General features: G+C 38.2%; 5 protein-coding genes, 1 long non-coding RNA gene and 3 pseudogenes across 8 annotated transcripts; 2 read left to right on the plus strand and 7 right to left on the minus strand.

Annotated features, from left to right (window-relative positions):
* Positions 1-4,452: 4,452 nt before the first annotated feature.
* Positions 4,453-4,944, minus strand: LOC132624402 (uncharacterized). The gene has a single exon (XM_060339187.1). It carries the CDS (start codon positions 4,942-4,944, stop codon positions 4,453-4,455), a length of 492 nt encoding a protein of 163 aa, XP_060195170.1.
* A 15,923-nt stretch (positions 4,945-20,867) lies between these two features.
* Positions 20,868-25,812, minus strand: LOC132625143 (uncharacterized). The gene is made up of 2 exons (XR_009576664.1): positions 25,675-25,812; positions 20,868-20,937 (listed from the first exon to the last, which is right to left on the minus strand). It is a non-coding gene; the product is annotated as an uncharacterized LOC132625143 (long non-coding RNA).
* Positions 25,813-28,160: 2,348 nt separating this feature from the next.
* LOC132625136 (rust resistance kinase Lr10-like) lies at positions 28,161-30,802 on the plus strand (annotated as a pseudogene).
* A 3,481-nt stretch (positions 30,803-34,283) lies between these two features.
* LOC132625137 (protein ROOT PRIMORDIUM DEFECTIVE 1-like) lies at positions 34,284-37,641 on the minus strand. The gene is made up of 2 exons (XM_060339953.1): positions 36,110-37,641; positions 34,284-35,123 (listed from the first exon to the last, which is right to left on the minus strand). Exon 1 carries the CDS (start codon positions 37,453-37,455, stop codon positions 36,232-36,234), a length of 1,224 nt encoding a protein of 407 aa, XP_060195936.1. The 5' UTR covers positions 37,456-37,641; the 3' UTR covers positions 34,284-35,123; positions 36,110-36,231.
* Positions 37,642-39,134: 1,493 nt separating this feature from the next.
* Positions 39,135-105,090, plus strand: LOC132625133 (nibrin homolog). Its single transcript, XM_060339952.1, is given in 16 exon segments — positions 39,135-39,395; positions 40,578-40,631; positions 44,174-44,337; positions 44,339-44,439; positions 44,549-44,637; positions 89,905-90,035; positions 91,226-91,272; positions 91,381-91,489; positions 91,791-91,859; positions 99,244-99,412; positions 100,579-101,084; positions 101,440-101,501; positions 101,589-101,691; positions 101,776-101,833; positions 103,936-104,066; positions 104,781-105,090. Coding segments are annotated over 14 exon segments (1,695 nt in total). The 5' UTR covers positions 39,135-39,358; the 3' UTR covers positions 101,830-101,833; positions 103,936-104,066; positions 104,781-105,090.
* On the minus strand, positions 60,703-64,936 carry LOC132625130 (rust resistance kinase Lr10-like). Of its 3 annotated transcripts, XM_060339943.1 has the most exons (8): positions 64,152-64,936; positions 63,983-64,015; positions 63,820-63,840; positions 63,658-63,720; positions 63,496-63,558; positions 63,333-63,353; positions 63,201-63,233; positions 60,703-61,989 (listed from the first exon to the last, which is right to left on the minus strand). In XM_060339943.1, exons 1-8 carry the CDS (start codon positions 64,819-64,821, stop codon positions 60,845-60,847), a joined length of 2,049 nt encoding a protein of 682 aa, XP_060195926.1. In that variant the 5' UTR covers positions 64,822-64,936; the 3' UTR covers positions 60,703-60,844. The 3 variants fall into 3 exon arrangements, with proteins under 3 accessions (XP_060195926.1, XP_060195927.1, XP_060195928.1); XM_060339944.1 differs by lacking the exon at positions 63,820-63,840; XM_060339945.1 differs by lacking the exons at positions 63,658-63,720; positions 63,820-63,840.
* Positions 74,089-77,015, minus strand: LOC132625139 (uncharacterized; annotated as a pseudogene).
* LOC132625141 (uncharacterized) lies at positions 79,153-79,946 on the minus strand. The gene has a single exon (XM_060339954.1). It carries the CDS (start codon positions 79,816-79,818, stop codon positions 79,153-79,155), a length of 666 nt encoding a protein of 221 aa, XP_060195937.1. The 5' UTR covers positions 79,819-79,946.
* Positions 105,091-106,353: 1,263 nt separating the features above from the next.
* Positions 106,354-111,010, minus strand: LOC132625138 (rust resistance kinase Lr10-like; annotated as a pseudogene).
* Positions 111,011-144,179: the final 33,169 nt, after the last annotated feature.

A 144,179-nucleotide genomic window follows, 5' to 3' on the forward strand; every position in this document is an offset into this window, starting at 1 on the left:
AAACTAAGGTATTTAAACAACTACAAAAGTGGTTTATACAAAGAACCTGCACACGTCGGTTTCATGTATAAACAACTTAGTAGTTGTTTAAACAATTTTAGGTTGTTTAAACAACCTTTTAGTTTTTTAATATTAAAATAGTTGTTTACACAGAAACCTACACATATTTGCTCCATGTATATATAAACAATCACAATGCGATTTAAACAACTTCTTGTAGTGCAAACGCCTTTCATCCAATGCCATTTGAATTTTTTTGGAGATTTCTTCTGAGCTTTTGGAGAAAAATACATCCTTGCACACCAAGAAGGAGGACAAATATATATATATATATATATATATATCTTTAATAGAGAACAACATTCCAACGACTAGTTAACATTATATTTATTGAATTAATGATAAATAACATCAACTGAATTTCACTAGTAGATGAACATCTAGTTAATGCGTATTTATTAATTTATTAGAAATTAACATCAATTTAGTAACATAATGAAGCATTAAATGTACGTTAACGTAAACAACCACATGTTGTTTAAAAAAGCTAAAGTTGTTTAGTGTAATCAACTGGTGATTGTTTAAACGATTCGCTCGTTGTTTAAATAATTAGTATTTGTCTTAAACAATAATGAGTTGTTTACGATATATAATCGGTTATTTATCAAACAAAAACATGTCGTTTATCTAATTATTCATTGAATTTCCCAATTAATATTTACATATCACTAGATGAATAGGTTATTGTTAAAATTATTACTGAAATCGCTCAATTGATGTTTAATTCCAATCAAATCATCACGTTAAGGTTTACCTATCCGTAAAATGACTCGTTCAATATTTAATTGTTATAGAGTCAATAAGTTAAGATTTGATTATTCATAGAATCACATAATTAATGCTCAATTGTCCTTATATAAATAAGATATCGTTATTATTAGCAAAATCACTCAACAACAACAAAATACCCAGTGTAATTCCATAAGTGGGGTCTCGGGAGAGTAGGATGTACGCAAACCTTACCCCTGCCTTTTGAGGGGTAGAGAGACTATTTTCGATAAACCCTAAACTCCAATGAAATCACTCAACTAATGCTCAATTCTAATCAAATTAATAAGTTAAGGTTAACTATATGTAGAATGACTCATCCAATGATGAATTGTATTCAAGTTAGTAAGTTAATGTTCGATTATTCATACAATTACCCAATTGATGCAATTATCACTATATCAATAAGTTATTATTAAATTATTAGTAGAATCACTCATCTGATGTTCGATTTTAATCAAATCAATAAGTTAAGGTTAACCAATCAGTAGAAGACTCGTTCAAGGTTCAATTGTTATCAAATCAATAAGTTAATGTTTGATTATTCATAATATATAATCACCTAATTGATGTTAAATATCAATAGATCAATAAGTTATGTTTTAGAATCACCAATGATGTTTAATTTTAATTAAATCAATACATTATAATTTTATTATCTGTCGAATGACTATTTTGATGTTCAATTGTTGGGAAGCCAGTAAGTTAATAGTTAATTATACATAAGATTACTTAATTGAATATTAATTTAATAATGTAATAATAAGTGAACACCAAGATATGACTTAACGAAGAATATAATTAGACGCAAGTGAATGTAAACAACAAGTGGTTGTTTGAACAACTTCTTGTTGTTTAATGTAAACAATCAGTATCTGTTTAAACAACCACTGACTGTGTACTATAATTTACAAAAAGTGGGGTTCTTATATAAACAATAAGGGATTGTCCGAGCAAATTTTTGTTGTTTATCGTAAACAATTTGTATTTATTTAAATAAATAATGATTGTTTACTAGTTATAATTCAACTTATTCATATACCTAGATGCATTAAACCGAGGGTCACGCGAATCTTGCTAAAACTTTTCCAACCAAATTAGCAAATTTTATCCTAGGCTTTTCCAAGCCCTAGAATGTTTTATATGAGAACACCCATTTAGCCTCAACTAACTTTCCTATTCCTAGCTCAAGCTATTAGATGAATTTAATGACCCAAATTGTTACTATTAACTCTTTTCCTAACCTCTACTTTCTTTTCCAAGCAAAGTAATGGTATTAAGGCACAAGTAATGTTGTACACCATCACAAGACATTAATGCTTGAAGAGTTAATAGAAAACACCATTAGCATATAAATGAAGTATGAATATGAAACCCAATCACATAACTAACACATTTAGTCCCACAACCTTAGCTAAAAAGATTAGCTACCAATATTCATTAAAGGTAAAACAATAGTGTAAAGTGTATTCATAAAGCTTACAAAAGTATTGAATGGAGAAGATGACAAAAGCAAAAGAATCTCCTAAAAGCTTCACCAACCAATAATAAATGAGCTCCACAAAAAGACAACTTAAAATCTGTAGAATAATAGGTCCAAAACCCTAGAAAATCTATTTATAGAATATCCAAAACGCGAATAATTTCCAGACAAAAATACCCCTGCGCATCTAGTGCGAATCGCACTTGGTGTCGCATGTGCAACCTGCGACTCGCAGGTTGCACCAAAGCTTCGCAGGTACTGTATCTTCAAGCAGCTGTGGTGCAGCATCTGCTGCATCAGGTGCGACTCGCATGTACCACATGCGATCGCATGTGTTGCACCACTATTTTCCTTTTTAGCCATCTCTGTCATTAGATGCAGCAGCACCTGCGAGTCGCATGCAGTACATGCGATTCGCAGGTGATGTTCGGGTTCATTTCAGCTAGTTTTTACTTCATTTTGCCTCAAGTCGCTTCCAACACATGTTATTCTACAAATTAACACAAAAGCACGAGAAATGACATCAAAATACTTGAGGATTTACAAAAGACTAAGCAGTTGGCGTCGAATGCGCCGTAATTTCACGGCACATCAACACCCCCAAACTTATACTTTTGCTTGTCCTCAAGCAGTTAAAGCAAAACTACAATATATGCCAATTGCTAAGGTACTACAGTGATGATCGTGATCAGTCAAAACATATTCATTTAAAATATGAGTTCCCCTCCCTCTTGTTGCCAAACATGGTGCCTTCCTCAAAGGTCTAGCATTAAGCAACTGCTGCACTTGGTGACACAATGTTAGCTTTTAAGGAAACGGCTTCAAATGAAGCGTCAAGAAGTAATATTTTCATTGAGCTTAGTAATCCACATGCCCTCACAAATGACCAAAGAAAGTCCCACACACATATTTATAAATAGCAACTGGGAAAAAAGACGAATAAGGAGAGAACAACTCACACTCAGAAAAGATAATGTACAAGTACACAAATGCGGTGCCATAAGCTTGTCCTTTAAGTATTTCTCCACTAATGTAAACACACTTTGTTCAAAATCAATTAGGACTTGCGGGTCATAGCTAAGGTTCGGGGTTAAGGTAGGGTGTAATTTGGGTAAGAGTGACTTGACTTCTCCCTAAGCATTTTCGAACACGGTTCCTTCACCTAATCTGTCCCTTCTTCAACATTTAAGCATTTACCGCCCATTCGTACCTCCTTTAGCCAATATTGTTATTGCCTCCCTATTTTCCCCATTTATTTCTTACGTCATAACCATTATTCACACACTCGTGTTCACAACTAAACATACAATTTATATGTACACATACACACCTTTCTATACACATATGTCTACATATACACTTTTTTTGTGTCCTTTTACTCTCCATCACATACCATACCTTCTCTTGCCAGCTACCACCCCCAAACTTAGGCGCTTTAGCCTATTTTAGCGTATTCGACTCGCTTAGGGAGATATGGTGCCAAAAGGTGGGTAAACAAGGGCAAAAGGGACTGGGCTTGTCACAAGGTTGTAATAAAAGAAAAGAAAAACAAAGTTAAGGCTCAAAAATGGGTTAACTAGGATATAAATGCAATGGGTAGGAATTTTTAGGTTTAGTGGCGGTCCAAAGAGAGCCTAATATCCTCTTTCAAACAAGTGTAGTTTAGGATTTTGCCTTGAGACACTTTCCGGGCAAGTTCTAGATCACAATTATGCACAAGACTAGAACAATAACATCTCACACACATGGCACATGGATTACTTTGCTATTTTCTAATTACTTCTCAACCCATCATTCTAGGCTTTGCAAAACATCTGTGTGTCACCAAACGCGTCATGTTAGTGTTGCTCCTTCCATCTAAGTACATATGCAAAAATTTTGGGAGGAGTGTTATTAAAACACGATGGAAAAACGAAATATGACAAAAACATTTATGCTATAAACTGATCAACCATCACTATTATACTTGGCAATGAAAAAAATGAAAAACTACAAGTACACAAAACTTAAACATGAGCTATCCTACAACAACAAAAACAAACATATGAAACATGAGCTGTCCCACCCCCAACAAAAGGAATATGCAGTGTCCCCAATGCATCAAATGTAGTACAAGAGATGAGTAGCTCACGATGGACGCGTCAGGCGTCCGATGGTGTTTGATCAGTAGGGAGGACCTCCAACGGAGGCACTATCAATGGAGTCAGCTCAGTATCACCCTTGATTGTTGCCTCTGACTCGGGTGTCACTATCTCAGGACCCACAGACGGGGGAAAAGGTGTGTCAGCTGGAGGGGGGGCGGATGAACTGTCCTCACCCGCCCTCGGGGGTTGGGAGGCCCCCCTTGACTTCCTGCTCGCCTCATAGGACTGCTGCATGGCCACATATGTGTCAATCTCTTCCTCAGGAATACCAGCAGCCCGGGCGGAAGTACGTGCCTCCTCAAGATGCTCTCTCTCTCGGGCCTCCTGCTCTGTCTCAATAACTCGAGACAGCTGTAGCCTCTCAACAGTTGGATCACCCTCAAGCTCCTCGTCGAACTCTTCCTCACTTTTTTCCTCCTCATCTTCCTCTTCTTCCTCATTTTCTTCTTCCTCCCCAGCTAGCTCCTCAACCCCTTTTCTCGAAGGCATGACAAGTATTGTGGGCCTAGTAGAGAATAAAGAGGCACCGGATGATAGAATAGGTACACTGAGCTCAATGTTCGGGACTTTCAATACCTGAATATCCTTCTTGACCTTTGTTAGGTTTGCCTGAATAACTAGAAGTCCTCCTTCACTACCCCCTCAATACGCTCCAACCGACGATCGATCTGGCGTACATGCTCCTTAATTTTGTCCTGCTCTTTCCTAATATCTGTGACAACCTGAGTATATGGTGTCATTGCTGCCTCAATAGCCTCTTTCACAAAATTAGGAAGCTTCTCAACTAGCCAATTGACCTTAGCATCCGCTGCCCGAAGCACTCGCATACCTCGCTAGACACCCTACGAGCTACTGTGGTGGATGGTGGAATGGGGGCAGAGGGAACTGTAGTGGAAGATGGAGCACTCAGAGGGTCAGGCCCCAGAGCTCGAGGCATAGAACTAGGAGTTGTCGCATCATCGTCTGTGGCCAAGTCCTCCGGCTCAAGAATGTGAGCTTCTAGTACTGTTGCCGAGGCTCTCGGCTCTGGGCTCACCCGCTTTCTCTTTCTAGTCCCCGATTCTAATTTGGTGTAATCTATTGTTTGGTCAGCCTTTAATACCCTGTCTAGCCGAGGAATATCACGAACCTTCTTTCTTCAGCATAATTCAGTGATAAAGCAAGGTAAAGGGAATGATGTGCCCTTTTGAGTGGACTTATTCTTGATCTCATCTCGGATAATTACTCCTACATTGACGAGGTACTCGAACATAAGTGAGGCAATGAGAATACACTTTGCAATCGGTATGTAGGTGTTGTTCTTGGAGGGAATCACCCGTGATGATACTAGTAATAGCCAAAACTTAGCTTCGCGGTTGAAAACGTCCTTCTCAATGGACACAAATGGATCCAGCCATGGCAGAGTCCCTGAGGCAATCACCGAAGCAACCCACTCTCGCTGCTCCTCCGGGTTTTCCATCCTTAAATCATATTCAGAACTCACCGGAGGCTAACCTTCAATAGGGTCTGTTTCTCTTCGCTGCTCATGTAAGATAGAAGTTATGGTATCGGCAGCACAATCAACATCCTTCCCCTGAACCGGAACCCAACAGAAGTGTTCCACATTTTTTTTTGGTTGGCAGCGCGAGATCTTTGCATTCAACTTGGCTGCATAAGCCGCATAGAATTCCATCACAAGGGCTGGGCAGTATTCAGCCGGCTGCATGAAATAGGTCCATCTCAAGGCCTCGAGCTTACGGATGATGCCTGGGCATTGGTCTTGTAGACCATTCAAAGTGACCCTCTTTTCTACAATGAAGCCCCGGACTGGATTTCCATCGGGCTTAATGACGCTCCAAGCCTTGTACAGGTCCCTGGATTGAGGCACGGTGAATCGTTGCTCCATTGCTTCCCTTCTTTCACCTCTTGTGATAGCATCCTCGGGCTCAGGTGAGGAAGCCTCATGTGTCCCCTCTTCAGACTGGGGGACCGGATCCGCAGATGCCTTTTCTTTTCTTCTAGAGGTGGAGGCTTGTCGTGTTGCTTTTTTTCCTCCACCTTGTGCTTTATTTGTTCGATCCATCCTGCACATCACACAAAAATATACCCACTATTTATGGTGCTCTTTAAGTAACAAGAAAGAAGCGGGGAAAAAACATAACATTGCAGGGTGGCATCACCTGCGAAACACCACATGCGAGTCGCATGTGTGACATGCAACTCGCAGGTAGTGTCGCAGGTGCTACACATTGAGGACCTGATTTTTGTTCTTCACTGTCAACATCTGCTGCAGCAGGTGCGATTCACATGTTAAACATGCCACTCGCAGATGCTGCTCGCTGGTAAAGCACTGAAGGATTTTTTTTTTATGGATATAAATACACAACACATATGCACACACACAAGAACGTACTCATATAACTATTTCCCTTAAGTGGGCTGTCACCCCATCTATCATTGGGAAAAGCTATTTAATCACCCGTGCCAATGTTCGATGTTCATCCCTCATAAAAGACAATGTCAATTTTACAAATCAGAGGGCATCATGGGTCCTATTCTACAAGCAATGTGCCTTGGGTACTTAAGAATTCCCCATGGTTGGCGAATGATCACACTTCCACAATATCGAAACACTCACAGGTTCATTTAGGGATTTCATCAAACAAGTTGAGAGCTTGCATCAACTATTAATTCTTACAACAATGGGTACTCAAGAATTCCCCAGTCGCTATCTAATTATGCATCAACAACCACATATTTTAATCATCCTAGTAGGACTACACAAGCATGGATACTCAAGAATTCCCATTGTTCATCACTCTCCAACAACCCATCAAATGCACAAGATAATTCTACCCACTAACTAATTTCACCAAGTGGAATGGCATGGCAATGACAGGGGATTTAGCAATTCTTAGGCACCACTAAATGTAAATAGGAGTGGAGTGGACATACCTTGAGAGTTGAAGACAGTTAGCACACGTGAAATCTTTGCCAATGTAAAAGAGAAAAAAACCCTAGTGATGATTTGTAGTGTGATTAAGAATGATTTGAGTGAATTGGGGTAATGGAATGATATAGGAGGGAAGAAGGAGAAATGAGGAGAGGGAAACGGAAGAGGCATAACTGATGAATTGTCAGTTGCGTCTCTTATATTTAAAAAAAAATTCAAAACAGACGAGTCGGGTCGGTGTTGACCCGATGACTGCGCACTTACCTGCATAACATGCGACTCGCATGTGATGCAGCATGTGTAACATGTGAGTCGCATGTAGTGCCAGCTCTTCGTATCCGTTGATAGGAAGTTTGGCTTTCTTGGCCTGGAATTTTGCATCACCTGCGAGGCGCAGGTGCTGCAGCAGACACGACATGCGAGTGGCATGTGCTGCAGCATGTTATGCCTGTTGGCATTTCCCAACTCTTCTTATTTGTGCACACAATTTATTCCTACACACTTAGACACACATCAAAAACATCACGAAAGTAAAAACAACAAACACATGAAAATGAAAACTTGGGTTTTCCTCCCAAGAAGCGCTTGATTTTACGTCGCAGCATGACGTTGGTACCTATTCATGGCTCATTGAGGAAGAAGACCTCGATAATCTTTGCTTCATTCTGAGATCCCAAGTAATGCTTCACCCTTTGCCCGTTCACTTTGATTTTATTGCCACTTGGGCAAACAAGTTCAATTGCTCCATGTGGGAACACTTGTGTGATTTCAAACGGGCTGGACCATTTGGATTTTAACTTTCCGAGAAACAACCGGAGCCTTGAGTTGAACAACAATACGCGATCCCCGGGGCTAAATTCTCTTTGCAAAATCTTCTTATCATGGAAGTGTTTCATTCGGTCCTTGTAGAGTGAAGAGCTAGTATAAGCTCTAAGTCAAAATTCATCAAGCTCATTAAGTTGTTCCGTCCTCAAGTTTGAGGCATCACTCCAATCCAGATTCAACTTTTTCAAGGCCCACAATGCCTTATGTTCAAGTTCCACGGGTAGATGGCAAGCTTTGCCAAAGACCAGCTGATAAGGAGACATACCAATTGGTGTCTTATAAGCCGTTCGGTAGGCCTATAAAGCATCATCCAATCTCTTTGACCAATCGGTCTGATTAGCACTCACTATTTTAGAGAGTATGCTCTTAATCTCCCTGTTTGAGACTTTAACTTGTCCACTCGTTTGGGGATGATATGGGGTGGCAACTTTGTGCTTTACTCCATACTTCTCAAGAAGAGTCTTGAATACCCGGTTGCAAAAATGAGAGCCCCCATCACTAATGATTGCCCTTGGGGTTCCAAATCTTGAGAAAATATGCCTCTTCAAGAATGCAGTGACACTTCGTCCTTCATTATTAGGGAGCGCAACGGCTTCCACCCATTTAGACATGTAGTCCACCGCCACAAGAATGTACTTGTTATTGTAGGAACTTACAAATGAACCCATAAAGTCAATATCCCATACATCAAATAATTCAACCTCAAGAACCGGGGTCATCGGTAGCCCATGCCTCCTCGAGATGCCCCCATGCCTTTGACATTGATCACTAGCCTTCACAAAATAATGTGCATCTTGATGGATTATTGGCCAATAAAAGCCACTCTGAAGAACCTTAGCCGCTGTTCTTGAACTACTATGGTGTCCACCAACCGGTGATGAGTGACAAGCTTCGATGATGGGCATTATTTCTACTTCGGGTATGCACCTCCTTATGATGTTGTCGGCTCAAACCCGGAATAGATATGGCTCATCCCAATAGAATTTGCGGGCATCACTCAAAAACTTTTTCTTTTGGTGGAAGTTCAAATCCTCCGGCATGATGTCACTTACGTGAAAGTTAGCAAAATCGGCATACCAAGGAATTATGTCATGCGACCCGACCATTACTTGCTCATCTGGGAATGACTCATTGATTTCTAAACCATCCAATGGACGCCCTCCTTCTTCAAGACGAGAAAAATGGTCCGCCGCTTGATTTTCACAACCCTTTCTATTCTTGACTTCAAAGTCAAACTCTTGCTAGAGAAGGACCCAACGTATCAACCTCGGTTTTGTATCTTTCTTTGTTATGAGGTAACGTAAAGCCGCATGATCAGTGTAGACGACCACATGGGTTCCCAACAAGTAAGTCCGGAACTTTTCAAAAGTGAACACAATAGCAAGCAACTCTTGCTCGGTGACAGTGTAATTCATTTGGGCACCGTTCAGAGTCTTGCTTGCATAATAAATTGGGTGAAAGATCTTATCACGCTTTTGGCCAAGAACAGCCCCCATGGCAAATCCACTTGCATCGCACATCAACTCAAAGGGTTGGGACCAATCCGGGGCAATGATGATAGGAGCCGAGGTGAGTCTCTCTTTCAAACCCTCAAATGCCTTCAAACAAGAACCATCAAATGCAAACTTTGATTCCTTCTCTAACAATTTGCATAGAGGGTTGGCTATTTTTGAGAAATCCTTGATTAATCTTCTATAAAACCCGGTATTCCCAAGGAACGTACGAACACCTTTGACGGAGATTGGGGGTGGAAACTTGACAATAACCTCAATTTTATCTTGATCAACCTCAAGCCCCTTTTCCGAAATCTTGTGACCCAAGACAATGCCTTTTCTAACCATGAAGAGACACTTCTCCCAATTTAGAACCAAATTTGTCTCTTCACATCGTTTCAATACTTGGGCAAGATTCTCCAAGCATTCATCAAAGGAATCCCCAACCACGGAAAAGTCATCCATGAAGATTTCAATGGACTCCTCAACCATGTCGGAGAAAATAGACATCATACAACGTTGAAATGTGCAGGTGCATTACATAACCCAAAAGGTATTCTCTTGAAAGCAAAGGTCCCATAAGGACAAGTGAAAGTGATTTTCTCTTGATCCTCGGGGGCAATGGTGATTTAGTTATATCCCGAATACCCATCAAGGAAACAATAATAATCCCTTCCCGCAAGCCTATCAAGAATTTGATTCATGAATTGCATTGGGAAGTGGTCCTTTTTGGTCCACTTATTCAACTTCCGATAATCCATGCAGACCCTCCATCCGGTGACCTTGCGAGTGGGGATCAACTCATTTTTAGCATTTGTGACCACGGTGATTCCACCCTTTTTGGGAACGCATTGAACTAGACTCACCCAAGAGCTATCCGATATCGGGTACACTACACCGGCGTCTAACCACTTGATGGTCTCATTCTTCATAACCTCTTGCATAGGAGGATTTAACCTCCTTTGATGTTCGACGCTTCACTTAGATTTTTCATCAAGTTGAATTTTATGAGTACAAATATCGGGCGGAATCCCTTGGATATCCGCGATACACCACCCAATAGCTTTTTTGTATCTTCTCAAGATCACTATCAATCTCTCTCTTTGCTCATCCGTCAACCGGGAGGATATAATCACGGGGAATGTGTTGTTGGGTCCAAGAAACTCATACCTCAAATGTGAAGGAAGAGGTTTGAGTTTCAAAGTAGGAGGCTCAATAATTGAAGGCTTTGCAGGAGGAGTTTCTTGGTTTTCCAAATCAAGATCAACTTTCTTTGGATTGAGGTGGTAAGATCCCATTCCAATCAATGCATCGACCGTCTCCTCAAACTCTTCTTTATTGTCCCCTTCATAGTTCATTATCACTGCCACTAATATATTACCTATATGCTCATGTTCTATGGTTGTCTCCATTGCTTCATCGATTGTATCAATAACCAACACAACACTCATATCCGCCGGTTGTTTCATTGACTTGCAAATATGGAAAGTGATCTCTTCATCATTCATCCTAAAATTTAAATCACCTCCCTCCACATCCACGAGGGCACGCCCCGTAGCTAAGAATGGTCTTCCCAAGATTATGGGAACTTTAAAGTCAACTTCACAATCCAAGATCACAAAATCAACTGGAAAAATAAATCTATCCACTCTTACAAACACATCATAAAGAATACCAATGGGACTCTTTACGGTCCTATCCGCCATAAGTAATCTCATCGTGGTGGGACGGGGAGTGCCCAATCCCAACTTGTTGAATATAGATAGCGGCATCAAATTGATGCTTGCTCCATGATCACATAAAGCTTTTGCAAACTTGTATTTACCGATGGTGCATAGAATTGTGAACACTCCGGCGTCTTCGTTTTTTGTACCAAAGCTTTGGTAACGATTGCACTACAATGATGAGTGCCCCCAATGTTTTAAGTCCAGGACTCCTTCTTTTGGTCACAAGATCTTTCATGAACTTTGCATAACCGAGCATTTGCTCAAGTGCCTCAACCAATGGAATATTTATTGAGAGCACTTTTAATCGATCGATCAACTTGAGGAATTTTCCATCGTCCGTTTTCTTTTCCAATCGTTGGGGAAGAAGAGGATGAGGCTTCATAACGGGCGGTGAAGCCCTTGGTACCTCCTCTACCGCTTCCTTGCTTTTTGAAGCATCGTTAGTTTCCGGAGGATCCTCAATAACAATGGGCTTTTCAATACTATCCCGCATCTTCTTTGGATTCACTTATTCATCAACAACTATGGGTTCTTCAACCATTTTCTCAATATCACCTAACACATCCTCTTCCACCAATGCCTCTTCCCCAATTGTCTTGCCACTCCTAGTAGTAATTGCATTGCATTTATAATCACCATCATTCCTTGGATTTGCAACTGTATCACTAGGGAGTGAGCCTTTATGCCTTTGTGTCACGACCCGACTAGGGGCCATGACGGGTTCCTGGGGCTAACTACCGAGCACCACTCATTCTATTACTCATCATACTTATTATACACTTCTTTACTATTCACGTGTTCATAATCATAGGACAACCATTTTTCATTTGGAAACATAATTGCTTCTATGTACATAATCCCATCGGCTATCAAAAATAATAATATATATACAATAGTAACATCGTGAGACCATACTACCCACACATGCGTATCTACGAGCCTCTACTGGAGTACTAGACATATGGACGGGACAGGATCCCGTCGTGCCCAAAATACATATATGTATATATACACAAAAGAATCGACCAAATAGCACCTCCGGAATAATGGAGTGCTCCTGTAAATCTGCTGATAGCTCCTATGGATCTGCACTGTCTCCCTGTCTACCTGTGGGCATGAACACAGCGTCGAAAGAAAACGGACGTCAGTACGAACATTGTACTGAGTATGTAAGGCATAAAAAATAATGATATATCAATGAAATACGGAGACATCGAGTGAAGAGCGATCTGTAACTGACTGTCACTTAAAACTGAAATAATGCATGCTAACTTACTTCATAACCATCATCATATCATGTATGCATATATGTATAAGCTGCCTGACCATATAGATACGGTGTGATAATCATTATCCTGCGTCCAGGCCTCCTGCGTCCGGGGTATCATCTCATGTCGCCCACTAGTGGTGTATGCCCATGCCATCTCGACATGGTGTATACGCTGCCCGCTTTAGCGGTGTCTGTCAGGCCATGTATGCGCGGTGTGATATCATCATGTACATCCCATAGACTTATCATATTCTCATCATACTATTATCATAATGCATGACTGGAGGCTTAAGACAACTGTACTCTATCGGGGTGACATAAGGTCGTGAACCCCCGATTCCGTTATGGAGCATTCATAAGCATTCTGCCTCACCTTGAGGGAATTAGCATATAAGATGAGTGTATACAATGAACAACATCAATGGATCATAATAAGAATTATTAGCTTCATGGACATCTTATATTACTCTAGGATTCTTCATACTTATATTCATCATTATCATATCATGCTCGTATCGTATCTCCTTTCTTTATCATGTGCGTAGGTGGTTTCTTATAGTTATGGACTCATAATTTCCGTTATTTAGGAAAATTAGGAAGATTCATGCCTTAGAAGGAAAGGATTAGCCTTACATACCTCTTTCATAGCTACTCTACCGTTCGATCGTTGTTCTTCCAATATTCACGTTTCTACTTTCAAGAGAGTTCATACTCATATTAGATAATCGATAACATAAGCGTATTTGAACTAAGTTAGAGAAAATTGAGCAACATCTCCTTTATTTATACTACTTTATCCATATCACATATCAACTCCCAAACCTCAATAACAACATTCATAATATCATCATCAATAACTTTTATCCAATTCGTCATTATCCAATCCCCACAATTTCCTCTCAAGGTCATCCATAATCATGATCATAGAACAACATTACATTCATTCTCATCTAATGTTTCTATCATGCTCTTAACATCATTCATAACGTAATTACAATCACAACATATCAATATTCATGATTCATTCCAAAGTACTACTAAAAAATAACACTATTCCCACTTTCATGACCCATTTCCTATACCCTTCCACAATTCAAGTGTTTCAACTTTTCAACACCTTAAATAACATGTAAATATCATAAAACTTACCTTTGATAGTGTGGGAATGAACTTTAAGTGAAAATACTTCACTTGAGCAAAACCCTACGGAATTTCTTGACTTGGATGAACTTTGATGTGTTTCTCACACTTAGTTTTGTTGATTTGATGAGTTGATCATCAATTTCTCATGATTTCTTGTATATGGAGTGTGCGGAAGGTTCCAGAGAATTCTTGAGTTGTGGAGAATGAAAATGAAATGAAAATAATGAACTTGGGGTGCTCTTTTTATAAATTAAAAATCTGTCCCGACGAAATTATACGGACACTTATACGGTCTGTATAAATTTATACGGTCCGTATAACTGACCGTGAATTTGGTTCAGCAACCATCCTTTTCTGTGTCAATTATACGGCCCGTATAATTTTATACGGTCCGTATAAGTGACCGTGAAATCACTCCATTCAACAACTCATTCTGTGACCATTATACGGCACATTATACGGTCCGTATAATTTTATACGGTCCATATAAGTGACCGTATAATCCCATCAGTGAGGGACCTTAACTGTGACGATTCTGCGGTCCATTATACATACCGTATAACATTATACGGACCGTATAATCGGCCGTAGAACCCATCTTTTCTCCGATCTTGTTCTCGTCACTTTGTTTGACCTCAAATCCTTATGGAACCTTCTTGATACTTGTTTAACACCTCGTTACCGATCTAGGGAACATTACAACTCTTCTCCAAAATATCATTAAGCCATCATTAATTTGATACTCGTAATTTCTGTCCGACACATAACATATACCTTGCTTTCCTTAACAAATAGATTCGATCGTGGTTTACAATTATAGCTTTCATACCTGTTTTTTTTTTTTTTTTTTTTATCATATTCCAGATAAAGAACGAACAAGAGTAAAAACGAAGTTGATTTAAATAAAGATTTCTCTGGTACCCTATGTCAATAAAAGTAAAAGAAAGAAAATAAGGGCGAAAGAAAAATACCAAAGCAATGTTGTATCAGGCTGCCTGTCTTTTTGCAGTTGGATCTCCAAGTTTTTGGAATGCTCCAAATTTGACTTGAGCATCTAAATCTGGGTCAATACCAGCAAAAACATCTCTGAACAAGGTTCTAGCACTTTCATCTCCTACCTCAATTGGCTTTGAAATCTTATTTAAAATCATCAGATGGTATTTATTTCTTATCGAAACATCGTATACATCGTGCCCTTCGTTAACGAAAAATTTTCGGGGTGTAACACTTTGGTTGAGGATAGCCGAGATTTGGCCAAGTTGAGACTCCAATTGTTTAATGGAGGTGGAGTGCGAACTCACAACTTGCCCCATTGATTTAACCTCATCTCTAGTCTCCTTGCAAAAGGTATCAGTGGATTCCACTTTCTTCAACACTCTTGACAACATATCTTCAATTTTTGAACTAGCAGGATCGCTAGTTGGCGGTTGACTAGAGCTTGGTTGATTACCCTTTGGAGGGACATACGGATTTGAGCTCCGATGATTGCTGTAATTGTTGTTGTAACCCCCTTGATTGTTGTCACGATTATCTCTCCAATTAGAGTGACCTTGATCTTTGTTCCAACCTTGATTCCCTTGACCTTGCCGCTAAGATCTTTGACTCGGACCTTGGTAGTTCGGACGGGAACCCTCTCTTAGATTGTTGACATAACTTGCCTCCTCATCATACATTTGGAAATATTGCTCATTCGGAGAACCCCCTTCATAGAATTCTACCGCATTCACCTTTTTGCTTTCGCCACCCATGACATGTTTTGTAAGAAGGTCCTTTTGGGTGACAAGTTTGGCCATGGATTCATCTCTCTCTTCCTCCTTCTTAATCATCTCACGAGTGAGCACATTTTTTGAGGAACTTCTTCCACCTACTTCCGGATCCCTAGTGTGCCATGCTTCATTAGTCTCGGTCAATTTATCCAACAATTCACAAACGGTGGCATAAAAATTATCCATAATAGACCCCTCCGCAATGTTGTTCGCCACTGATTTGTTGACCGAGTCTAAAGACCTATAAAATGTTTGTAGAAGCACACTATCGGGCAACCCATGCTTGGGATAACTTTTCACTTTCTTTTTAAAACGAATCCAAGTTTCATGGAGAGCCTCATCAAGAAATTGATAAAAGTTGTTGATTTCGTCACGAAGTTGTAACATTCGCGATGGAGGGAAGAACTTCTTGAGGAATACTTCAGTCAATTCCTCCCAAGTAGTGATGGATCCGGACGGAAGATCATCTAACCAAGCCGTGGCTTCCCCCGTTAGGGAGTACGAGAAGAGCCGTAGCTTGACTGCTTCAATTGAGATGCCCGGATGCACATTGGTAGAACAAACCCCAAGAAAGTTCCTAAGGTGCCTATTCGGGTCATCTTTGGGTAGACCCCCAAACAAGCCCTTAGTGTTGAGCAGGTGTAGCATTGTGTTGGTCACGTGGAAACTCGAGTTTCCAATTAGAGGCGGGGGCTGAATTGCGGCTGCATAGCCTGCCCCCGCAGCTTCTTCACCGACCGCCACTAGTGGATTTTGGATGGGGTTACCCTCCTCGTCCATATTGCCTGCACAACACACAACAACAAAAGTAAATAAGAAAAGAAATAAAGACTAAAAGTAAAGTTTTACACTAGTTAGTAAATTTCTAGACCGTATTCCCCGGCAGCGGCGCCAAAATTTGATACGCCCAAATTACACCTTTAATATCAGGAGTAAGCGGTCGTTGTCAAATATAGAACCCAACGAGGTTGGGGTCAAATCCCACAGAGAATACAATGAAGAAATATACTTGTCAAGTATAACGCCTGACTATTAGTCTATATTTCAAGGAAGAGGGGAATATAATAGTAGGTTGGTTGTTGTTTGTTCATTAAAGACTAAGAATGGTTATGAGATGTAAACTATTGGTGAGTGGGACCAAGGTTGTGGTTCCAATGGAAAGTAATGCGCTTGGGTATCAATTCAACTTATTCATATACCTAGATGCATTAAACCAAGGGTCACGCGAATCTTGCTAAAAGTTTTCCAACCAAATTAGCAAATTTCATCCTAGGCTTTTCCAAGCCCTAGAATGTTTTATATGAGAACACCCATTTAGCCTCAACTAGATTTTCTATTCCTAGCTCAAGCTATTAGATAGATTTATTGACCCAAATTATTGCTATTAACTCTTTTTCTAACCTCTACTTTCTTTTCCAAGCAAAGTAATGGTATTAAGGCACAAGTAATGTTGTACACCATCACAAGACATTAATGCTTGAATAGTTAATAGAAAACACCATTAGCATATAAATGAAGTATGAATATGAAACCCAATCACATAACTAACACATTTGGTCCCACAACCTTAGCTAAAGAGATTAGCTACTAATATTCATTAAAGGTAAAGCAATAGTGTAAAGTGTATTCATAAAGCTTACAAAAGTATTGAATGGAGAAGATGACAAAAGCAAAAGAATCTTCTAAAAGCTTCACCAACCAATAATAAATGAGCTCCACAAAAAGACAACTTAAAATATGTAAAATAATAAGTCCAAAACCTTAGAAAATCTATTTATAGAATATCCAAAACGGGAACAATTTCCAGACAAAAATACCCCTGCGCATCTAGTGCAAATCGCACTTGGTGTCACATGTGCAACCTGAGAGTCGCAGGTTGCACCAAAGCTTCGCAAGTATTGCATCTTCAAGCAGCTGTGGTGCAGCATCTGCTGCATCAGGTGCGACTCTCATGTACGACATGCGACTCGCATGCGGTGCTCGCATGTGTTGCACCACTATCTTCCTTTTTATCCATCTCTGTCATTAGATGCTGCAGCACCTGCGACTCGCATACAGTACATGCGATTCGCAAGTGATGTTCTGGTTCATTTCAGCTGGTTTTTGCTTCATTTTACCTCAAGTCGCTTCCAACACGTTATTCTACAAATTAACACAAAAGCACGAGAAATGACATCAAAAGTACTTGAGGATTTACAAAAGACTAAGCAGTTGGCGTCGAATGCACCGTAATTTCACGGCACATCAGCATCTCCTTGCAATTTCTCAACCGAAGCTCCCTCAATCTCCATTGCCGCAACATCTTCTTTTTGAATTACTACGTTTTTTCCAATTAACAATCAACACTTGTTTTCATCATGAACTTGGTGCTTACACTGGGCGCAATATTAAGGCAAATTATCATACACGACCTCTTGAAACTCGTCAATAATTTTGCCCGTAACTTTGTCCACACTTTGAAGTTGAATACGATCTGGATGTTTGTCTAATAAGTCAAGGATCACCCTAACCCTGGCCGTTCTAGGTCTTGATCTCACTTGCGTGGCCTTATCCGTGCTAGGTTTCTCGACTGCTGAAGCAATTGAAAGCAAAGATATCTTATCAAACAAATCAGTCGATAGGTTTGGAAATGAAATCCATACTGCCGCATGTGAAGTCTCCTCCTTAGGGTTGAATCCAATAGTCCACGAGAAAATCCTAATTTGATGCTTTTTGCCACTGTGCATGAAATAATTCACGCTTCTTGATAATGCAGCCACAAAATCATCATATTGATCCATACGAATAAGAAGTTGTCTTTGAGAAAGCAAACCGACGAGACAATGTCCCTTAATGCCAAGGAACTTAGACAAAATCGATCTTAAAGTTGGCAAATCCAGTGATGCCATGGATAGTTTAACCACGATGGCTTGATGAAGTCCATCCTCCCTAGTGAAAACTTGTTGTTCATCCTACGTAAATTTTAATGTGGGAATTCCATGAACAACTTCAATAGGTGTCAAACTAGTTTGAGAAAAGTTAACGGTTGATTTTGTTTGATTCAATCTATCGGCATAAGTAGGGTTTGTGTTGGTGTTTGTAGTGTTTTGGGGAGGCTCTCCCGCAGCCAAAGGCTAGGGAAAGACGTTGGTAGCCATGGCTGCCCTATATCTCCATGGTCTCAAAAGAAAGAGGCAAGAGAAGAGGCAAGATGAGAGACCCTCGGTTTATTAAAATGGTCCTTTTTTTTTTTTAAGAGTATCCAACTTTTTAACTACTGATTTGTTGGAGTTCATTTTCACTTAATCTCCTCCTGATTTTATGCAAAATTCTAAAAAAAAAAAAAAAAAAAAAGAGAGAGAGAGAGAGAGAGAAGAGATAACAGAAGCTAGAATAAAACATTACATTTACACAAGATTTCTTGTCGCAAAAATATATCAAATTAACGGTAGTTTCTGGCCAAACTTCTAACTCCTGCTTCCTTTCTTCTTCTTGCTTCATCTCATGATATGAAACTCTAACCCCTCACAGAAATCCTTATGATTTCTTTTGTTTACTCCATATGTGATATGATTGATGTTTGGTGACCTGAATTAAGAGTGAAGGAAAAGTTATTTATATAACATGGTGTTGATTCAACAAAGATCGAGATAGTATAATAGTGTTGATGATTCTTAGAATTACAAATGGCATTAGATTGTTCATATATACCTTGGTTCTCTAACCTCATTCATCTTTGTATCAATCGCATAAAGTTTGATATTGGTGAAAAAATGAGATAGTGAATGCATATGATGTCTCTGTTTATATAGTTATGAAATTTAATATGGTTAAAAATCCTTTCAGGTTCTGCAATTAGTAAGTGATTCATGCATGTATGGATTTATGACTAAAAATTTACTCCAAAACGGGAGTATTAATTTTATAACTGAAACATTATGTGAATGATTTAAATTAAGAAGAGGTAACTAAATTGAATAAGAACTGCACAAATCTTCCAGAAACATCAAAGAAAACAATTTCATGACTTGTAATAAAATTCTGCAATTAATGTGTAATAAACAAAGAATTAAAGAAGAGATAATGAAAAGGCCATTCTTGTATTCACCTTCCTAACCTACCTAGAGGAAATAAATGATACGTTAAAAATACATTCAACTCTCATAAAGAATACTTCAGTTTTACGTACAATTTATTACAAATTGTTTTAGGTAGTATATTTACATAAATAAAATATGATTATTTAATTAGATTAACTATTTAATTAGAATTTTTTAATTTAGTGTAGAGGCAAAATGGTAATCTAACTTTGAAGATAGGAGCTTCCCACTTTTAGTATAATATAAAATGATACATCTAAAAGTTATTCGACTAACTATTTGGACTTTAATCTAACCTGGGAGCATTGAGAAGTTGCATGACGGGAAACAATGGAAAGGAAAAAGAGTTTCACTTTTGTGCACAGAGTGTAAAGTTTTGCTCGAATTGACCTGCCCATTTTTATTCAAGCAAAACAAGGTGTAAATTATACAACACGGTTATTATATGATCTGTTTTAACCCGTCAAATGTAGATCAACCAGTCTGTTTGACACCAGTATATTCACGACTAAAGGAGATGATTGATAAAAAAATGGGAAAGCTTAAATAAAGACATGGGAAAGCTTAACGTTTACTACTAATTTTCAACAAAGAAACATGACATTCCCCATCTCACTCGTTAATGGAAGACTAGAATTTTGGTAATATGAAGGCGGGACAAACGAAAGCATTTCAAGTCGGTCAGATGGATGCAAAAAGAACTCATGGTCATGGATTCTTGGCCCAGTAAAGCATCAGTACAACATTTCTTTTTCTGCAATTAGCAAAACAGTAAGAATCACTACAATATTTATCCCCATATGCAAGAAATTACAATGTCAATACAAGTTACACTCTCAAAATTATGCATATCTAGTCATGTCACGACCCAATTTCACTGAATCGTGCGGGTGCCTACCTTTCCCACCTCGGTAGGCGAACCCTTAACATTCACAAATAATAGAAATAGCGGAAGAAAGTAAAATAATGTAAGTCTCACAATTATAATATAATATCAACAAGTGCGGAAGTAAATGAAATCCACCTCAATATCTGGTCTGGTCATACAAGAGCATCTAAATCCAAATACTAACAAGTCTAAATAATAATACATAAGTAGTCTCAAATCATGTCTCAGAATGGAAAGCAAGACATAAGTAATAGAAGAGTCTTCAAGGCCAACGGACGCCATGCTCACCCTGGAAACTCAAGTGGAAGTTGAAGAGTCGATCAGTTACGGGTCAAAGAAGTAGATCCGACCTGGTACTCTGCATTCATAAAAGAATGCAGTAAGTGCAGGTCAGTACAAACCACAATACTGGTAGGAATCATCGGCCAACTAAGCATAGATAACACAATTCAGAAAATAAGCAGATAACAAGGAATCTAACAAGTACAAGATAATAAGATCACAACCAAGTATTCGTCATCGCCTATGTAAAGCCTCTAAACCCAAGTACACCAAGTCCGAAATATATACGATCCAACCCAATCACCAAGAATGTCAATCAAGTCATGATGCAATGCAATGCAATAATAGTATGGATGAAATGTAATGCCATCAAGTAAAGAGTTTATCAAAATATCGGTTTACTCAATTAACGACACAGGATCATCACCGGGTATCGGCCATGCATCATGAATGGGTGAGAATGCGTGCAATACATATATCAAGTATCAACAATCAAGTTCAATATCACAAGTACCAACGAAAGAGTACGCCAATAATGTATCATATCACAATACCAACAATGGTATGCCAACAATATATCGTTATCACTAGTACCAACAACGGGTATGTCAACAATGTATCATAATGCAAATACCAACAGCGGTATATCAATCATATCTCAGTCAAGACAGTAACACAGATTTTGATATCTACTACTACTCGTGGGGTCAAACCATCAAAATGAAATAATAAACACACATAACGGGGTGGCTAATCCCAACACACAACAGCGCCCAACCTAAGGCAATATCCAACCCAACTTCATACCGCAAGATTCGCATGTTGTCTCTGCCATTATATTCTAAATATGTGATTCGCTATGTGAAGTCTCACTAGAGGTAAGCCATAACCTACTTGGACTGCCGGACCGCAACACCAACAAGTCACTCTTTTGCTTTGCCCTTCCGCTGAACCTCGGAACCAAAGTAGTCTAAGCATAATCGAATTCTATATTATAAATCATAAAGAATGATACTAATATTGTTACTATTTCAATTCAATCCATTTTAACCCTAGAAATTGGGGAAATGGGCACACAAAGGCAAAATGGGAAATTTGTGAGCAAAATACCAATTTGGGTCCTAGGTAATCATAAGCCAAACATTATGTTACACCCCTCGTCTTAATGGTAGAACTTATGATTTCCTAGTTGGGTATGCCTTGGGAATTGAGACTCGAGCCCGAGTTTTGGAGATAGAAAGTGTCCTACCCCATATGCAATGGTACCAGTAGGAATTCCTGGTGGACTACGGGGTTAGAAGTTGAACGAATCAAATCGACGCGATCTGAACCGAATTGGAAAAGTCTGCAGACACCAGTCAAGATCGACGGGTCGTCAAACCTGTCGACGGACCGTCGTTGTGCTGCGTCGATAGGGTTCCGCAGCTCTGCATTCTGCAGGCGCAGGTCGACCAGCACGTCGACAGACCATCGACACGTCGACCGGCCGTCGACCCGCTCGTCGAACCGGACCACCGAAGCATTTAATTCTCCTAGTATAAATACGTGGTCCACGACTTTATGTCTTATATCTCTCATTCCCAGATCAGAAAACCCTAATATTTTGCTCTCCCAACATTTATGGCATAGTAGTGAAGATTTGACAAGACCCGAACCCCGTAAACCCGAGCTTGTGAAGAAGAAGGCTGTTTCTAGGGTTTCTCCAAGAATGGGAAGCTTAGGGAGTTGAAGTTAAAGTGATTCTTGGGATTCTTGACCCCTCAAGGTATGTAAATGATGCCTACCCCTGTATTTGAGTTTGCTATCAAAAGCTTCAGTGATTTTAGGTAAAGAAAGGGTATTTGTGAAAGTGATAGATTGATGAAGGGTAAGGTAGTGGCATGAGACTATTTTAAAGAAATGATTAGGGATGGATTTACGTGTATTTGGATATATATAGGCGCTATCATTGTAAGCTTATAAAGGAGATGGTCGTCTATGATTCGCTAAGCTTTATACGTGCTTGGGGATGATTAGTAAGCAAAGCAAGTAGCCTAATTAAGGCTTATGTTATCTTAATTGTAGATTTACAAGTTCAAGAAGTAGAAGTTGGGCGATTTGATATACGGCAAGGTATGTTAAGGTTATTCCTTCTTCTTTTTTGGCATGATCTTATGATATGAACCGATAAACGAGTAAGAGAGTTTCCATATTACTCTATTCTTATAAGTACTAAGAGAAATACAGTTTTGATGTTCTCGTACCCCGGCTGTGGTATTTTTCCCATATACAGATCTTATGATTTCCTGTCCTAGTAGTATGAGTTCAGTAAGGCCCATGAGAGGCAAATTATCATTTTATTGTTTGAGAATCCTGTCGTTCAGTTTTACTTGTACTACGCATTTACTTCCAATTCTCAGGGGTATGAGTGAAAGGCGCACTTGACAGGAGGTGAAGGTGTGACCTATGATATTACGTGCTATGTGAGAAAGGCACACTTGACAGGGGGTGAAGGTGTGGCCTATGAGTGGTCCATGAGTGGCCTATGATGTTGGAGTACATACATGAGAAAGGCACACTTGACAAGGGGTGAAGGTGTGGCCCGTGATGTGACAATGAGGTGTGTACCTACTAGATACATACATATATATATATATATATGCATGTCCATATTTCCCGACATACAGATTCAGTCAAATGCCGACAGATACTAGTTCATACAAATTTATGCAGATAGTCATTTCAGCTTATGAGATCAGATCTTATTTATGATTTCCATATATATGCATGTTGTCTTTATGCCTTACATATTCAGTACATTATCCGTACTGAATCCCCGTTGCTCGGGGGCCTGCATTCATGCCCGCAGGTACAGGTAGACAGGGAGGTGGTCCAGCTTAGTAGGACCCTTATCCAGCAGCGATCAGTGCACTCCATTCGATTCGGAGTTGCAGTCTATTTTGGTAGGCCATTCTAGTCTATTTTGGTAGGCCATTCTTTTGAGATGTATATAGATGGGTACGACGGTGCCCTGCCCCGTCCTTTCTACAACTTCCATTCCAGTAGAGATCTGTAGACAGTTGTATGTAGTAGTCAGACGATGTAGCCTTGTCGGCTTATATTCTTTTGTGTACAGTATATATAGCAGCCTAGCTGGCTTGCACTGTTCTTCCGCATGTTTTGTATATATATGCAGATTGTACAGAGTTTGGATGTTCCCTCTTTATGAGATTAGTTTGTGCCATTTATGGGCTATTGACATTCAGCATGTTTCAGATAAGTGTTTAGGGGTATTTGGTCGTTAGAGGTCAGACCCCTTGTCACGGCTCATCGGTTTGGGCCGTGACACATTAATTGTCGAATTAGCCCAAAGATTAGTCTAATTTCTGATCCAAGTAAAAACCACCAAATTGGGTATGGAGCCTAATTCTCCAAATCTGAAATTCAATGTTAAAAGTGGAAGATATAAGGTTACTAAGCTTAGATTCATCAAATAACATCAACATCATCAATTTATCATATATGACCCTAAGGAAAAGTCTCCCAAAACCCTTCTTCAAATCCATCTCTAAGGAATTGTAAAATGGAATGAGAAAATCTAAGATGATTGTGATTAAGGAAGAGTAAACGATTAGGCAAAGTTTACCTCCAAGAATTTCTTCAATTTATCTCCTAGAACAGTTTCCATAAGCTCCAATATCGAGATATGAAATAATGAGGGTTTAAGACTTAGGTTTAAGACTTACTTAAAACACATTTAATGAATTATAACTGCCCGTCACCGCCACGGCGCATGGAATGACGCTACGGCGGCTGGGATACCGCCACAGCGGTATGGCCAATATTACCCATCGCCGCCCCAGCAGTCATCACACCCCCACAGCGGTGCCGTTGGGGCGGTTCTGGTGCTGCCATTGCGGGCAACAGACATCAGAATTCCCAAAGTTTTCTATGTCTTCAATTGAAATTTCGGGTTATCCCCGGGGCCATTTGCTCACAACCTGACCTCCTAAACCCATACAAAAATATGTTGCGAACGCGCTCGTGGTATCGAAATTTTCAACGGAGGTCTCATTGACCGAGTCAACCGCTGGTGCCTTAATTCTCATTTCCCATCCAAAGTCTCGAAATGCATCCAAATGCATTGGGAACCGAACCAAATACACATTTAGGTTCTAAACGACCATCCGGACCTCTCGAAATCGAAGGAATTCCGAAAAAGGTCCATTTGCCTAAAAGTCAACTTCGGGTCAACCCTTTTTCACTTTAGACCTATATTTTCACGAAAGTTGTCTGAATCCGGTCTAGACACCTCGGGATGCGTGTCAGCAGTCCTCTCAGGTCAAAAGTGAGCTAATCAATGCTCGGGAACGGGCGAAAACACCGGAAGAACTATAACGACCAAACGGGTCGTTACAAGTCAGAGGCGGATCCAGGATTTTAAGCTTGTGGGTTCCTAGTAAATTAAATTCATATGTCATAATAATCAAACAAATTACATGAAGGAGAGCTTGGCGAAGGAGAATCAAAAGTGGTTTGAGGCTTGATTTTTTTTTTTAAAATCATATCACTCTCATTTCACAAGTTCAACCTATTTAAAAACAAAAATTTAATTTAAAATAAATAACTAAATCGAGCAAATTAACTTCTAAAATAGAATATCGAAAACCAAAGAATTAGATAATGATATCAACTATTAACGTAGAGGGTGGGCTAGCAACACAGAAAATAAGCAGTATAAGAAGAAATTAGGATGTGGAAGACAATAGAAAAACAGAAAATAAACACAAAATATAAGAGAGAAATAAACAAAAAGAGAATGTGGGAGACGAACCTAGAGGAGTGGGCTGGAAGAAGAACCAAAACAATATTTTAACCTTAAAAGCTACGTCTAGCAGGAATCAATCCCGTGCACAATAGGCGAAACGCAATTCTGCGGTCCCTTTCTTGCCGTTGGACCATCTTGTCATTTTAATTGTGGGTCGCCTATTCAAAATACTTATCTGCTTATTATATTTTTCAATATAATTATAAGATTTACCGTAAGGGGCATAGGTCGTTCGCAGGAACTGACACCTGTTACTGTAAATCCGCCCATATATCTAGTGCCGACTTAAACGTGAAGCAAGTCAAGCGACTGGGGGGGGGGGGGGATATTTTTTTAGCTATAATATGTTTATAGATATTTTCTTTTACAAAATATTGGGAACTTTTTATTAGAAAGGTAAAAAAAAATCATAGTAAAATGTCTCAAGAGAGATTGAATGGATCAAGTATGTTATCAGTCGAAAAAGAATTACTCCCTCCGTCCCATATTAGTTGTCATGTTTCGCTTTTCAAGAGTCAATTTGACTAATCTTTGGAGCTAAATTAGATTAGATTAATTCAATATTTTAAAATTACAATTTAGATATTCAAAAACTAAATGAAAAGTTCTATAAGTTACAATTCTTTTCATATCAACATGACAAAAAAATATATCTAAAAATATTAGTGAAAGTTAATCTGGTTAATTTGACTTTCAAAAAATGAAACATGAAAATTATTATAGGACGGAGAGAGTATTAGGAGAAATCGATTATAAAATAATTATTCATAATTTTGCATCTCAAAAAGCTGGAAAAATATCCTTCATGTAAAAAAAGTATATATGAAACTTTTTTTCTTGAAAATAAAAAAAAAATAAAAAACACTAAGGCCTCTCATTATAGTTTGGCTTTAAGCCACCAATAGTGTTGAGCCGCCCTGAATTATTTTCTCTCTATGCATCAATACAAGTTACACTCTAAAACTTATGCATATCTCTGTATGCATCAATTGCATCATGTATCCAATTACTCCCAAGTTGGAATGATTCCCCAGCATCATATTGTTTCTTGGAAACAAAGGAATTGGTGGTCCCACTACCTTGTTTGCTAGTGGAAATTATGGGGAGAAAAAAATTGAAGACCCCATGAGATGATTGATAGCTTATTATATAAGTAAACGCCAATGACTGAAATTGAAGGACAAACCTTTGAAAAGTATTCTCCGCGATCTTCTCCTTAAGAAATTGTTCAAAAAATAGCTCGGAAAAGATTCAAATATGTCATTGAACTATTAGAAAAAGCTCATTCATGACACTCGTTAATAGTTCGGCTCAAAAATGTCACTGCCATTATCATTTTGGATCATTTATGTCATTACTCACTAACATAACTCTACTTCTATCAGATTTTGCCGCGAGGCATTATATAAATCCTTCATTTTACAAGTGATATATATGAGCCATTTCGTAGTTCAGTGACGTATTTGAGCATTTTTCCAGTTCCAATATAAACCTCAATCTTTTCTAATCTTATGTAACAAGTTATAAGGACAAGTCTGTCTCCTATATTAATAAAATTATTATTTTACATGAAAAAATTATGTTCTCTTATTTAATTGGGTTATGAATCTAATCTTATTTTACATCTTTCACATTTTTTATGTATTTTATAAATCTTTAAAAATATTTTAAAAACACATAAAATTTGTTTAACCAAAAAAAAAAGACGAGTATAAAAGAGAGTACACTAATGAGGTGTAGATGGGTAAGAAAAGTACATATGAGTATGACATATTTGAGCGTTCTCCCGACCACTGTTAACACCCCAAATTTTACTCATATGTAACTTGTCATACCTATCTACAACTCATAGTGTATTCTCTTTTAGATCTGTCTCTTTTTTCCTTAAATAAATTTTATGTGTTTGTTAATTTTTTTTTTAATGAGCCGTAAAATTCGTAAAAATTGTGAAAGATGTAGAATAAGATTAGATTCATAATCTAATTAAATAAGAGAGCATAGTTTTTCATGTAAAATACTAATGTTATTAATATAAGGGACAAACTACATTGTCCTTTATGATCTTGTTACATAGAATTAGAAAAGATTGAGGTTTATATAGGAATTGTGAAAAGATTCAAATATGCCACAGGACTACGAAATGGCTCATATATGTCATTCGTGAAATGAAGGGTTTAGATAATGTCATGTGGCAAAATCTGGTAATAATAGAGTTCAGTTAGTGAGTAATGACATATATGACCCAAAATAGTAACGGCGGTGGCATTTTTAAGCCCAACTATTAACAAATGACATAAATGAGTCTTTTCTGATAGTTCAATGCGTATTTAAGTCTTTTCCGTAGAAGTATTGTTCTTGCACGTCTCTCTGAATAACACTACAACACAAATTGGAACAGTAAAGGCATATTGGGAAAATCATAATAAATGACTTTTGTTTTTTATTTTTTTTAAGCAAATTCAATTTTTCAAAACGGACTGATCGTAATTTGGAACTGGAGGATTAATGTTAAAGAAAAGTCCACACTTCAAGAGTCTCTAGCAACCATATATACACTAACGCCTCTTCTTTCTGTTCCTCCGATAAAGCTCTCTCTTGAAAAATGTGTAGGGGAACAAACATTCTGCTTAAATGTTTTACAATCCTCATCTTTCTTCACATTTCTCAAACATGCAATGCGAGGAAGAGCAAACACTGTGAGCCTTCCACTTGTGGCGAACACCGTGCGCCTTCCACTTATGGCCATATCCAAAATATAAGCTATCCTTTTCGTTTAAAGACCGATCCAAAACATTGCGGTTTCTCAGAAGCTGAACTAGCTTGTGAAGATAACAAAACCGTTATATCACTGTTCTCCAAGAACTTCTATGTGCAAGCCATCAACTATGATAACCAGACACTTCACCTGATAGATCCAACTATACAAAAAGAAGATATGTGCTCTCTAATACCTCCTCAGCGTACCTTCCACATTGTAACTACATTAATGGATCAGAACGTAGTATTAAAAAAGCAGCAGAGCCTATATTCATGTTCACCTGTCCATTTGTTACTAATACATTTCTGGAAATTAGTGGCTGTGAATTAAGCAAACACACTTATTTGAAGATTGGAGAAATGAATGCATCAGAACTCAGTGATGGATGCAGAATGCAACTCATAGCCATGACTTCTTGGCCTAATTTTAAAGATGGCAATAACATTTCCCTTTTTGATTTTCGTCAAGAAATCATCTATGGCTTTGAGCTTTATTATATCGGATTTAAAGAAAGTATATGTAAGGATTCACTACAATAATCTTCATCTTTTTTTCTCTATTAAATTATCCATGGATCTCTCATTTTAAAATCTGCTAATTTTTGGACCCTAATCTAACCAGGGTGTATTGGGTGTATTGAGATGCAACTTAAGATTTTCACGGGTAAGCACTTATCCCTTTAGCAAACTATATTATTTGGCCGGCAGAATTATATCCATTGGTTTGTCAGAACGATCATCATATCTTCATTCCGGCGTCAATTGGTTAGGAATTCATGATGGGAAATAGTGGAAAGAAAACGAGTTTTTAGAATTTGCACTGTGAGTGTAAGACTTTTTTACACCATTGGGTTAAAGTGACTTACAACATAAGGTAACTATCTATTATAAGCTTAATTTGGTATACCAAAAAAATAAAGTAAAATGTCATATAGTTTACTAGGAGCCAGGAAAACTTAAGCCATAAAAGAATGTATGGACATTCTAAATAATCGTTAACATAAGTTACTTTTCTGTTTCCTGATAATCTCTCTGTTTCCTTTGTATAACTTCTCAAACGTGCAGCGTATTTGGAATTAAGATTTGTGATTGCCGCACCATTCATAATTGTATTTCTGGTGATCAAATTCAAAAGGAGGCATTTGTCGATGTTTGATATGATTGAAGGCTTTTTACGAACACAAAATAATTTCATGCCAATCAGATATAATTACTCCAACATAAAGAGAATGACCAGAGGGTTCAAAGAAAAATTAGGTGAGGGAGGATATGGCACTGTATATTAAGGATAGCTTCGAAGTGGTAAGGATGTAGCAGTAAAGATGTTGAGCAAGCCTAAAGCTGGCGGTCAAGATTTCATGAATGAAGTAGCTACCATTGGAAGGATTCATCATGTCAATGTGGTCGGACTTGTGGGGTATTGTGTTGAGAGAACAGAACGTGCTCTTGTATACGACTTCATGCCCAATGGATCACTTGACAAGTACACCATCTCCAGTCAAGAAGAAAGGCCTCTGTTAAGTTGGAAGAGGAAGGATGAGATTGTTCTTGGAGTGGCTAAAGGAATCGAGTATTTGCATCGAGGCTGTGATATGCAAATTTTGCACTTTGACATCAAGCCACACAACATTCTTTTGGATGAAAATTTCATTCCAAAGATTTCTGACTTTGGGCTTGCAAAATTATATCCAACAGATAATAGCATTGTGACTCTCACAGCTACTCGTGGAACGATTGGATATGTAGCTCCAGAGTTGATTAGTAGAAGCATTGGAGCAATTTCTTATAAAGCTGATGTTTATAGACTTGGAATGCTACTAATGGAAATGCTGGACTTGAAGAGAAATATAGTTACGACTGAAGAAAACTCTAGCCAGTATTTTCCTTATTGGGTTTATGATAAGTTCAACAAGGGGAAAGAGATAGTGGTGGATGAAGAAGCAAATGATGATGAAAAGAAGATGGCTAGAAAGATGACTTTAGTTGCATTATGGTGCATACAAAAAAATCCGTTACTACGCCCTTCGATGAGTAAAGTGGTAGAGATGCTTGACGATATGAAGTTGAAATTCTAGAAGTACCTCCTCGGCCTCTTCAATCTCAACCAGTTGTTCCATTGTTTCATCAGATCATGGAAAGTTCCAAGACGTTTTCGTCTGATTCAATAGCTTTATTAGAAAATTCTGCTGATGACACCGTTTAATATAGTTAGACATAAGTTATGATTGATTCATAGTTGATGTTATGTTTATGTAAAATGACAAAGTATAGCCGACCGAACGTGTTTGGGACAGGGTGTTATTATTGTTGTACTAATAATACCGGGGCTAGTTGCCAGCCACATGATAGTTGCAGTGAATGACTATCCACTTTAACACTCTGAAGTTTCTATCCCGTTCTGCTTTTGCTGGTAAATTGTATTGTCTATTACCTGATGCAGATGACAAAGTTAATGATTATTTTGTTTCCATTATAGTTCTCTCAGTTTATCATTTCTATTACAAGTAAAAATGAAAGATAAAGACATAGAGTCAAGACTTGAAAAGTTTTTGGAAGACTACAAGGCCATCAGACCAACAAGATATTCTTATGCTGATATCAAAAAGATAACAGATGATTTAATAAAAATTAGGAGAATGAAGTTATGGAACTGTTTACAAAGGCAGACATTCCAGGGAAATCTATGTTGCAGTAGAAGTCCTACGCGATTCCAAGGGTGACGGAGAAGAATATCAATGAAATTAGAACTATTGGGGGAGAATTAACCATGTTAGCGTGGTTCGGTTGGTTGGTTTTTGTGCTGATGGATTCAGACTAGCTTTGATCTATGAATACCTACCAAATGATTCACTTGAAAGGTTCATTTTACCAGTGAGCTCGAGCTGAAGCAAGCTTCAACATATTTTTCTTGGTACTACAAGAGGGATTGAATATTTACTAACTACAGAACATCATTTTTTACAACAACTTGAACCCAAAAATATGTGATTTTGCCTGGCCAAACTGTCACTATGACAGCTACTAGGGGAAACTTGGACTACATTCTACCAGAAGTGTTATCTAGAAATTTTGGTAAAGTTTCCCATAAGTCTGATATGTATGGAGATGGTTGTGGGAGGATGAAGATGAATTCGAAATGGATATATAGGCATTTGGAGAAAGGGGCAGAATTAAAGATTCGGATAGAGGAAGAAGGGGATGGTACAATTGTGAGAAAATTCCATAATGTTTTCTTCTGATTCAATGGCTTTGTTAGAAAAGCATAATACATAAATAGGCCCTTAAACTTGACCTAGCTGGCAAGTATGCTCTCCAACTTTGGGTGTGCACAAGTAGGCACCTCAACTTGTATAAAGTTGAACAAGTAAATATAAATGATGACATGGCACTGACGTGGCACATAAATATTGGAGGGCCACGTCAGTGCCACATCAGCATTTGTGTTTACTTGTTTAACTTTATACAAGTTAAGGTGCCTATTTGTACACACCCAAAGTTGGAGGACATACATGCGAGCTGAAGCCAAGTTTAAGGGCCTATTTATGTATTATGCCAGTTGAAGCTAAGTTTACGGGCCTATTTATGTATTATGCCGAAATGGCTATGCTAATAATCTCGTGGCTTTAACACTTAATCATGGTTAGATAATATGCATCCTCAGCCACCTTATTAAATTGCCTAATTATAGTAAATTTCCATAAAGTTTGTGTGCAGGCAAGTAGACATATATTTTTCACTATTTAAAAAAAAAAATTACACCATTTTAGTGTTTAAACATTTTTCTTTAAAGCACTTTTGGAACCTTGATCAAACACAAATTGTTACTCTAATATTGTTAAAACTAGTAAATCGGTCTGTGCTTCGTGGAGTTATAAAAAATAATTTATATATATATATATATATATATATATACACGCAATTATTTGTATAAATTAAATCAAAATAAAAATTATAAAGCTTTTTCAATGATATTTTGCTGGCAATGCAAGTGTTCCGATTCCTATAAATGGACTAATGTATATATGTAAAGTTGGTATGCTTCTTAATAAGTTCTCTCTTTGATTACTGAAGAGTTGAAGTTTTGAGAAAATTTGTGTTCTTTTTCACATAAATAATGAAGTCTTCTTCTAATATAAATTTAATATATGCATATCTTAAGTTTTTTTTTTTTCGTTTGAATATTTTCTTGGAGTTTCTCTTTACATTGAAAAAACATAAAATTTGTTATAAATATTATTTATTTATTATTATGATGTCTATATCTAGGAGAAAAATCAAAGTTTATGACTTTAGGATCAAACTGCTTTTCTCTTATAAATATGGAGGTTTTCTTTATTGTAAAGACATTTCTAATAAGAGAAATAAAGATACCTCCTCTCTTTTCTTTTTCTCTAAAATATTCTTCTTCTAATTATATTGTTTTATAACACGTTATCAGCATGAGTATCTAAATTTTTAAGTAATTTCTTCTTCACTAAAGCCAAACCCCGTCGGTGTAGATTTCCCGGAGAAGAGAATGAAAAGCATCACAATATATCAAAAGTTGATTTGGTCGACCTGGTAGTGCATGGTATCTTATCGATATCCCACTTAAACAGGATTTTCCTAAGGTATTTTGATATTACTTATTCCGTGAAGCATTCTTAATAATCATCTAATGGAAAGCCTCTTAAAATGAAACAAGTTTTATTGGATATTAGCAGGTCATGTGTTATCAATTAATGTAAATAAATTTTTTCGTTAATATGTCGGTAGATGTCATAATTAATTGCACCGGCAGTGGTAATAATTTTATAAGTTTGCTATGATTATTATTGAAGATATATTAGAGCAAATTCTCTACGTTACTATACATGCTCTTGAAGTAGCAATATCTTAAAAGAGATTCTAAGTTATCATAATTTTATATGATTAAGGCACGTTCAAATGATTATGTTCCTTCTCGAAGGATGGAAAATATTGATAATTCTTACAAATACAAATCCATTCTCTGAAGTGAATGTGAGAGCATGTAGTAAAGCTTATAACTGCGGACGTGCGTTTGGTTGTGGAGTTATAACGACTCATCTAAATATTCCCGAAGTAATGAACTCAGAAATCTGCTCTCAAAATAGCAAATTCTGAAATCGTCACTACTAGCCGCAAATTTCGCCTCCGAAGTCTCCATTAACAACTTTGCAAGAAAAAAGTTTGCAGTAAATTTCATCTAAATTTCGAAGCGATATTCAAAATTGTATGAAAGTTGTATACAATGTTGTTCTAGTCGTATTAAATTATCAAAAATCTAACATGAGCTTTATACAAATTCTATACAATTTATACATATTTCATATCATTTTTATACACAAAAATTATGAGAATTCCAAGCCTTGAGCGAGATATACATATTTCATACACAAAATTTTAAGCGAAATATTTAAGCAATGAGCGAGATATAAACATTTCATGCAAGTTTCATACACAAAATTTTGAGCGAAAATTTTCGTATAAGTTTTGTAAACTGAAAAATATCGTCATATTTTGTAAATATATCATATTTTTATGTATATATACGTCATTCTCCCATAAAAATATCTATTGACTTATTTTCAATCATACGTTTCAAAAGTATTCAATTCTTTCATAAACTTTGCGCCAATTAAACAGGTTCACCATTCACATAAACTGAAAAGGAAGAGGTATATTTTTAGATGTATTTCAATAGAAAAATTTTAACTTTTTATTTGACATTCTATGAAACAGTATGCAATCTGTGGTTGTTTGATTTAAGGACATCAGTTGGTTATCCTGGCAAGTGGCAACACGAATTCTGCTACTCTTGAAGGTTTATAAGAAAGCTGAATGTAAGAGACTGAAAGCACAATGACTAATTGAAAGCATGCTATGAAAATGGAATGGAAGAGGGGGGATATCAAATATAGGAAATATAACAAATAACTCCTAGGGGCTGTATCATATGTTGCATCCTTCCAAAATCAAATTCCAAAATTTTAGTTTACATTCTTCTTCAAGTAATATCAGCTTCCGTCTCAACTCATACATAAAAAGGAGGGAAGAAAGACCCAAAGGTGGTGTCCGAAATAACTTGCATGCACCTCGACCATCTCACTAGGTACCTGCTACCTCCTGCCGGCAAAGGTATCAAGGCTTAGGCAGATGGACCGAAACACCCATGGTTTTGTCGCTGCTAGGATTTGAGAGCAAAGTACAACACAACGTGCAGAGCATAATACCTAAGTGACCATGATTATTTGTGAGCAAAGTAAGATACTCAACGACACTTGCTCAAGTATCCATCTGAATTGCTCCTCACCCCAAATCATGCAGGATCTGTACTTCCTTTTCCAAAATGATACACTAAGGCTCAGACTCGCTTCACATCAGCTTCTAGAAGTTACAAGTGGAGCTGGTATCTACATTGGCTAAGTAGATTTGTGACAACCGAACAGAGTCACACATAGTTCAGAATTCAGAAAGCAGGGCACTACAAGCATTACAGCCTCTGCTTCAGCCAAAGATCACAAATTCTAATGACATGCAGCTCTTTAAAATATCAATTAAACATTCACTTGCTAACTTGCACAGGTCATCATCCATTTCAATGAAGCACGTCTTGGTGTTACATTTGTAATTAGTAAAGGAGACTCAGCCTTTTTCCCGGACGCAGGTCTCTGCTAATGCAGATGTTACACAGCTCCCTGAAGGTCAGCAATAGGACAAAATCAACGAACCAGAAATACAGCTTATAGCTTTTTTTCTTTCAACATGGAAAAATCAAGAGATGACTACTAGGACTGCCCTGTCAAAACATGGATGCACATGGATATAGTATCAAATAATACTTGCATTAATCTCTCAACTTGAACTAGCTATATATGCAAACTCAACGGATCAGTCAATATATCTAACTACCGTATTAGTTGAAAGGTCGCTAAACTTTTAGTTTTGACCTTTATTTCATTCCTTACACATGCATTCATGTTGAGTGAGGTTCATGTGCATAAGATTTTGTGCATTGGGTTGGTATTCAATTAGTTAATTTAGACCAGCCTCAAGTGGTAAGATTAGTTTGTTGATCATAACACATCAAAGAAACATATGATCATACAGTGTAGAACAAATGAGAATTTAACTAGTTTCTGCCTCTATAAGATATGATGGGAAGTCAAAGAGAATAGGGAGTTCAGTTTTTTGATAGTATAAAAAGGTGCATTCTGGAAGATTGTAATGAAATGGGTCCGAGTAGAGTTGAATGGTAATAGACGATTAATATAGCCCGATCTCAGCTAGTTCGGAATTGAAGCATAATTGATTGATTGATTGATCACAACATAAAGCCTGTTTGGATGTGCTTAAAAAAAGCAGCTTATAAGTGTTTGGATGTGCTTAAAAAAGCAGCTTATAAGCTGATAAGCTCTGCTTTAGATAAGCTAAGCCAAACGGGCCCAATTATTTTTTTGGGCTTATTTTAAGCACAAAATGGTTTATAAGCTGGCCAACCGGACACTTAAAAAAGCTTAAAATAGCTTATAAGCTGTTTTCAGCAACTTATAAGCCAATCCAAACGGGCTCATACTCGCAATTGGTCCTCCTGAAAGTAAAATGAAAACAAATGGATGTGCTTTTGAATGGAAGGCTCTCACGTCTACAGGAGAAAATGAACAATAGTATTCTCAATCTTTACCCCCATTTTATATTGCTAGGAATTTGTTCAACGCTTCTTGACTTCTATGATCCTTTTGGTCAGGGCCTTTAGCAATTGCATAGCATCCTGCATTTAAGGTATGGCCGCAAGCTCTCGGTAATTCAATCTTCATCTGAATCAGTCTTCACCTCTTCAATACCACCATCTTCACCCTGGCTCACACCTGTTGGCCCAGAATGACCTTTAGATAACCCACGTCGTCCCAAAATAACAAGATCAAGAAGCTTCCTCCTAGCCTCATACATTGGATTTGGTTCAATCAAACATCCTCTTTCATAAGCCTCCCTCAAAAACACCGTATGCCTATACCCTTTCGTCGACAAATAAAATATACCTGGATGATCCAAAAACAAGTCCCTTATATTCAAATCAATCCCAAACCACTTCCTAAAATGACTAATCTTCTCTACCTCGACCATTTTCTCCACCGTCAAACTCAAAAACTCATGCACAACCCCGACCGCCCTCTTCTCCATCTCCATCATCCCAATCTTACTCTTCTTCCTCTTCTCTCCAATCTCCACCGCCTCATACGGCCCTACATACTTCAACCGTTGCCATTCGTTAACCTTTGTCTTAAAATTCCTCCTCAACTTCATCCCTGGTGGATAACTATGCTTAAAACTATACAAAATCTCACTCCTATCAACCCCACAATCCTCTTGACGACATTCCATTACTCTCCACTCATCAACAGCTGCAACTAAATCCCCCTTCTCTGCATCCTCAACAAGTTTCAACACATGAGTGTTCGGTTCATTCCCACTATCAAGAACCGCAAAAAGATCAGATCTTTTCAAGATTACACTATCCTCAAAATCATCAGGCAACCCAAGTTCCCTAAAAACCTTAAAAATAGCTCTAAGGGGCAATTCTTTAGTCGACGACATCGACAACAAACGAACCAGCCGGTTAACCACAACTTGCAAATCAGCATTAATAGCAGCACCTTCTTGATGAGCGATATTAAGTGCAGTTTGTGTGAGTGTACAATGAGGTTGTAGTTTTGTGGGGTGATGGAAAATGTGGAAAATGTGTGGGTATTTACGGAGGAAATGAGTGGCGCCACGGTTGAGATGGAGGCGTTGGGATAAACGGTTGAGGAAGTCGATGGAGACGGCGTTAGTGGTAGTGGTTGTGCCGAGGATGAGGTCTTGAATTGAGATGACTTTAAAGAGGTTTTTGTATTTGTCCATTAGCTTTTCGAAAGTTGGGTCACGGTTTCTTGAAGATACGTATTCGGATGAAGTGGTTTTATGGCGGAGCAGGATGGTGGTGATGGTGGGTGGTTTGTGGTTTAGTTTTTGGAGGAGATGGGTCAGCATTGTTTATTGTCGTGGTTGTAAAAGGTGGTTTTGGTGGTTGGTGGTTGGTGGTAGTGCTAGTGGTGGTTCGCGACGGAGGAGTGGCATTTGCGGGTGGCTGTGTGGATATGGACTGGGCCGTGCTTGCTTTGTCATTCTTTCTGGACCATTCTGGAATGCCCCCATTTCGGGATTTTTTTTTGCGCGGATTGCCCTTCTTTTGGGTGGCCTTTAAATTTTGCCCCTCATATTTGTGGTCTTTAAATTATACCCCTCATATTATTGGTCTTTAATTTTTGCCTTTCGCGTTGCAACACTGAGCGTTCACGCAAAAATCATGAGATTCTGAGTTCGAACCCCCGCTCAAATATAAATTAAAAAAGAAAATCACAAGACAAGGTTTGGATTGCGTATATGTCGGACCCGACATAAACTTATGAAGGAATTACGAAAGTTATGCCGGACCCGGCATACTCATGCCTTATGGGCAGACTTGGCATAAATATGCCGGGTCCGACATAACTTTGATAATTCCTTCATAAGTTTATGCCGGGTCCGGCATAACTTTGAGATCTCATGTCAACTTTTTACAAATTTTTAGTGACATCAAAATGCTCTATTAAAATTCAAGTGGTTTTTGTGTCAATGTGGCCTAAAGACTTTCTTTGCTACATTTCCTGTATTGGATATATTATAACTGCTCTTGTTAATATATTATGGGGTAGTATTAGAAAAGAGTAGTTGTCGTGATTTTGTTCTATTATATCTAAGCCTAGTTTTTCATGAGTATTAACACTATGATAATTATTGACAGCATTTGCATGACGATGAGTGGAAGAGGCCACGCACAAAGTTTTTACCATGAAGCTTTTTAGTTCTGTAATAATATTGGAAGGAGGACAATGAAATTCTTCCAAGGTACTCTCATCCGGTGGGACATACTTTTAATGGGCAAACTTTTATGCCGGGTCAGGCATAAACTTGTGAAGGAATTACCAAAGTTATGCCAGACCCAGCATACTTATGCCAAGTTTGCCCATAAGGCATAAGTATGCCGGGACTGACATAAGTTTGGTAATTCCTTGACAAGTTTATGCCGTTGGGGCATACTTTTAATGGGCAAACTTTTATGCCGGATCCGGCATAAACTTGTGAAGGAATTATCAAAATTATGCCAGACCCGGCATACTTATGCCAAATCTGCCCATAAGGCATAAATATGCCGGGTCCAGCATAACTTTGGTAATTCCTTCACAAGTATATGTCGGTGGGGGCATAGCGAATTTAAACTCTGTCTTGCGATTTTTTTTTTAAAATTTTGACTGTGTGGGGGTTCGAACCTGGAACCCATGGGGTTTAGCCGAAGGGCAAAACTTAAAGATTTCAAATATGAAGGGCAAAATTTAAAGACCACCCCAAAAGAAGGGAAATTCTACGAATTGCCCTTTCGGGATTGTTCTTCATACAGACTGGTCTTTAACTTTTGTCCCTCAATCCGCTGGTCTTTAACTTCTGTCCTTCGTTTAAAAATATAACCGAAAATATTTGGAATGAAGCTTTTAAAAAGAACTATAAAAAGAGTAGTGCAAACTTTTCTCAAAGTAGAGGGGTAAATCAGACCCTTTTCCGTTATAGAAAAGATGTGTGACCACTATAAAATAAAAACTAACAAACTATCGTAAGTTCAAAAAAGCTGTGTAGTTTCTTCGTTCGTCAACCGTCATATACTATTACATGAACCTCACTTTTTGTCCCACCAAAAGGCACTACACTTTCTTGAAATATTAAAACAAAATTTCTCCAATTTTCCTTTTTCTCTAGGGAAACAAAGCTGCCGGTCCCGGTTACTTTGCTAATCCCTGGCGAACCATCCATTCACTCTTTTGTTTACAATTTTTTTTCCGCAAAGAAAAAATTAAAGACTATGGTTTGGGGCCTTTTTCCTATTGATCCACTTCCAGGTTCTGTACAAGTTTCTCTCTAATTGCAGTATTCTTTCTTTAAATTTTTTTTCCTTTAATGCAAAAATCATTTGCTTATCCCTGCTTCAAATAGGGGTACACTTTATCTAGTGACCGAGAAAGCAATGACGCTAAGGAATTTCTTATTCTTAACACCCTAAAAGGCTTTATCTAAGTTTATAGTATATTTGAAGCACATAATCTATATAAGTGATATTGGGATTAATCATTTAAAAAGGGTGTGACCTAGTGATCAATGAAGTTGGAAGAGAACCACGATGTCTCAATTTAAAATCTCAGTTAAGGAACACCAGGTAATTTCTTCACATTTGCATAAGCCTTGGTGGCACTACAAGAAAGTATAGAAATGGCAACAAAAAATTTAACATTTGGCAACAACTTAGTTTTATTGTTGGCTAAAAACTTTTTTGTTGCCAAAGAATTTAATTTTGTTGTCATAGTGTTGATTATTGTTGCAAAAAGTACTTTTGGCAATAAAAAGAAAAAAAAAAGTGTTACCAGGATTATGTCATAATTGCTGTTGTTATGCTTATAGTAGGTGTTTGAAAAGAGTCTCTTTGGTCTGACTAGAGACTTGTATTTTGGTGTAGGATGGAACCGCTAGCTTTAGAGAACCTCCGAGTAGCAGTCAATGAATTGAGATGAAAACCATGGGAGATTGGATTCGAATACTACCTTTGGCAAAAAAGGTTAGATGATTTATTTCTAACTGTCTAAGTGGCAGAGTTATGCTGTACCTGCACCGGTGGGGGTAGTAGGTACCCTGTAGAATTTTTGAGGTGCACACAAGTTGATCTGGGCACCAGCATTATAAAGAAAAAGACAAATTCATTTACTAGTATTGGAACAGAATTGTGACTGAATAGAGCTGGATGGATATATGGATCAATATAGCCAGACCCATCTAGTTCGGCTTTGAGGCAGAATTGATGGATTGAGCGAGCACTTATGTCCTATAAATAGACATATTCGCAAACAATCAATTGCTTTAGTCATAGTCACACAACATTTCATGTATGAACTAGTTTTACTAATGTGGAAAGTTTAAAAGCGTCGTTCATGGATTTTGGTGATCACATTTTAGAGTAGAATTCTGACTGATTTATTATTAACTTTGGTATTGTCGATGCACTAATACACTGCTCGTTGTTTATGTGACAGGTGAAGATAATTACTATTTCTTCAATAAAGGTACATATAAAGTTGGTCGAAAAGGTAATCATTCATTATGCACTCTCATATAATTTTCCTTATGTGTTTTCTAATCCCTTACAAGGCATAACTTTTGAGTTTCTACTCTTAGCTTGGTTACTCTGGGCTTCTGAGATGACTTTGATGTCATACTTTCTGATGTTCTGCCTTTAGTCCAAGTCATGCATCTTGACAATAGCATTTAACATGCCATAATTTGTTTGCTGAAGGTTCGTTGTTATTAGGCTTATACATACTTTGCCCCTAACTTGTAACGAAATTCCTTTGAGGCACACTCTTCCTTAACTGACAACTTTTTACACACCAAAACTTTCCCAACCGTGTCTAATACACACCACGTTTGTTCAGTTGGCATGTACATTTTTTTTACCAACAAATGAACCGCGTGAACAAGAGAGTTTTTTTCTCAGATGCATTATATAAGTGACACTTGTCAAAATTTTATTAGTTTTTATTTTTAAATTGGGTCCTCTTCTTCCTTATTTTGACCCACATTAAATCTGCCATGGATGCTGAATAAGAGCAAAGCCAGGTACTTCCCAATTTTCAGCTCCCATGCTCTCCAGAAAGTGCAACAAGTTGGGTTAAAATCTTCCCCAAAATAAACCTCTGGTCATAATTGGCAGCAGTAACCTGGAATGGTTGCGAAGTAATTACTGGCATATAATCCCAACTCTGTTGCAACGCTACTGCTTAACCCTCACATTTGTCAAATCATCTAGCTTTTGTTGTTTTAAGTTGAAACTTTTGTTGGGTATGATCTCCTCTTTCTCTATCATCTCTCCTACTTTTATCTGCCATGGCTTCTGGGAAGACAAAAGAGAAAATGCGGGATTGGTCTTCTGCCATGTAGATGAAGAAGATGAGGCTGTAATTGTAACCTGAAAGTGTTATTCTTTTTTTAGTTAATGATACGTGTCACAGACTCATTGGTGCTTGACATACACTTGTTTGAAAAAGGTGATCAAACACCAACTTTTTTTTAAAAAAAAATTATTATTATTATTATTATTATTATTATTTTTGGTTATAAAAAAGACACAGTTGGGAAAGTTTGGATAGTAAAAGGTTGTCCATGAAATAGGGGCGTGTCAAAGGGATTTTGTTACAAGTTTGGAGGGGAAAGTATGTATTAAGCCTTGTAAATTCCATGCTATGAAAAGAAGATGGAGGCAGTCAATGCTCACCATGATTAAGTACCAGTTATCCGAATAGTTTAGTAATATAATGATATGAAGAACATCAACAAAAGAAATGACTTAAATAGTCCATTGAGCAGTGAACTCAAAGAGCTTGCCTGGAATTAATTCTGCAAAGCCTGTGCTACTAATATCTGAAGCGAAGCTACTTTTTCCATTCTAGATGTTCCAAGAGCCACCAAATTAAGCTCAGTTGGTTGAGCATGGGTCTTTCATAATGGAGGTCTCAAGTTCGAAACCCCTGCGTACGACAGTAGGGAATTTGCCTTCTGGGTCGAGCTCGTTGCACGGGGCTTGCCTAGTGTGGGTTATCTCTCCTGTGTGGTTTGCGAGCTATTACATAGGAGCTGGGTTTACCCTGTGTGCACCGATAGCGGCTGCGGGTTCCATGTCATAAAAATATATATAAAAAAAAAAAAAAAAAAACAACCACCAAATTAAGTGTTGTTCTTTTTCCCTTTACTTGGGACTAGGAGACCCAGGTTGTCTGAGCAATGCTTAGATCGAGTTTTGCATAGAGGTTCTTTGTAAAGAACAACTCTCTCTCTCTCTCTCTCTTCGTGGGACATCTTTTATCCGATTGCAGCAGTTTTGCCATCAGGCCAAGCCTCTCAAATGTCTTAACTGAGTGTTTTTACCCTTTTTCCTATGATCTGCCTTTTAGTACTGGAAACTTGATTGAAAGTTTCTGATAAGAGTGATGGTGGATATATATTAGTGATTAAAGAATGAAAATTGCTGGTACTCTTGTAACAAGGTGAATGGATGGCTATCTATTGGTCAAAATGGATGAGTCATCCTTCTTTGAAGTTTAGTCAATAGTGAGTTTTGGAAGGGGATCGTTGGATGTGATAATGTAACTATTTCCTGTTGGTAGCTTCTTGTTTCCAGCTCACACGGTGTTCTAGTTGGAGAGAAAGCAATAATTCTTTTGTCATAAATAGACAGATATTTACTTATCCAAATTTAATGGCTAATAGGACCTTGTGGTGCTGGGGTTGTAACATTCTCCGAGTAAGAATCAAGAAGCAACATTTGATATAGTCAAAATTTGTTAGTTGTCTTTACGTAGTAATATTTTCATTCTCAAAAAAAAAAAAAAAATTGTTGTCTCAGTGAAAGAAAGATAAGAAATGAATAGAGTACTTAAAACACAAAAGAACTGGAAAACTGGTAGGAGTCTGTGTATACACATAAGGAACGAAGACAAGTGGTGAGGGAAATGTGATGCAAGGATAAGATTGTGTGAGAGTTGGTAATCGTTTTTGGCAGTTTCTTGATCTGTAAGCATAGACGGACCTACATATGAGGCTTAGGGTGCCTTGAACCTGTCCCTACTCCAGAAAGTTTCCGTATATGTGTGTACATTTGCATCTAAAACGCTGATATATAAAAGCTTTGGCACCTGCCATCATAGGTGACAGAGGGAGGTCTGTTAAGATCTTTTGTGCATCCTTCCAGAGTTTAGAGTACCGGAATTCGAACTTGCCATGAACTGAAGTTTTCAAATTTTGTATCCTCCTGGGGACTTACCCTCTCCTTTTTCCTTTTTAATCTTTTTTTTTTCCTCAACCAGGACCCGTCTATTTATGCCTTTTCACTTTTTCTTGATTTCTTGTTACCTCTTTTTGTAGTTTTTGTAAACAAGCAAACTTTTATCTCTTATTTTCCTTTATTCTTTCTTGTTTTTACTTTATTCTACTCAAGAATCCATTGATATATAACAAAACAGACAGCCCTTTTCAGTTTGTTGGGGAAAAAAAAAAATTCTTTCAAATTGAGATGGAGAAATATATTAAAAAAAAATCGAAGGGCAACTAATTTGATTAAATAAAGACATATTTAAGTTTAGTAACTCTTTTCATCAAATTATCTGAGTGATAAATGTGCTGGCTTGACTTGTTGTCATTTTTGTTTTGGTTTTTTCTCTAATTTATTTAGTATATTTGAATTAAGAGAGAACAAAACTGACTTATTTTCATTTTGTGAAGATTACCCTTGTAACACAGACCGAAACCAATCCAAAACTGATGAACTGACCAAGTGCACACTCTTATTCGGTCATTATGGTGATTGACATATTTAAATTAGAAGGGGTGGTACACCCGGGATTTTCAAATCCTAGGTCCACTTTTGTCTGTATGCTTTGAGCATCTTAATCTCGACAATTCATCTACGGTATTGTACAGTTGCTATTTGTAGGCTATTTAAATCTATGTTGGGGGATTTGAGAGGCATTGTTGCGCCTTACCTTCCATCACTTGAAAGTGGGTATTTTTCAAATAGGACTCTTAAGGTGTTGTGCTTGAAGGTAACCTATACTGCCCTTAAACGTTTTGTTCACAGGATGTGATGTCATTGTCAACAAGGATAAAGGAGTTTCAAGGATCCATGCAGAGATTTTAATAGATGAGATGATTTCTTTGGATCAGTCGTTGAAGAAACCCTCAAATATTTTGTCTAAAGTACGTATAAGAGACTGCTCAAAGTATGGTACATTCCTCAGCAAGGAATATGGATTCAAAGGAGAAAGTTCATGAGTTTCCAAATAAAGAAACAATGCTTAAGGATGGGGATCTAGTTTCTTTTGGAACTGGTAATGCAACTTACAGGTGATTAAAGTTACATATTGTAACTCTTACCTCCTATATAGTACCTCTTAATTAGTGGACCATCAAGCTCACTGAACAGCATATTGATGTGATGATTTATATCAAACAGATTCTCCTATGTGTCCTTCATATTTTTCATTTGCTCCCCGAAGCATTCAAAGACAAATCAACTTATTACAAAGAAGGTATCATCAATAGGTGAGTGATCATTTATGCCATGTGCATAAATATCTACCCAGATGGTTATGCACTTTCGTGTTTCAGGCTGCTTATAATATTTCCAGTGTGATCTGTTGAATACTTGATGTGTCTTTGTTCAATTAAGCACAAGTGTGGTCTAAAATATTATGCATTATGTTGGTTAAGAAGCCAAATATTCTTTGAAGGAATTAAGAATTCCCTACATAGGTTGCAATACTTTAGCTTACAGTTTCAGCTTATTGATGCAGCTTAAAAAGCGTACGTGATATAAATTTTATCTTGGATTTGTGGCTCCCTACCCTTTGAAAAGGGTCCTATGTAGAGAAGAAGCACAAGTGTGGTCTGAAATATTATCTTTTTCGTTTTGAGAAAGGATCTGAAATATTATCTTGCTGCATCATATGGGTTATATGGATTATGCATTATATGGATTAGATAGAAGCGAAGCCAAATATTCTTTGAAGGAATTGGGAATCCTCTATGTAGCTTGAAATACTTTTAGTTTGTAATTCAGCTTTCTGATGCACCTTCAAAAGCGTGCATGACATAAATGTTTTTGTGGATTTAGTGGCTCCTTACTCTTTGAAAAGAGACCTACATCTTTGTACCTTTTATAATTTTGAGATCATAACTTCATTTTGCCGAGTTGTTGAAATGGATACTCTTTACTCATTCAGAAAACAGAAGAAAAGTGAACTTAGCCATTAGCTCTTCATTTCGTAGCATCAAGCTCTTATAATATCCAACCATGAAGAAAGTTATTTTCCTCTTCTTTTTTTTTTTTTCATTCAAATTTGAGATCTGAAATCAATTTCTAATTGGTTAACTATGAATTTCAGCTAATTGCAGGAAAAACTATTTGCACCGATATTCCAAGCTGCAGTTCGTAAGTTCTTCATTAAGATTAATCACATTATGCTTTGCTAGTCTGAAATGCTATGTACAACATTCTCTTTTGTATGCTAACAAGATTAGCTGTGTTTGTGTTACCCAGTCATGCACCAAAATTGATGCTGGAAGGAGTGTCTGGGAAAGTGGTAGATCCTCAGTCTCGGGAGTGTTGTTTGAAAGGATATACATTTTTGCTGGAACCAGAAAACAAGGTGATTTTTTCCTTAGTTCTTCCAGTATTCCAGTTTCTGTCTTGTGGATTCAATTCAGAGTCGTCTATAGCTTATCTAGATTTTTGTTCTGATGTAGTTATGCATAATAATCTTAACTAGTTATCCCATTAGTTCAGCTGAGAGTCAGAAGTAATGCTGCAAAGTTTTGCATTTTTTAGTGTTTATTCAGTGTCTCTGCTACTGTTTTGCTATTACATCAAGCAAGTCGTGCAAGGTGACTTGATCGGGAATTACTTAGATAATTGTGCTTGACTAAGATCATTATTCCCTTTTCCTTGCAGTATAAATTTGAGGGCAGGCTGCAGTCCTTACTGGAAGTTGGGGGTGCCAACATTTCTTCTGCTGAAATGGTCTGCCCTAATGGCCTGTGTTATTGTTGCCTGCTCCCCCTTCCCCTCTTTCCTCTGTTTTCCTCTCTGCATCATCTTTATAACTCACCCCTTAGGATTGAACTAATTTGGTAACTCCTAGCACGTTTGAGAAAAGTATACGGCACAGCCTCTTGAATGATGTATTTCTTAATGGATAGGAGGTCAAGTTCATAAATCGGAATGCTTTTTGGAAGGGGAGACGACAAACATTTTGAAGATACAAATTGCCTAAACAAGCATATTAAAAGCTGTCAACTCACTTAAGTTCATCCTTGTTGTCCTTTTCCCTTTTCGCATAGTACTTGGTAAATGGCGCTCTTTGTACTTGTACCAGAGAATATATTACTTTGAGTTTAGTATATAAAGGTGTCTTCAACAGTCAGCAGAGTGGTGATAATTCTTTTTTGGGATTACACTGGGTTGTTGTTATTGTTGAGGTGATTCGAGACCTTAGTAGAAAAGTGAAAAAGGTTAACGGTAACTCACAAAGGTGCATAAATAGTAACACAAACAATAACAGTGCAATCTAACAAGGCTTAATAAAATACCCTGGCCACAAGGCTTTGGGATAGTTAACTGTGGCTGCCTCACTTCCTGTGGGCGTTTCCCTAATTTTTGCTTCATTAAGTCAAAGGTAATGGCTTACTAAGCAAACTTATACTGAAATTTGTTTCAGTGATTAATTCTCGGAAAGGTGAGAAACTCTCTTAACATGGAATGACAAACCATGTTAAGAAGTGAAGGCATAAAAGAGAAGTCCTTATCCACAAAAAAAAAAAAAAAAAAATAAGGAGAGAGAGAGAGAGAGAAGATGGCCTATTATGGGAATGGCTAAACACAGACGGATGAAATTTTGGATTCATACAACTCCAAATATACTGCATGAGTCTTGATTGTTGAATCATACCTTTACATTTCCATTTTTGTGATTTCATGCCAAGTTTCAACTTCTCTTTCTTTTTCATTTTTCATGGGGTGGGTTTCCATGGGTGATTATGGTTTTGGCATTCAAGGTGCAAATTATCGAGACTATAGATGTTTGGTCATGGTTTTCTGTGCAAGATACATACTATTTAGTGTTGAGCCACAAAAGATTATAAGGATTACTGTTAAAACTTACTGGCTCTTTTCATCTAATTTTAGGCCTTGGAAAAAGATGGAAATGATCGTCTGGTATGTGTAGTTCCAGCAGGATCAAGCAGCTTTAAGTGTTTTTCTAACCATAGTTCATTGTCTTCAGTGAGTGAGATAGATCTGGTTTCTGTGGTTCTTTCCGGATATCTGGATCCTTCTCTAATCACATCCCCACCGGGTGAGCGTAGTTTAACTTCAGGATCTATGTCTTTTCCTTTGCACTTGACATGTCAATCGGCTTTCTATGTACATGCATTCTATTTTCTCCATTCCTGTCTTTCTTTGCGCACTCATGTTCTCTTGGCTCCTTCCCAACCCTTGCCCCCCTCCTCCTCAGTCCTCTCCCCCTCTCAATTTTTGGTTTGAAACTCTTACCAGCAGATTCAAACTGCAAAACATGATATGTATTGAATTTACAAATCACATGCTCAGGTATTGACCACTATTTTACAGAGGATCGCCATTTTGAAGCTTGTTAAACAGATTATGAACCATTGACTAGCTTGGGTATAACCTCATGATCATTTGATGTGGTCAAGGATCAGATCCTTTTATCACTGTGCCTAATGTTGTGCAAAAGCTAATAAAAAATGCTGGTTAGACTAGCCAAGAGGTTTAAGAGTGTGGCTTTAGACAAGTTGATAAGGTCAACTAATCATGCAATTAAACTTTTCATAAAATCTTACACCACCTCTTTTTATGCAGCTTGAGTAGATTTTTGACTAGGGGGAGATTCATTATAAGTGTGACTTACCGATCCCCTTTAGCTAGATAGAAACTCGTTGCGCATGAGCATTGTAATTGGTCATTGATCTTGCAACTGGTAGCGTCTTTAGGCTTGGACATAATAAACAGAAAGGCAACAGTTTTCTTGTCAGAATAAGTTTTTTAATACTTTACTATTTGCAAAATCCCTGCTTTATATCACTTGCTCAAAATGGATCCAAGAAGTTTCTCACACAGAAAATTGCTTGTAGAGTGGAACTGTGAAATGTTTTTAACGTGTGAATAACTTATTTTACTTTTCTGACTTCAAGAAGTACATGAGCAGAATTCATTTTTTATCAAGTACAACAACAACAACATACCCAGTTGAATCCCACAATGTGGGGTCTGGGGAGGGTGAAGTGTACGCAGACAACAGTCGCAATGTGATCATTTTTTATCAAGTAATTAGGATATATCATAAAAGGCATTAAGAAGATGCAAAAAGGTTACAAAAGAAGTGAAAATTCATTGGAGTCTTTATCAGGGCATTTTGGTACAACCCAGTTCTTATAAGGTGTGCATTGTTATGAATCTATGTTCTCTGCCCATTTTATCTAATTAATTGTCCTCTGCAGTGCTCGTTACATCTTCATGCTCCACAGATGAGACAGTGGTTGCAGACTCAGATGCAGAAACAGAAAGTGCAAAGTCAGATCACATTGGTGCTGCTGTCTGTTCAATAGATACTTCAGAGCATGACAGCAAGAGAACAACATCTACACACAAATTAGAATGTGTTGAATATTATAAGCAAAATAAGTGTTCTGTTCAAATAGTTATACGTAGTGATAATTGTCACGCCCCGAACCATGGCCTGGACGTAACACGGCACTCGGTGCCTGACTACATGTGACCGAGCGAACCACATGACTTGCTGAATCATCATGATGCATAACATAAGCGGAATATAACGTGAATGCATGATGAGCCTTTGTAAAACGTAATAAATCATAATACTTAATAAAGTACTTGTTTACACATGAGTGAGCCAAAATGGCTATACGACTCCAAATGTCTGACATAACATAACTGACTGGTCTAGTCTATGAAACCTCTATTATGAGTCTGACTGAAAAACATACTTACTGGGACAAGGCCGCCAGCATACCTTTAAATGCAAAACTAAGTAAAGAAATACATTGTTTAAACCCCGAATGAGATGGGGCTCACTAATAAGCTGGTACGAGCGAATCCTAATGATCAGAAGCATCGTTCTGTAAATCCGTACCTGCATCGTGAAATACAGGCCCTCGGGCAATAAAAGGGGACGTCAGCACATTGAGTGTACTGGTATGTAAAGCAACCGGAAGAAACAACATGGGACATGGAATAACATGATAAGAACTGAAACTGAAAACTTGGACATGAACATGAGCATGAGCATGAGTACATATATGTATACATAACATGAGTAAAACATAATAAGTAGGGAGAGCATTTCATAAACCGACATATCATATCATATCATATCACCACGTGGGTACGTGGAGTCTGGTACCTCGCCGGACCAGCAGAACCCTCATACCTTGCCAGAGTATAAGGTAGTAATTTACCACGTGGGTACGTGGAGTCTGATACCTCGCCGGACCAGCAGAGCCCTCATACCTTGCCTGAGTATAAGGTAGTAAGGTACCTGATGGATCTATTCAGTGTAAAATTAAGGTATCGTCTTATCTGGGCGGAGCGATCCTTGTCCTACGGTGGCTCCGTAGTTTCAGGCTATCTGAGTCTTCTCGGTAATTTGTGCAACTCCCAAAAACATGAACATAATATAGTTGGCTAAAAAGCCCATGACTTTAATGAATTTACTTGTACTTGTCTTGAAATCATGATTTCACGAAATAACTTGTAAACATGTGTTACATCCTATATTTTCATACATTGGGACGTTTTAAACTAAAAGTGACAAGTTAAAGACAAGACTATCTTAAGATACGAAGTAGAAATTTTAACTTCCGGTTTCGTTTCGAATCACAATTTGTCTACAATTTTCGTTTGGCATGGAAGTGTTAATGGAAAATTGGGATTAAACTAATCACACTTGGATTAATAAGTGGGATTGGGAAGACAAAACAAAAAAAAAACAGCCCACTTTTAGGCCATGCTTGGCCGTGCATTTCAATGCCTTGGTCAAGGAATCTTGACCCAAAATTAGTGTGATCCACATGTCCAAGGCATGGAGGGGACAAAGAGACAAAAAAAATCTGTCCACTCCACACTTTCACAACTCATTACAACATTCCAAAGTGTAGAACACTTAGAGAGAGAAAGAGAGACTCACGGCTAGAGCTAGCCGAAAATGGTGAAGAAAAATTGATCCAAAAATTTCAGTTTCTCAAGCAATTTAACTCCATTGAAGGTATATTAACGTGTAGCATCCATTGATATAGCAAGAACAAGTGTTAAAAAAAAAATCCAAGAAGTGAAAGTGAAGGCTAGCCGATTGAAGTGTAGTTACAAGGTAAGAGTTGATAATTTTTTTCATGTGTTGTATGACGATTTGAATGTATAGTTCATGCATGTTGTTGTTGGATTGTTGTTGTAGTTGAAGTAAAGAGTTAGCCGTGAGTGAGGTGAAGTCATGATTGATTTCATTTTGCATGTATTGTTGATGAATTGAATATGTATCAACATAGGCAAATGAACAAAGATTTGTAGAAGTTTGGTTGTGATGTTGTATGTTGGATATGGGACTGTTTTTTTTTTTCTTGAAATGAAAATGAGCCGTGAGTTGAAGGTTCTAATGAAGTCATGCTTTATCTTCTTGAACATGTATTGGAAATGGATTGAATGTATTATAGTTGGATAAACGGATGAAAATCACGAAATTGTGGGAAGGGTGTTGTAGCCGTGTAAAAAGGGACTGTTTTAGGGGAGATTTAGGGACTGTTTTGTGTCACATTTGGATTGTTGTTGTTATGGACATTGTGGTGCATTGTATGCATGTTGAATATGTGAATTGAGGTGTTAAAGAAATGAATTATGATGAAGTGTATAGGCAGTCCAAAACTGTGGACAGTTTTGATGTTAGAAGTGAATTTGTGTGTGTTGAATGTTGATTCTTGTTGCAAACGTTTAGTGAAAGTAAAGTGCATTGATTCAAGCTGAAACTGAAATGATGGTGGGCTGTTATAAGAATGGAAATGATGCTAAAACAGTTCCAAAAATCATGAAAGTAATGTCATTAAACGTGTTGTTGTTGTTGCAAGTTAAAACTGGAAAATTGCTAAGTGAGAATGGAAATGCTATGTGTGTTGTTTAGCCATGTGTATGAAACAGTTTTGAATGGTGTATGGACTGCCCAAGTTCCCTAAGTCATGTTTAAACAAGTCTTGATTAATATATGAAAGAACGATTAGCAATGTTAGCTTGTAACGCTAGTTGGTTTGAATGCGAACGAAACGTCGTTTAATTGTTAGAAAGGAATTGTGAGTGTCACAATACGTATTGAATGCCCTTGTAGACTAATTGTAGTTCTTCACATCTTGATATAGGATAAGTGTTTTTGGGCAGCAAGTACAAGTTAGAATACAACTAAACGCAAAAGGTATGTAAAGTCTATTCCTTCTTCTTTTGGCATGTCCTAGACGTAAGTGTGAAACGATATGAACCTTGGGGTAGATTCTATTCTCTAGTTTCATGTATGACTTATGATTCTATATTTCATTAAGGTTATTGTCATGTGCCTACAATATGATTGACTAATGAATAATGCATGAAAGTTCCTATACTTAAAGAATTACACAACTAGAGACATACTTGACTTTCAAAAGCTATACCATGTTGAAGCGATATACGTACATGAAATCTGAAACGTTTCTTGTAATAGTTTGTATGAGACTTAAGATGAACTGAATATGAATATTATTTTTACACTTTAGAGCTGGTTAGTTGCTTATCCACTGAGTCTCAAAAAGATGAATTGCATATATGTGGTTGCTATTTATTCTGCTCGTGCTTACCGCTATATCCTTCACTGAGTCCCGGGCCAGGACACGTTCTCGTGCGCATATTTACTATATTAATCACCGAGTCCCTCACTAGAGGGCCGGGACACGTTATATATCTATGTATATGATGACATGATGATATGGAGATGGTGGCCAGGAGGGCATATTCCCTATTACCGAGTCCCTTATTAAAGGGCCGGGACACGTCTATGTTTATGTTTATGATGCTATGATTTTAATTACCGAGTCCCTCATTAAAGGGCCGGGACACGTTATATATGTTATATACAGAATGATTTTGCAACTTTGATTACAAAACTCTATAACGATATTGATATGAGAATGATACAGATAAAATATGTCCAAAGGCAAGTTTTATGAATTTCTGATTGCTGCATTGGGTCCTACATACTTTGTCTCCTTATGAGTCTATTACTACATTTCATGCTTTACATGCTCAGTACATATTCCGTACTGACCCCCTTTCTTCGGGGGGCTGCGTTCATGCCCGCAGGTACAGACGCTCGTTTCGGAGATCCGCCAGCTTAGGACACTATTTCAGCTATTTTGGACTGCTCCTTTGTTCCGGAGCTAGCTTGTGGTATAACTCCCTTATGTTGTATTCGTAGGTGTTTATTTGGGTATGGCGGGGCCCTGTCCCGCCACATAATACGGTCATTACTCTTAGAGGTCTGTGGACATCGGTGTGGGTCTGTTTGTAGTTGTTGATGCGTTTTATGTCTATGACTTATGTTTGGGGCGTACCCATTCGTAATGGCAGCCTTGTCGGCTCGCACATGTATATGTTGCTCTGTTGGCCCTGTGTGGCCTTTGTTGGAATTTGCTGTGTACAGGGTTATTTTGGATAAGTCCGAAAAACAAAGGAAACTCTGCCGAAATTTTCTTTGAAAATCTTATAAATTTGAAACACCGCCTTGTCGGCTTCTGTTATATACCTGGATGTGTTTGATATAATCTAAGGCAGCGTTTGATATTTGTGTCAGTATAAGTCATCTGTTTGCCGCCCGGATTTGTGATTGTGTTCGGGTGCCCAATTCGGGCACTTGTCACGGCCCACGGGGTTGGGTCGTGACAACATGGTTTCATGAAATAGCTTGTAAACATGTCCTTGATTTATGAGTAATACAATAGTTCATAATCATATATTTGTAGTTGACTTGAAAACATGTTTATAGCTTGCAAAATAACTCATGCAGTTTCATATGAACATAATGAGAACACATGAGGAAGAATTCATGATTCATGGATTAAGTTAGGATTCCTAATATCCATAATGGAAGGTTAGGAATACAATAAGGAGCATAGATACGAAATTCGTGTGCATACATGCATAATTACGGGCTACCAATATGTTGGGTTTAATGCCCTAGGATTTGAACTTCTTAGATTTTACGAAACGTATCATGGGGAAGAACGTAGAGATTCCCACATGTGGATGGAAGTTCTACATACCTTAACTTTTCGCTTTTGAGCGTATCACAATGTCCTTCAACCCCGTCAACTTCAATCTATAGCAATACAAGTCATAGGGATTCTATATTAGCAACAATATCCATGTTTTGTTCATCTAAGCATTTTATCAAACACTTAGTGGGCATGAAGCTCTATAACCCTCATTAATGGTGTTTTCTTCACCCAATCCCCATTCTTTTACTTCTAGCTAATGCTACAATCCCAATTAGATGTAATTAACATCATTCTTCATCACCCATATGAATACAACAATCCCAAATCAACAATCCAACAACTCTAGCATAATTCATATAATTCTCTTCATCAAACCCAATTATTATTCTCCCAAGAATTCATCAATTCACAACTATAAATGATTAGGGAGTAGAAACATTACCTTTTTGGAGTCGAATCCTCTTAAATTCGGGTTCTAGGGTTTCCACATCCAACAAAAATGTTTCAATCCTAACTCTATGGATTAGAAGAGTTTACTCAAGTTAGAAAGGAATTAGGGACTTAAATTCAACTTAGAATCATGATAAAAACTTACCTTGGAAGATCTTGAGTATAGTATAGTTCATATAATTCCCTTCAACAAACTCAATTATTATTCTCCCTAGAATTCATCAATTCAAAACTATAAGTGATTAGGGAGTAGAAAACATTACCTTTTTGGGTAGTCACCACGAAATCAACACCCCAAGTCCGATCTTTGGCTTAAAATGACGGCAACAACTTGTACCACACTTTATCCTTCACAAGCTTCGGGATTCGGGGCCTTAAACTTGATTGATTCTCTACTTTCTCTCTCTAACTCTCCTCTCTCTCACTTTCTCTCTCTAAGATCTGAAATTTGTGGGAAAAATGGGCTGCTAGGGTTAATATTTTCCTTATATACTAAGAGGGAAATGGGTTGACCCAATTTGAAAACGGGTTGGGACCTTTCTGTCTTAAAACGTCCATATCTCCCTATCCCGATGTTGCCTGTGAACGCACAACCTATGGTTGGAAAGGTATTTCAATTATCTACAACTTTCGTTCTTTGAGTTTTCCCAAATTCTCAAGTTACGATAGGGTTATGGCTTCCCGAAGTCAGGTGACCCGAAACGTAATTGCGGACCAAGATACGCCCCATGTTACGGTCCCGTAACACAAAGGACGGACCGTAACTTGTGTCGTACCTTGGTGACGGTCCACTGTTACGGTCTGTAACACAAGGTACGGCCCGTAACACGAAGGACGGACCGTATCTTGGTACCGTATCTTAGAGGAAATTTCCAGTAAGGTTCTGGAAATTTTCTCTGTGTTACGGCTCACTGTTACGGCCCGTAACACGAATTACGGTCCGTAACGTCACCGTAACGCAGACGAATTTTTCAGCGAACAGGCTTCAGTCAAATGGGCATAACTCTTTGCACAGATGTCCGTTTAATCCCCATAATATACCGTTGGAAAGCTATCTAATAGGGCTACAACTTTCATCAAGGAAGTTCTTCCAGATTCGCAACGGATCAAGGAGTTATCGCTGCCCGAAATAGGCCTATCAACCCACTAGGACTCTAATGATATAGGCTTAAACTCAGCTCCAAGATGCGGGGTGTTACAATAATGTATCCATGAGGGATACATCTCCCAGTTCATCAAAACCTGATAAACATGATGGAGATCACATACCACATGATGATGCTACCATCCATGACCCTGAAGGTGGTTACATCAGGTGCTTAGGTGTCAAAAGTGATAATACACTGGCAAAAGAAGATATCACTGATGAGCGGGAAAATGGGAAGTTGGACATCATATATAGCCAAGATTTGATTGTTAGAGATTCTATCATGTCATTACCAGTCTCTTCTTCAACAAATGGTGGAGTTACAAACTTTAAGCGCTTCCGTAAGGTTCGTATCCATTACAATGTCTTATATGAAATATATTCATACCAGAAAACGAAAATTTCCCACTTCACTTTCTTCTTCAACATGCTTTACCTTTATTGTTGACATGGTAGAGTTCAATCAGCATCAGAGTTCAGCTAGCATTGAAGGTCCTTATTGAAAATATTGCTTTCTAAAATTCTCTGTAACTTTATTGCTTCTGTGAAGTACATTAAGTTCTGTCCATGAATTGCAATACTAAATTGATACAACGTCACTTTAGGTTTGGTTGCTCTTCTTCTTTGGTCATTGGATTTGATTAATATGCTACACTTTAAATGCTAATTTTTGTTGTTCTTGTGACCTAATTTTGTAGGCAAATGCTCCACCCCAGAATAGCTTTGAAATATTTGTTCCGTTCTCCAAGTATCCATATCAGTAAGCACCTAAGTCGATCTCTGTTTTTTTTTGTTATAGTCTTTATGGCGTATTATATTCCATCGATGTTGATCCGTGATCATGGTGGCAGAGAATCTGAGTGTAAGAATGAGGATATTGCTGAATCCATTAAAGAAGAGCAAAAAAGAAAACAGATGAAAGCTGTTGCCGAGGACCTGTTTAACAGTGAAAAGGTCAGTAATATGATTTGTATTATTGTAGCTAAAATTCGAAGCAAATATATCTCTTAAGCCAGTGCTTCTATTTCTATATCATAGGGAAGACGACGTGGTGTTGCTGGTTCCCTGCATGAGTTGTTTGCTCGTAGATAATATGGTAAGTTTCTTTACAGAGCTGAAGAACTATACCTTCTTTTCCATAGTCCGCAAAGCACATGCTGCTTTGTGCTTTGTAGAGGGAGCGAAACGCTTGGTGCTTCGAAGATAAAGGAAATACTATTCAGAAGATCAAAATATATTGATTACTTGTATTTTATTTTTGGTGCAAATAGAACTTTGTTAGTGATGATTAAGCTGTTATAGATCTTATTGTATCCCTGCAAGTGTGGAAAGGGATTTTTTTTTCCTTTTGGGCAGATTGTAGATTCTTTTGACAGCACCTTCTTGGTGCTTTTATTTAAGTGTAAAACACTTAAACTGTTCGTATGAATCAATTTGCTGACGCAGCCTGGCATCTTTGATATATGGCAGAGGCATATAGACAACATTATCATTTTTGGGGACCAGAAATAGCATTGAATGCAAGCATAATAGCTGTTTAGTGCAGGAGTTGATTTCTGTCAGCACCAGATATAAGAAGTGTGTCATCAGCATAAAGAACATTAGTCAACCACATTCTCTGCCATCTATACCAGAAATGCAAAACCCTCTAATCCAGCCCACTTCAGGTCTCTTAAGCATCAAGCTTAGGGCTTCCATGCCAATCACAAAAGATAAGGAGAGAGAGGTCTCCTTGTCTTAGGCCTCTTTGAGATTTGAAGAAGCCTTCAGGGCTTCCATTAATGAGAACTGAAAGTCTGAGAGTAGAGATGCAAGTATCGATCCACTGTATCCACTTATCCCTAAAAGTTTATAAGTCTCGTGACTTTCAATAGGAAAGACCAGTTTGCATGATCAAACGCCTTTTCCAAATCAAACTTGCATATTATTCCAGCCTTTCCCTTTCTCAAGTAGTAAAGACATTCATTTGCAATTAATGACACGTCTACAATCTGTCCACCATTAATGAAAGCATTTGGTGCACCTGAAATGAGTTTGCTTATCATTTGTCTTGAATCTTTCGGCAAGAACCTTTGCGATGAGTGTAAATGCTGCTAAGAGGCTAATAGGTCTAAAGTCTTAATTTTCATTGCCCCTTTCTTCTTTGGAATGAGAGCTATGAAAGTAGCAGTGAAGCTCCTCTCGAATGTGCCTGATAAAATAGTGCACATGTTTTCATTTATATCATCATTCCTGACAGTGGACCAAAATTTTTTAAAGGACATGTTGAATCCATCAGGTGCAGGGGCCTTATCCCGATCAAATTGCTTGTGTTCATCAACAACTTCTTCCTCTGTAAATGGGTTTGAATCCACTTGCATTTTTTGGCCTTTAAGTTTTTTGGAGGTGAGCACTTGACTAGTGACACAAATTAGCAAAGGAGAATATTTTTGGTGTAGAAAGTCTCAAATTCAGGATCTTCCGTCTGCGAATTTCCTGAGAAATGAAGTCATAGGCGGTTCAGGGCTAGACCAGCCACTCCAAGAGCACTCATCCATAAACTGAAAGCTGAAAAACACTAGATCTTTCCTCATGGTTGGTTTACTAGTGAGAGGCGTGCCCCTTTCCACCTCTGGTGTTGGTGTGACTCGTTTTGATCATTCTTGTCAATCCCTTTCCTATATCAATTTTTGGCTTTATTGTTAAAATAATTCCATTGGAGTTTTTTTTTTTTTTTTTTGAACAGGTTTTTGAACAGGTGACAACTTTGTATTATAGACCAGTACATAGGTAGTGCTGAAAACCCCTTTACAAAAGAAAAAAGAAAACTAAGAAGCTAAGAAAGGAAAATCCTGACATGAGTCAAGAACTTCTAAGATTGATTCTGCATTTACAGAGGGATTCTTTGTACACCAAAAACAAAATAGCAACATACAGTCTTGTTTGATCTTCTGTAGAGTGCTATTTCTATCCTCAAAACATCTGGAGTTCCTTTCTTTCCAGATTTTCCACCATATGCAAGATGGAATGATCCTCTAGTAGCCTTTATTCCTTGCCCCAATCCCAGCCCCCTTCCAGCTAGAAAGAGTGTCAACAATCTTGCTAGGCATTGTCCAAGATATGCCTCTGAGATTGATAAAAAGCTTCCATAGCTGATCAGTAATTTTGCAATGTAAAAATAGATGCCCTACTGTCTCGGCTGCTTCCCCACATAAGCAACAATTTGAAACTAATATAATCCTTTGGAGTTTTCTTTTGGGATACCTAAGAGTAGTAGTGGCTACAATTTGGAATATGAATGATTTGATAACTTGCTCGCGAGAAGACAATGTTTCCCATGTGGATTTTGTTAAGCTTCATAATTTCTTTTTTATTACATATACATATGGTGCGTGTTTGATCATTTTAGTGTTTTAGGGTTAGTGAACTGAAGAGCTTTATAGAGGATCAATTATCTGATCATTCCCATGGCTTCTACACTTTCAAGCAACAAGACTGGAATTGGCTCAACTATGATTTTACATGCATGATGATTAGTTGCCTGCAATGTGAGTTTCCAGAACTAGGATCAGCCTACTTATATAGAAAGGTTTCTGTTTAGCCAATGGCTCTTGAAATATATCCCTACTGTTGCTATAAATAGTATAATTACATAACCTTCCCTATTATTCAGTATGAGATTAGCAAACCTGTTTTGACTTGCTTGGTATTTGTGAGACCAAGTAAAAGCAAGGAGAAGCGAATTGAAGAGAAAAAAGTGTTGAGCCCATGGTCAAGCATTTTTTAAGCTGTTTAATTCTTCTGATGGTGGAAACAGATTTATTGGGTTTTGGTAACAAATAAGGCTGCATTTTGGTGTTATACTTGGCCCAAAAATCCTTACCACCTAAGGATAAAAGAAGTATAAGATCAAAGCTTAGTTATGTCTGTCTGATTTAAGGGGAATAATTTTAGTAAAGACAGAAGTATGAAGTGCATCAGGTGAGCAAGCTGCATTTATGCAGAGATGTTATTGTCGTCGAGTTGTCAAATTTCTAAGAAAGAGAAGGTTTCATGTTAGTTTGAGTTTTGATGAAATTGCCTCAAAGTTTGCTTGATAACTGCCCGTCTAGGTTCTCCATAACTCCCAAATTGTTCGCTGCAATTGCTTTCTCGAAAAAAAAATGTGTTCTCCACAATTGTTATGATCAATGCATATATTATGTTAGCAGCATGATTTATTCATGGAATGCTAACATACCAATTTTGTGTTTCCAGATACCAGAGATATGCAGATGTACTTGTTCGAACAACTGAGACATTTTCAGGATCATATGTGTTGAGCTATTGTGTCGCGTCATTCTTGAAACTAATTTTTTCTGAAGTTTGGGACATGACTTTTAGTTTAGGAGGATGCAAAATATCTGAAGTTTGCTTGCTTCCAAGTTGTCTGACCCGTATGTCTGAAATTTGTAATGTCCGAATCAGATTTCTTCAACTTAAGTTCTGTAGGTCTTAAAGTTGATTATATATTGTTTAAACTTACAAAAATCTACGATCTTAGTCTATGCTTAATAGGGGGTACTAAAATCGGTTATCTGTGCACATGCCCAGGAACATTAGAATGTATTTTCTCTCTGTCCAGTAGCGATGCTTTGAGGAACACTGGATGTTACTGGAGATGAAAGAAAAAGAAAAAGCAGTGTTCAAGGAATACGATTTAACCAGTCCCATGCATCTTTGTTGCCCTATAACATGGCTAAATTTAACTACACTCTCTTAGGAATGTTGGTTTGATCTGGCTCTCCACCCAACTGTCATGACATATGTTTTTGAATCAATTTGGACGATAAGCTGTTATAGCGCTTTAGCCTTCTAGAGGAAGGCATCAAGGGAAGAGCGTAGTGTTTGATTTGTCTCACTTTTGAGTACCAAACTCAAACTACATGGACATGTGATTTCGACATACCAAACTCGAAAAATGGCCTAATAGAATTTGATAGAACTACTAGTAGCAAGGCAAAAGTGGCAAAAGGAAATGTTCAAGGTTGGCCTTGAATAATAGCACTATGATTTGTGTCAAATGAAGGAAAGTATGTACCTCCTTTGATAACTGAGTGAGTCTAAATTATCTGCCACATGATTTGCCTCCCTGTAGCAGTATTGATGATCAAGGCATTTTTGTTGACAAGTATCTGAATTTCCTTGACAATAGTGGCAATTCTCCACGGTATATAGTCCATTCACTTAAAATGCAACTTGCTAGCAGTAAAAAATCGACCTTTCCTATCACCAACCCAAATACGTCTTCTTTCAATGAACCATTTCAGACCAAAAGAGCACACTCTAGCTTCATCCTGGTTACTAGTACGATTAGTTCCATTGCTTAGGCAATGGAGGAGATCTCCTAACAGTACTTTGCCCCGACTTGCTTGACCATTATTACTTGAAAATGAGAGCTTGACAAATATCCTCAAGTTTTCTCCCCTCTTTTCATATTCATCAGAGATTAATTTTAAAAAGGAGAGAAGAATGGAAATAAAGAATTCCTTTTTATAAAAATGACAGCAAATAGTGGTTCATTATTTGGATCATAATAAGGTGCTGAAATGGCTCATTATCAGTCGAAGATTTTTGTTGTAAGGTCATTACCTAATATAACGTTGTTATCTGCATTCTGCATCAGGTAATGGATTATAAATTTACCAGCAAATGCAGAAAAGGAATGAAAATTTTTCTGTGATAAAGTGGACAGTCATTCACTGCAACTGCCCTTTGCATAACTAGTAAAACAGTAATGATAGTGCCTCAGTTCCGAAACACGTCGGGTCGGCTATATTTGTCATCTCACATAAACATTGCATCAACTATGAATCAATCAAGACATATATCTAATTCAACGGGATTATCAACAGAATTTTCCAACAAAGCCGTTGAATCAAACGAAAACGTCATGGAACTTTCCATCTGATGAAACAGAGCAATTGGTTGAGATTGAAGAGGCTGAGGAGGTACTTCTAGAACTTCAACTTCACCTTCAAGCATTTCTACTACTTTACTCATTGAAGGGCGTTGTACCGGATTTGTTTGTATGCACCATAACGCAACTAAAGTCATCTTTCTAGCCATCTTCTTTTCATCATCATTTGCTTCTTCATCCACCACTATCTCCTTGCCTTTGTTCAACTTATCATAAACCCAAGAAGGAAAATACTGGCTAGAATTGTCTTCATTTGCAACTACATTTCTTTTCAAGTCAAGCATTTCCATTAGCAGCATTCCAAAACTATAAACATCAGCTTTATAAGAGATTGCTCCAATACTCCTACTAATCAACTCAGGAGCTACATATCCAATGGTTCCGCGAGCAGCAGTGAGAGTCACAATGCTATTATCTGTTGGATATAATTTCGCAAGCCCAAAGTCAGAAATCTTTGGAATGAAATTCTCATCCAGAAGAATGTTGTGTGGCTTGATGTCAAAGTGCAAAATTCGTACGTCACAACCTCGATGCAAATATTCGATTCCTCGGGCCACTCCAAGAACAATGTCATACTGCCTCTGCCAACTTAACAGAGGACTTCCTTCTTGACTAATGTACTTATCTAGTGATCCATTGGGCATGAAGTCGTATACAAGAGCACGCTTTGTTCTCTCAACACAATACCCTACGAGTCCGACCACACTGACATGATGAATCCTTCCAATGGTAGCTACTTCATTCATGAAATCTTGACCACCCGCTTTAGGATTGCTCAACATCTTCACTGCTACATCTCTTCCACTTCGAAGCTTTCCTTTATATACACTGCCATAGCCTCCCTCACCTAATTTTTCTTTGAACCCTCTGGTCATTCTCTTTATGTTGGAGTAATTATATCTGATTGGCATGAAATTGTTTTGTGTTTGCAAAAAGCCTTCAATCTCTTCATACATCGATAAATGCCTCCTTTTGAATTTGAACACCAAAAATGCAATTATGAATGGAAGGCTGATTACAAATTTTGCTCCCGAATACACTGCATGTTTGTAATTTCATACAAAGCAACTTCCTCTTAAACCAACCAAACATATAGATGAATGATGATCAGGAAAAACAATTAAAAAAAAAATTTGATTGCATTGTTAAGTGTCCCACATTAGTTGAGGGAATGGTTGTTTATCTCGTCTTGGACAATCCTTACCTCATGAGCGAGCTTTTGAGATGAGCAGGGCCAGCTCTAAGGTAAGGCAAGAGAAGTTTTTGCCTTAGGGACGCAAAGATTAAAGGCCCCAATTATCTACGTATAACATATTATTCACATATAGTCTTTTCATGCCTATGACGATTTCATTTTCTAATTCAACCAACTTTCTCTGAATCAGTTATTTCGTTTTGTCATATTTAATTGATCCATACTTCAGAAAATAAGTCCTTTTGTGTCTCATCTTTTTAACTAAGAAATCTCCGAGGCAAGTGTCGCAAGGTTTGAAATTCAATGGATAATAGGCTCATCCCTCTACGTTTTTCCACTCAAATATCATGTTTTTGTACATTAGAGAGCTCCATATAATGACTTGGGCCTAACCAACACATCACGCCTTGCGCTCTAGCCACTAGATCAAAGCCCTGTACTTCTTTTGTGTCTCATTATAGTATGAATTTTATGAAAAAAGTGTAAGGGCCTTTTAATTTATTTTGGTTTTAGGCTACCAAATCTGTTGAGCCGCCCCTAGGGATGAGTTAGGTCCAGTGTCTATTTCTTAACAAACATCCGTGTAATCTTGAGGATTGAACTTCTTAAATATTGTAAATAAATATTTTGACAGATATTGCTATTAATATCCTTCTTAAACTTTACTCTATTTTGAAATATCAAGGATTTGGAAGAAAACTATTTTCACAAAGATTGCAATTAACAGAGTTACTAAAATTAACAATATTTAGAATTATTCAATTTTTATCTTGTGCTCACATGTGTTCAAGGTGTGTAAGAGTGTGTGTGTTTATATTTAAACCATTACAGTAAGTTATTAACTTTAGTTTCTAGGTTACAAAATTAGGTTTATTTAGATAGTTACGTGTTTCAGTATGTTACTTTAACCTGATGTTGTAAACACAGAGGTCAAAACTCTTTTTCTATTCTCCATCCTAAGTTGTTAACCAATTGACGCCCGAATGTAGATATGCGAATTATTCTGACAAACCAATCGATATAAATACAGCTTTGCTAAAGTAAAAAGAGCTTACTTATGAAATCCACAAGCAGTATTTCAATACACCCTGGTTAGATTAAAGTCCAAAAATTAGCAGATTTAGAATGAGAGATCAATGGAGAATTAATATTATGTAGAGAAAATATGAAAAGTTTAGAGTCCTCACACAAAATCCCGGCAATAACACCTACAAAGATATGAAGAAATTAAATTGTAGTGAGTGAATCTATCTGGTTAGATTAAAGTCCAACAATTAGCAGATTTAGAATGAGAGATCAATGGAGAAATAATATTATGTAGAGAAAATATGAAAAGTTTAGAGTCCTCACGCAAAATTGGGCCCCCAAACGAGAGCTTATGTATGAAATACCTATCCGCTATTTCCATATACCCTGGTTAGATTAAAGTCCAACAATTAGCAGATTTAGAATGAGAGATCAATGGAGAATTAATATTATGTAGAGAAAATATGAAAAGTTTAGAGTCCTCACGCAAAATCGGGCCCCCAAACCAGAGCTTATTTAGGAAATACCTAACCGGTATTTCCATATACCCTAGTTAGATTAAAGTCCAACAATTAGCAGTTTTAGAATGAGAGATCAATGGAGAATTAATATTATGTAGAGAAAATATGAAAAGTTTAGAGTCCTCACGCAAAATCCTGGCAATAACATCTACAAAGATATGAAGAAATTAAATTGTAGTGAGTGAATCTATCTGGTTAGATTAAAGTCCAACAATTAGCAGATTTAGAATGAGAGATCAATGGAGAATTAATATTATGTAGAGAAAATATGAAAAGTTTAGAGTCCTCACAGAAAATCAGGGCTAAAATCCGGGCAATAACACCTACAAAGACATGAAGAAATTAAATTGTAGTGAGTGAATCCATTGTTTTGCTAATTAGTTACATATCATATGGAGGTTGAAAATCAACGTTCACGAGCATATTAATTGAAGAAGTAGACAAACATGTAGTCCTTACCCCCTCCTAGTATAAATCTCGGATTCCCATAATATAATTCAAAGCCGTAGTTGATTGCTTGACGAAAATCAGAAAGGGAGATGTTGTTGTCATCTTTAATATTAGGCCAAGAGGTCAGGGTTATAAATTCCACTCTGCATCCATCGCTGACTTCAGAGGCATTCATTTCTCCAATCCTTAAATAAGTGTATCTACTTAACTTGCAGCCAGTTATTTCCAGAAATGTCGAATTATTAATAGCAAATGGACAGTTGAACTTGAAAATAGGAATAGATCCATTATTAGTATAATAATTTGAGAAGATTCCATTGTATTGTCGGAAGGTAAGCCAAGGTCTCAGAGAGCATTTATTTTGTGTTTGTAAAGTTGGATCTACCAAGCGAAGTGTCTGGTTATCATAGTTGATGGCTTGCACATACAACTTCTTGGAGAATAACGATATAACCGTTTGGTTACCTTCACAAGCTAATTCATATTCTGGAAAACCGCAATATTGTGGATCTGTCTTTAAGCGGAAAGGGTAACTTATATTACGGATATGACCACAAGCAGAAGGGGGACAATAGTTTTTGCTCTTCCTAGCACTGCATGTTTGAGAAAACTGCAGAAGGATGACAAGGATTAAGTATAGTATTGTGAAATATTTTAGCAGAATGGTTCCCCTACACATTTTGAAAAGTGAGTATTGCAAGAATAGAAAGACGAGGCCCTTGAAACCTACACAAATAACTAGGACTTCAATACTATGAATGCGGGTATTTAAGTATAGTATTGTGAACTGGCTAGTTGCTTCAAACTTGATGTGTGGACTTTTTATTAACAATATTACTCCTCTAGTCCCACTTAATAATTTTTGGAAAATTGAGAGTGTACAAAAATATTACTCCCTCTATCGCAAAAAGATTGTCTTACTTTCCTTATTAGTTTGTTCTAAAAAGATTGACACATTTCTATATTTAGAAACAATTTCACTTTATAAGATGATTTACAACCACACAAATATCTAAAGTTTGTTTTGGATCACACATTTCAAAAGGTTTTCTTTATTTCTTAAATTTCGTGCTAAATTAAACTAAGATAATCTTTTTGAGACGGAGGGAGTAAAAAACAGATAATATGAACCGGGTGGAGCACGTTTCAAGACTTTTCTTTGGTCCTTCATGATAAAATTCCAACTTGAAGGGCCCTCTAGAGGAAGACTTTGCCGTTTACCTATTTATTAATGATGGAGATGGATAGGTCATGTTTCAGTGTACATGACTAAAGGATATGACCTTTCTTATGTCCTGTCCCCTGTCAATCAGTTATTGGATTTTTGGGCTTTGAGTTTTTCTTCTCACATTAATTTACAATTAGCAAACAAAGTAGCCTTGGGAGACTGGTCTAGTCCACAAATTCCGTAGTTTTGAAGAAAATTAGATCACGAATATTCATTTGTGTGGAACAGTCAATATTGAGAGTTGGAAAATGTTGCCCTTCCTACATAGCAGTAGCAGCATCAAACTAAAGAATGCAATTGATGCCTCATGAGTAAACCTCTAATTAGAGTTTTAGAAATGTCCATCTTATTTTTTCTTTGTATTTTGTCCATTGCTTTGTTTAGGAGAAAGACGAGAGGGTTGTGAGGATTCTTGGTGCAAAACTGATGGTCCCATCATTCATTTCCCATTCAGACTCAGTCATCAACAAAAACATTGTGGGTATCCTGGCTTTGAACTACAATGTAATAGTAAAAAAGATACCATCCTCGAGCTTCCCTCGTCTGTTCACTTAAGTTGTTGAAGAAATTGATTATGTCTCACAGCAAATTCACCTTTATGACCCTGACGGGTGCATAGCAGCCAAGCTACCACAACTGAATTTATCACAATCTAATTTCAAAAATGTTGATGGTCAAACAGTCCTATTCAATTGTTCTGTACCATTCACATATGATTACTTGGTTCCATGACTTGGTTCTTCTGGTTACCAAGTACATGCCGTTTCCATGGAAAATGTGTTTTTGAAAAACAATTGAATTTCTTACTTAGGCCCCGTTTGTCCATAAAAATAAAAAAAAAATCATTTTTTTTTTAGAATTTTGGAGTTGTGTTTGGCCATAGTTTTTGAAATTGTAGTTTTTGGTGAAATGTAGTTGTTAAAAGTGAAAAAAAATTGAAAAACAAGTTTTTTAAATTTTTGATATTCGGGAATACAACTTCAAGTTGTACTCGGAATTTTCATGGCCAAATGTTGATTCTGGAAAAAAGTGAAAAAAAAATTCCGGAATAAAGTGAATAATTCTTATGGCCAAAGGGGGGCTTATTTTCTCATGTTTGTTTGGCGAGTGGCAAATATTTTCTTGTGTGCGTTTGGTGAGTGGAAAACATTTTCCAGAAAATAAATCCCCATGCTTTCCTATGCTCCACCCCCTACCCCCTCTCCCGCCATCGCTCCAAATCAAGAATTCACATACTAATATTCTATCTTTCCTCAAACAAATAAAATTAAAATGATCACAAAAAGGTCGTAAACCACAAAGCATGGAAAACGAAACAAAATTTATTGCAGTATAATATTTTTATATTATTTGATATTATTTGGTAGCATATTTGTAGGTAGATAATTACCGTATATTAGTTAGTTTCCTTGTTTCACTAGGATCTTAGTTTCCTTGTTTCACTAGGGTTCAAGATTGTATCCTATATATATTCTCTCTTGGTGAATGAATGGAACAAGTCTATATTGTATAGTTTCTACATGGTATTAGACCACATGTTTTTTTCTTCTCTTCATCGTAAATTTTCATGGCCGGTGACGTCGTACCTCCTCCACTACCACCCAAAATTGAGTCTAATTCTCCCTATTTTCTCGGTCCTCAAGACCGACCCGGGGACTATATCACGCCTACTCGTTTCAAGAGCGCATCAAATAACGCTGCCGTCGGTCAGCACTTTACTTCCGATCAATGGAAGGCTATTACAGTATTTTTTTGTAATGCTACAATTCCCGAAAATCGCTTGAATGGTAAGTTTGATGTTTTTTCTTGGATTATTGACACTGGTGCTACTCATCATGTTACCGGTGAGAAATCTTGGTTGTTTGATGTCCATACTGTTGATTGTCCTATTGGTTTGCCTAATGGTGAAAAGGTGCTTGCTTCTTTGGAAGGTTCTGTCAGATAAAATCACCTTACATCATGTCCTTTATGTGCCTTATTTACGTTGCAACTTACTCTCCGTCCCCCAACTTACTGATAATTTACATACTATTGTCTCTTTTAATTCTTATATGTGTGTTATTCATGACCCACTGAATGAGCTGATTGGAACGGGAGTTAGGAGGGACGAACTGTACTATTTTAGCAAACCGGACGTGGTGCAACATGTGTCTACTGTCGTGGCAACGTCCGCATTGGAATTGTGGCATCGACGATTGGGGCATCCTTTCGAGAGAGTAGTTCAATTGCTTCCTCATGTCAGTAGTGATAAGAGTAGTTTAGAAAAGGATTGTGAAGTGTGTTTACGTGCTAAGCATCCTAGAGACAAATTTCCTTTAAGTGATAATAATGCATCTAGAATATTTGAGAAAATACATTGTGATTTGTGGGGCCCATATCGCCATGTTTCGTCGTGTGGAACTCGTTATTTTTTAACAATTGTTGATGATTTTTCCCGAGCTGTTTGGATTTACTTGTTGGTTGATAAAACAGAAGTGTTTCCGATGTTTATGGCTTTTGTTGCTATGGTTGACCGACAATTTAATCAAACAATTAATGTTGTACAAAGTGATAATAGTACAGAATTTAATTATTTGATCGATTATTTTTCCGCCACTGGTATTTTGTTTCAAACCTTTTGTGTGGGTACTCTGCAACAGAATGGGAGGGTAGAGATGAAACATAAACATGTGTTGAATGTTGCGAGGGCTCTCAGATTTCAGGCCAATTTGCTTATTTTTTTCTGGGGTGAATGTGTTTTTGCTGCATCTCATCTCATAAATCGTACCCCCACACCCAAATTGAAAAATAAAACACCTTTTGAAATTTTATTCAATAAACCTCCTTCTTTTGATGTTATTCGTACTTTTGGGTGTTTGTGCTTTGCTCATAATCAAAAAACTCAGGGTGACAAATTTGCTAGTCGGAGCAGAAAGTGTTTGTTTGTGGGATATCCATTTGGTAAGAAGGGGTGGCGGTTGTTTGATCTTGATACGAAGAAATTTTTTGTCTCTCGTGATGTCAAGTTTGTGAAGGATGTGTTTCCTTTTGCTTGTCCGGAAGATGTTAATATTTCGTCTAGTTTTTTTTATGAGGGTGCTGAAATTGATCGTGATTTTATGGTGTACGGGGATGAATTAGGGGGCGAAGTTGATAGTTCGGAGGCTGCCGAGCAGCAGCCGCAAACCACTGCCCAACCAGCGCCTGCTGGCAGCCAGGCTGAGCTGCAGCCAGCGGCCACTGTCCAGCTCGCTGGGAACCCAGCGCCTGCTGGCAGCGAGGCTGAGCGGCTGCCAACAGCCACTGCACAGCCCGCTGGGAACTCAGCGTCCTCTGGCAGTGAGGGGGGCAGTAACACCATACCCCAGTCACGAATGTGGAAGGTGGCTTGGGGCGTGGTTTTCGGGAGAAATTTCCCTCTGTTGTGCTTCGTGATTATGTGACACACTCAGTTTTTGCTAATAGTCCGTCCCCTACAACTCCTGTTAACAATCAATCCTCAGGTACTCCCTATCCTTTGGCACACTATATTAATTGTGATAATTTTTCTGTAAATTATCGTAAGTTTCTTGCAGCTATTATTTTGGGTAAGGATCCTAAGACCTTCAAAGAAACCATGAAACACGAAGGTTGGAGACATTCAATGAAAGAAGAGATACGTGCATTGGAAGACAATGGTACATGGACTTTGGAACATCTTCCTCCAAGTAAAAAAGCACTTGGTAATCAGTGGGTGTACAAGACTAAGTTTTTGTCAAAAGGAGATGTGGAACGGCTCAAATCGCGCTTGGTTGTGTTGGGAAATCATCAACAAGCTGGGATTGACTACAATGAAATTTTTGCTTTGGTCGCCAAGATGACTATTGTTCGAGCCTTCCTAGCCATTGCAGCATCCAAAAATTGGGAACTTCACCAAATGGATGTTCATAATGCCTTTTTACATGGTGACCTTGATGAGGAGGTTTATATGAAGCTCCCCCCCCCCCCCCCCCCCCCCCGGGTTTGAAAGTCCAGATCCTACGTTGGTGTGTCGTTTGCGCAAATCGCTGTATGGGTTGAAACAGGTCCCTAGATATTGGTTTGCAAAATTGGTGACTGCTTTGAAAGGGTACGGTTTCCTTCAATCTTATTCTGATTATTCTCTTTTTACATTTACTAGAGGGAATATTCAGATTAATATCTTGGTTTATGTTGATGATCTTATTATTTCTGGGAATGATTCCGCTGCACTTTCAACTTTCAAAGCCTATTTGAGTGATTGTTTCAAAATGAAAGACCTTGGGTCTCTCAAATATTTTTTGGGTATTGAAGTAGCTCGTAGTTCATCAGGGTTGTTTTTGTGTCAACGCAAGTATACTCTTGATATTATCTCTGAAGTAGGATTGTTAGGTGCAAAGCCAAGTGGGTTCCCTGTTGAGCAAAATCATAAACTTGGCCTTGCAAATGGAGATTTGTTGTCGGATCCGGAGGTCTACCGTAGATTAGTCGGGCGTTTGATTTATTTGGGGGTCACTCGATCGGACTTGGCATATTCTGTTCATATTTTGTCTCAATTCATGCAAGAACCCCGGATTGAACATTGGGAAGCGTCCTTACGAGTGGTCCGTTATTTGAAAGGCACACCAGGATAGGGTATTTTCTCAACTCATCTCTGCAAAGTCAACTCACTGTCGGCACGTAACAAAATACCCTGTCCTGCAGGGATGGGAGATTGACCTAGAAATACTACCCATCTCTTGGAAGACAAAGAAGCAGCACACAGTTTATAGATCTTTTGCAGAGCCTGAATATAGGTCCATGGCTGCGGTCACTTATAAGTTGAAGTGGCTGAGAGGTCTGTTGTTGAGTTTAGGTATACAACATCCCAAGGCGATCAAATTGTTTTGTGATAGTCAATCCGCTTTGCACATCGCGAAAAATTCGGTTTTCCATGAACGAACAAAGCACATTGAGGTAGATTGTCACTTTGTTCGTGATGCAATTAATGGAAGGTTTGATTTCTCCGTCACACGTTTCAACATCTTCACAATTGGCAGATATTTTTACCAAAGCTCTCGGCAAAACTCAGTTTGACTTCTTGCTTTCCAAGTTGAGCATTTTTTATTCCCATGCTCCAACTTGAGGGGGGGGGGGGTATTGCGGTATAATATCTTTATATTATTTGGTAGCATATTTGTAGGGAGATAATTACCATATATTAGTTAGTTTCCTTGTTTCACTAGGATCTTAGTTTCCTTGTTTCACTAGGGTTCAAGATTGTATCCTATATATATTCTCTCTTGGTGAATGAATGGAACAAGTCAAGATTGTATAGTCTCAGATCTCATTGTATAGTCCAATATGAACCAATTGCACTATGAACTAATGCTAGTATTTACTATTCCAATTCATATTGGACTACAGATTACGAGCTGCCATACATCACCTATTCAAGCCACTGTATTTCGAGCAAGCAAGTTCCTTTCACAACAAAAATGTTTGAGTTTTCCAGAAAAGTTAGCTAATACGCACCACATGATCAGGTAGCTATTCTCTCTGACATTCTCCTAAAAATAGACCTTAGAGTGAGACTAGTACTACACACATCAATTGTTCTGAAGGAAACCCTCTTTCATCAAACAAACAAAAATAGAAGTAGCAAGAAAATATTAAAAACCAAGCTGGAATCTCGAAGTTTCAAATAAAAGTGAGAATAACAATTGCTTCCAAATCCTATCTAGCTACGCTCTTCTAACCAATTTGTGTATTCTATTTGTTACGCCCTATTTTGAACGGGTCCAATATAATTTACAACTTTCCGGTTCTTCTAACTAGTTTAAAAAGGGTTAGAGTCGCCACCTTATTTTTAAGGAAAAATAAGAAATCTGTAGGTATTCGTGTATCTACTTCATTTTTAGTCCACGAAACCTATGAGATTCTAGATAAGGGTTTTATTTACCCCGAGAGAAAGGTATTAAGCATCCCTCAGAGTCTGTCCGAAGACAGTCCTTAAACTTAGTTTAACTGAACACTAGAGGGGGATTATCTATCTGTTTATCGCTATTATTACTTGTTTTCAAAATGTCGTGTTTTCATTAAAAGCTACACTAGGTGATTATATGCTAAGTATATACAGTGTATAAAAATATATTGATACCAAGCATCAAGTATTTATAAAGAATGTATATTAAAAAAGAAAATATAAAAGAGTATAAAGAGAATGTACCTCGTAAATATAAAAGTGTATCTGTTAGTATAAAGGGTGTATATATGTTAGTGAAAAGAATGTATAAAAAATTGCAAGAGTATGTAAAATAAGTATATCAAGTATATAAAGAATGTATGTCTATGTATATAAAGAAATGTAGGTATGTGAAACATACAAAAAAGGTATTTCAAATATAAAAGAGTGTATGTCAATAAAAAATGTATAAAAAATTGTATAATTAGATATATCAATGCATAAAGAATGTAAGAAGACTTTAAGAATATTCATTAGTGTAGAGAGCTTATATAAAAAAAGAATTAAGAAAAAAGTGAAATCGATTTGATTTGTTTCTACCGTTTCGTAAAAAAGTGTTTGTTTAATGACTATCCTATCAAAAGAATAAGGAATAAAAGAATTGTAAAAAGTATTCGTAAAAATTAAGTACAAGGAATTGTGGATAAAAAATGAGTGAAAATGTGTAATGCCTTTAAAGAATAAAAAATTTGTAAATAGGCGACTTAATATTTACCTAGCATCAAAATGTGAATTTAACTTAACTAAAATATATATTAGTGTACACGAAACAATATAAAATGTAAATTGTATTAAAAGTGTATAAAAAATATAAAATAAAAGGATGAACTAGTATTTTTGCCTAAACGTCAGAAGTGTGAATTTAATTAAGGAATTATACCGAGTCAATTTAATCTATTTATGAAAGTATTGACGACCTAAGTCTTCCCTAAAGCGAATAGCAAATTTTAAGTTAAACAACCAAGGCGACAACTAAATAAATATATCAACCCGTTTTCCAAAAGTAAAGTTTCCACTATAATACGAGTTTATGTTTTGTACAATTTTAAATAACGCGCGAAAGTAAATACAAACAAGGATTCGATGAAGTCTTCAGGTTTCTTCCGAGTGTCGTCTTCGGGATGTGTCTCCGGATACATGTATAAACACTTCGTAAAAGTGCTAATAAGAAAATAAATAACTAAAAGTGTTAATAAGAGAATAAATAACTATCAAATGAATTAAAAAAATAATTAATAAACTTAAAATAAAAATCCGTCTTTTGTATATGGGAGGCCTTGGAAATCGAAAGAAATTTCTTCATCGGCTATTTGGGTTTAGTATTCGCCCAAATAAATTTAAATAAATGATAAAAAGAGTAAAAGTGTTAACGACAGTCCCATTAGCCGCCGGAGTATTATTTTCCGAGCACACAACCAGCAAAAACTTACATAAAATAACGTAAAAATAGTCCAACAAATAGCAACAAGAAATAATGCCAAGCAACTAGCATGCTTAAAATATCAACGGAAACAAAGTTTACCAAGAAACATATGTACATCAATCAAAACAATCCATACAAACAGAAAATAGTTAACAACATACAGCACTAAAGACGCAACCATTTGAAATAATTTTTATCACCACAAGTAAATAAATTGAATACCAAAGTGTGGTTCCAAGTATTTGGATGGGTTCTGCAACAAAGCAACAACAAAAGTAAAAAATATGAAAGGGGAAGAGGGGCGTCACTGTTGGTGGTGTTATTTCAATGGCAAATACACAAGATATGGGCAGATCTGGACTTTGATGGTGGTTCATCGGAGAAGAAAACTAAGGGCTGGACAGTGGCGTCTTCCGGTGAAGTAGCGACGAGGTGGAGAAAGGATGGAGTATAGGGTCTGTTTGATGGCTGCTCCGGTTCACCGGAGCTGGAGCTCCTCGCCGGAGCAGTGGAGGGAGGAGAACGAAGGGGAAGAAGAAGCGGGGGTGTTTGGGCTGGTGGCTAGTTGCTGGCCGGAGAGAGGTGTGGCGGAGGGAGTAGAAGGGTGTGAATGGTGGTGGTGTTCTCATTGTGGTGGTGGAGCTCGCTGGTTGCAGCGATGGAGAAAGGGGAAGAGAGGAAATTGTGTTTTCTATTTGTAGGGGTTATGGTGGTTTCGTGGTGGTCGGCGGCGGTGGCGATGGGAAGAGCAAAGGGAAAAATGGGGGAAGGGCGGCGTGGTGGTGTTTTTGTTCGTGGAGGTGTGGTAGGAGTTTGTCGGAGCTCGGAGCTCCGGCGTGAAGAGGGTGGCGGCGGCTGAGAGAGAAGTGAGGAGAGGGAGAAAATATTTAGCGTTTTTTTTTTTTATGAAGAAGGCAAAAATCCGAAAATTTTAGTGTGTTTTGTGTGGGGGGGTAAATGAAGACAAAAGATGAAAAATAAAATTAAACCCCCCAATTTTTTTTACAAAATAAAGTGATTTATTTTATTGTCTCAAAAATATAAAGTCATACCCCTTTATCCACTCAATGCTTATTTTAATTTTTGAGTTATTGTTCAATCGAAATTTCATCCTGTTAACTAATATATAAAAATTTATTAATCGAAAAACTCAACCTATCACTTCAAATGTCACCTTTTTAAAAGTAATAAGATCTTGACTTGATCGAATTTTTATTCTGCATTTAAAAATTAATTGCTTCAAATTTTTCTCTATGACATACTGTACTGAAAGTCTGAAATATAATTAACTAATACATGTAAAAATATCCTACTATAAAATAAAATAAACGATTATTAATTGCACAAAAATTATAGTATTACGTTGTACATGTGCAAAAATAATCTTAAAAATGACAATAAATTGATAAAATTCTTAAAATAAAGATAATCATCAATAAATTATCGAAAAATGTGTAAAAAGCTATTTTGTGCTCTTTAACGAATCAAGACCACTCGAAACGTTAATTTTAAGCACGTCGAGCCAAAATTAGGTGTCTAACACTATTGTTTTCTCTTGAATCGGTCCAGCCACATCTTGCGAAGATATTGGTTTTTTGCCATGAATGCCTTAGCTAAAGCGTTACTTTGCCCCAAATAATCAAAAGTGTCACCTAAGAACTCTTTCTCGTAACCTTTCACTGCCATAATTTCTTCATACAACCTTGTCACATCTAGTCGGCTATCATATCTTACTGATTGCTGCCGCCATTTCTCCAAGCTCTGTTGATATATCACCGACCACATCTTGCGCATCATAAGAACGATTTCTTTTGCGACTTGACTTGACTTGAGATGAAGTTTCACAAACTACATCTTTTTCCTTAGATGAACCTTCAATGTCAATATCATTACCTTTCTCCGGGCTGCAATCCAAGTTTATATCATCAAATGACTTAGCACAATCACCCCTAGCTCGATCGTTCCCACACACAAGAGACATTTCTTCAAACATATCAATCTTCTTGTTGATGAACTTATCATGAGTAGGATGCGCCTATAATACAATGATAAAAAAAAAAGAAACGGAGTTGAGCCAACCAATTCACAATGAAACAAAAGAGAAAAGCAGCAAAAGAAATGGCACGAAACTGGACAGATTATAATGACAGGTCAAACTGGACAACAACTGTTTTAAAACTAAGCAGAGTTACAAAAATTACAACCTTATACACCAGATTCCACTCCTTTTTTTTTTTTTTCTGCCAAACCAGTAACATAAACCAAATCAGCAGCAGTTCTGGACAGTCACAGCTGCATGACCCTTTCTACATATGTGTCTGCCTATACCATACATATCTATCAAGCAACCAATAGAAGTTAGGCGTAAACACATTGTGATGTACTTATCAGAAAGAACTAAGCATGACTACTATATATAAACCAACACAAAGGATTAAAGAATCACCCTACCTGAATATGGAGATCATAGACTCTAGGACTCGCAATAATCATCTTCAAGTTGTCATCCCATCCAAGACCACTTTTGTTTAGCACAGCTTGTACGGTATTCCATGTGCTTCGTAGTGTTTTAAGATGATTCTCCACATGTTTAGCTGAACAGTCCATTCCAAGTTGTTGATTAATGGCATCCGAAACACGATTGAATGAGGTGGCCTTAAACTGATTAGTTGATTTGTTTTCTTGCTTCACTTCATCAGCTATGCTCTCCAACATCAAATATTCCATTGGTTTCGACCACCTAAGCTGTTTCTCCTTTTTTTTCCCCAGTTATTTACTGTTATAGGAAACATCCAAATAAGAATTAAATTTGAAACACAATCCTGGTTTCAATAGCCACTATAAACACCAAAAAAACAACGGAATCAAGCACATAATGACCAATGCTGGCAGCTTCATTGGCACTCTACACGGCCTTAGAGCATAGCAGCCAAGAAGAATATAGCAGCTGTGCAAAAATAAAGTAGTAGCAGCTGTGCAAAATTCAGCTACAGCGGCCAAGAACATAGCAACTGTGCAACATTCAGCTCCAGCAGCCAAGAACATAGCAATATGCAATTACAAATATGCAGCAAATAGTAAATACTAGCAGTTTTTAAGCAAAAAGTAAATACCAATATGCAACTCCAAAAAACTCTCGCAGTAGCTAAGCAAGAGAATCTACATATACGATGTACCTAAAAGCTAAACTTTGTAAGGTTTCATAGACTATATATTATGACAATCGACAAGCAGAAAGCAATAACTATGAAATACACAAAAACACAATCGATAACTGAACAGAATCTCAACTCAAGCATATGAAATTACGAATCATAGAACTTACAACATCGACAAGCAGCTCAAACATCTCTAAATACACTAAATACAAATTTTGTAAGGTTTTTTTCTCTTTCTATTATAATATACAAATTTTGTAATTGATAAGGATAAAGATGAGATGTTGTAACCACCTTTAGAAAAATTAGGCTGACTTTGAATTCAAAAGTTCAATTAAAATTTATTTTTTAGTTTTCAAAATTAAAATATCAATTATTATGGGATTTTTTTGGTTATTAAAAAACTTTGTCTTGCTTGTACCTCTCCTTTTTTATATATATAGAAGATAAGGTTCTTTAGGAATTCTACTTTGATTTTCGTAGGCTAGAATAATTGCAGCCTCGGAAGCTAAAACAGATGTGGTTGCAGCTCCAACTATAGCATCATTTTTATCTTTGTTAGTCGAATCCATCTCTCGCAATCTAACATGAGTATTAGAATGTTAAAATACTGAAATTCTATAAGGAGATGACAAGCTTCACAGGGCCAACTTCATTTCCCCAAAACAAAAAGTAGAGGTAAACAAATGCCAGTGCCATTCAACGTCTTTTACAGCAAAAAATTACTTTGGTTAATAATCTATAACAAAATGCACACAGATTTATGCTACAAATTTGAAGAAATTGGCAACAAAAAATGGTAAAACTATGATTATTGAAGCAATCGAAAAGTTTACTCCCCAGGGAAGTGAAAAATTAAATTTTGAAAAAATTATCAACAAAAATTGTAGTACTATGATTATTAAAGCAGTGATTATGGAGAATACCTTTGAATCTTTGCAGAAATAACTATGGAGAAAGTAGGATGAAAAACCCTAGAGCTCTGGAGAGAAACGGATGGAGAGAGAGGGGAGGAAATTTTGTGGAAATAACGTTTAAGTGTGTGTGGGGTATATCCCTAGCTGCGTGGGGTGTGGGGTATTGCATTTCGCCTCTGCAGCGCCAAGTTTTTAATTACGGAAAATGACTTCCCTTGGCCCACGAGGAATTCATTTTCTCCAAATTTTAGGAAAATAAGTTGCTTTGGAAAACATTTTTTCAAAATTTTAGTGCAACCGAAAGGGAAAGTGAGAAAACATTTGCTTCCATACCGAACACACCCTAAGAGCCCGTTTGGATTGGCTTATAAGTTGGCTTATAAGCTGTTTTCAGCTTTTTTGAGTGTTTGGCTGGCCAGCTTAAAGTCATTTTATGCTTAAAATAAGCTCAAAAAAATAATTGGACCCATTTGACTTAGTTTATCTAAAGCAGCTTATAAGCTGAAAACAGCTTATAAGCCAAAAAAAATAAGTTGGACTACCCCAACTTATTTTTTTCAGCTTATAAGCTGCAAACAGCTTTAAGCTGTAAGCCAATCCAAACGGGCTCTAAGTTAGGTTTAGGGTTTAATTTTGGGTCATCTTTCTCATTTTGTTCTCTCCCTTGTTTAAAAAATGTCTAAATGCTAGTACCTCTTATGGGTCTACAGGGAGGTATTGTTGTGGAGTTGTAAATTGGGACGGAGGGAGTATCATTTTGTATAAAATACTTGAAAACAGTACAAATATTGCTTTAAGTGCTAAGTTAGAAGACCTGCTTCATACACCCCCACAAAAAAAATCAACTCTATGGTTCTCTATTTATTTATTTTATGACGTTGAGGTGTAACATAAGAAATGATTAAGCTATGGACCAAACAACTTTAACTATATTTGAAATTCTAAAAAACAGCATGCAATCAGTGATTGTTTGATTTAAGGAATTCTGCTACTCTGGAAGGTCTATAAGAAAGCTGAATGTAAGAGACTAAAACCACAAATACTAATTCAAAGCACGGTATGAAAATGGAATTGGAAGAATGGGAATATCAAATATAGAAAATATAACAAATAACTCCTAGGGGCTATACTAGACTCCACCTTGTGGGATTAACTGGGTATGTTGTTGTTGAGCAACTCCTACGGGCTGTATCATATGGTGCATCCTTCCAAAACCAAATTCCAAAATTTTAGTTTACATTCTTCTTCATCTAATATCAGCTTACGTCTCAACTCAAGCTTACGTCTCAACTCATACATAAAAAGGAGGGAAGAAAGACTCAAAGGTGGTGTCCGAATCAACTTGCATGCACCTCGACTATCTCACTCGGTACCTGCTACCTCCTGCCGGTAAAGGTATCAAGGCTTAGGCAGATGGACAAAAACACCCATGGTTTTGTCTCTGCTAGGATTTGAGAGTAAAGTACAACACAACATGCAGAGAATAATACCTAAGTGACCGTGATTATTTGTGAGCAAAGTAAGATAACGACACTTGCTCAAGTATCCATCTGAATTGCTCCACGGCCCAAATCATGCAGCATCTGTACTTCCTTTTCCAAAATGATACACTAATGCTCAGACTCCCTTCACATCAACTTCTAGAAGTTGCAAGTGGAGCTGGTATCTACGCTGGCTAAGTATATTTGTGACAGCCAAACAGAGTCACACATAGTTCAGAAAGCAAGGCACTACAAGCATTACAGTCTCTGCTTCAGCCAAAGATCACAAATTCTAATGACAATCAACTCTCTTAGATTATCAATTAAACATTCACTTGCTAACTTGCAAAGGTCATCCATTTCAAAGAAGCATGTCTTGCAGCGATGTTACAACTTACAATTGTAATTAGTAAAGGAGACTCCGCCTTTTCTCAGAGGCAGGTCTCTATACTACTTGGAGGATAATTTATTCTCGCTGATGATGGTCTCCGCTAATGCAGATGTTACACAACTCCCTGAAGGTCAGCAACAGGACAAAATTAATGAACCAGAAATACAGCTTATAGCTTTTTTTCTTTCAACATGGAAAAATCAAGAGATGACTGCAAGGACTGTCCTGTCAATGAAACATGGATGCACATGGATATAATATCAAATAATACTTGCATTAATCTTTCAACTTGAACTAGCTATATATGAAATTAGTTTTGACCTTAATTTCATTCCTTACACATGCATTCATGTTGGGTGAGTTTCATGTGCATAAGATTTTATGCCTTGGGTTGGTTTTCAGTTAGTTAAGTTAGACCGTGGTAAGATTAGTTTATTTATCAACCCCACAATCCTCTTTACAACATTCTATTACTCTCCAATCATCAACAGCTGCAACTAACTCCCCCTTCTCTACATCTTCAACAAGTTTCAACACATGAGTGTTCGGTTCATTCCCGCTATCAAAAAGCGCAAAAAGAATAGATTTTTTCAAGATTACACTATCCTCAAAATCATCAGGCAAACCAAGTTCCCTAAAAACCTTGAAAATAGCTCTAAGGGGCAATTCTTTAGTCAACGACATCGACAACAAACGAACCAACCGGTTAGCCACAACTTGCAAATCAGCATTAATTGCTGCAGCTTCTTGATGAGTGATATTAAGTGCAGTTTGTGTGAGTGTAGAATAAGGTTTTAGTTTAGTGGGGTGATGGAAAATGTGTGGGTATTTACGGAGAAAATCATTGTTAAGATGAAGGCGTTGGGATAAGCGGTTGAGGAAGTCGATGGAGACGGCGTTAGTGTTGGTTGTGGTACCGAGGATGAGGTCTTGAATTGAGATGACTTTAAAGAGGTTTTTGTATATGTCCATTAGTTTTTCGAAAGTGGGGTCACGGTTTCTTGAGGATACGTATTCGGATGATGTGGTTTTATGGCGCAGGAGGATCGTGGGGGTGGGTGGTTTATGGGTTAGTTTTTGGAGGAGATGAGTTAGCATTGTTTATTGTCGTGGCTGTAAAAGGTGGTTTTGGTGGTTGGTGGTAGTACTAGTGGTGGTTCGCGACGGAGGAGTGGCACTTACGGGTGGCTGTGCGGATATGGACTGGGACGTGTTTGCTTTGTCATTCTTTCTGGGCCATTTCCACAAATGCCCCTATTTCGGGTGGTCTTTAATTTTCATTTTTTTGCACGGATTGCCCTTCTTTTGGGGTGGTCTTTAAATTTTGCCCCTCATATTTGTGGTCTTTAAATTTTTCCCTTCGCTTGAATACCTGAGGTTCCGGGTTCGAACCCCCGCTCAGGCATAAAATAAAAAAATAATTTCGCAAGGCAGGGCTGGGAGGAGTGTATGCCGGATCCGGCATAAAGTCCTTAAGGAAAAATTAAAGTTCCTCAAGACATAGTTTAGTTATGCCTTATGGGGCAAAACTTTTCCTTAAGGAACTATGCCTTATGGGGCAGACTTTTAATTAAGGCATAACCAAAAGTATGCCCCATAAGGCAGAACGTTTTCTTAAGGTATAGACTTTGCCTTATAAGGCAAACTTTTAGTTATGCCTTAAGGAAAAATTCCGCCTTATGTGGTATACTATAAAAGTTTGCCCATTAAAAGTATGTCCCCACCGGCATAAACTTGTGAAGGAATTACCAAAGTTATGTCGGACCCGGCATACTTATGACAAGTCTGCCCATAAGGCATAAGTATGCCGGGTCCGGCATAAGTTTGGTAATTCCTTAACAAGTTTATGCCGGTGGCGGCATACTTTTAATGGGCAAACTTTTATGCCGGACCCGGCATAAACTTGTGAAGGAATTACCAAAGTTATGCCGGACCCGACATACTTATGCCAAGTTTGCCCATAAGGCATAAGTATGCCGAGTCCGGCATAACTTTGGTAATTCCTTCACAAGTGTATGCCGGTGGGGGCATAGGGAAATTTAAACTCTGTCTTGCGATTTTTTAAAATTTTTTTTGACTGTGTGGGGGGTTCGAACCTGGAACCCATGGGGTTTAGCCGAAGGGCAAAATTTAAAGATTTCAAATATGAGGGGCAAAATTTAAAGACCACCCTAAAAGAAGGGCAATTCTGCGAATTGCCCTTTAATTTTTACCGGGCAATTTGCACGATTGTCCTCCACGCACACTAGCTTTAATTTTTGTACTTCTTATAAAAAAGTAGCCAAAAATATCTCAAAATTTTCGATTCGAAATTCTGCAGAGTCAATAATAATAATATTTTTACAAAGCATAAAAACTGCCAGTTCCGCCAGACTTTACCTTATAAGGCAGAGTTTCAGTTATGCCTTAAGGCAAAGTCTGCCGCATAAGACAAACTTTTTGCAAAAGTCTTGCCTTGCGAAATTATTATTTTTTTGACTGAGTGGAGGTTCGAACCCAGAACCTCGGAGTATTTTCGACCACCGTTTGGGCAAAAATTAAAGACCAGCAATTTGCGGGGCAAATAATAAAGACCACCCAAAAAGAAGGCCAATCCGCACAAAAAAAATGATTTTTACCTCTCAAATTTGTGGTATTTAATTTTCGTGTTTCGGCTTTTTTGATGCGGCATAATTTAGATTTGCAAGGCACCGTTTACATTTAATGCCGACATAGGTATCATAACATTCACACAAATTATGCCGGAAAAGGCAAAGCTTTCAATAGTCAACATAATTTGAAAAATACTACACAACTTATGCCGCATAACTTAATTCGTACAAAAGTATGCCAAGCGAGTCAAACGTTACAGAGTATGCCAAGCGATACAAAAGTTACCGAAGATAAAAATGTTACAGAACTTATGTCGAGCAAACCAAGTGTGGATAATATCATTAAATAAGCAGCATGGGCAAAAATTAGAGACCAATGATTATGAAGGGCAGTCCGTGAAAAAACTTCATTTGTTTGTCATTCTTCTGTCTCTCTCTTGATTTTCCATCGGTATTCGTATTAGGGTCAAATTAATTTGCATTCACACCACATAAAACTCATTCAAATAAAAAATGCTTATTTTGTTCATACTCGCGACTCGCACCCGAAAGCTCTATTAAGGCCAGAGTGATCCTTCCATCACACTCTAACCCTTGTTAGTCTCTCTCTTCTAAAAATTAAAATTAATAACGAGTTAATTTTAATATTCTCTTTTAATTTTTTTGCATTACTTTTTGCAGGTTTCGTTTGGATATAGAACGAAAATTATTTGGTATGGAATGATTTTGGGATTTTATTATTCGTGTGGCATTATGTGTATACGGTTTACACAAACTAAATTTTCAAACTCAAATTTTAAAGTCAAATTGATTTTGTCCAATTGTGTGGCTTGCTGATATCTTATATGGTACCATTGTTAAATACCTCGACATTTGTATAAGTGACACTAAATTGCTATTCCCTTTTTTAAAAAGTCAAATAATTTTGGTCCAATTAATAAGAAGTGATATTTGGAATGAAGCATTTAAAAAGAACTATAAAAAGAGTAGGCACTTTTTTTTTCTTTTCTTTTTTGTAATTTACTCAAGATATATAAAATTTTGAAACAATAAGAAAGTCAATTTGTGAATTTTTTCTAACATATACTTCATCAGAAGCTCAACGAACAAATACTAGGAATAACGAAACATATATGAATTCATTCATCTCATTTGATATTATATTATTTGGCTGAAATTAAGATATTAAGCGCTTGCCAGTCGTTGATTATTAGTGGCATCCCGTGAACGTCCTTGTCGACATATGATGCATAAACTAAGTTCTGAATTAGTGATGCTGCCAAAAGGAGTAACGATGCCACACACAAATTGAAAAAGACTCAGAGAATGACAAAGGGTAATAGAGCTTTTGAGCCCGTTTGGATTGACTTATAAGTTGCTTATAAGCTGTTTTTAGTTTTTTTGAGTGTTTGACTGGCCAGCTTAAAGTCATTTTGTGCTTAAAATAAGCTCAAAAAAATAATTGGGCCCATTTGACTTAGCTTATCTAAAGCAGCTTATAAGCTGAAAATAGCTTATAAGCCAAAAAAAAAAAAGTTAGACTACTCCAACTTATTTTTTTTAGCTTATAAGCTGCAAACAGCTTATAGGCATAAGCCCATCCAAAAAAGCTCCTTATACATCTTGATCAGAATAGAATCGGGTTAACCAAACTCCATGCATATTGATTAGCAATAACAAATAAGAATATTAAAAAGTGAAAAAAGAGCATTGAAATAATAATTAAAAGTTTAAACTATAAGATGATAATATTTGAACACTTTAATTTTATAGTTACTAAACAGACATCCCAAACAACATAATAATATATAAAAGATGTGTTAGCACTATAAAATAAAAACTAACAAACTGTTGTAAGTTCAAAAAATAAAAGATGTTGATCATTTTAGGGATTTGGATTCATTCTAGTAGTTCTCCCTCCCGTTATGCTTTAATATTCACTTCATGAATTTAATAACTAAAATTTTAATTTCATATAATATAAAAATATTTTCAAAGAGTTAAAACGTCTATGAATATTTTATTTTTATTGGATTTGTATTTAGATAAATAAATTCAAATATTGAGACAGGAAAAGCGTGGATAGTTTCTTCGTTCGTCTATCGTCGTACTAATTCATGAACCTCACTTTTTGTCTCGCCAAAAGGCACCAAAATTTTCTTGAAATGTTAAAACAAAATTTCTCCAATTTTCCTTTTCTCTAGGGAAACAAAGCTGCCGGTCCCGGTTACTTTGCTAATCACTGGTGAACCATCCATTCACTGTTACTAGAAACGTCCTCTTTTGTTTACAATTTTTTTTTTTTTTTTTTGCAAAGAAAAAATCAAAAACTATGGTTTGGGGCCTTTTTCCTATTGATCCACTTCCAGGTTATGCGCAAGTTTTCTCTCTACTTGTAGGATTCTTTCTTTAAAAATTATTGCCTTGAATGCAAAAATCATTTGCTTATCCCTGCTTCAAATAGGGGTACACTTTATCTAGTAACCGAGAACGCAATGACACTAAGGAATTTCTTATTCTTAAGACCCTAAAAGGGTTTATCTATATAAGTGATATTGGGATTAAGCACTCAAAAAGGGTGTGACCTAGTGATCAATGAAGTGGGAGGAGAACCACTATATCTCAATTTAAAATTTCAGCTAAGGCAAAAATACTTGGTGATTTATTCACATTTGCATAAGCCTTGGTGGGCTGAGTTACTGTACTTGTGCTGTGCGTAAGCAGCTCGGACACCACCATAAAAAAAAAAAAAGGAAAAAACAAAAAGAAAGTGTTACCAGGATTATGTCTTAATTGCTGTTATTATGCTTATAGTAGGTGTTTGAAAAGAGTCTCATTGGTCTGACTAGAGACTTGTATTTTAGTGTAGGATGGAACCGCTAGCTTTAGAGAACCTCTGAGTAGCAGTCAATTAATTGAGATGAAAACCATGGGAGATTGGATTCGAATACTACCTTAGGCTAAAAAGGTTAGATGATTTATTTCTAACTGTCTAAGTGGCAGAGTTGTGGAGGACTTAAATTAGCGTAGAAGGCTAGGTTGCTTATCCTTTCACCATAGTAGTTGTAGTTTTGCTCATTCGTTTATTGCCATTTGATTTCTGCTTATATTTGTTGGGCTTTTGTACTTTGATTATCTTATTTATCTATGGTAGTTAATGCTCCTTTCTCCCATGACTTTCTTGCTTTTGTTATTCCTCATTTTCATATTATTTTTGATATGCTTGGCCCTATCTGACCTTTTGTCTTGTGTTCCTCTTGTTTTCCTCTCTTGAGCCGAGGGTCTTTTGGAAACAGCCGCCCTACCTTTCAAGGTGGGGGTTAGGTCTGCGTACACTCTACCCTCCCCAGACCTCACATGGTGGGATCCTACTGGGCTTCTTGTTGTTGTCTAAGTGGCAGAGTTATGCGGTACCTGCACCGGTGGGGGTAGTAGGTACCCAGTAGAGTTTTCGAGGTGCACACAAGTTGATCTTGGCACCACCATTATAAAGAAAAAGACAAATTCATTTACTAGTATTGGAACAGAATTGTGACTGAATAGAGCTGGATGGATATATAGATCAATATAGCCAGACCCATCTAGTTCGGCTTTGAGGCAGAGTTGATGGATTGAGCGAGCACTTATGTCCTATAAATAAACATATCGCAAACAATCAATTGCTTTAGTCATAGTCACACAACATTTCATGTATGAACTAGTTTTTAAAAGCGTTGTTCATGGCTTTTGGTGATCACATTTTAGAGTAGAATTCTGACTGATTTATTATTAACTTTGGTATTGTCGATGCACTAATACACTGCTCGTTGTTTATGTGACAGGTGAAGATAATTACTATTTCTTCAATAAAGGTACATATAAAGTTGGTCGACAAGGTAATCATTCATTATGCACTCTCATAAAATTTTCCTTATGTGTTTTCTAATCCCTTACAAGGCATAACTTTTGAGTTTCTACTCTTAGCTTGGTTACTCTGGGCTGCTGAGATGACTTTGATGTCATACTTTCTGATGTTCTGCCTTTAGTCCAAGTCATGCATCATGACAATAGCATTTAACATGCCATAATTTGTTTTGCTGATGGTTCGTTGTTATTAGGCTTATACATACTTTGCCCCTAACTTGTAACGAAATTCCTTTGAGGCACACTCTTCCTTAACTGACAACTTTTTACACACCAAAACTTTCCCAACCGTGTCTAATACACACCACGTTTGTTCAGTTGGCATGTACATTTTTTTACCAACAAATGAACCGCGTGAACAAGAGAGTTTTTGTATCAGATGCATTATATAAGTGACACGTTTCAAAATTTTATTAGTTTTTATTTTTAAATTGGGTCATCTTCTTCCTTATTTTGACCCACATTAAATCTGCCATGGATGCTCCAACAATCAATCTTTCCATCACCCAGTTCAATATTATGTATTGGCAAACAATTCCTAGCCACACAATTAGATACAACAAGAGGTCTTAGTTGCTGGAAGTTAAGAATTAACCCTGGCAAGCTGGAAATGCTGAATAAGAGCAAAGCCAGGTACTTCCCAATTTTCCGCTCCCATGCTCTCCAGAAAGTGCAACAAGTTGGGTTAAAATCTTCCCCAAAATAAACCTCTGGTCATAATTGTTGGCAGCAGTCACCGGGAATGGTTGGGAAGTAATTACTGGCTTATAATCCCAACTCTGTTGCAACGCTACTGCTTAACCCTCACATTTGTCAAATCATCTAGCTTTTGTTGTTTTAAGTTGAAACTTTTGTTGGGTATGATCTCCTCCTTCTCTATCATCTCTCCTACTTTTATCTGCCATGGCTTCTGGGAAGACAAAAGAGAAAATGCGGGAGTGGTCTTCTGCCATGTAGATGAAGAAGATGAGGCTGTAATTGTAACCTGAAAGTGTTATTCTTTTTTTAGTTAATGATACGTGTCACAGACTCATTGGTGCTTGACATACACTTGTTTGAAAAAGGTGATCAAACACCAACTTGTTTTTTTTTAAAAAATTATTATTATTATTATTATTTTTGGTTATAAAAAAGACACAGTTGGGGAAAGTTTGGATAGTAAAAGGTTGTCCATGAAAGAGGGGCGTGTCAAAGGGATTTTGTTACAAGTTTGGAGGGGAAAGTATGTATTAAGCCTTGTAAATTCCATGCTATGAAAAGAAGATGGAGGCAGTCAATGCTCACCATGACTAAGTACCAATTATCCTAATAGTTTGGTAATATAATGATATGAAGAACATCAACAAAAGAAATGACTAAAATAGTCCACTGAGCAGTGAACTCAAAGAGCTTGCCTGGAATTAATTCTGCAAAGCCTGTGCTACTAATATCTGAAGCGAAGCTACTTTTTCCATTCTAGATGTTCCAAGAGCCACCAAATTAAGCCAGTTGGTTGAGCATGGGGCTTTCATAATGGAGGTCTCAGGTTCGAAACCCCCTGCCTACGATAGTAGGGGATTTGCCTTCTGGGTCGAGCTCGTCACACAGGGCTTGCCTAGTGTGGGTTATCTCTCCCGTGTGGTTTGCGAGCTATTACACAGGAGCTGGGTTTACCCTGTGCGCACCGTAGCGTCTGCGGGTTCCCATGTCATCATCAAAAAAAAAAAAAAAAAAAAGAGCCACCAAATTAAGTGTTGTTCTTTTTCCCTTTACTTGGGACTAGGAGACCCAGGTTGTCTGAGCAATGCTTAGATTGAGTTTTGCATAGAGGTTCTTTGTAAAGAAAAACTCTCTCTCTCTCTCTTCGTGGGACATCTTTTATTCGAGTGCAGCAGTTTTGCCGTCAGGCCAAGCCTCTCAAATGTCTTAACTGAGTGTTTTTACCCTGTTTCCTATGATCTGCCTTTTATTACTGGAATTTTGATTGAAAGTTTCTGATAGACTCATGGTGGATATACGTTAGTGATTAAAGAATGAAAATTGCTGGTACTCTTGTAACAAGGTGAATGGATGGCTATCTATTGGTCAAAATGGATGAGTCATCCTTCTTTGAAGTTTAGTGAATAGTGAGTTTTGGAAGGGGATCGTTGGATGTGATGATGTAACTATTTCCTGTTGGTAGCTTCTTGTTTCCAGCTCACACGGTGTTCTAGTTGGAGAGAAAGCAATAATTCTTTTGTCATAAATAGACAGATATTTACTTATCCAAATTTAATGGCTAATAGGACCTTGTGGTGCTGGGGTTGTAACATTCTCCGAGTAAGAATCAAGAAGCAACATTTGATATAGTCAAAATTTGTTAGTTGTCTTTATGTAGTAATCTTTTCATTCTCAAAAAAAAAATTTGTTAGTTGTCTTAGTGAAAGAAAGATAAGAAATGAATAGAGTACTTAAAACACAAAAGAACTGGAAAACTGGTAGGAGTCTGTATACACATAAGGAACGAAGACAAGTGGTGGGGGAAATGTGATGCAAGGATAAGATTGGGTGAGAGATGATAATCGTTTTTGGCAGTTTCTTGATCTGTAAGCATAGACGGACCTACATATGAGCCTTAGGGTGCCTTGGACCTGTCCGTACTCCAGAAAGTTTCCGTATATGTGTGTACATTTGCATCTAAAACGCTGATATATAAAAGCTTTGGCACCTGCCATCATAGGTGACAGAGGGAGGTCTGTTAAGATCTTTTGTGCATCCTTTCAGAGTTTAGAGTACCGGAATTCGAACTTGCCATGAACTGCAGTTTTCAAATTTTGTATCCTCCAGGGGACTTACCTTCTCCCTTTTCCTTTTTAATCTTTTTTTTTTCTCTCAACCAGGACCCGTCTATTTATGCCTTTTCACTTTTTCTTGATTTCTTGTTACCTCTTTTTGTAGTTTTTGTAAACAAGCAAACTTTTATCTCTTATTTTCCTTTATTCTTTCTTGTTTTTACTTTATTCTATTCAAGAATCCATTGATATATAACAAAACAGACAGCCCTTTTCAGTATGTTGGAAAAAAAAGATGGAGAAATATATAAAAAAAAATTCGAAGGGCAACTAATTTGATTAAACAAAGACATATTTAAGTTTAGTAATTCTTTTCATCAAATTATCTGAGTGATAAATGCACTGGCTTGACTTGTTGTCATTTTTGTTTTCGTTTTTTCTCTAATTTATTTAGTATATTTGAATTAAGAGAGAACAAACCAGACTTATTTTCATTTTGTGAAGATTACCCTTGTAACACAGACCGAAACTAATCCAAAACTGATGAACTGACCAAGTGCACACTCTTATTCGGTCATTATGGTGATTGACATATTTAAATTAGAAGGGGTGGTACACTCGGGATTTTCAAATCCTATGTCCACTTTTGTCTGTATGTTTTGAGCATCTTAATCTTGACAATTCATCTACGGTATTGTACAGTTGCTATTTGCAGGCTATTTACATCTATTTTGGGGGATTTGAGAGGTATTGTTGCGCCTTACCTTCCGTCACTTGAAAGTGGATATTTTTCAAATAGTACTCTTAAGGTGTTGTGCTTGAAGGTAACCTATACTGCCCTTAAACATTTTGTTCACAGGATGTGATGTCATTGTCAACAAGGATAAAGGAGTTTCAAGGATCCATGCAGAGATTTTAATAGATGAGATGATTTCTTTGGATCAGTCGTTGAAGAAACCCTCAAATATTTTGTCTAAAGTACGTATAAAAGACTGCTCAAAGTATGGTACATTCGTCAACAAGAATATGGATTCAAAGGAGAAAGTTCATGAGTTTCCAAATAAAGAAACAATGCTTAAGGATGGGGATCTAGTTTCTTTTGGAACTGGTAATGCAACTTACAGGTGATTAAAGTTACATATTTTAACTCTTACCTTCTATATAGTACCTCTTAATTAGTGGACCATCAAGCCCACTGAACAACATATTGATGTGATGATTTATATCAAACAGATTCTCCTATGTGTCCTTCATATTTTTCATTTGCTCCCCGAAGCATTCAAAGACAAATCAACTTATTACAAAGAAGGTGTCATCAATAGGTGAGTGATCATTTATGCTATGTACATAAATATCTACCCAGATGGTTATGCACTTTCGTGTTTCAGGCTGCTTATAATATTTCCAGTGTGATCTGTTGAATACTTGATGTGTCTTTGTTCAATTTTTTCCTCTGCTAGTGTTAAACCATTGTTTCTTATGCAGTGGAGAAAATGATGCATGGAATGATCACAATTTAGAAGCCAAAAATAAAATAAAGATTCGATGTGAATCATATTAGACTTCGATGCACTGGTCAAAGGGACCAAAAACTGCAAGAGAATATCAAAATTTGACCTCGTATATAGTCCTAGAGACCAGATTTGCTACTTGTTTTACTTTAGTTTCATTAAAAGAATAAATACCTATATATTATCAAAACAAGATTAAATACCTATATTATTTGTGCCTACAAACACAGAAAGTATCTTGAATGCTTCCATGCATTTTAGCATGCCGTGATCATAGTAGTCTAAAGTTGAAAAAGCACAAGGAACCTGCGATAGAGGGAATACCTAGATTATGTTGTATCTCAAAACTCACAGTGCCAATTCTTTTCGCTATATGTATATATATGCGCAGAGGATATCATATTCCTAATATCACCAATCTCATTGCAGGTGCAAGTATAAGTAAAAAGTGGAGTTTGGACTGCTCACATGTGCTTGTAGATGACTCCTTTCCACTGAGTGAGGATCTGATTGATGCTATTGTCGCTAGAAAACCCTTGGTTCAATATAGTTGGGTTGAGGTATTCTTTGTATAAATCATCTAAGATTTTTGCAAGTATAATCTGCCAGCAAACATGTCTATTTGCATTTAGAGTTGCTGATGTCTAGATAAAAATTGTAGTTTAAAGTTGTGAGACTGTAACCAAATGTAAATACCTGGCAATCCGTACACATAGATTTACTAATGTGAGGAATATGATTTTACTGATTCACGATTGTGCTTTTCCTGCCTTATATTATGTGAGATCCTTGTCCTTTCCCTTCGTTACTCTGAAGATTTGAGATAGTTATTCAATCTTCCAGAGGGATCCATACATAAACATGTGGGTATCATTATTTTTGGACTTCATAATTTGAGTGATATAATCAATGGTAGCGTTATGCTTTTATTTCTGTGATTTTCAGTAACATCTGGTAATCCTCTGTTCCCGTTGCGTCATGAAAAAATGGGTTTAGTTATTCTTTTTAACATTTAAAAAAAAAAAAAAAGATTAAGCACAAGTGTGGTCTAAAATATTATGCATTATGTTGGTTAAGAAGCCAAATATTCTTTGAAGGAATTAAGAATTCCCTACATAGGTTGCAATACTTTAGCTTACAGTTTCAGCTTATTGATGCAGCTTAAAAAGCGTACATGATATAAATTTTATCTTGGATTTGTGGCTCCCTACCCTTTGAAAAGGGACCTATGTAGAGAAGAAGCACAAGTGTGGTCTGAAATATTATCTTTTTTGTTTTGAGAAAGGATCTGAAATATTATCTTGCTGCATCATATGGGTTATATGGATTATGCATTAAATGGATTATATCGAAGCGAAGCCAAATATTCTTTGAAGGAATTGGGAATCCTCTATGTAGCTTGAAACACTTTTAGTTTATAGTTCAGCTTTCTGGTGCACCTTCAAAAGCGTGCATGACATAAATGTTTTTGTGGATTTAGTGGCTCCTTACTCTTTGAAAAGAGACCTACATCTTTGTACCTTTTATAATTTTGAGATCATAACTTCATTTTGCCGAGTTGTTGAAATGGATACTCTTTACTCATTCAGAAAACAGAAGAAAAGTGAACTTAGCCATTAGCTCTTCATTTCATAGCATCAAGCTCTTATAATATCCAACCATGAAGAAAGTTATTTTCCTTTTTTTTTTTTTTTTTCATTCAAACTTGAGATCTGAAATCATTTTCTAATTGGTTAGCTATGAATTTCAGCTAATTGCAGGAAAAACTCTTTGCACCGATATTCCAAGCTGCAGTTCGTAAGTACTTCATTAAGATTAATCACATTATGCTTTGCTGGTCTGAAATGCCATGTACAACATTCTCTTTTGTATGCTAACAAGATTAGCTGTGTTTGTGTTACCCAGTCATGCACCAAAATTGATGCTGGAAGGAGTGTCCGGGAAAGTGGTAGATCCTCAGTCTCGGGAGTGTTGTTTGAAAGGATATACATTTTTGCTGGAACCAGAAAACAAGGTGATTTTTTCCTTAGTTCTTCCAGTATTCCAGTTTCTGTCTTGTGGATTCAGTTCAGAGTCGTCTATAGCTTATCTAGATTTTTGTTCTGATGAAGTTATGCATAATAAGCTTAACTAGTTATCCCATTAGTTCAGCTGAGAGTCAGAAGTAATGCTGCAAAGTTTCCATTTTTTAGCGTTTATTCAGTGTCTCTGCTACTGTTTTGCTATTACATCAAGCAAGTCATGCAAGATGACCTGATCGGGAATTACTTAGATAATTGTGCTTGACTAAGATCATTATTCCCTTTTCCTTGCAGTATAAATTTGAGGGCAGGTTGCAGTCCTTACTGGAAGTTGGGGGTGCCAGCATTTCTTCTGCTGAAATGGTCTGTCCTAATGGCCTGTGTTATTGTTGCCTGCTCCCCCTTCCCCTCTTTCCTCTGTTTTCCTCTCTGCATCATCTTTATAGCTCACCCCTTAGGATTGAACTAATGTGGTAACTCCTAGCATGTCTGAGAAAAGTATACGGCACAGCCTCTTGAATGACGTATTTCTTAATGGATAGGGGGTCAAGTTCATAAATCAGAATGCTTGTTGGAAGGGGGGACGATAAACATTTTGAAGATACAAATTGCCTAAACAAGCATATTAAAAGCTGTCAACTCACTTAAGTTCATCCTTGTTGTCCTTTTCCCTTTTCGCATAGTACTTGGTAAATGGCGCTCTTTGTACTTGTACCAGAGAATATATTGCTTTGAGTTTAGTATATAAAGGTGTCTTCAACAGTCAGCAAAGTGGTGATAATTCTTTTTTGGGATTACACTGGGTTGTTTTTATTGTTGAGGTGATTCGAGACCTTAGTAGAAAAGTGAAAAAGGTTAACGGTAACTCACAAAGGTGCATAAATAGTAACACAAACAACAACAGTGCAATCCCACAAGGCTTAATAAAATACCCTGGCCACAAGGCTTTGGGATAGTTAACTGTGGCTGCCTCAATTCCTGTGGGCGTTTCCCTAATTTTTGCTTCATTAAGTCAAACGTAATGGCTTACTAAGCAAACTTATACTGAAATTTGTTTCAGTGGTTAATTCTCGGAAAGGTGAGAGACTCTCTTAACATGGAATGACAAACCAAGTTAAGAAGTGAAGGTATAAAAGAGAAGTCCTTATCCACACACACAAAAAAAAAAAAAAAAAAAAAAAAAAAAAAAAAAAAAAAAAAAAAAAAAAAAAAAGAAAAAGAAAAAAAAGGAGATAGAGAGAGAGAGAGAGAGAAGATGGCCTATTATGGGAATGGCTAAACACAGATGGATGAAATTTTGGATTCATGCAACTCCAAATATACTGCATGAGTCTTGGTTATTGAATCATACCTTTACATTTCCATTTTTGTGATTTCTTTTTTTTTGGTAAAGTAATAAAATTCATTAGTAAAACATCAAGAAGATGCAAGGTTACAGATGGGAAAAGCTGACAGGCTTGGCAAAAACCTGTAGAACAATCTAAAGATATCCTATCTCTACTGAACTAGAGAAAAGGAGCTGACAAAATCTAGAAAGTTGCCCACATTGTTTACAGGGGCAAACAAATGCCAACTAAAAAGACTAACTAAACACCTAGACTTTAGAGAGCAAATAGGAGTTGAGATTCCATCAAAGCATCTGTTGTTTCTCTCCTTCCATAGGGTCCAAAAAATTACTGCTGGGATCATTCTCCAGATTCTTTTAATGGATTTGTCAACTCTCCAGAGTATCCAGCTAGCATATGCATCTTTGATGTTGAAGGGCATTACCCATTGTAGACCAAGCATAGAGTAGAAGAAAAACCAGAGGCTAGCTGCTGCAGGGCAGTGCAAAAATAGATGGTTGACACTTTCATTGGTCTGCTTGCACATGATACACATGTTAACGACTATTACACCTCTCCTTCTAAGATTGTCTTGTGTTAGGCATGCTTCCTTCAGTGCAGTCCAAGTGAAGCAAGTAACTCTGAGAGGCTGTCTGGTTCTCCATGCAAGCTTCCAAGGCCAGACCTCTAAAAGGCTATTTTGAGAGCACCAGTTGTTGTAACATTCCTTCACAGTGAAAATCTTTTCCTTAGAATTGCCCCAGAGGATTCTGTCCTGAAAATCTGCCACCAAAGTACTTTGTCCCAAACTTTCTAATAGAGAAAGAAAATCATCAACTTCCCAATCCTGTAAATTTCTCCTTAAAATTGGTGTCCAACAGTTGTTAACTCTATATTGAGCTAATGTTGCTTCTTTGTTAGAAGCTATCAGAAATAGTGAGGGAAATAAATCTTTTACTAAAGTGTCCCCAAGTCATTTGTCCTGCCAAAATCTGATCTTGAGCCCATTTCCAGCCTTGAATGAGACAGCCTGGAAGAATTCCTCTTGGAGACTACTGATGTGTTTCCATACTCCAACACTTTGTGGTTCATTGCTTTTCTTTGCAGTCCAGTGGTCTTGAATACCATATTTAGCTTTGATGATTTCCTTCCAGTACCCTGTCTCATTTTGACCATATCTCCAAAGCCACTTTATGAGTAGGCTGTTGTTATGAAACTTAAGATTTCTAATCCCCAGCCCCCCTTGGCCTTTGGGTTGAATAACTGATTGCCATTTGACCAAAGAGAATTTATGAGTAACACTGTTACCTTCCCATAGGAATTTCCTTCTAAGCCTGTCAATTTTCTTTAGAACTGAGCTTGGCATAGGGAAGAGTGACATACAGTAAGTGGGAATGCTGTCTAGGACACTTTTGATGAGGGTGAGCCTGCCACCCAATGAGAGATATTGCATCTGCCAAGTGGCTAGTCTTTTCTCCATTCTTTCAATGACCCCACTCCATATCCCAGATGATTTGAATTTAGCACCCAAAGGAAGTCCCAAATAGGTGGTGGGAAAGGAGCCTGTTTTGCAGCTAAGAATATCAGCAAGAGCTTCTAGGTTGGCCACTTCATTCACTGGATATATAGTGCTCTTAAGCATATTGATATGAAGTCCAGAGATGGCCTCAAAGATCATGAGGGTGATGTTGAGATTAGAGACCTGCTGACAATCAGCTCCACAAAATATAACGGTGTCATCTGCATACAGTAGATGAGAGACTGAGACTGAGGTGGAAGGATTTCTGCCCACTTGGAACCCTTGAATCCACTGAAGTTCTTTGGCCTTTGCTAACAGCTGAGATAATCCTTCCATCGCAATGATAAAGAGGAAAGGGGACAATGGATCCCCCTGCCTGAGTCCCTTTTGAGAAGAGAAAAACTCAACTGGACTTCTGTTCACCAGAATTGAAAACTTCACTGTCGAAATACAGAAATAAATCCACCTTATCCACCTTTCCCCGAAACCCATTTGCTTTAAAATGTTGACTAAATAAGCCCAGTTAAGCTGATCAAAAGCTTTCTCAATATCTAATTTGCATAGGATCCCAGTCTCTCCACTTTTAATTTTCCAGTCTAGCACTTCATTGGCAATCATAGATGCATCAGTGATCTGCCTATTCTTCAGAAAAGCACTCTGCTGTCCAGAAACTAAGGAATCCACCACTTTTCCCAACCTCTTAGCTAAAATTTTGGCCAGCAATTTGTAGACACTGCCTATAAGACTTATAGGCCTATAATCTCTAAGCTCTGCGGCCCCTTTCTTCTTTGGGATAAGAGCAATGAAAGAGGCATTGCATGATCTCACCATTTGACAGTTCTGATGAAAGAAATTAAAAGCTGCTAGCAGGTCTACTTTGATGAAGTTCCATGATTTCTGAAAGAAGGCTATAGTGAAACCATCAGGGCCTGGAGCTTTGTCAGGGGCACAAGTCATGAGAGCTTCTGAAATCTCCATTTCGGTGAAAGGAAGTTCAAGGTCCTCTTTATCCACTGTGTTGAGACTTGACAGACCTTCAAAGACAGCTGAGGGTCTCCAAGATTCAGTCTCTTTGTAAATTTGTTGATAGTACTCCAGAATACCATCCTTGATCCTTCCTTTGTCTTCAATTACTTCATTCCCTATTTTGAGTCTGTCAATGGTATTGCCCTTTCTATGAGAGTTGGCCATTCTTTGGAAAAACTTTGTATTCTTATCCCCCTCTTTCAACCATAAACATCTTGATTTTTGTCTCCATGAGATCTCTTCAGTGGTTGCTATTTGCTGAAGTTCAAGCTTGAGATTCAATGTCTGACCTTTCTCTTCTGTAGAGAGAGCTCTGAGCTCAGCTAACTGGTCCAGCTTCCAAAGTTCTTTGAGTGCCTTGTTCCTTTGAGTCTCGATTGTTCCATAGACCTCCCTATTCCATTTAGTAATGTCTTTCTTGAGATTCCTTAGTTTCTGCATTAGCACAAAGTCTGGGGTGCCTAATACAGTGTAAGAAATCCACCATCCTTCTATCATGTCCATGAAACCCTCAGCTTGAAGCCACATGTTTTCAAATTTGAAATAAGAAGGTGTGGTCTCCCAATCTCCACTTTCCAGGATAATTGGTTTATGATCAGAAAAAACTCTAGGCAAGGGGTACTGTTTGATAGTATTGAACATCTCACTCCATTCTGTTGAGATAAGGAACCTGTCAATTCTAGAGGCTTGGAGAGACTCCTCCCCTCTTGACCAGGTAAATTGTGCTCCCTGAAGTGGAGGGTCAATCAAATCCAGGTCTAGAATAGTGTTAGAGAAGCCCAGCATCGCCCTTGATCTTCTAACGCAGTTCAATCTTTCCCCCACAAATCTGCACACATTGAAATCCCCTCCTATGACCCATAGGTCAGACCACAATCCCCTGATAGATGCTAACTCGAGCCAAAGATCCTCCCTTTCTGGATTGGTATGAGGCCCATAAACACTAGTAAAAACCCATTTGAAATCCTCAGCAAGACTTTCAAATCTACATGATAAAGAAAAGGCTCATGCTTCAAAATCAACACATTTCCAAGCTCTTTTGTCCCACATTATTAATATCCCTCCTTTGGTACCAATTGCTTTGACTTCTGCCCAAGAGATCCATATGTTTCCCCAAATTTGCCTGATTAGAGATGGATTCCATGTCTCTATTTTGGTTTCCTGCAGGCAAATAATATCAACTCCCCACTTGTGAATAAGAGATTTCAAAGTGCTTCTCTTGTCTTTATTGTTGAGACCCTGCACATTCCAGCTGAGTGTTTTAACTCTCATCTGGAATGAGCCTTGTGAGACCTGCCCCTCTCTTTCTTCCCACTCCCGTCCTGGAGACCCCAATCCAATCTTTTAAGTTCAGTAACTGCTTTGCTTTTCCCTTTCTTTAATTCTCCTGTTTAATTTTTTTGCTCAAGAATCTGCACTTTCCTTTTTTCCTCTATTCTCAGAATAATTCCCAGAAGTTCATGTTCAAACCCAGCAACATTTACCCCCAACACTTTGCAAGCCTTCATCATTGTCAACTTCGTCCATTTTGAGGTTTCTACCACATCAGGGATATCAACAGTTTGAATTTATGGATCATACCAAGGCAAAGGAAGAAAACTGTTGTAGGACGAGATGAGATACCGGAGTCAGATTCATTTGAAACTGACAGTGCTGAGAATATCGGTTTGGGTATATGTGGGTCCATCGAGTGTCCTGCGTGAACCGCTTCATCATCTGCTTCAGGCTCGGACAGTGTCCCCTCCATGAGTTCTAAATCCCTGAGACTAGAAGCTTGAATTTCTAGTTCAAAAGGATCAAAAGAGAATGAAACATTCAAGGAAGATGATGCTCTGAAGCAGCATGGGTCCAGCTTTGGTACAGATGATCTCCACACTTGCTTCTTTTTGTGTTGCTTGAAGTGTTTGCTTGTAAGTGGGCCTTTAGTGTAGTAACCGCTGTTCAAAGCTAATGAAGTTCTCCCTTTGTAGTGTTTCTTACTACCCTGACTATTAGAAGAGAATAAGGCCGGCCCATTTGTGTTTAAATCCTTCGAATTCCTTCTTTTCTCCACAGGTTCTTCCACACGTGTGTCACGTGAATCATTAATGGTATTAGCACGTGGAACTGAGAGAGAATTTGATCCCCTCTTATTACCAACCTCGGGCAAACCAGTTGAAGGACCAGCATGTAAAGAAAAAGATTGGATTTCCTTAATTATTGGCCATTCGAAGATCCTATCATCAAATTCAAAATTCAAACTTGCCGGAAACTTCATAGCTGATTTTTTGACGCAGATACGAGCCCAGATCAGGTGGGTTCTGTTCTTCGTATCTTCATCAACACCGATATAACCCCCGCAACGAGCCCCTATATGTTCAAAAGTGTCCATTGACCAAGCATTTAGGGGAATTCCAAAAACTTTCAACCATATGTTTTCTGAGCAGTTACCAGATTGCAATGAGAAAATGTCATGCGACCACCAAGATAAAGAAAGATGTCTTCCGTTCCAGAACCAATTCCCTGCCTGTACCCTTATTGCCTCTTGCCTGGAAGGAAGCTCAAAGAGGAACTGATTGTGGTCTAAAGGTATGACTTTGAGGCCAGCAGTAACTCTCCATCTACTAATGAACCATTTCTGAATAGTTTCGGGATTGGGACTGTGATGAAATGGATCATTGAAGGTGCCAACCAAGCTTCTGTGCAGAGGATGTTTTTCATTCAATTCTCCTTTGTTGGTTCCTTGACTTATTTCTGGCCATCTGTCAATGCTAGCAGCTGCACGATAAGATTTTGTCAATGGGGGAGGAGGAAGCAGTGGCTCTGCTTCGCTGAATTCTTTCAGAAATCGAAGGATTTTCTTCGCAATATCTGACCATCCACTATTGAGGCTGATCTCAGGGATTATCACTGCTGCTTTAGATGAACCATGCCAAACCTCTATGCGAACAAATCTACCATAAACATTGAAGTTTTGGTAAACTCTGAAAAGATTGTGTTGTTGTTTTTTACCCCACCTTCTATATAGTCGACCAGTACCTTTTGATGCTTGAATAAGCGCTTCGCACACCCATCTCAGGTTCTGAATATCCATATTGATCTTGCTTGTATATCTCTTGCCCCTTTCTATTAATGAAAACCAGTTATAATATTTATCCCCCGTATTCCTGAGTTCAAAGGATTTATCCCCACTGATGAAAAAAAGGTGTGAGCCCTGCATGTTTCTAATGGAAGTCACTGAAGAGACTGAAATGACCACTGAAGGAGTTTTATGTTGATTGATGTGGTCCCCGGCACGGTCAGATGTCACCGGTGATTCTGCCGGCAGCAACTCAGGTCGCCGGAGTTTTTTCCGGCACTGACAGGTCGCCGGAAAATTTATCCGGCACTGTCAGAGGTCGCCGATGTCACCAGTTATTTTCCGGCACTGACAGAGGGTAGATCTGAAAAGATTTGGAGGAGAGAAAGCAAAAAGAACGAGAAAAAGCTGTAGATGGAGGCTATGGAGGAGAGAGAGAGCTGGAGTCATGCTGGAGTGAGGGCTGCGATGGTGGTTTGAGGAGAGAGAATCAGATCTGGATCTATTTTGCTTACCTGGGAATCTGTGTCTGGGAGCATTTTTTAGATCTGCTCACATTGTCCCAGTTATCAGGAATTTTTGATATGCAATTACTTCTTTGTGATTTCATGCCAAGTTTCAACTTCTCTTTCTTTTTCCTTTTTCATGGGGTGGGGTTTCCATGGGTGATTATGGTTTTGGCATTCAAGGTGCAAATTATCGAGACTATAGATGTTTGGTCATGGTTTTGTGTGCAAGATACATACTATTTAGTGTTGAGCCACAAAAGATTATAAGTATTACTGTTTAAACTTACTGGCTCATTTCATCTACTTTTAGGCCTTGGAAAAAGATGGAAATGATCGTCTGGTATGTGTAGTTCCAGCAGGATCAAGCAGCTTTAAGTGTTTTTCTAACCATAGTTCCTTGCCTTCAGTGAGTGAGATAGATCTGGTTTCTGCGGTTCTTTCTGGATATCTGGATCCTTCTCTAATCACATCCCCACCGGGTGAGTGTAGTTTAACTTTAGGATTTATGTCTTTTCCTTTGCACTTGACATGTCAATCGGCTTTCTATGTACATGCATTCTATTTTCTCCATTCCTGTCTTTCTTTGCGCGCTCATGTTATCTTGGCTCCTTCCCAACCCTTGCCCCCCTCCTCCTCAGTCCTCTCCCCCTCTCAATTTTTGGTTTGAAACTCTTACCAGCAGATTCAAACTGCAAAACATGATATGTATAGAATTTACAAATTACATGCTCAGGCATTGACCACTATTTTACAGAGGATCACCATTTTGAAGCATGTTAAACAGATTATGAACCATTGACTAGCTTGGGTATAACCTCATGATCATTTGATGTGGTCAAGGATCAGATCCTTTTATCACTGTGCCTAATGTTGTGCAAAAGCTTATAAAAATTGCTGGTTAGACTAGCCCAGAGGTTTAAGAGTGTGGCTTTAGATAAGTTGATAAGGTCAACTAATCGTGCAATTAAACTTTTCACAAAATCTTACACCACCTCTTTTTATGCAGCCTGAGTAGATTTTTGACTAGAGGGGGATTCATTATAAGTGTGACTTACCGATCCCCTTTAGCTAGATAGAAACTCGTTACGCATGAGCATTGTAATTGGTCATTGATCTTGAAGCTGATAGCGTCTTTAGGCTTGGACATAATAAACAGAAATCAGCAGTTTTCTTGTCAGAATAAGTTTTGTAATACTTTACTATTTGCAAAATCCCTGCTTTATATCAGTTGCTCAAAATGGATCCAAGAAGTTTCTTACACACAGAAAATTGCTTGTACAATGGAACTGTGAAATGTTTTTAACGTGTGAATAGCTTATTTTACTTTTCTGACTTCAAGAAGTACATGAGCAGAATTCATTTTTTATCAAGTACAACAACAGCAACATACCCAGTTGAATCCCACAATGTGGGGTCTGGGGAGGGTAAAGTGTACGCAGACAGCAACCGCAATGTGATAATTTTTTATCAAGTAATTAGGATATATCATAAAAGGCATTAAGAAGATGCAAAAAGGTTACAAAAGATGTGAAAATTCATTGGAGTCTTTATCAGGGCATTTTGGTACAACCCAGTTCTGATAAGACGTGCATTGTTATGAATCTATGTTCTCTGCCAATTTTATCTAATTAATTGTCCTCTGCAGTGCTCGTTACATCTTCATGCTCCACAGATGAGACACTGGTTGCAGACTCAGATGCAGAAACAGAAAGTGCAAAATCAGATCACATTGCTGCTGCTGTCTGTTCAATAGATACTTCAGAGCATGACAGCAAGAGAACAACTTCTACACACAAATTAGAATCTGTTGAATATTATAACGAAGATAAGTGTTCTGTTCAAATAGTTATACCTAGTGATAATGTATCCATGAGGGACACATCTCCCAGTTCAACAAAACCTGATAAACATGATGGAGATCACATACCACATGATGATGCTACCATCCATGACCCTGAAGGTAGTTACATCAGGCGCTTAGGTGTCAAAAGTGATAATACACTGGCAAAAGAAGATATCACTGATGAGCGGGAAAATGGGAAGTTAGACATCATATATAGCCAAGATTTGATTGTTAAAGATTCTATCATGTCATTACCAGTCTCTTCTTCAACAAAAGGTGGAGTTACAAACTTTAAGCGCTTCCGTAAGGTTCGTATCCATTACAATGTCTTATATGAAATATATTCATACCAGAGAACGAAAATTTCTTCCCACTTCACTTTCTTCTTCAACATACTTTACCTTTATTGCTGACATGTTAGAGTTCAATCAGCATCAGAGTTCAGCCAGCAGTGAAGGTCCTTATTAAAAAAATTGCTTTCTAAAGTTCTCTGTAACTTTATTGCTTCTGTGAAGTACATTAAGTTCTGTCCATGAATTGCAATATTAAATTGATACGACGTCACTTTAGGTTTGGTTGCTCTTCTTCTTTGGTCAGTGGATTTGATTAATATATTACACTTTAAATGCTAATGTTTGTTGTTCTTGTGACCTAATTTTGTAGGCAAATGCTCCACCCCAGAATAGCTTTGAAATCTTCGTTCCGTTCTCCAAGTATCCATATCAGTAAGCACCTAAGTCGATCTCTGTTTTTTTTATAGTCTTTATGGCGTATTATATTCCATCGATGTTGATCCGTGATCATGGTGGCAGAGAATCTGAGTGTAAGAATGAGGATATTGCTGAATCCATTAAAGAAGAGAAAAAAAGAAAACAGATGGAAGCTGTTGCCGAGGACCTGTTTAACAGTGAAAAGGTCAGTAATATGATTTGTATTATTGTAGCTAAAATTCGAAGCAAATATATCTCTTAACCGAGTGCTTCTATTTCTATATCATAGGGAAGACGACGTGGTGTTGCTGGTTCCCTGCATGGGTTGTTTGCTCGTAGATAATATGGTAAGTTTCTTTACAGAGCTGAAGAACTATACCTTCTTTTCCACAGTCTGGAAAGCACATGCTGCTTTGTGCTTTGTAGAGAGAGCAAAACGCTTGGTGCTTCGAAGATAGAGGAAATACTATTCAGAAGATCAAAATATATTGATTACTTGTGTTTTATTTTTGGTGCAAATAGAACTTTGTTAGTGATGATTAAGCTGTTGTAGATCTTATTGTATCCCTGTAAGTATGGAAAGGGTTTTTTTTTTTTCATTTGGGCAGATTGTAGATTCTTTTGACAGCACCTTCTTGGTGCTTTTATTTAAGTGTAAAACACTTAAACTGTTGGTATGAATCAATTTGCTGACGCAGCCTGGCATCTTTGATGTACGGCAGAGGCATATAAACAGCATTATCATTTTTGGGGACCAGAAATAGCATTGACTGCAAGCATAGTAGCTGTTTAGTGCAGGCGTTGATTTCTGTCAGCATCAGATATAAGAAGTGTGTCATCAGCATAAAGAACTTTTTTTTTTTTTTGATGAAGTAATTGTTAATCAGCATAAAGAACATTAGTCAACCAGATTCTCTGCCATCTATACCAGAAATGCAAAACCGTATAATCCAGCCAACTTCAGGTCTCTTAAGCATTAAGTTTATAAGTCTCATGACTTTCAATATGAAAGACCAGTTTACATGATCAAACGCCTTTTCCAAATCAAACTTGCATATTACTCCAGCCTTCCCCTTTCTCAAGTAGTAAAGACATTCATCTGCAATTAATGACGCGTCTACAATCTGTCCACCTTTAATGAAAGCATTTTGGTTGCACCTGAAATGAGTTTGCTTATCATTTGTCTTGAATCTTTCAGCAAGAACCTTTGCGATGAGTGTAAATGCTACCAAGAGGCTAATAGGTCTAAAGTCTTAATCTCCATTGCCCCTTTCTTCTTAGGAATGAGAGCTATATAGCAGTGAAGCTCCTGTTGAATGTGCCTGATAAAAAAGTGCACATGTTTTCATTTATATCATCATTCCTGACAGCGGACCGACATTTTTGAAAGGACATGTTGAATCCATCAGGTGCCGGGGCCTTATCCCCATCAAATTGCTTGTGTTCATCAACAACTTCTTCCTCTGTAAATGGGTTTGAATCCACTTGCATTTTTTGGCCTTTAAGTTTTTTGGAGGTGAGCACTTGACTAGCGACACAAATTAGCAAAGGAGAATATTTTTGGTGTAGAAAATCTTAAATTCAGGATCTTCCGTCTGCGAATTTCCTGAGAAATGAAGTCATAGGCTGTTCAGGGCTAGGCCAGCCACTCCAAGAGCACTCATCCATAAACTGAAAGGTGAAAAGCACTAGATCTTTCCTCATGGTTGGTTTACTAGGGAGAGGCGCGCCCCTTTCCACCTCTGGTGTTGGTGTGACTCTTTTTGATCATTCTTGTCAATCCCTTTCCTATATTAATTTTTGGCTTTATTGTTAAAATAATTCCTTTGGAGTTTTTTTTTTTGAACAGGTAACAACTTTGTATTATAGACCAGTACTTAGGTAGTACTGAAAACCCCTTTACAAAAGAAAAAAGAAAACTAAGAAGCTAAGAAAGTAAAATCCTAACATGAGTCAAGAACTTCTAAGATTGATTCTGCATCTACATAGGGATTCTTTGTACACCAAAAACAAAATAGTAACATACAGTCTTGCTTGATTGTCCACCATATGCAAGCTGGAATGATCCTCCAGTAGCCTCTATTCCTTGCCCCAATCCCAGCCTCCTCCCAGCTAGAAAGAGTGTCAACAATCTTGCTAGGCATTGTCCAAGACGTGCCTCTGAGATTGATACAAATCTTCCATAGCTGATCAGTAATTCTGCAATGTAAAAACAGATGCCCTACTGTCTCGGCTGCTTCCCCACATAAGCAACAATTTGAAACTAATATAATCCTTTGGAGTTTTCTTTTGGGATACCTAACAATAGTAGTGGCTACAATTTGGAATATGAATGATTTGATAACTTGCTCGGGAGAAGACAATGTTTCCCATGTGGATTTTGTTAAGCTTCATAATTTCTTTTGTTACATATACATATGGTGTGTGTTTGATCATTTTAGTGTTTTAGGGTTAGTGAACTGAAGAGCTTTATAGAGGATCAATTATCTGATCATTCTCATGGCTTCTACACTTTCAAGCAACAAGACTGGAATTGGCTCAACTGTGATTTTACATGCATGATGATTAGCTGCCTACAATGTGAGTTCCCAGAACTAGGATCAACCTACTTATATAGAAAGGTTTCTGTTTAGCCAATGGTTCTTGAAGTATATCCCTACTGTTGCTATAAATAGTATAATTACATAACCTTCCCTATTATTCAGTATGAGATTAGCAAACCTGTTTTGACTTGCTTGGTATTTGTGAGACCAAGTAAAAGCAAGGAGAAGTGAATTGAAGGGAGAAAAGTGTTGACCCAATGGTCAAGCATTTTTTAAGCTGTTTAATTTTTCTGATGGTGGAAACAGATTTATTGGGTTTTGGTAACAAATATGGCTGCATTTTGGTGTTATACTTGGCCCAAAAATCCTTACCACCTAAAAATAAAAAGAAGTATAAGATCAAAGCTTAGCTTATATCTGCCTGATTTAAGGGGAATAATTTTAGTAAAGACAGGAGTATGAAGTACATCAGATGAGCAAGCTGCATTTATGCAGAGATGTTATTGTGGCCGAGTTGTCAAATTTCTAAGAAAAGAGAAGGTTTTATGTTAGTTTGAGTTTTGATGAAATTGCCTCAAGTTTACTTGATAACTGCCCATCTAGGCTCTCCATAACACCAAAATTGTTTGCTGCAATTGCTTTCTCAAAAAAAAAAAAAAATGTTCTCTGCAATTGTTATGATCAATGCATATATTATGTTAGCTGCATGATTTATTCATGGAATGCTAACATACCAATTTTGTGTTTCCAGATACCAGAGATATGCAAATGTACTTGTTCGAACAACTGAGACATTTTGTTGGTATTGCTACTTTCTTAGCGAACACTGTAGATAAGACTCTCTTTTCTTTTCCCATTGTATGAGATGGGAAAGTCATCTTTGTTTTCAGGATCATATGTGTTGAGCTATTGTATCGCGTCATTCTTGAAACTAATTTTTTCTGAAGTTTGGGACATGACTTTTAATTTAGGAGGATGCAAAATATCTGAAGTTTGCTTGCTTCCAAGTTGTCTTGACCCGTATGTTTGAAATTTGTAAAGTCCGAATCAGATTTCTTCAACTTAAGTTCTGTAGGTCTGAAAGTTGATTATGTATTGTTTAAACTTACAAAAATCTATGATCTTAGTCTATACCTAATAGAGGGGGGGGGGGGGGGGGGGGGGGTACTAAAATCGGTTATCTGTGCACATGCCCAGGAACATTAGAATGTATTTTCAGCTCTCTGTCCAGTAGTGATGCTTTGAGGAATACTGGATGTTACTGGAGAGGAAAGAAAAAGGAAAAGCAGTGTTCAAGGAGTATGATTTAACCAGTCCCATGCATCTTTGTTGCCCTATAACATGGCCAAATTTAACTACACTCTTAGGAATGTTGGTTTGATCTGGCTCTCCACCCAACTGTCATGACATGTTTTTCAATCAATTTGGACGATAAGCTGTTATAACGCTTCAACCTTGTCTAGAGGAAGGCATCAAGGGAAGAGCGTAGTGTTTGATTTGTCTCGCTTTTGAGTACCAAACTCAAAACTCAAGCTACATGTGATTTCGACATACCAAACTCGAAAAATGGCCTAATAGAATTTGATAGAACTACTAGTAGCACGACAAAAGTGGCAAAAGGAAATGTTGGTTGGCCTTGAATAGTAGCACTAGATTCCTTCCTCAACCGGTTTGGATTTGTGTCAAATGAAGGAAAGTATGTACCTCCTTTGATAAATAATTGAGTGAGTCTTAATTATCTGCCATATGATTTGCCTCCCTGCAGCAATATTGATGATCAAGGCATTTTTGTTGACAAGTATCTATATTTCCTTGACAACAGTGGCAATTCTCCATGGTATATAGTCCATTCACTTAAAATGCAGCTTGCTAGCAGTAAAAAATCGACCTTCCCTATCACCAACCCAAATATGTCTTCTTTCAATGAACCATTTCAGACCAAAAGAGCACACTCTAGCTTCATATTAGTTCCATTGCTTAGGCAATGGAGGAGATCTCCTAACAGTACTTTGCCCCGACTTGCTTGACCATTATTACTTGAAAATGAGAGCTTGACAAATGTCCTCAAGTTTTCTCCCCTCTTTTCATATTCATACATAGATTAATTTTAAAAAGGAGAGAAGAATGGAAATAAAGAATTCCTTTTTATCAAAATGGCAGCTAATAGTTGTTCATTATTTGGATCATAATAAGGCGCTGAAATGGCTCATTATCAGTCGAAGATTTCTGTTGTAAGGCCGTTATCTAATATAACGTTGTTATCTGGGTTTTGCATCAGGTAATAGACTATACATTTACCAGCAAATGCAGAAAAGGAATGAAAATTTCTCTGTGATAAAGTGGACAGTCATTCACTACAACTGCCCTTTGCATAACTAGTAAAATGGTAATGATAATGTCTCAGTTCCGAAACGTGTCAGTTCGGCTATATTTGTCATCTCACATAAACATTACATCAACTATGAATCAATCATGGCATTTATCTAATTCAACGGGATTATCAACAGAATTTTCTAACAAAGCCATTGAATCGGACGAAAATGTCATGGAACTCTCCATCCGATGAAACAGAGCAATTGGTTGAGATTGAAGAGGTTGAGGAGGTACTTCTAGAACTTAAACTTCACCTTCACCTTCAAGCATTTCTACTGCTTTACTCATTGAAGGGCGTTGTACCGGATTTGTTTGTATGCACCATAACGCAACTAAAGCCATCTTTCTAGCCATCGTCTTTTCATCATCATTTGCTTCTTCATCCACCATCTCATTGCCCTTGTTGAGCTTATCATAAACCCAAGAAGGAAAATACGGGCTAGAATTGTCTTCATCGGCAACTACATTTCTTTTCAAGTCAAGCATTTCCATTAGCAGCATTCCAAAACTATAAACGTCAACTTTATAAGAGATTGCACCAATGATCCTATTAATCAACTCAGGCGCTACATATCCAATAGTTCCACGAGCAGCTGTGAGAGTCACAATGCTATTATTTGTTGGATATAATTTCGCAAGCCCAAAGTCAGAAATCTTTGGAATGAAATTCTCATCCAGAAGAATGTTGTGTGGCTTGATGTCAAAGTGCAAAATTCGTACGTCACAGCCTCGATGCAAATATTCGATTCCTTGAGCCACTCCAAGAACAATGTCGTACTGCCTATGCCAACTTAACAGAGGCCTTCCTTCTTGACTAATGTACTTATCAAGCGATCCATTAGGCATGAAGTTGTATACAAGAGCACGCTTTCTTCTCTCCACACAATACCCTACGAGTCCGACCACATTGACATGATTAATCCTTCCAATGGTAAGCCTTCATTGATGAAATCTTGACCACCAGTTTTAGGCTTGCTCAACATCTTCACTGCTACATTTCGTCCACTCCGAAGCTTTCCTTTATATACACTGCCATAGCCTCCCTCACCTAATTTTTCTTTGAACCCTCTGGTCATTCTCTTTATGTTGGAGTAATTATATCTGATTGGCATGAAATTGTTTTGTGTTTGCAAAAAGCCTTCAATCCCATCGTACATCGACAAATGCCTTCATTTCCCATTCAAACTCAGTCATCAACAAAAACATTGTGGGTATCCTGGCTTTGAACTACAACGTAATAGTTAAAAAGATACCATCCTCGAGCTTCCCTCGTCTGTTCACTTAGTTGTTGAAGAAATTGATTATATCTCATAGCAAATTCACCTTTATGATCCTGACGGGTGCATAGCAGCCAAGCTACTGGTTACCTGTAAAACGGTATAGTTGAATTTGTAGACATGGTCAGGGACACGTAGATCAGAGTAACATTTAAGATTAAGATGCTCGTATCTAAATATTATAAATAGATGCAAATAAGATAAAGAGAGAGAGAGAGAGAGAGATCTTGGATTATGGATGCTTATCCGAGGTTAGACTCCTCTGGTTATCGATGAGCCTTGACTCCGGAGCTTAGTAAATCAATAGCAAGAATATAAAGTGTACAGAAATGTGAGAGTAAGAACTGTGTGTATTAACTTGAATCTCGTGTCTTACAATAGGAATTACCTCCTCTATATATACTTAGAGCTAGGGGAACATATTCCATGTGTCACGCCCCTGCTCATAATAAGCCTTAAAGGCATGATAATAATGTACAATAAAAAGGGTCATAAAATCGTAATAATATTGAACTTGTAACGCACCAGCTATGAAGTAACGGATGACCGTTAGGCCACTCAGGTCCGGAGAAGCTGCGCGTTACACCGGACCTGCAGCTTCTTCCGGTACCATAAATCTTCCCGCGGTGGCTATGATGCTGACTCATCCGAAGTCTCATCCTTCGTGCTACGTGTCTCAACCACACTGGTACAGCTGGATCTTTTATATTTTACCCAATATAGTTAGTTCCCCTATTTTTCGGGATTCGAACAGGTTTTCCCTGGAAGTGGAAGAGTTTTGAACCTGCTCCGATTATGCGGGAATTTGGAACATGATAATGTCTTGACCGAAACGTCAAACGACGTAGATTAATGGAAGCAACAATTGACATTCCATATCCCCTGCAGAAGCCTTATAAAAACCCAGAACTTTTCCTAAATCCCATCAGAATATTTTCCTTCCTTCAACAAAGTTCAACCTCTTTTCAATAAAGTCTCAAACCTTTCTTTGCCATTATACCAAAATAAAACCTTTATCATGGCATCGCTTCCGCCAAGCCCAGCGAACTCGACCCCTTCTTCATATAGTTCAGCTGGTAATTCCCCGAATGAGAATGCTCCTGATATCACTTTAGAACTTGATCTTGGGTCCCTTACTACTAAAATCCTGCCTATTGACTGCGCGTATAGGGGTGATTTCCGTATTGACACCCGTCACGAATCAGTGGGGGAGATCAAATCTTTAATCACCGCTGATGACCTTCCCAAAGTTTATGCCGACTGCAACTGGGGTTCCGAGGTCATAACCCTCGTAGTCGGCCCTGAGGGCAGAATGACTCAACATGTTGAGGGATTCACCATGGTCCATACTTACCCTTTCACCATCGGATTCGAACTGTCGGTCCCAGATTTGATCTAGGCCTTCTGCCGTCGGTACCAGGTTTTCTTGTGCCAACTCGCTTCCTAATTATGGAGAACCGTCTACTGTATCCAGAACCTCATTGACTGTGCCTGGCTTACCTTCTCTATCGATCATCTGATGCAGCTTTACTCCCATCGACTGTTCCGGGATGGAATGATCCACTTGTATCCCTGGGGGTCTCGCGGTCTAATTACCAGTGCCGAGTACAATTTTTACTGAGGTTGGTGGGACCGGTTCATTATGATACAAACAGATCTTCTCCACCATCCATCTCTGGACCCTTTTCTAGAGACATGGAGTTACACACGTAAGTTTTCAAGCCTCTTTTCTCCTCATTTTCTTCGCTTGTCCTCACATAACCTCTTCAATTCTTACAGCCACCCCCGTTGCTTCGAAGTTCGTGTAGGGAATGTTTGACTGGATCTTGGAATTGCTGAGAGGCATTGCGGGAATAACCAGTACTGGAAAAATTTAACTGCTGCATGGTGGAGGGGAAAAAACTATGGTAAGCTTCTAGATCTAAATTTGATAGCATTTTTTCATATTTTCTTTCCTCCCCTAACGGATCCCCTCTGGATGTAGACAGGGATTTTTGTCCGAAGATCTTCAGCTCAAAATATTCCTTCCAGCGCCACGACTCTTTCTAACATCTTGACCACTACTCGTTATACCAGAAGTTGCAAACGCAGAGTCTGGATCCCCTAGAGAATTGTCGGAACCCAGGTTGAAGGGATAGGCTCTCGTGTGAGGACCCGATGTCACATTATTGAGGCTTGCCGGGAAGTGCAGGATAGCCAAGGTGTGATTAATATCAAAGGTGACGAAGAGGAACCCTCAATCCCTGAGATAGCAGGTCCAGGCATTCCTTACTGGAAAAGTGTCCCCGACAATCCCTTGATCCATGCGGGCCTCGATCCTTCATTATTGCATTGCAGTACCAGCAGATCTGGTGAAGCCTCTACTGCTCAACTACAATCTGATGGACAAAACCTAAAAATCTTGCTTCACCAGCTTGCCAACCAGATCCTCGCATGCCATACCTCTACCACCTCCGCCATAGCCGAGGTGGGGAAAACCACCAATTGTATCGAGAAGTCCAGACACTCTAAGTGCGATGCTGTGAATCTGAATCTCTGAAGCATTCCCTTCATTTGAGTGTCCACGAGACCAAACACCGACTGGAAGAAGAGATGAAAACCCTGCAGGCCAAAGACTTCGACCTCCAAAACCTTCAGGTGCGTGTCGTCCATCTGTCGAATGAAATGGAGGTCCTTCGGGGACGACACAGGAGTTTCGAAGCGACGCAAGCCCGTCTTAGGGCAAAGTGGGATAGCATGCAACGACGCTAGGCCGTCCAGGACCAAAAGATTAACCTGATGCGTGATCTTGCAATCTTGAAGTGCCGGTGGGATGCTTTCCAGGTGGCCTTGGACAAGAAAGTGGACTTGGAAGAAGCTTTGATAGATGCTGAGGTGGACTTTGCGGCTGCCGAATCTGTTATGGCAAAACTGAGGACGTCTGAGGACAGTAGTTCTGATAGCGAGGATAAGGGTGCCTCTACTCCTGATGAAGGCGAGCCATCTTTCTCCTGATTCCCCAAAATCTGGACGGGCCTGCGTGCTCATGCTTTTTTTTTTTTACTCCGAAGCTTGCATGCCTCTTTATGCCTTTTTCTCTGCCTTCGAGCCTCTGTATATTATGAAGTTTTAATTTTGCTTCACACTTTTATTCTTGCACCCCCTTTATATATATACACACTTTTATTCTTGCACCCCCTATATATATATATATATATATATATATATATATCGGCTGCCGAATCTGTTATGGCAAAACTGAGGACGTCTGAGGATAGTAGTTCTGATAGCGAGGATAAGGGTGCCTCTACTCCTGACGAAGGCGAGCCATCTTTCTCTTGATTCCCCAAAATCTAGACGGGCCTGCGTGCTCATGCCTTTTTTTTTTTTTTTTACTCCGAGGCTTGCATGCCTCTTTATGCCTTTTTCTCTGCCTTCGAGCCTCTGTATATTATGAAGTTTTAATTTTGCTTCACACTTTTATTCTTGCACCCCCTTTATACATATACATATATAAACATATATATATATATATATATATATATATATATATATATATATATATATATATATATATATATATATATATATATATATATATATATGTTGTCGTTACGTCAAAGACCGGGCCGATCTATTTGATTTTGCTCCGGAGACTTAGGGTGCAACTAGCCCTTTTTTCTGAAGGATCCGGGTTTTAACATGGCAAAGAAAGTCACTGCTTAACATAGAAAGGAATATGAACTGCTTAACATGGCAAGGAATATGAACACCTTATTTCAAAGTAAGAAAATTCCATTTCTATAAAATTCCGAATACATGTAGACATTTCAACCGAGCAGTCCCCAGTATTAATATACTTCATCTTATATATATATATATATATATATATATATGTAGCCCCCCAATGTTTGGAAGCAAAGAATGAGATTCCAGACATTGAATGATGCCCCCGAGAAAATCTAATGACGACCAAACGGTACTGCCTCGTTAAAAACCTTGCCGGAAAAACTCAATTGGGACAAAAACATGACAAAGGGAAAAAGAGTGCAACACCACCAGCCACAGTTCCTCGGCTAAGCATAATATCTTTTGAGGAAACTTACATTCCAATTACTGGGACTTCCTTTCCGTCTGCATCCTCAAGCTTATACGAGCCTTTTTCGGTAATACAATTCACCTTGTACGGGCCTTTCCAGTTCGGACATAGTTTTCCAGCATTTGCATCTCGAGTACTTTGAGTGACCTTCCGTAGTACCAAGTTGCTGAGCTTGAAATGACGGAAGTTGGTGCGACAATTATAGTATCGCTCCATCCACTGCTTTTGAGCCATCATCTGGACGTACGTGAGGTCTCTGTGCTTCTCCAATAGATCCAACTAAACCAACATTGCCTCAGAGTTAGCCTGTTCTTGTGCCCAATCCTACCGGGGGCTAGGAGCTTCAACTTCCACCTGGATCAATGCCTTCGCTCTGTACACCAAGGAGAAAGGAGTTTCACCAGTGCTGGATTTCGTCGTGGTTCTATATGCCCATAGCACCTCCGGTAACTTTGAAAGCCATGCTTTTTTGGTATCTTCTAACTTCTTCTTCAGATTTAGGACAACGGTCCTATTTGTTGACTCCGCCTGACCATTTTCACTCATATAGTAAGGGGAAGAAGTGATCCTTTTGATGCTCAACTCCTCAAGGAAACTTGTGATTTTGGGTCCAATAAATTGTGGGCCATTATCACAAGTGATTTCCTTCAGAATTTCGAACCGACAGATTACGTGATTCTAAATGAAATCAATTACTTCTTTCTCTCTTATCTTCTTGTAAGCTGCAGCCTCGACCCATTTAAAGAAGTAATCTATTACCATTAGTATGAATCGTACCTGACTAGGACCTGCTGGTAACGACCCTACTATGTCCATCCCCCATTTTATGAACGGCCAGGGGAAATAACCGGGTGCAACTCTGCACCGGGCTGATGCAATATTTAAGCGTACTGCTGGCACTTGTTACACGTTCGAATAAACGTCTTGGCATCCTCTTCCATTCGAGGCTAATAATACCCAACCCAGAGCAGCTTCTTGAGAGCGAATCCATACTAGAATGGTTATCGCAGATCCCCTCGTGCAATTCCCGCACGACAAAATACGACTCCTCAGGTCCTATGCACCTTGCCATCGGGGCGAAAAAACACCTGCAGTGAAGCAGACCACCAATGACGCTACAACGGGTTGCCTTTGTTTGCAAAGCCCTTGAAGCCTTTGATACTTCCGATAACTTTCCTTGATTGAGGTAGTCCAAGAACTCATTCCGCCAATCCTATACGAGGCTTGTTGAATTGACTTCATTATACCCTAACTGATCTAAGGCTAAACGCAACAGCTAGACCACAGATTCTGAGTACAAGCCTACTGACTCTGTTGAAGAGCCTAAATTAGCCAGTCCATCAGCCTCCATATTCTCCTTGCGGGGAACGTGCACCACCGTCCTTTCATGAAACAGAGCTAGCAACCTCAGAACCTTCTCTAGGTACTTTAGCATCCGCTCTTCCTTGGCTTTGAACACTCTGTGCACTTGATTTACCACCAGGAGGGAATTACATTTCGCCTCAATGACTTTGGCTCCGAGTCCCCTGCCTAGTTCTATACCTGCAATCAAAGCTTCATACTCCGTAAAAGGTATGCTGTTAATAGCTTGGCTCAAGATATCACCCGAGGGGTGAGGAGCACAACATCGAGCCCCGTGTTTTTTACATTGGATGCCTCATACGTGTAGAGGGTCCATACCCCGGAGACTGCCAAATAGAGTAGCATCACCTCCTCGGAGACTGCCAAATAGAGTAGCATCACTTCCCTGTCCTTAGGTTTAGACATAAGAGGTAGTGAAGATAAATATGATTTGAGGTCACTGGAGCGCCTGTTGACACTCCAGTGTCCATTTGAAATCATTTTTCTTCTTGAGAAAAGAGAAGAATTTGTGACACTTCTCCGAGGACCTTGATATGAATCTGTTGAAACCAGTTATTCGGCCCAGTGATCCGCTGTACCACCTTTACGTCCTCCAAGGTGTCCGAAATGTCTTCGATGGCCTTTATCTTCTCTGGGTTTATTTCAATTCCCCTTTGGGAGACAAGAAATCCCAAGAACTTACTGGATCCCACCCCAAACGCGCACTTCTCAGGGTTCAGCTTCATATTGTATTGCTTCAATATGGCAAATGTTTCCTGCAAATGATTAATATGGTCCCCTACATGGAGAATTTTGACTAGCATATCATCTATGTATACCTCCATGGTTCTGCATATTTGTTGTTCAAACATCTTATTTAAGAGCCTTTGATAAGTGGCTCTCATATTTTTAACCCAAAAGGCATCACATTATAACTGTATGTTCCGAAATTAGTTATGAAGGAAGTTTTCTCTTGATCCTCCGGGTGCATCCTTATCTGGTTATACCCGGAATAAGCATCGAGGAAACTCATTACTTTATGTCCGGTTGTAGCATCGATCATAAACTCAGCAATGGGAATGAATCCTTTGGGAATGCTTTATTTAAACCTTTGAAGTCTATACACATTCTCAACTGGTTACATTTTTTGAAAATACTATTACGTTAGCGAGCCAATCCGGGTACTTGACTTCTTGAATGGACCCGATGTTTAAAAGGCGAGCAACCTCTTATATAAATAACTTATTGCGGACCTCTGCTATGGGTCGCTTCTTTTGGTGAACTGACGGGAAACTAAGATCTGTTCCAAGTTTGAGAGTTGCTACGTCTGATGGGATACCTCTTATATCCTTATGGGACCAAGCAAAAAAATTATTGTTATCACGTAAATAAGCAAGTATATCTTTCCGAAGCGCCGGGATTAACCCCATGCCCAGGTATACCTTTCGCTCTGGAAGTTCTGGATGCAAAACAAGCTCTAACTCCTCAGCAGTGGATTTGGTGGCATCTGAATCGTCGGGTAATTGAAAATATCTCGGGACCCCATAATCATCCTCGACCTCCTCATGCTTTTCGTTATTTTTGCTCTCCACTGATGTCTTTTGGTCTTCATCTGAGGCGGGTCCCGAGCTCTATAATTTCTACAAGATCAGATTGTTCTGGCCCCCCAATATTACAGGATCTTCCACAACGAACATGTCAATTGCTAATTGCTCACCCCGAATCTGTCTGATCCTATCCGGAGTAGGGAATTTAAGCAACATGTGAAGAGTTGAGGGGACAAACTTCATGTAGTGGAGCCAAGGTCTTCCGAAAATAGCATTGTACTGCATGTCACCGCCGATCACATAAAATTTTGTTAGCTTCGTGTCCCCTCTTACTTCTACAAGCAAGTCAATTTCGCCCTTGGTGGTTTCGCTGGCCATGTTGAAGCCCGATATTGTTCGCGATGCCGATACCATTTTCTCTAACATTCTCATTTATTCCACCACATTCAAGCAGAGGATATTTGCTAAACTTCCCGAATCTATCATAACTTGCTTAACCTGACAATTTCCAATAAGTATGTTGATGACAAGGGCATCATTATGAGGCAAAGTGATACCCGTTGCATCTTCATCAGAGAAGGTAATAGCCTCATCCTTCGGAAACTCCTGAGTTCACTTTTCTCGTGTCACCGAGGTCTTCATCTTCCTGGATGCGGTGAAGCTAATCCCCACTATCATAGTTCCTCTAAAAATCATCTTGATTACGTTTGGGGAAGCAGTTGGCGTGTCCTTCTCCTCGGCAGGGTTGGCTCTTCCGTAATTGTTTCTTTCTCTCTTGCTCAAGTATTCCCGGTGATGTACTCTGGAAAGAATGTTCGGCACTTCCTCCAGGATATGTCTACAATCGATGGTCTTATGCCCATGAGTTCCGTGAATTTCGCACCAGACTGTCTGATCCTTTAAATTTGGGTCAGATCGCAACGGCCTCGGAGGGCGAAATGACGGATGAGTCTTCAGAACGTCTACCATCCGAGATTCGTTAATGGTTAAATTGTAATCCAAAATCTTGGGAAGTTTCGATCCCTTCGGCAAAGAGCTGAACTGATTATTCTCGGACGGGATCTTTTTTATTTCCTCTAGGTTTCTCAAGTGACCTATAATCGGACCCACAATTGGCAGCTTCCAATGGAGGATACGACTGGAAATGATTCTTTGAAGAGTTCCGATCTAGATCGTAGCCTTTGTTCGCCTTTGTAGGGAAAACTGAAGACGAAGCCCTCGCAAATCATCTTCCCCTCAAATTTTAGATTCATATCGGTTTTGTACGTCCTCTCAGGTTGTTGCTTAGAACTCGAAGAGACTTTCCTTGAGCCTCCGAGATGCGTATGAACTCAGAGGATTCAGTCCTTTGATAAAAGCTTCGGCTGCCCACTCATCCGGTACGGCAGGTAGCAACATGCGCTCCTTCTGGAATCGGGTAACGAAATCTCGGAGACGCTCTGATTCTCCTTGTGCAGTACGAAAAATATCCGCCTTCCTGGTTTTCACCGGCGTTTTCTTTGATAAAAACATCCACCAGTATGGCAAATGATGTGATTCAATGCTCCGGGAGCTGGGAGTACCACATCATGGACCCCCGGGAAAAGGTCTCACTAAAATTCTTGATCAACACAGATTCGATCTCCTTCTCTTGAAGATCATTGCCCTTGATTGCCATATACTAGGCCGTAATGTGATCCTACGGATCAATGGTGCCATCATATTTGGGAATATCAAAAATTTTGAACCGCTTCGGGATAGGCTCTGGCGCCGCCTTGGGTGTGTATGCCTGCTGGCTTGTATTTCTTCGAAATTGGCCCCTCCAAGATCCGAGGTGCCCCAGGAATTCGGCTGAGGCTTCTAGAATTCCTTCGCATTCTTCTCTGCCTCCTTGGCAGTCTTATCCATCTTTCCGGTAATTTCCCTCATGAACCGCTGGACTTCAGCTTAGCAAGGATCAAGGCGAGCTGTTCCACTTTCGGTGGCCTCTTCACCTTCTCCCACTGTTTGCCTATTTCCTTGGGTGGCGTTCGAGTTGTTCACAAGTTCTGGCGTGCCGATGGAAGGTGTGACGGCCTGACCTGACCTGCTGGTGTTGCCATGAAAGTTTCAACTATCTGTTTAAAACGTTGCACTTCTAGCATTGCACCGTGGTATTGTCCTCTGAGGATTTGGATGGTTTTTGCTATAGGTTCTTCGGTGGGAATGTTACATCTCATCTTCCAAAAGGCTATCATGTCGCGCACCTCGTCATATATGCTCGTAAAATAAGAGTGTCATGGCGTTTACAGAAGGTGCAAGCCATGACTAATATTTGTCCGGGGTTTAAAACTCTTGTTGGAAGTGTGATTCCATGTAAACAAGGGTTTAAGTTCATGTATAATAAGAATTGGAAGGACTAGAAGTTAATCGAATCTATGACGGAATAATGCACTAGGCAGTGCAACTCAACGAGATGGCCGATGAACCGTCGACTGATTGACGGTCCGTGGTTCCACACCGTCGAGTTTCCTTTTGAGAATCAGAGGCTACCGTCAGTCGACGGTTGCAAGTCGACGGACCATCGATGGTACCGTAGAGCTTGCCGTCGACCGTGAGGCAGTGGAAATTGTCCACTTACTATAAATAGAGGGACCACGACTTGGGATCACATTTTTCTCCAAAAACCCAGATTTCTCTAGACTCTCCTCGTCCTCTCACTATCCTAAATTCATCTATTAACATCCCAAGCAATTTTTAAGAGAAGATCAAGCCTAAAACCTTTAACTAGGTCATGAAGGGAGCTTGTTCTTACTTCTAATTGAAGTTGTGGTGGATAAGCTTTAGAGTAAATTGTGTGAGGTGAAGTTTTTCAAGTTGTAAGGTATGATGTTCACTTTATTTCTTATTTTGTGTTGATGTAAAGGCGTAACAAGTTCCAAATGTGAAAATAGTTGTGAAGGAAGGATCATTATATGGTGTCAAGTTGTTGGCTATGGATGGAATTTCCTTAACCCCAAACAGTCTCAAGATACGTTATATGCGTTGGTATACATGAATAATTAAGGCTTAACTAAGGCTATATATCGCCAAGTAGGGGCAAGAGACAAGCGAGCTTCAGAATAAGAAATTTCTTCTGATAGCGGATCGGTGAATAAAGGTATGTAAGGTGTTTGTTTCCCTCTTTCTTTGGCACGAATCCAACTCGCATATGAATACGAGCGTTCCATAACAATTTATTCCATTACTATGCTTTGTACTTCAAATTTTAATGCCTTAATTATTTGATTGATTTTTGAAACATTATCATGTTTATTATCATTAAATTATTTCCTTGGATTCGATACGAATTCCATAATTCATTCAGAGGTTACCGACCTTACGTCACTTCGAGAGGCCCGATGTCAGTTCATTGAATCCTCATGCATTGTATATATATGTATTACACTATTTTACTATACCGTGCCGCACTATAGTCGGCTGGGCAGACACGTAGATGTGCACACCACTGCAGTGGGCATGTTATGATCATACCCCAAACGCGGGATGCCCCGAACGTGGGATGCCCCAGATGTGGGATGATGATATGATGATGGCACGATGACGATGCTACTATATGTATACATTTGCATATGTTTTTGAAACTCATGCATTGCATATTGTACGGTCTCAGATGGCTCAGGTTACTTCTATCCTTTTTATACTTATGTCTTAGTTATGATATTGTTTCCTGCCTTACATACTCAGTACTTTTATCCGTACTGATGTTCCATCCTACGGGACACTCCATTTTGTGCTGCAGGTCCTGATAGATCCATTGGACAACAGCCACAGCAGGACGTCCAGCTTCAGTGGGTGTCAGCAAGTGCCATTACTCCGGACTTGATATCTTCAGTATAATTATGTTATCTTGATATATGTGCATATGGTATGGGTACGTCAGGGCCCTGTCCCGGCCTTTACGCTTTTTTATGTACACTCTTAGAGGCTCATAGACATAGTGAGATATGTACATGTCATGGTTGGCCTTGTGGGGTATGGTATGATTTTGATATTGTCTTGATAGACTTGCCGGCTTTATGATGCTCATGATGTTATAGCGGCCTGGTCGGCTAGCTTGTATGTATATATGCGTACATGTTGGGTCATTGCATATCTCTCTATTTGGTCCTTTTTCTGCGTGCAAGTGTCCTTTGAGTCATATTATATAGAATAACAGTTATATAATCATCACGATAACGACTACACCAGGTGGTTTCTGACTTGTAGGTCGGTGCCCGTCGTGCCCCTCGTCGAGGTGTGAGAAACTTAGTATCAGTGCAGGTCAGTCCTAGGGATGTGTATGAGCCGTGTCTAGTAGAGTCCTGGTTATCGATATGTCATGCGCTATGTCTATAGCCAGGAGGCTACAGGGCATTTAGGTAGACACTTTTCTTGATGATCTAGATCGTACGATAGAGCCAAGTTAAGAATGCAACTATCTAATATTTCTTTGTTTAATTTTCAGCAATGCCTCTGAGAAAGAAGAAAGTCGGCAAAATACTGGGTATCGCTGGGGAAGGCCCGAGCCGAGTACCTCCGCCTGAGTCAGGACATAGCGAGGCTCAGATCTCCACTCTCTCGCATGCTACCTCTAGTCCTCCAGTTATATAAGAGCATACAAGTTATATTATGTACTTATATCCATGTTATATTATACTCATGAATCATGTCTACAAGCCATGTTTATGAATCAAGTTTACAAGTCATAATTTTCGAGACATGTTATATAGACCATTGGCCCAGATGCCAAGTATATACATGTTTATGTTTTTGGGAGTAGCATAGGTTTACCGAGAAGGCTCAGATAGCCTAAAACTATAACAAATTAATCATACAAACATAGTGAATCATGGTACATGTACTTAGGGTTATCATGAACATGTTTAAAACCTTAGTTTTGGTGAACTTTCGTATAATCATGGAAGAACGTGGCGTGGGGAAGAAAAATAATGTTCCCACACATGGATAGAAGCCCTACATACCTGGTACGCTCCAAACTTGTAGTAAAAATCTGAACTTGAAGAAGAATCCCAAAGCTTAATCTTGAATTCCCTTTAATTGGGTTTTCTTGAAAACCCTAGGTTAAGAACAATGAATTCTTACTTAATGTTCATATAAATATGTTAGAATCCATTTGGGATAGGTTAGGGTTGCTTACCCTAGTGTTCTTAGTGATGGAGAATGAGAGAAGGTCGTTCTAGGGTTCGGAATTCAAAAAATAATAAAGTAAAGCTGAGTCTGCATATTTATACTGTTCACTAAAGCGGACGAAGTACGGACGCCAAGTACATCCCGTACTTTGAAGTACGGGCCACACCTTGTGGCCCGTACCTGGAATGTCAAATTCCAGTAACTATTTTTCATTTCGAAGTATGAGACAGGAGTACGTCCCATCCTTCCAAGTGCGTCCCAAACTTGGATCTCGTACTTTGAAGTACGGCCCGCACTTGACCTGTAAATTCCAGTTTCTAGCTCCAACACTTTTGTCTGATTTTTTAAGTCCCGAATCATGAACGTAGCCTAGTTTAAGGGTACGAGGTGTTACACTCAGTCCCCCATACATCAGACCTTATAAGATCCTTGGACAAGTAGGTTGGGTTGCGTATGAATTGGAGCTTCCATCAGAATTAAAATCGGTCCATCCAATTTTTCGTGTATCTATGTTGAGGAAATGTATTGGAGATCCCTTCAGAATTGTACCTGTTAACGATATACAAGTCACAGAGAACCTAACCTATGAGGAAGAACCAATTGCCATTCTCGACAGACAGGTCCGCAATCTTAGAACCAAAGATGTTGCTTCTGTAAAGGTTCAATGGAGAAGCAGAGATACGGAAGAGATGACAAGGGAAGCGGAGGCGGAAATGAGATCTAAATATCCTCATTTGTTTCCGGTTAAAGATGATGTGATCCCTGAAGGAAATGGTTTGCAAGGTAAGAGTCGTATTTAAAATTTTAAAAGGTAAGGTGATAAAGAAATATTATTATGTTATGATATAATGTTAAGTTGCCAAAATTCCCACTGTAATATGCATAAACAAATTTACCTTACGTCTTCTAGAACATTTGGGGACGAATGTTCGCAAAGGGAGGGAGAATGTTACATCTCGTCTTCCAAAAAGCTAGCATGTCGCGTACCTTGTCATATATGCTCGTAAAATAAGGGTGTCTTGGCGTTTACAGAAGGTGCAAGCCTGACGAGTATTTGTCTAGGGGTTAAGACTCTTGTTGGAAGTGTGATTCCATGTAAATAAAGGTTGAATTGTAACATCCCGTACCTTTAACTTAAACTTTGATCATGATCCTAGACTTAGAAAATCAGATAAAGAATGTGAGAGTTAGAATTTCTCTGTTCAGTTGTAAGATGGTGGTTTACGCCCATGAACAATGATCGTATTTCAGTTTACTCCCATGAACAGTGATCGTAAACTGAAACCAATAATTTCTGAACATTCTGGAATTTGGCATTTTGATGTCACATGGTTAAATACGGACCGTATTTCGATTTACGGCCCGTATTTCAAAATGTATTTGGAATTTGAGAAAACTTCCTTAATGAAAGTTGTAGAGCTTTGAAATACCTTTCCAACGGTATATTATGGGGGTCAAACGAACATATGTGCAAAGATTTATGGACATTTTACTGAAGAGAAGCAGTGCAGTCCGTATTGCAAAATACGGACCGTATTTCAGTTTACGACCCGTAAACTGAAATACGGCCAGCACTGTTCAGGACGTAAACTGCAATTTCACAGGACAATATATATTCGTCCATATCAGTTCAACTCATTATTTTTCATTCCTTCAAACCCTAAAACGACCTGCTACTCTCCTCCATCATTAAGAACATCAAGGTAAGCTCACTTTAATTATTCCAACTCAATTCTAACATATATCCTTGTAATCTAAACAAGAAATCATTCTTCCTAATCAAGGGTTTTTCAAGAAAACCCATCTCAAGATTCAAGAATCAAGATTTAGGAAATCTTCTCCAAAATTCAAGTCTTTAATTCGAGTTTTGGAGCAATTAAGTTATGTAGAACTTCCATCCACATGTGGGAATCTCTACGTTTTTCCCCATGCTCTGTTTCTTAATATCCATGAAGTTCAAATCCTAGGGCATTAAACCCAACATATTGGTAGCCCGTATTTATGTATTTATGTACATGAATTTTGTATCTTATTCGTTATTGTATTCCTAATCTTCCATTACGGTTATTAGGAACCCCAGCTTAATCCATGAATCATGAATTCTTCCTCATGTGTTCTCATTCTGGTTATATGAAACTTTATGATTTTTCCTAGCAAGTTCCAAGTATGTTTTCAAGTCAATTATATATATAATTATGAATTATTGTTATTACTCATGAATCAAGAAAATGTTTGCAAGACTTTGACAACTTATCTCAAGAAACCATGTTACAAGTCATTTCGTGAAATCATAATTATAAGTTAATTACATGTTATTTCACGAAAATCATGGGCTTCTTAGCCAACTATATTGCGAATTGCTTAGTTAACCGAGAAGGCTCAGATAGCCTGAAACTACGTTGTCACCGTAGGATAAGGGTTGTCAGCAAGGAGGCAACACCTTCATTTTGCAGTTTGGATCCATACATGCTTATTATTACTTAAATCTCATATCACTGGCAAGGTGTAAGTGTTCTGCTGGTAGGACGCAAGTACCAGATCATGTTGTCGGTTATAATATAGCGTTCCCCACGTTATAAGCAGTTTTTACATACATGTATTTCCATTGATTTACTGTTTTCAGACTTTACTCACGTTTCATGCTCATGTTCAAATTACATTCAGTTTCAGTTCATGTCTTATACCTATGTTGTGCCATGTTCTTCATTTCAGAAGGTTTTACATACTAGTACTATTCATGATGTACTAACGTCACTTTTGCTCGGGGCTTGCACTTCATGGTGTAGATATCGATTTTCAGGAGCATACACCTGCGCAGTAGGATCACTTCAGTTATCAGCTTATTGGTGAGCCCCACTTCTCTCGGGGTTCAACATGGAGTCTGCATTAATATTCAGTTTATGGTAGTCCAGGGCCATGCCCTGGTAGTTAGTATTCAGACACGTTTTTAGAGGTTTCATAGACAGATGTTAGTTCACAGAGTCAGTGGTACTTTCATGTTTGCAGATTATTATGTTTACATGATATTTTATGCTATGAGATAAATTTAAGACAACATTCCGCAAATTCACATTTTCATAATTCATTTAAATTGCATCATATAGATTATGTTGTTTTGATGCCCATGTTGGCAAGCAAGCCATGAGGTTCGCTCGGACACATGCAAGCAAGGCCCGAGTGCCGTGTTACGCCCATGCCATGGTTTGGGGCGTCACATGAAGTTCATGTATAATAAGAATTGAAAGGACTACAGGTTAATCAAATCGATGACGGAACAATGCACTAGGCAGTGCAACTCGACGAGATGGTAAACGAACCGCTGACTGATCGACGGTCCGTCGTTCCACATCGTCGAGTTGCCCTCTGAGAATAAGAGGCTGCCGTCTTACTATAAATAGAGGGACCACAACCCAGATTTATCTAGACTTTCCTAGTGCTATCACTATCCTAAATTCATCTATTAACATCATAAGCAATTTTTTAAGAGAAGATCAAGCCTAAAACCTTTAACTAGGTCATGGAGGGAGCTTGTTCTTACTTCTAATTGAAGTTGTGGTGGATAAGCTTTAGAGTAAATTGTGTGAGGTGAAGTTCTTCAAGTTATAAGGTACGATTTTCACTTTATTTCTTATTTTGAGTTGATGTAAAGGCTGAACAAGTCCCAAATATAAAAATAGTTTTGAAGGAAGGAACATAAAGTATGGTGTCAAGTTGTTGGCTATGGATGGAGTTTCCTTCATCCCAAACAGTCTCAAGATACGTTATATGCGTTGGTATACATGAATAATTAAGGCTTAACTAAGGTTATTTATCACCAAGTAAGGGCAATGGACGAGCGAGTTTCAGAATAAGAAATTTCTTCTGATAGCGGATCGACGAATAAAAGTATGTAAGGTGTTTGTTTCCCTCTTTCTTTGGCATGAATCTAACTCGAATATGAATATGAGGGCTGCATAACAATTTACTCCATTCCTATGCTTTGTATTTCAAATTTTAATGCTTTAATTATTTGATTGATTCTTGAAACATTATCGTGTTTATTATCATTAAATTATTTCCTTGGATTCGATATGAATTCCATAATTCATTCGGAGATTACCGACCTTAGGTCACTTCGAGAGGCCCGATATCAGTTCATTGACTCCTCATGCATTGTATATATATATGTATTGCACTATTTTACTATACCGCGCCGCGCTATAGTCGGCCGGGTGTTACACCTCGGGAAAAGAAATTCGATGTCATTGCGCAGTAAATGGACTAACGCAGGAGTATAAGTATGTACTCTTGTCATTATGAGGAAATTAGAAGTGAAACGAATCGAATCAGAGCAAGACAGAGCAGTTCAGAAAACTACTGAAACCAGTTAACGTCGACGGCCCAAGGGACGGACGGTCGATGCGTCGACGAGCCGTCGCCTGGCACCGTCGACGAGGTTTCGAACTCATACATCTCAGGAGGAGAATCGATGGAGCATGTCTACGGGCCCTCGACAAGTCGACGAGCCGTCGACTCTGCTCGTCGACCCGCGGATTTGGAAGTTTCCAGCCCTAATTATAAATATAAGCTCCCACGTTTTATTTCATTATTTCTCCCAAGAACAGACTCTATATCTCTCGAGAACCCTCTAAAATCCTCTCTCTATTTACACAACAATCTAAACCAAGAAATCAAGATCAAAAGCCAAAATGAAGGAGATTCATATACTATGAAGCCTATTAGGGTTTGTGGAGAGTAGGAATTTCTTTGGCATGCAAGTGGGGGATTCCATTCTAATGGAGTAGAGTGACTCAAGTATTATTCCCAAGTGCTTAAGGTGAGTATTACATTTATTTCATATTATTGAGAGTTTTGAGGGGTTGAAAGACTTGGATTGTGGAAGAGAATAGAATATAGGGCTCAAATGTGAAAATAATGGCATTCTTAAATAGTAGTTGACATGAATTATGACTCTTGATGTATTATGAATATAATCTTGTTATAAATGGTATTAAAAACATGGGAGAACCATAATAGGAGGATGAATGCAATATAGTACTATGACTCCGGTTATAGATGATTTGAAGTGAAATTGGAAATGTGGATAAAGTAAGTGAATAGAGGTTATTGCTTAGGATATTGTGAATGTTATTATAGATGTTTGGGAGTTGATATATGATATGGACAAAGTTGTATAAACAAAGGAAATGCTGCCCAATTTTCTCTAGCTTTAGTTAAGCATGTTCATGTGATCGATTAACTAATGTTAATACGAACTCTCTTAAAGGTAGAGATGTGAGCATTGGAAGAAAACGTTCAAGAAATAGAGTAGCCAAGCGAAAAGGTACATAAGGCTAGCCCTTTCTTCTAAGGCATGATTCTCATGAAATAAATTCCCCTTTTCTTTCCATGACTTTCTTACATTCCGAAAAATATGATTCAACGTTATATAAAGCTTCTTACGAGACAAAGAGTAAGAGATACGTTATGAATTCGATAATGGTAATGATGAACCTAAGTCTAAGGATCCTAAAGGCTATGACATGACATTATTTGTTGTTGGTAGACCCGCCTTATGATACTAGTCCCTTCAAGGTGAGGTATGATGATTATGATTTTCCCATAATAGAGTCGGGGGTTCTCGATCTTACGTCACCCCGATATAGTTATAGATTATCTTGGGGCTCTAATGCATGCTTTATGACGGGTTTATGAGAGGTATGTGATGGTACGATTCCACCATGTCTAGATGGCCGTACATGTCACCGCGATGGCGGGCTACATATGATTCCACCGTGCCTAGATGGCCGGACATGTTACTACTAATACGGGCTGCTTATGATTACACCATGCCTGAAGGGCCGGATATGACATCACTAGTGGGCGGCGTATGATGGTGACCCGGACGCGGGTTAACGATAATGATATATGTGATATGTATAATATGCATTTACTTTTAAAAGGCTAAGCAGGTTATATCTTTGTATCATGTTCATGATTTCTTTATTATGCCAGTTTATTTTCATGCCATACATATTCAGTACAATGTTCGTATTGGCGTCCTTTTCTTTGGACGCTGTGTTCATGCCCACAGGTAGACAAGGAGGTGATCCAGATTTGTTGGAGCTATCAGCAAACTTTGAGAGCACTCCATTGTTCCGGAGGTGCCATTGATTATTATTTTGTGTATATATATTTTGGGCATGACGGTGTCCTGTTCCGTCCTTATGTCTAGTACTCCAGTAAAGGCTCGTAGATACGCATGTGTTGGTGTTATGGTTTCATGATTTTCCTCATTATATATGTATACTATTTTGATAGCTGAGGGGGCTTATGTACATAAATGTACATGTGTTTCAAATTGTAAATGGATTTTCTTATGACTAGAAGTAAGAGAATAATAAATGAATGCAGGATGAGTATGATGAGTAGTAATACGAGTGGTGCTCAGTGGTTAGCCCCGGGTACCCGTCATGGCCCCTAGCTGGGTCGTGACACCGGGCAAGCACATAAATGTGCACACCACTGCAGTGGGCATGTTATGATGATGCCCTGAACGTTGGATGATGATATGACGATGGCACGAGGACGATGCTACTATATGTTTATACTTGCATATGTTTCGAAACTCATGCATTGCATATTGTACATTCTCAGATGGCTTAGGTTACTTTTATTCTTTTTATACTTATGTCTTACCTATGCTATTGTTTCCTGCCTTACATACTCAACACTTTTATCCGTACTGACGTCCCATCCTACGGGACACTCCATTTCGGCTGCACGTCCTGATAGATCCATTGGAGGGAAGCCACAGTAGGACGTCCAGCTTCACCGGGTATCAGCAAGTGCCATTACTCCGGACTTGATATCTTCGGTATACTTATGTACTCTTCGAGGCTCATAGACGTAGTGAGATATGTACATGTCATGTTTGGCCTTGTCAGCTATGGTATGATTTTGATACTTTTGATAGCCTTGTCGGCTTTATGACGCTCATGATGTTATAGCGGCCTAGTCGGCTCACTTATATATATATATATATATATATATATATATATATATATATATATATATATATAGGCGTACATATTGGGTCATTGCGTATCTCTCTATTTGGGCCTTTTCTGTGTGCAGGTGTTCTTTGAGTCATATTATATCGATATAACAGTTATATAATTATCACGATAACGACTACGCCAGGTGGTATCTGACCTATAGATCGGTGCCCATCGTGCCCCTCGCTGGTGTGTGACAGGGAATATTGTCTGTTACGGTGTTGAGGTCATGATCCGCTCCTGTTGTCTGATCTCTCACGTGTGGCGGCTGCAGGCCTGTTTGACTGGGTAGTCCATCTGGTCCCAGCGAGAGATTGGCATGCTGGTTTACAGCGTTTGGGTTTCCATTAAATTCTAACGTACCTGGATTGGATACTTAGGAAAAAATAGAGAGCTTAAGAGAAAATTAGTAAAACAACTGATGGTTACAATGATAACCACAACTATCCTGGCCCCACGATTGGCGTCAAACTATTTACCCGTAAACGGTTCAGTTGAATTTGTACACGTGGTCAGGTATACGTAGATCAGAGAAACCACTAAGATTAAGATGCTCGTATCTAAATATTGTAAATAGACGTAAATAAGATAAAGAAAGAGAGAGAGCTTGGATTATGGATGTCTATCCGAGGTTAGACTCCTCTGGTTGTCGATGAGTCGTGACTCCGGAGCTTAGTAAAGCAATAATAATAATAATATAAAGTTTAAAGAAATGTGAGAGTAAGAACTTTGTGTATTTACTTGAATATCATGTCTTACAATGGGAATTACCTCCTCTATTTATACTTAGAGCTGGGGGAACATATTCCATGTGTCACGCCCCTGCTCATAATAAGCCTTAAAGGCATCACAATAATGTACAATAAAGACGGTCATAAAATCATAATAATAGTGAATTTGTAATGCCCCAGATGTGAAATAACGGATGACTGTTAGGCCACTCAGGTCCGAAGAAGCTGCGCATTACACCGGACCTGCAGCTTTTTCCCGTACCATATTATCATGCCTTTAGGAAAAATGACCATTCTTCTTCTTATGAAATCGTGCGGTAGAGCCATGTTGTAAGATTTTATCCTCCCTAATGGTGTGTTATGATTTCAGCTATGCCGGTAAAGAGAAAAGCTACCGCCGCCCAGAAAGGCAGGGCTACGGCAGAAAGGCGAGTAGAAATGGAGCTGCCAACTAATATAGAGGAAGGTGAATCGCACAATGAGGCTCCATCAAATACCTCTCATACTCCGCCTATTATAGAGGAGCAAGAGGGAGCTTCAGTTCCAACTCCTATGCCACCAGTTCCTCCACCGGCTACTTCAGGTCAACAAATGACCGAAGCTATTCAATTATTGACACAGTTAGTTGCCACCCAGGCACAACGGCAGAGTTCAGTTCCAAGTGACAGGTCAGTTAGTACCAGAGCCCGTGATTTCATGAGTTTAAATCCTTCGGAGTTTTTCGGGTCAAAGCCGGATGAAGACCCCCAAGGTTTTATTGATGAAATGTTGAGAACATTAAAGATTATTCATGCTTCCAAAATTGAATCCGTGGAGTTGGCATCTTTTAGACTCCGGGATGTGGCGGTACTCTGGTATAATAATTGGATATCCTCAAGAAAAGAGAATGCACCTCCTCCAGTTTTGCAAGAATTTGTGGATGCTTTTCTTCGTCACTACTTGCCACCCGAGGTCCATCGATCTAGAGCGGATAGATTCTTAAACTTGAAGCAAGGAAATATGAGTGTCTGGGAGTATAGCCTCAAGTTTAATTCATTGGCTATATATGTTCCGACTATGGTGGCCGACATGGGAGATAGAATGCACAGATTTGTGAGCTGCCTTGGGCCACATTTGTTTAAAGATTGTTTAACGGCTTTATTGCAAGATGGGATGGATATTTCCCGCATTCAGGCCCATGCCCAGAACCTAGAAGAGCAGCAACATCCGCAAAAGGGTGAGCGTGATATTGATAAAGGGCAAAGTAAGAGGGATAAATCTATAGGTGCCGGTAGCGACTATAGAGGGAGATTGAGGTAGTCATATTCTGGATATTCTGGACAGTTGGCGACTAGTACACCTCCACAATTTGCAGGTAGGAGATTTGATCGCTCTATTCATTCAGGGCAGGGTCAGAGCTCGAGAGCTTCAGGTTCCCAGTTTGGGGGTGATTATAGCCAGAGAAGACCACCAGTTCCACAATGTAGTCAGTGCAGAAAGTTACATTCGGGGCCATGTCGCCAAGATACATATGCTTGTTATGTTTGTGGACAAACGGGGCACGTGATGTGTGATTGTCCCTCGAGGTATGATGGAGGTGGAATTCAGCCCACAGGATCAGAGGCTGGCTCTTCTTCTGTGCGCCGACAGGGCAGACTCCCCAGATTCCAGCAGGTCGAGGTAGAGACAGAGGTTGAGCATCCAGTTCAGGTGGTACCCCACCCCTTATTTATGCTTTAACTGGATGACAGAATCTTGAGTCCTCCCCAGATGTGGTTACAGGTATATTGACTATATTATCTCATAATGTCTATACATTGATAGATCCGGGTTCTACTCTCTCTTATATCACTCCATATATTGCTGGTCATATTGGGGTGAAACCCGAGCTAATTAAACCTTTCGAGGTATCTACTCCGGTTGGGGATCCCGTGATAGCTAGATAGGTGTATGAGAATTGTGTAATTGTGGTATGTGAACGCCAGACCAAAATTGATTTAATTGAACTAGAAATGCTAGATTTCGATGTGATTATGGGTATGGATTGGTTGGCCTCATGTTATGCCAATGTCGATTGCCGGATGAAAGTACTTCAATTTCAATTTTCGAGGGAACCCGTGCTTGAATGGAAAGGTAATACAGCATCTCCGAAGGGTAGGTTTATTTCCTACCTTAAGGCAAGAAAGATGATAGCTAAAGGTTATATTTATCACCTAGTGCGAGTTCATGATACCGAAGCAGAGCCACCAACCTTTCAATCTGTTCCGGCAGTTCCGGATGTATTTCCAAATGAACTTCCAGGCCTTCCTCCCGAAAGAGAGATTGATTTTGCTATTGATGTATTGCCGGACACCGAACCTATTTCTATTCCTCCGTACTGAATGGCTCCTACAGAATTGAAAGAGCTAAAAGCACAGTTGAAATATTTACTTGAGAAGGGGTTTATTAGGCCCAGTTCGTCACCGTGGGGAGCACCGGTCCTATTTGTGCAAAAAAACAGATGGTTCCCTACGAATGTGTATTGATTATAGACAGCTGAACAAGGTAACGATCAAGAATAAATATCCTCTCCGAAGGATTGATGATTTGTTAGATCAATTACTAGGTGCCAAGTGGTTTTCCAAAATAGATCTAAGGTCAAGTTACCATCAAGTGAGAGTTAGGGAAGAAGATATTCCCAAAACAACTTTCCGAACGAGATATGGCCATTATGAATTTCGGGTGATGTCATTTGGGTTGACTAATGCTCCGACAGTGTTTATGAATTTGATGAAGAATGTATTCAGGCCACTTTTAGATCTGTTCGTGATCGTGTTCATTGATGATATTCTTGTATATTCTCGAACAGAATTCGAGCATGCTGACCATTTGCGCATTGTCCTTGGAATTCTTCGGGCCCGTGAATTGTAAGCTAAATTTTTGAAGTGCGAGTTTTGGTTAAATTCCGTGACTTTTCTGGGCCATGTTATTTCAGCGGATGGCATTCGGGTAGATACTTAGAAAATCGAAGCTGTGAAGACTTGGCCAAGGCCCACAACACCTACAGAAGTTCGTAATTTTCTGGGATTGGCGGGCTATTATAGAAGATTTGTGGAAGGGTTTTCCTCTATCTCAGCACCATTGACAAAGCTAACTCAGAAATCAGTAAAATTTCAATGGACTGATGCTTGTGAAAGCAGTTTCCAAGAATTGAAGGACAGATTAACTTCGGCCCCAATCTTGACACTTCCAGGAGGGCCAGATGGTTATGTTATATATTTTGATGCTTCTGGCGTTGGGTTAGGATGTGTGTTCATGCAGCACGGTAAAGTCATTGCCTATGTTTCAAGGCAGTTATGAAAACATAAGAAGAATTATCTGACCCATGACCTTGAGTTGGCTGCAGTTATTCATGCATTAAAGATGTGGAGACACTACTTGTATGGTGTGCATATTGATATCTATACAGATCACAAGAGTCTCCAATATATTTTTAAGCAGAAGGAGTTGAATCTTCGATAGAGGCGGTGGTTGGAATTATTGAAAGATTATGATGTAAGTATTTTATACCACCCCGGAAAAGCAAATGTAGTAGCCGATGCACTGAGCTGCAAATCTATGGGTCGTCTGTGTGAGGCTCCTCTGAAGAAGAAAGAACTAATCCATGAGCTCCACCAACTAGCTAATCTTGGAGTTCGCCTAATTGAATCGGATAATGCAGGGATTGGTATTAATAATCCCACTGTTTCATCCTTAGATATGGAACTGAAGGAACGTCAGTATGAAGATCCTCAAATGAGCCATTACAGAGATACATTTCATGAGAAAGAGGAGTATCCATTCGAACTTGCTATAGAGGGAGTTCTTAGATACCGAGGCAGACTATGTGTTCCGAATATTGCGGAATTACGTCGTCGGATTCTAGAAGAAGCTCATTATTCTCGGTATTCTATTCATCCCGACGCGACAAAGATGTATCATGATCTCAAATTGATGTATTGGTGGGATGGAATGAAGAAAGACAGCAGAATTTATAACTCAATGTCCAAACTGTCAACAAGTGAAAATCGAGCATCAAAAGCCAGGAGGGTTATTGCAAGCAATGGAAATTCTAACTTGAAAATGGGAAGCGATAAACATGGATTTCATTGTAGGGTTACCTCGTTCCCGAAGCAAGTATGATTCTATATGGGGTGATTGTGGATAGATTGACAAAATCAACCTATTTTCTTCCAGTCAAAACTACCTATTCAGCAGAAGATTATGAGACTTCATGGAGTTCCGATGTCTATTATTATAGATCAAGGGGCCCAATTTACAGCTAAGTTCTGGAAGTCATTCCAAGAAGGTTTGGGTACACAGGTAAAGCTTAGCACAGCATTTCATCCACAAACTGATGGGCAAGACGAGCGTACTATTCAGACTTTGGAAAATATGCTACAGGCATGTGCGCTAGATCTCGGTGGTAGTTGGGATGACCACTTACCTCTAATTGAGTTTGCTTACAACAATAGCTACCATTCGAGTATTCAAATGTCTCCGTATAGAGCTCTGTATGGAAGGAAGTGTAGATCCCCAATTGGGTGGTTTGAAGTAGGAGAGATACAACTAATAGGCCCTGATTTGATTCAACAAGCAGTAGAAAAGGTCAAGGTTATACGAGATCTATTATTGACAGCCCAGAGTCGCCAAAAATCTTATGCGGACAACCGTCGACGAAACCTAGAATTTCAAGTTGATGACTGGGTATTCTTAAAGGTGTCACCGATGAAAGGAGTGATGAGATTTGGTAAGAAAGGGAAGTTGAGTCCTTGATACATTGGACCTTATAAGAATGTCCGCATGGTGGGTCAGGTAGCTTATGAATTTGACTTACCCTCAGAATTTGAATCGGTCCATCCAGTTTTCCATGTTTCCATGCTCCATAAATGTGTTGGAGATCCTACTAGAATCGTGCCAGTAAATGATGTTCAAGTGACAGAAAAGTTAGTTTACGAAGTACCTATGGCTATACTAGATAGGCAAGTGCGGAGACTAAGGAATAAAGAAGTACCTTCAGTCAAAGTCTTATGGAGAAACAATAACCGAGAAGAAATGACTTGGGAGGTGGAAGGAAATATGAAATCTAAGTACTGGCACTTATTTCTGTTATATCCCGCGTTTTGTGCAATCGGATAATTCAAGACAATCGCAGGAAGACAACAAGCAAGGCCACCCTTTATGTTGTTTGGTACATGAGTTGTTTATGAAAGTCTAGAAGTGGAAATACGGAGAAAGACGAAGGGCAAATTTGGAAGTTGGAAAAAAATGCTTCATGAATTACATAAACTAGCCAATGATACAAAGTGGGCTTGAAAGTAAATTTTTGGTAAATTACTAGGCCCAACCGGCCATGGACTTGGTCCAAGCCCATGTGGGATTTATTTTTGTGAATTAAATAGAGAATAAGTCCATAATTATCTCAACATTCTCTAGAATTTTCAAGACAAGCAAGAACAAGAGGGAGAGGAGAGAAACCTCAAGGCATTCGGCCAAAAGAGAAATCAACAAGAAAAATTGATAAAATTTCTCCACAAATCATTTTCTACCAAGTAGGGGGTGCACAACAAGGTGGAGTTGTTGTTGGAGCAACAAAGGTTCAAAATCATACAAGTTGCCAAAAGTTAGGCAAGTGAGAAGTTGAAGAAGAAAGGTAAATTCTAACCTTGTTTTATGTGTTATACATGGTTTATATGTGTTGTAGTATGCAAAAATGGATGAAATTCATGAAGGAGAGGAAATTAGAATGTGGTCGTGTATGTTCATATATGAATAAGAATCATGTTTCAATTATTTGTCTAGTGTTTGGTTGTTATGGTTGTGAATGAATTTGGCGAGAATGTAGTTGTGCATGCATGAAGTGTAGCCGTGAGTGTTGTGTGTGTGTGTGGCCGTGAGGTTGTGGTATAGTATGGAAGTGAATGAGTTAATTTTATGTAGTGTTTTGGTTGTTGTTATGTTGTGAATCCTATGTCGCTAATGAATGTCTAGGAACCTTAGTTGAGTTGTGGAAGTGGGAGACTTATTTTAGAAATCATGCATATTGAATGTGATGTTCTTATGCGTATGAAAGACAACGATATTGGTATGGGGTCGTTGGAATATATATTAGGAGGTTGCATTGTTTTATTGGAGTTGGAAGGTTTCGAAGAAAGTAGTCAATTGATATCATGTATCTTGAATTGAATGTATGGATCGCTAGTGCGATTGTTGAATTCATGTTGACAGTTTGGCCGGGTTTGAATTCCCGGATTGTGTTTGATGAGAATTTGACTAAATTGAATGTCGAGGATGGTATATTTACAGAGGAAATGCTGCCGAAATTTCGGTAGCAGAGTGTTTCCTTAAGGTTTTAACTCTAAGTCTTCTAATGAGAGTTTTAGTATAAATGACCAATTTGCAGATTTCGACGAGGTTGTGACGTGAAGTTGGGATAGCAAAAGGAGCAGAAAGAAGTATGTAAGGCTTCACCCTTCTTTCTATGGCATGTCTTAGTTGTAACAAGTTGGGTACGAGCCTCGGGGACAACCCTAGTCCCCGGAATCCGCACCTAAAGTTTTCCACTTTTCGTTTAATAGAATTGAACTAGAAAGTGTGCCAATTGTTGGAAAAACCTCCTAAACCCTCAGAACTTGTATAAAGGGGACCCGATTACCCTAAGACCCTCACAAGTAATGCTATGACACATAACACATGTCAATCGTACACGCTACCTCATTCGGCCCGAGGTGGGCCCGTTACTCTCGGATTTTCCTAGAGTCTTGGTTGACTTACTTGAAGTAAATCCAAAGGGGACTTTTGATCCCGATCTCGTTACCGAATGATAAGTACTATGATTACTCTAACGAGAATGTTTCTATGAGGATAATGATAATGACAATGTTAGACAAGAGAATGTACCTTTGATAGGTACGACCGGAACGATTCTACGACTAAGATTCCTAAGCTAAGGGGTTAATGTGAATATGATGTTGATAAACTAATTTTTGAACCTTATTTATATCCTCTAGCTATGACTTTACTTTCTAAAGACCCCAAAGCTTATGTACTGTCATCTATGATGCCCACGATTTCATTCTACGTTTACTTTAATATTATTCTCCGTTGATAGTCTCACCTTAAAATACTCGTTCCTTCAAGGTGAGACAAAGCGATCACGAGTATTATATAATGTAATCGGAGGTTACTGACTTTATGTCACTCTGGTAGACGTAACTTTCTTTAGACTCCCGTGCATGCTGGTTATATGATACAGGTATATGTGTATGGATATGTATATGTATATAGGATAAGTATTTGTATATAAGACATGTATATGTATAAGAGAGAAGTAAATGTACACGTATATGTATATGGGGAAAGGGGAAGGACCACTGTTATATCACCACCTGATTCAGCTGGATCCCATCCTGGACGCGGGATATGGGAGAGCCGTACGCGGCGTCTGTATATATATATATATATAATGTGTGATACATATATATGATGTAATGTGTTGGGACACCGTTAGGGAGGGGGTGGGGAGAGCCGATGTATTCGGCGTCTGTAAATGTGAATGAAAAATACTGTTTACTGAATTGTACTGTTTTCTGTATACGAGAATAAGGGACACCGTGGGGAAGCCGATTGTATTCGGCGTCTGTAAATGTGAGCAAAGGATACCGTTACTGAAATGTACTGTTTTCTGTACACGGGAATAAGTAAGATACAAATGTAAATTCCTATGCCTATGAAAAGAAACGTTTCAAAGATGGAAAGACAAGCTTACATGATAGCCGACCTGAAAAAGGGGCCTTCCTATGTACAGGTTACCTTCTCGCCTCGTTATATGTTCTACGGCTCCATGCTATTATCAGTTGTACCCTATGTTACTGTTTACATTATCTTCTATGCCTTACATACTCGGTACACTACTCGTACTGACGTCCCTTCTTGTGGACGCTGCGTTTCATGCCGCGCAGGTTAGCAGGTATACGGACCGGGTTTCTAGGGCTCTACCGGCCGCACTTGACAGCGCTCCAGTTGTTTCGGAGCCTCCCTCCAACGGTACTATTTTGTGCATGTATATTCGGGCTCGGCAGCACCCGACCCTTTCTATGTATAAGTGTACTATGTCTAGAGGCTCGTAGACAGATATGTACAGTCAGTCAGGTACAGATATATGTATGGTGTCTTGGCATGATTGTTGTATAAAGTAATAACGAAGTTTACTAGTTTATGTTCAGAATGACGCTGCTAATGTTAATGTTAAAAAAAAATGGCTCTGTTTACACGGCTTGCTAAGAGGTAAAGGTAATATGATAGATAAGGGGTGCTCAGTACAAGTATCGGGTACTCGTCACGGCCCCTAATCGGGTCGTGACAATTTCAACCTCCGGAAGAGATCCAAGATGAAACATTAACATTATGAGGTATGTATGCTTTCTTTTCATGCTTTTGGTCGTGTGTGGGCATAAATATATTGTTATGGTATTGTGGCCCCATGAGACATGTTATTATGGGCTGTCGTGATAGGGTGGTAGTGCCATATTACAAGGAAGACTCTGGAAAAATTTCTGTAGAATTCCCGAGGATTTAACATTTGAGGACGAATGTTTTTAAAGGGGGGAAGTATGTTACACCTCGAAAAAACATTCCATGTCGTTGCACAGTAAATGGACTAACGCAAGAGTATAAATATGTATTCTTGGCATTATGAGGGAATTAGTGTTATACCCCATTTTAACCAGGGTCAAAATGGTTTACAACATTCCGGTAATTCCGAGATTAATTAAAGTTAAGGAGTCACCACCTAATTATTTATGGTGAATTAGGACACCTAAAGTTAATTAAAGCCATTGTCGAAAGTTACTCCGTATTAAAATCTACGAAACCAAAAGATTCTAGGTAAGGGCTCAATTAATCTAAAGGGAAGGTATTAAGCATCCTTTAAGATCCGTTAAAATACGGTTAACCGACCGGACTTAATATTAATTAAAGGGTGTTGTAAAGTATTGAGTATTAACTTCTAAAGTACTAGCTGATTTTACCGTTTGAAGTAGAAAAAAAATGACATTGTATTTGAACATATTTGAAAATAGTGTGGAGTTTAATATATTTCCCACCAAGACTCAAACTGACCGGTGCATTTGAAAATTTGATTTGTATTTGGATATGGGGAGATAGATTCTTTTCCAATTGGATTAAAAAAAGGGATGGATTCCCTAAAAGACGAAACCAGCTAAACCATGACTTAAACCAAACTTAAAAATTAAGTTGACCTCTAATGGATGACTTGAAAAAGCAAATAAGTTTAAAACATTTTAAGGAATTTAGTCCACGTGCTAAAGTAACGAAAACAGGGGTATACTACTGTCAGATAAAAACAAAGTACTATCTTAGCTGCTAGCTGTAGGTGAAACTTAGTATGACCAAACAAACCTAAATGTTAGTCATGTTATTCACACAAATGACAGTCAAATATCACACAAGGTTAGGATACTTCAAGTCTCTGATGAGTAACCAAAAGCAAATGCAATATCCAAAACAAATAGCTGAAGGAGTATTTGCGACAAGATGTCCGCCATTTCTAGCCCCTCTTAAATTCTGTTCGGATATATTTGGGTGAGCGAGAGGCCCAGAGGAGATGTAGATGTATGTTTCAAGCCTTGCGGCGACGTCGAGTCCAAAAGTGGAACTCTTCGGCCCCGCTGTGTCATGCAAAAGAAAAGAAAAGAAAAGTAGTTCGAAGGGATGATATTCTGATCTTGCAAACACCAAGATAAGAGATAAACAAAGCGAGCAGTTACATGAGTTGTAAATTAAAGCTAAGATAAACCCTTTCAAATGTCGGAATACAAAAGATTTTACACTATATATATATATATATATTTACTAATTAGAAACATATTTTCAAGTAGCAATTTATTCAAAAAAAAAAAAAAAAAACAGAAAACTCTCCCTTTCCTCTAAACATATTTAAGTTGTAGCGAGTTATAAGACCCGAAAGACCCTTTTACAATGACTGTAAGAACAGAAAATGAACACATACATTTTTTGAGTATTATGCAGAAGACAAACACACACATATTCGCTACTTTAGTGCGTATTTAAATTAAGAAAACCACAAATTGTGCTTCAAACATAATCTTTAAACTAGGGAAAAAATAAATCTAACTCAATTGTTTAGACAAAGAAACGAGGAGCATTCATAAGCAGAGATCACTTTTAACATGAAGTCAAAAAATAGAAAGGAAAAAAAAACCATATTCATGATATCCAAAACCTCATTCAAGCAAATAATTTGAGCTCTCGATCATTCCAAAATTAAATAGAGCATCCAACAACTAGAGCATGATGACAAATACAAAACTTTAAATCATGGCTTTTGAAGATTGAGAGGAAATCACATTATGATATATATCAATTCAACCTATAAAGACTATATAACTTAAACACTTTGTTTCAATAAATAGAGATCCTAATCTTTCAAATAAACCTAAAGACCGATTCTTCAGTTGCACTAAAAATATGACCTCTAGTACAATATTGATACTTAAACTTCAGTAAGAACATGTTTGCTATTCCAATCAAACACTATTAAACTATAGAAGTTCAAAACAGTAACTAATCACCTGATTTGGTCACAAAATGGAGCTGAACATAACAGAACCTCAAGAGATGATTTTTTTTTTCTAAAATGAACACAAAATTTTAAATTAGAGAAAAGTAAGAATAGGATTAGATTTTACCTCTTGTTGGTGCAGTGAACGGGGCGTTGGCTTCAAATCTACACTCTCGTTATGAACAGATCCGAACCTCGACGAATGAAAAGTTTAAAAGATCTCAAGGTTTAGAGTAGTAGTCCAAAGATAAAAGGTTGTGTATGATGAGATTTCAAGGATGTTCAAGGTCTGTCTTGGCTGAATGATTTAAGGTTGTATTTATAGGTGTAGAACAGAAACCCATGGTTTCATTTTTGGGCGGGATTTCAACTCTGGATCTTGGTCAAAACAGCCGTTCAAAATTCAAACGTTGCATTGGGACGGATTCATTCGAATCACTCAGAGAAAAAGAAAAGAGTGGAGGACAAAATCGAAACTTGTACCGAAAAGGGTATGTGAAAAATAAGAGTAAAGATATTACCTTGCACCTTTAGGTAATTCGAATCAAATTTTGCTCGAAATGGTGTGAGAATAGAGCCAAAAGAGACTTCTGCCATTGCAGAGAAAATAGGGAGGCCACAGGCAATTACCCTAGTTGTTTATATCCATTTAAGGGTAGTTTGGTCATTTGGAGTGGTTAATGAAGGGGTAGTTTGGTCTGTTCAAGTACCTGGCGGGTTTGGGCCTATTTGGGCCACTAACTTGACCGAAAATTGGGTCATCCGAATAGAATTTTAAGCTAAAGTATGGTCTGTTGATTGGTCTTTTTTCTCTTATTCTAATTCATTTTTTGTGCTTCTTTATATCAGTGACTTGGGAAATATATGAAATAGTTATGCAATTAGTAATTAATAGTAATAAGCTAAAATTTAATGTTATAAATTTACTAATAATAGAGAAACTATAAATATATAGGTAATGTAATAATAAAGTAGAAATATTATCTAAGTTAGTTTTATGATTAATATGTAATAAGTGAGTAGCAATGTATGAGGTATTAATAAATAATAATACTTTAATAATAATAATAATAATGTAGTGATAGTAAAAATAAGATATTTAGTTTATTAATAAATATTAGAAGAAATGAATTGGAATAAAGGAAGGACAAAATTTGGTGTCAACAATTAGAAGCGAAACGAATTGAATTGGAGCAAGACAGAGCAGTTCAAAAAACTGCTGAAGCCAGTCAACGTCGACGGCCCAAGGAACGGACCGTCGCCACATCGACGAGCCATCGCCTGGCACCATCGACGAGGTTCTGCACTCAGACATCTCAGGCGGAGAATCGACGGAGCATGTTGATGGGCCGTCGACCCTGCTCGTTGACCCGCGGATTTGGAAGTTTCCAGCCGTGATTATAAGTATAAGCTCCCACGTTTTATTTCTTTATATCTCCCAAGAACAGACTCTATATCTCTCTAGAACCCTCTAAAATCCTCTCTCTATTTCTACAACAATCTATACCAAGAAATCAAGATCAAAAGCCAAAATCAAGGAGATATGTATAATATAAACCCTATTAGGTTTTGTGGAGAGTAGGAATTTCTTTGGCATGCAAGTGGGGGATTCCATTCTAATGGAGTAGAGTGACTCAAGTCTTATTACCAAGTGCTTAAGGTGAGTCTTACGTTTATTTCATATTATTGAGAGTATTGAGAGGTTGAAAGACTTGGATTATGGAAGAGAATAGAATATAGGGCTCAAATGTGAAAATAATGGCATTCTTAAATAGTAGTTGACATGAATCATGAATCTTGATGTATTATGAATAGAATCTTGTTATAAATGGTATTAAAAACATGGGAGAACCATAATAGGAGGATGAATACAATATAGTACTATGACCCCGGTTATGGATGATTTGAAGTGAAATTGGGGAATGTGGATAATATAAGTGAATGAAGGTTATTGCTTAGGATATTGTGAATGTTATTATAGATGTTTGGGAGTTGATATATGATATGGATAAAGTTGTACAAACAAAGGAAATGCTGCCCAATTTTCTCTAGCTTTAGTTAAGCATGTTCATGTGATTGATTAGCTAATGTTAATACGAACTCTCTTGAAAGTAGAGACGTGAGCATTGGAAGAGAATGTTCAAGCAATAGAGTAGCCAAACGAAAAAGTATGTAAGGCTAGCCCTTCCTTATAAGGCATGATTCTCATGAAATAAATTCCCCTTTTCTTTCCATGACTTTCTTACATTTCGAAAAATATGAGTCAACATTATATAGAGCTTCTTATGAGACAAAGAATAAGAGACACGTTATGAATTCGATAATGGTAACGATGAACCTAAGTCTAGGGATCCTAAAGCCAATGATATAACATTATTTGTTGTTACTAGACCCACGTTATGATACTAGTCCTTTCAAGGTGAGGTATGATGATTGTGATTTTCCCATAATAGAATCGGGGTTCTCGACCTTACGTCACCCCGATATGGTTATAGATTATCTTGGGGCTCTAATGCATGCTTTATGACGAGTTTATGAGAGGTATGTGATGATACGATTCCACCGTGCCTAGATGGTCGGACATGTCACCGCGAAGACGGGCTGCATATGATTAAATTGTGCCTAGATGGCTGGACATGTCACTGCTAATGCGGGCTTCTTATGATTACACCGTGCCTAGAGGGCCGGACATGACATCACTAGTGGGCGGCGTATGATGGTGACCTGGATACGAGTTAACAATGATGATATATGTGATATGTATAAAATGCATTTACTTTTAAAAGGCTAAGCAGGTTATATCTTTGCATCATGTTTATGTTTTCTTTATTATACCAGTTTCTTTTCATGCCCTTACATACTCAGTACAATGTTCGTACTGACGTCCTTTTCTTTGGACGCTGTGTTCATGCCCACAGGTAGACATGGAGGTGATCCAGATTCGTAGGAGCTATCAGCAGACTTTGAGAGCACTCTATTGTTCCGGAGGTGCCATTGATTATTATTTTGTGTATATATATTTTGGGCACGACGGGGTCCTGTCCCGTCCATATGTCTAGTACTCCAGTAAAGGCTCATAGATACGCATGTGTGGGTGTTGTGATCTCATGATTTTCCTCATTGTATATGTATACTATTTTGATAGCCGAGGGGGCTTATGTATATAAATGTACATGTGTTTCAAATTGTAAATGGATTTTCTTATGACTAGAAGTAAGAGAATAATAAATCAATGCAGGATGAGTATGATGAGTAGTAACACGAGTGGTGCTCGGTGGTTAGCCCCGGGTGCCCGTCATGGCCCCTAGCTAGGCCGTGACACCGGAAAAGCACGTAGATGTGCACACCACTGCAGTGGGCATGTTATGATGATACCCCAGACGTTGGATGATAATATGACGATGGCACGATGACGATGATACTATATGTTTATACTTGCATATGTTTCGAAACTCATGCATTGCATATTGTACATTCTCAGATGGCTCAGGTTACTTTTATTCTTTTTACACTTATGTCTTACTTATGATATTGTTTCCTGCCTTACATACTCAGTTAGGCCACTCAGGTCCGGAGAAGATGCGCGTTACACCAGACCTGTAGCTTCTTCCGGTACCATAAATCTTCCCTCGGTGGCAGTGATGCTAACTCATCCGAAGTCTCATCTTTCGTGCCACGTGTCTTAACCGCATTGGTACAGCTGGATCCTTTATATTTTACCCAATACAGCTACCACAACTGAATTTATCACAGTCTAATTTCAAAATGTTAAAGGTCAAACCGTCCTATTCAGTTGTTCTGTACCATTCACAAATGATTACTTGGTTTTATGTCTTGGTTCTTCTGGTTACCAAGTTCGTGTTGTGTTTTCGACTACTAACCTTGGCGATATCCTCTCTAGGCCTTTGTAACACCTCGTACACTAACTATCTTACATTCATGATTCGGGACTTAGAAACCAAGACAAAAGTGTTAGAATTGGAAAAATTTGCCTCAGGACGTCAATTATACGTTTTACGACCAAAGTACGAGCCGTACTTTGATGTACGGGACGTATTATGGTAGGCGTACATCGAGGGGAACTGGCAGAGAGCATTGAGACCTTTTAACCCAAGTACAGGCAGAAAAGTGTGGGTCTTACATTGAAGTACGAGATGTACCTTGAGCCCGTACTTCCCCCGTCGAAATTAAATTATCATTAGAAGTTTGACCCAATGTACGACCATAATGTACGGGCCATACTTTAAAGTACGGGACATATATTTAGGTCGTACTTTGCCCGCGTCCACCAGAATCTATAAATACGAGGGGTTCAGTTCCAAATTCGCTTTTCACCAGTTTCCAAGCCCTAGAACGAACAACCCTCATTCTCCATCACCAAGAACATTAAGGTAAGCAATCCAACCTATTTTAATTGGATTATAACATATGTTAATGAACATTAAGCAAGGATTTATCATTCTTAACCTAGGGTTTTCAAAAAAACCCATTTAATGGATTCAAGACTAAAGCTTTGGGATTCTTCCACGAAGTTCAGATTCTTATTATGGGTTTGGTGCATTACCAGGTATGTAGGGTTACTATCTACGTGTAGGAACATCTTTGTTCTTCCCCACGCCACGTTCTTCCATGATTTTACGAAAGTTCTCCAAAAACTAGAGTGTTAGCCATGTTCATGATAACCCTAGGTCCATGTACTATGTTATACTATGTGTTGAATTATTATTAATCCATTGTTGTGTTCTAGATACATCATTCCGATTATTGAGAATCTGTCCGTAATCCATGAAAAGCCATACTTTGCAATCCATGTTCTTACATGCAAGTTCTTAAATAAAATGCTTATTTCATGAATATCCTACAAGTCTACCAGTTTTCATATAATTACATTATGATTATTTTCATGCCATGATACAAGATACATTCATGTTAAATACAAGTCATGCTTCATGAAATTCACGGGCTTCGTAGCCAACTATATCATGTTTATATTTTTGGGAGTTGCACAAATTACCGAGAAGGCTCAGATAGCCTGAAACTACATTAGTCACCGTAGGATAAGGATCGCTCCGCCCAGTTAGGACGATTCCTTCATGTTATATTGATTGGATCCTTTCATGTCATGTTTTCATCTCATATCCCTGGCAAGGTATGGGAGCTCTGCTGGTCCGGCGAAGTACCAAACTCCACGTACCCATGTGGTGATATCATGTCGTCGGTTTATTCAATGTTCTCCCTACTCAATATGTTTTACTCGGGTTATATATATATATTCATGCTCATGCTCATGTTTAGGTTTTCAGTTTCACCTCTTATCATGCTATTTCATGTCCCATGTTATTCTATTCAGTCGCTTTACATTCCAGTACATTCAATGTGCTGACGTCCCCTTTTATTGCTCGGGGGCTTGCATTTCACGATGCAGGTACTGATTTATAGGATGACGCATATTCTTAGTTGGACTTCACACTTATTAGCTTGTTGGTGAGCCCCATCTCTTCCGGGGCTTAGATATTATTTATTTATTTATTTTCATGATAAGATATGCATTTGAAGGTATGATGGGGGTCTTGTCCCAGCGAGTATGTTTTCATGTTCATAGTTAGGTTAGAGGTTTCATAAACTAAACTAGTCAGTCACGCCATGTCAGATGTTCAGAGTCGGATAACTATTTTGGCTCATTTATGATGTTTCCACATTCATGTTTTAAATTTGTATTTTATTAAATATATGATTCTTATGTTTCATAAAAGTTCATTACATTCATATTATATTTCCGCTCATGTATGCCTCATGATGATTCAACAAGCCATGTGGTTCGCTCGGTCACATACAGTATGACACCTAGTGCCGTATTTTGCCGAGGCCATAGTTTGGGGTGTGATAAAGCTTGGTATCAGGACATTCAGGATTGTCTCACTTCTTTCATACTCTAGATCGTGCAGTTAGAGCAGTACTTCAGGAATTCTTCTAACTCGTGCGAAATACGTATTTCAGACAATGCCTGCGAAGAAA

The sequence above is a fragment of the Lycium barbarum genome, chromosome 12 (genome assembly GCF_019175385.1).
Source record: "Lycium barbarum isolate Lr01 chromosome 12, ASM1917538v2, whole genome shotgun sequence".
Lineage (NCBI taxonomy): Eukaryota > Viridiplantae > Streptophyta > Magnoliopsida > Solanales > Solanaceae > Lycium > Lycium barbarum.

Bases quoted from the DNA above. Each gene is read 5' to 3' on its own strand.
- LOC132625137 (XM_060339953.1), bottom strand. From the start codon at position 37,455: ATGCTGACCCATCTCCTCCAAAAACTAAACCACAAACCACCCACCATC.
- LOC132625141 (XM_060339954.1), bottom strand. From the start codon at position 79,818: ATGCTAACTCATCTCCTCCAAAAACTAACCCATAAACCACCCACCCCC.
- LOC132625130 (XM_060339943.1), bottom strand. From the start codon at position 64,821: ATGTGTAGGGGAACCATTCTGCTAAAATATTTCACAATACTATACTTA. The intron at 63,721-63,819 runs GTGAGGACTCTA...TAATCTAACTAG, and splicing joins TGTTATTGCCAGGATTTTGC to GGTATATGGAAATACCGGTT. The intron at 63,234-63,332 runs GTGAGGACTCTA...TAATCTAACCAG, and splicing joins TGTTATTGCCGGGATTTTGT to GGTGTATTGAAATACTGCTT.
- LOC132624402 (XM_060339187.1), bottom strand. From the start codon at position 4,944: ATGCCTTCGAGAAAAGGGGTTGAGGAGCTAGCTGGGGAGGAAGAAGAA.